This window comes from Taurulus bubalis (genome assembly GCF_910589615.1).
Source record: "Taurulus bubalis genome assembly, chromosome: 12".
NCBI lineage: Eukaryota > Metazoa > Chordata > Actinopteri > Perciformes > Cottidae > Taurulus > Taurulus bubalis.
In genome coordinates, this window is record NC_136600.1 from 16,309,282 (window position 1) to 16,430,918 (window position 121,637).

Below are 121,637 nucleotides of genomic sequence, written 5' to 3' on the forward strand. Positions count from 1 at the left end.
AGGGCGCTACAACTCCTGCTTGATCTCCAGATCATATCTATTGATGCAGATGCTTATACAGTATATAGGCCCCTTAATATACATTGCAAAGTCTGCATAGTGTACTGCAGCGCAAATAAGAAAACAAATACATCAATTAGTATGTTTTTAAAAAGGCATCTATAACTGTAAGAGGAAGGGTGAAATTTAGAGTTTCCATATTGGAAGAATATTCTAGTTTTGAATGCTTCTGCAGTGTACCGACCTTGGCGTTAGGTCTTGAATGGCCTTTGGTTGCAAAACGCATGATGCCAGCAGTAAACCCCCTACAGATCCAGTTATTCTTAGAATCCCCTTCTACCTGTGTGATCAGAATACAAGCAGAGAGGAGACTGCAGAGTCATGGTGGGCTGCTAGTCAGGCCTCACCTTCATCTGCAGTACGAGAGACTAGTGTGCAGCAGGCCTGGCTCATTCAAGACACTGCTGCACCCAATTGATAAGCTGGTTTCAACATGTGAATCAGTGGTGCAGGGGTTTGATGTATGTAATCATCATATTCTGGATCTAAGACTGCAAATTTTGGCCCCTTTGGTGCAGTCTCAGTGCTGGAAATTAATCACGCTGATCTAAAAATAGTCTTCTTTTTGTGCCAGGAGACTTTTTTTCATGGACTGTGAGTACGGCATTGGAGGAAATGCAGCTTAAGATAGAAATAGATGAGTCAGACATGAGGGGAGGAAGCAGAGAACAAGTGCTTGCCTCTGCATCAGGTGTGGTACAGTAAAGCCTTCTGCAGTTTCAGCCTTTCAATTCGAGAGCCCTCGCATGGAAAGATGAGGTACTGCAGCTGCAGTCTTTAACTGTAATGTTGTGCTTGCACTGTCCCTTACAGTGTATTGATAGATGTAGTGAAGTGGCAATACTCGCTTAAATCTAAAGCACTCATGTTTCCGCCAAATATTCTAAATCAGATGTTACAGTGTGCTATTCATGGATGTGACTCTGCTGTCATAAACCCTCCTATACTTTCAGCCCATACTGCAACCACATGGTGAAATGGCGGAATTACAACGGAGGTGAAAAAACATCTGCAACTGCAAAGAATTAATTAAATGAATAACTGTAGTTAAATGATTTCACCAGGATCACAAATTAAATGTTTATTGAATCAACAGCTGTCAAGATGAATTTTCAAACATAATTAATGAGGAGCAAAACAGATTAAAATCAACATAATTCAGAACAAGAAAAAAATAGATCATTTTCTCAAAAGGCTATTTGATAAAAACAAAAACTGGTTGGCACGGCACCAACACACACAGAGACGGATTTGGGTTTATGATGTAATAGAAGAAATTCACAATAAGTATTACTACCAGTTTAACCCTTGGCCCTGATAATGGACGGACATATCAGTATACTAGCAGGCTCTGTGTCAACCCCTGTTTGAACCCCCTAAAGAACTATTTAATCCTCCACTAGAGATGAATTGCAACAGATTTCATGGACATAATCCAGATTTACCCTAATCCATCAGAAGTGGACAAAGTGAAAAATAAAAAAAAAGGCACAAAAGTTTTCAAGTAACAGATACCCCCAAAATATACAACACTGTTGCTACTCATTGTTTGAGCAAATGGAAAGCATGTACTATGGCTTTAAGAAAGGATGGACGCAAGATTAAAAAAAACAATAAAATGTTACAGCAAGAAGGCTGCTCGCCAATTACGTTCCATCAGTCACTCACTCTAATGTTCTGTTCCCTTCCACCTACGTTTCTCTGAATTTTCACAAGAAAGGCAAGAACAGATGCAAATACATATACAAACTATTCCAGTAAAACATTAACACACTTAGTATTTCTGCTGCAGTTAACCACCCCGACTGCTGTTTACACCCTCATCATGGTCTGTGAGTCTCAGCGCTGCCCGATTAACTGCAGCTAATAGCTTCTCCACAGGGCGCCTGTTTTACACCGACTTCATGCCAGCTGGGTTTGTAAACCAAAAGCAGCAGCCAGATAAGTCTAGACAGAAGCAACGTGTAACACCCATACATCGTTTCTGCTCACCAAGCCATGTACTGTATGCAACCATGTGTTGTATAGCGCCACATTCAATAATGCAAGTGTTGAAACATGCTATTGCAATGCAACAGTGTCATTAAATAGGGCTCATGTCTTAACTATGATCTGACATTTATACAGAGCATATGGTATTTAAAACAGCATGGTCTTTGATTCATCTGTTTAACAATAACCGTTTAGTTATATCCCTTGCTGTATGATTGTGCATAAAATACATGAGCAACATTGTGTGTCTTGCTGGCTCAAGCTGATCGTGGTTTAGAAATGGTCAAATTCTCAAAAGGACCAACACACAACTCAACCTGATTATTTCGCAGTACTGGTAAGCTGACCACAGATAAATATTCTGAAACAAAATGGCAAAACTGAACTCTGTCTTTGTAGCACAGACTTGAAAATTCATATCTAAGTATACAATTCACATCCACAAGTCCATACACTTTGCATTCACACAGTTCAATCCCTCTCTTTCCCATGTAAGCTGTAGAAATGCTCACTCGCCCAGTCATACACTCACACATGCACACATATTTACACACACACACACACACACACACACACACACACACACACACACACACACACACCCTCCTTCGTGTTTTCTCACACAAACATGGCGGACGACACAAAGCTTTCCCCGCGGTTGACATTGGGGCCCTGTTGATAGTCCTGGGGGTCGCTGTCTGTGCGCATGTAAGGAGGCGGGACCTCATTGTTGCCAGGATCATCCCAGCCAGAGGGGGCAGCAGCGTAATAATGCTCATCATCAACATTATCTTCTTCGTCATGGTAGGCATCCAGGTCCTGCCAGCAAAAAGAAAACGGTAAAGATGAGATGAGATCCCACTAGCTTCTTGTTTCATCAGTTTCTGAAAAGCTAGAACATGATACAACAGTTTAAGGTTAAGATGCATTTACTTCTGATGAATTCACTATGTGCCACTCGTGTATTGATACCCACAAAATTGTTTAATGACCCTTTTTGACTTCATGATAAAATAAATAAAAAGCAGAAACCTAGAATTGCTGGAAAAACCCAATAGTTGGACCACTGTTATCATGTCCTCCTTAAGCTGTGTCCGCAAGCTAATGTATTTCCAACACAACTGCAGTTATAAACACACACACAAACCATTCTAGGGGATGGAACATTACAATTGTAAATTAAATACACACCTTAAATTATTCATGAATTCACAAATTGTCTACAGTTGAAATAAATTAAATTTTTTTTTAAATGTTGATTTTTCACGAACCCTTTCAAACCTAAACCCCAATGTTCAATTAAAGAAGCTGAATATAGAATTCAAATTGTGCACATTGTACAACAAAGAAGTGTTGATTAAACACTGCATACTATTTGACGTTAGCTTGGGTTAGGGTTACTTTGGATGCGTGTTCCAGTACATTTGAAGATTTTCTCTCCCCCTGTAGGTTCTACAGTGGAGGACAACGTCTCCACTGCTTTACAAGGTTTTGCTGCACAACATGTAATTCCATTAATGGATTGATGGATCCAACAGGGTTGAGAACGTTGTAATTAAAGAATAAAAAATGTAAACAACCTCAGACACCACCTGAAAGAAAGAAAAATAGCTGTTCCACAACATGCTCTGTGGGCGATCTCAAAAATAGAAGAAAAAAAAAACATTGATAATATTAATTTGAGTGACCGTATTTGGAGTGTACGTCACCTCTGCATCGTTAACCAACATGTTCCCTTACCGTGACTGGCTCAGCACTCTGGGTATTGTAGTATTGGTCCTGCATAGGTCTGGTCTCGGCCACCGGGGCATTATTTGTGTTCGGCTGCTAAGGACGTACAGACAGAATATTTCAGGAGATATAATCAAACATGTTAACTTCACAATGTGTGGAACAGCCGGACACAATTGTCTGGTAAATAAAATTGTTCCCCTGACAAGTATTTGTCGATGTTGACTCACTCTGCTGGCGGAGCTGTTGGTCTTCTTCGGGGGAGGGGGCTTGTACTTGGGAGGACCACTGAAACACAAACAGCTTTCTGGTGAGTCACACTAATATGAGATGAGATGTGCAGCGTGGCATTTAATCTAACGGGCCAGTTTGCAAACACACGGAACAGACAGATAGAAATTAAACAACAACAGTGAAGTGAACTGTAGCTATCCACACTCGGTCAAACAAATACTCACTCTCCATTGAGTTTCTTGTTACTGTGTTTGCGGTACATTGCTATAGCTGTTCCTATGATGGCCAGGAGTAGAATGACTCCAATGATGGCTCCTATGATGCTGCCGGTCGTAGCACCCTTCTCTGGAAGACGGGTACCTTAAAACGTAAGAAAAGGAGAGGGGAGAAAATACCGTGAGACAAGATCAGAAGTGGACTCCCTCTTTAACTGGAGGGCACTGCATTAGCCCATTAAATATCACAGTCTTTCATTTCAAATAATGCCATATATATAGTTTACATAACAATGGTTTACAACCTTTTGGCCTCGTTAACCCCCAAAATAAAACCATGTCTACCCTGACCCTCTTATCACTCGCATGTATTCACAAATTCAGTTCCACCAGTGATTCAGATTGTTACATATGAATTACTTTTCAAAACCGGAGGAACAAGAAAAAAAAAGAAAAGAAAAAAAAGCTACAATTCAAGTAATATTTGCACTTAGCTCCTTCTGAGTTTGCTCGGGGTGCCAGCCGAAGTAAGGAGGGATAAGGGGTCGGCACAATGCAGGATTATGTCTGTACGAGTTTGGTTTGTTTGTATATGTGTGTACGTATTCATATAATGCAACATTTCTTAAATAACAAAAATGAAACTCAACCCTTATATTGAAGTAAAGTCTGAGAAAGTTAACTATTTTGTTAAGCCAAACTTTATTTCCTATTTTATTATTCATCTTATGAGCCCTTAGATTCATCTTCTGACTCCCCCTCTTTATGAACCACTGATTAAACAAACAATAAGAAGTCATAACACTCATACGCTGCAACGCCTTCATCACCTCTCGACTGAACTACTGCAACAGCATCCTGTACGGCACATCCACCCGAATCATCAACAAACTACAACACATCCAGAACTCAGCCCTACGTCTGCTCTCCCACAGCAGAGATCACACCCCCCCCTCCCCCCAGTGCTTCAAAACCTCCACTGGCTCCCCACACAGCAAAGAATACAGTTCAAGATTCTCCTCGTCACATAAAAAGCCCTCCACAACTGCTGTCTAAGCATCAGACCTGGGGTGCAGGACCTTCTCCATCACTGCCCCCTCCCTCTGGAACTCTCTCCTAAGCACCTCGGACATTCTCCGTCACTCACCACTTTTTAAAATTGCACTTAAAACCGATCTATTTATACCTGCGATGCTAAATATGTATGTTTTTATTTCTTATGGTTAAGTAATCTCTCTTGTATCTATTGCTTTTACCGTTTCCGTTTATACCAGGTAAAGTGCCTTTTAAAGCGCTATACAAACAACATGTATTAATATTATATATTTCAAGACTGCATGCAAGATAAGTGAAGTTACTCCTCACTGTCAGACCCATGACTATGGGTGGCCACATAGAAAAGAGACTCAGCATCTCTGTTTGTGCGTGTGCCTCTATGTGCAACACTGTGCTGTGAAGTACAGAAAGGGTCTTGATTAGAGCATTGAGTCACATGGGTGATTAAGACGAACCAGAGGAATCATGCAGAGGTTCCACTAATGAACCATGACCACACTGAACATGAACCGAGACAGACAGACAGACTCACACTGTATTTACTGAAGGTGCAACCCACCTCATTATACCCCCAAAGTCCCAGGGGATTATGCTAATTAGGGGGCGTTAAAGGGCAGAGAGGATCTGAAGCTCATTTGATGAGACCAAACCCAGGTCCTAGTAATTGGAAGGGTCACGATTGAATGTTGTTAGTCCACTAATTACAATTCTCCTCTAACAATAGACTACTTTGACTATGTCCTAAAAATATTATTTATTCCTTCACACATGCATAAATCTCCCAATGATCTCTTTCTTTATTGCTCATTACAACAGAGCACATCCTCTTTTACTGCTGACCCTCACTACCTTTTGTTTTCCTCTCGTGTATGCTTTTTATTGGGCCAAGTAATTCCTGAAGCCTGTATTTGGAGGTGCCTGTGAACTAACTACACAATATAAACATGAATTTAGAAGTGAAAACATAGCAATGGCAAAATAAAAAAGACATGGCATTTAAAAATAAATCAAAGTGGATTGAATTTTTGACATCAAAAGCCCAATGTGCACCTTGAGAGCAGAGTCACAACAATAATCACAAAGCCTTCCAATTCTTTAATGATAAAACGAAAGGGTTCCCTGGATATAACAAACAGAAAATCTTATTTTCATGGGGTGAACCGAGTTAATTGCGTTATTTGGATTTATTCTGTGGGGTACAAATACGTTTCTCATTGTTTTTTTCCCCCAGCGCAAAACCAGCATGTGGTGCCCTCATTGCATCTAAAGTAGTTTTCTGCTTCTGGAGGGACACAAATGGAAAATCAGTTCAACTAAATGTTTTGAACTTAAATCACATATTGACACATTTGTAATTAATTACAAATGCTATGGTATACTTTTAGTCAATATCACATAAAAACAGAAACTAAATGTATTAAAATACATTTTAAAAAGGTATCGCAGGATAGGGGATGGGATAGAGATATTATCAGTACGAGATACAAGACTAGATATTTTCTGAGCTATTGATTAGCCTAACATTACCAACATATTTGCCTCTGAAAGGTTGCATTAAAGTGATACAATTATCTGTTCTAATAATCAACTTACAATACTAAATATTTTTACAAGGACCGTCTTGAAGGAGTGTGGCAAAGATGTTACTGCGTCATTTTCAAAGAGACGATGGTTCGAAGTGTTTTCCGTTAGAAATTTAAATGAGCATGCAGGGTCGACTTGCACGGAAAAACCCAGAAGAATAAAAGACCAGGGTGTATTCACAAGACCACACGCAAGAGAGACAGACTGGATGTGAAGTACCGGAGTGGGATAATACATTTCCAACAGTTGCAACTCAAAGTTTACATTGATCACATCACAAACTCAAATGTAATCTGCCACACGGTGGTGCTGTGTCGCTTTAAAACCAAAGTGCTGAACAGCTACAGGGCACATTCGTTCCAAATGCGATACCTGCTTGGTCTTTCGAGTGTTTTTGTGTTACAGCTTCCTCATTCCAGTGCCGTGTCTGTTTATCATCACACCGCTCCATACTCCATTTTAGCTCTCTGGATTTTTTTAAAACTCTATAAGAGGGCCCCCTTCCCCCCCTCTTATCTCACAGGCGTCATTATCCAACCAAAGTCATTTTCACTCAGCAGGTTTCAGGTAGAAAGCTGGTCCTTTCTTGCCGATAACCTCTGATAGAGAAGAGAGCGCAGCAGGAAAAGAGGCCAATTTTTGGGATCGAGGTGTGTGAATGACTTGACTCGAGAGCGTGCCCTCTATGTTGGCCCTGGACACCAGCCATGTTGTGCGCTTATGAAACATCTCAGACAGAGGGAGTGTGTGTGTGCTGTACTTCTGCTGGGCCTGTTTAAATCCCTGCAGCTCTTTGCCAAGGACATACACCCAGACAAGCACTTACCCACACATAGAGTACATTAAAGCCATAGACATTTGCTAACACAAAATGTTCACTCATATACACGCACCCCCGACATTGTATTAAGGAGCAGCTGGTATCCTTGGCTTTATCCTCATCACTCTGTCTGACATATTTATACAAACACACCGGCCTGCAGTGTGATCTTTGCCCTGCCGCCCATCCTTTCCGGACAAACATCACATGCATACATACAGCCATATTTACTTACATATTCAAATACAAGAATAGACATCGTAACAAGCAACAAGCACACAAAATAACATCAAATTTAAAGCAGGGAGCAGTTCTGTATCTCCCATCTGACCATGTGTTTCTCTACTGTGAATGAGCAGTTCAACAGTACAAACTCAGTTAAAGGTCAGCTTAATTTCTGTAAGCCAATCGATGCAGTGACCATCAAGTCAGATACACACCTATCCGTTCCTATATGTGAGCCCTCCATTGCTCACTACTGCCTGCACGGACATGCCAGTCAACCATAGACCTCCACTCTCCCACGGGGCACAGAGACTGGGGGAGGATGGAGTGGGAGTGAAGGAAGAGGAGATATGCCTGGATGGTTGGCTGAGACTGAAATGACCACAGACTCACTTAAGCAAGTTGGAAATACCACCAGCTTTAGGATGCATGACTGAATACTGAATATAGCTGTGCAGTCAGTGGCAAATGCTTTTTCTGATTTACCTCTGTTCTCTTCATTTCTGTCTTTAAATTAATTTAAGACGAGGGCGGGCGGGGGGCAAAGTCGAATCGGGAGACAAATCATGACTGTGAAAAAAAAAAATTGGCACACTTGGTCACTGACGGGAATGCTGACACGAGGAGGGAATACTCAGCCAAAGACGATTCATTGAGACATGAGTTAAGTCGAGATGACGGGGTCCAAACAGTGGAGTTCAGGCGAGTGACATTGAGGAGAGAGGAGGTGAAAAGAGAGGAATCAAAAGAGAAAAAGAGGGTGAGGGAGCAGGAAGAGCCAAGCGAGATAGAGGCTGTGATTAAGACGCTTTAAATAAGTAGAGGGATTTCCCGACTGCTGCCTGCAACTGGCTGATCACACACTGAGGAGATGAAGGAGAGAGCGGGAAGACAAAGATCTCACATCCCTCTCTTTTCCACTCAATCCCATGTTCTCTCTTCCTGTGTGTTTACGCCTCTCCCCGAGGGGATTAAGGTTAACATGCTGGCCTATCAGCATCCCCACACAGGCCGGGCTTTTGCTCCATTTATCTCAGTCTCCTCCCCTCTCCTTCCTCCCATCTCTCCTTCACTCCCATCATCCCCCTTTCCTGTCATCCCTCTCCATGTAATTTGGGATTCACTTGTTTGGCCCCGTAATACGACAGCACAAATCTGCAGCGTCTCCCTCTGCATCTCTTATCTCCTGTGCCTAACGAGTAGAGATAAGCCTGTTTTTATTACCCTCCCTGACCTCTTCCTCAAATCTGTGCACACAGTGTCCCCCCCCACACACACACACACACACATACACACACACACACACACACAAACACACACTTTTACTACTAAAGCCAAAACAAACAACCATAACATCTGAAATTGTTCTTCTCTTCCAGGGTGATGTAGATCCATTGTAGAAAAGGTTGAGATACAGAGTGTATGTGGTTGGTCTTGGTTTAAGAGATTAGCAGACCCCTAGACTTGCTTGAAAAAAACAATCCTACTGTAGCTGATGATCAAACTCATTACTAATGGGTTAGCTGGACTTTTTAGGGACAGTTGACCAAAATATCCAAAGCCTGAGGCGTCCTGTTGGCTCATTGGGCCGGAGCCTCGGCCATGTGGTGGAATTGCATCCCACTTGTGAATTTTCCTGCATCTCCGCTTCTCTTTTTTGCCTCCCACATACCTTTTAAGTCTCTCTCCAGTATGCTTTTTAGCAAAGTGAGACATGTCTATTTAATTATATACATCCACATAGTTTGATCACTCCACATTAACGTCTTTGAAGGAGCAAACATTTGATATTCCCTTTTTCTTTGTTGTTTTTAAGATGTCAGTGGGAACTGGCAAGTTCCAGCAAAGGTTTGGCCTTAATGCAAAGTTTGAACATAGTGAGACAAACTGGTTTCATCTGAAATACAAGCCTTTTGAACTCAGCGAAGACACAAGTTACAGTGCTACCCAGGATAGAAAAAAACTACCACGGTCACAGCAGAGTGCCCGGAGATGAGATTAGGACCGAACGAATTGATGGCCTCTGAAAGAGATTAAGATAAAGAACAGTACATGTAATCTCATTGCTCACTAAGAGAAAAGAGGAATCCTACCCTTTAGATTCTAAGGTTAACTTTGTAAAACAAATACCCTGTCCATCCATTGACTCATTCATTCAGGTTGAGGTTGTCTCATGTATCTGGTAATACAGTAACTCAACCATCCACTGCACAGAATGGAGTGAGCAGAGGAAAAGAGGAGGGGGGAATAAATGGAGGGAGAAAAAGAGATTTAACTGAAACAAAAGTTTCAAAAAAAAAAGAATGTGGCTAATCTTGTACATACATGAGCCCCACACACACACACACACACACACACACACACACACACACACACACACACTTACTTGAGTGCTGTAGCTACCTCTGACATTAATTGCATGGCAGTTGAAGACCTGCTACACCCACTACTACAATCACCATCACTGGCATTTACCATTCAGCTGCACTCATGAGGCCATTACAATTCATTTCAGCACTATACGAATTGATTGCGTTGGTTCGGACAACACGACCAGCTGAACGGATTCGAGAGAACAGACTCACTCTACCAAACTGACTGAATTTAGAGAGCGAGAGTGCGAGAGTGTGTGTGTGTGTGTGAGAGATGCTGTTGCCAGGGTTTTTGGTTTGGGCAGATCAGAGATGCTGGTCATTTCTAATCTACTGTGATTCCAGAACTCAACCTCGTGCATTTCAACTGTCTGAGGATTAAATTCATGTCACTGACACTGCGTCTGTATGTACATACTGTGAGCGTGTGGGTGTGGGTGTATGTGCATTTTGACATTTCAAAAAGCTGTGTGGTGGTAATGTGAAAACTCTGTATGGATGTGTGTGCTGCTGATGCTGCTCTCCCTCTCTGGGGAGACAGTGTGTTCCCTGCCACAGTGCATCAAAGCACACTGAGTTGCCTTGGGAGAAGGCAGGAACTCACTCTCCCTCTCTTCCCCCTCTCCAAGCCTCCATCATCCCCTCCCTTCCATCTCCCTTTCTTTCTTTCTCTCTCTGACAAGGTCGCCGTTCGCCTCTTGCTGTCTGCCTGTAAATATTTACAGTCCACTTTACACTGGCACTGAGGTGGTCGGCTGCAGCCAGCGGAGAAAGCTGTGTTGCATTAGCCAAATGTAGCTGTCCACTCAGGACATGAACGATCTGTTGTACTACAAGCAGCACTCTGGTTCTCACACACACTCACACACTCTCTCACACACACACACACACACACACACACACACACACACACACACACACACACACACAAAGGTAGGCGGTAACAGGTAGAGCTGGAAACAGCGAGCAGATACTTTACAGAAGACTAACAAGTGCTCAAAAAGCAGAGGTCAGATTGTCATCACATCCCCGGCAGCACATTTAATGTCTAAACCTATTTTAGCACTTTTAAATATCAAAGACATTAAGCTAATGATACATTACACCACAGTCTCAAAATTGAAAAGGCAATATTAAAATACTACATGTTGTATATTTAACATATCGTTTTCTTTTATGACTGATGTTTTTAATACAGTTTTTCATTCTCAATAATCACATATTGAGAACGTAGCCCATAACATGATATGCAAAATGGATACGACATTTTTCACTTCATGATCCATTTGTGAAAAACGGGTGAATGTGTAAAAAAAGTCAGGCCTATTTTTAAATTTGTAGAGCAGATCTCCATGGCACATATGGATAAGTTACACTTTAAATGTAGCCTGGGCGTGTTAGATGAAAAGATAGATACCACTCGACTATGAAGCTCGTGTGTGGCTTAGCCAAAGACTGGAAGACTGTACAATGGGCTCAGTTATTAACATGAAGAATATCATTAGATTAAAGCGAAAATGGTATGTAAAGACAATTAGGAGTTTTATAGTAAGTTATGATGTACCAATTTCTTCATTGAGTGATATTTATTGTCCTCCCAGCACCGCTGTGGGAAGTCCCTGTGCTCGGTCAGGTAACTCACAGTAAAACAACATTTGTGTTTTACAACAGATTAAACAAACTAGATGTGACGTAGTAATTATTGAGCTTCAGATGTTTGAGGTTGGAGAGAGCCAGGCGTGCTGTCTCCCTTCTGCTTCTCTATGATAAGATAAGCTATTCACATCTTGGCTCTGTGGCTCCATACTTAGGGTACTGGGAATCTGTTTGATCTCCTCTTCTAAGTCTCCGCAAGAAAGCGAATACGCATATTTCTCAAAATGTCAAACTGTTTCTGTTAGAGCAAAAGTATGACATTCGAAGGGCTTTTCAAATAGCAGCAGGTGTCCTACATTATCAAGAAGTGTAACGCACAAGAAAATGTGTTTGTATGTATACTGGAAAAAAATCATTATGGCAGACTCTTGGATGAAATTACAGATTATAATTAACTACCAGATAACCTCCCCACCCAGGGGGACATACTGCAATTCAGTGTGTGTTGCAATCTGAGAATATCCAGCCATATACCTCACAATGCCTTTAGGCTTCTCATCCATCATCTCTCCCTGCTTTTTCCACTTTCCTCCCCCCCCCCACTGCCCATCCGCTGACCCCCACCTCCCTCACAACATGCTCTCCTCTTCTACCAGTGTCACTGCGGCCTTGAGGCCAGGCAGTCAGGAGCAGCTGGTATGTTTACCTGCCCTCCTAACCACTGCTAACCTCTGGCTAAAAGGGACTCTCACCTCATTACCTTACCTCTCAGCCACACATGCAACCTCAGACTCCGCTATCCTCTTAGATTTCTCCCCTACAGCCGGGATGCTACACTGTAATAGCCTCCGTGTACCGTAATATATTCAACCGCCTGCTGTGCAGAGACGTTAGATATAATGAGTGGGGGAAAAAGTGACGTCTAGGACTTGGCTACCGCTCCTTTCCTCCCCCTTTCTCTCGGAGCCAGTTCGTTCATTTCTATCTCTAACTCTCGCCGCCTCACATGAGAGTGCTCTTCATGTCGCCCTCCTACCAAGTTCCTCACACAGACTGCCAGAAAGGAAAAAAGGCACAGAGGAAGAGACAGGGGTGGTGAAGAAGGGAAGAGAGTGTAGAACATATAGGAAAGAACATAGAACTGAGAGAATAGAAGATTCAAGCTGGATGGTGGAGAGATGTAAGGAGAAATACACTACGTGTAGGGGGGAAATAAATCGAAGAGAAAAAGTATGTGCGGCAAAAAAAAAAAAAAAGCTCCACTCTTTCAGCTTGATAACTTAAAATGAATTATCCTCGTTCAGAATTTGTGTTTTTTGGGAGGGGGTTGGGATAATGATTTCCTTTCAAGGCTTGTTTACTATGTTTGTACCTGCTGTATTGTTGACCGCAAAGTAGGCTGCCTAAAAGAGTCTCGCATGGAGGGTCCTGAGAGCACCATAGAAGTAATAGGCCCATCTCTCCGTCAAACTGCCTCCCATCAGCGACTGATTAATGACACAGAGCAATAATGGCCCTGCATGCTCGCCACAATCATTCACTTTACTCTTCATCCCATGCCCCAGGAGAGAAACCACAACAATGCAGTCTGTCAAAACACCTAAGAACTACACTCTCGCTGCACTCGAATTCAAGCCCTCATTAAGAAAGACGTTTCCTCCATTGCCATTCAGTTATGCATTGCCACTGGGAGCGGGCCGGGACAATAGAATACAGAAGAGACGGGAAGGTGGAGAAGACAGCATTCAGAGTTCAATTTATCTGTATGGGAATAAAGAATGGTTTCATCAGTGTTTAAATGTGGTTGATTGGCTGCTTGGCGTTGAGTGCTGGTGATTTATGCATTGGTTAAAAGGATGCAACCTGTAGTCTGGCACACTATGTACACACACACACAACTTCAAACCAATCTGTGGCTCTGTATAAAAATCTGTGGGAATCAAAACTAACTGTTGTTGGGATCCAGAAATGTGTGTCGAAGTTCATCATTGTGTCGGTTGTACAGCTCCGTCAACAACACACTATACTCACTGGCCAGTGTCTTGAAAATGCAAACACAAACGGGAGCATGCTGGCTGGCTGGCTGGCTGGCTGGCTGGCTGGCTCACACACACACACACACACACACACACACACACACACACACACACACACACACACACACACACACACACACACACACACACACACACACACACACACACACACACACACACACACGTGTCACGGCCAAGCAGAAAAGCGCAAGTGAACACAGATCTACATCGAAACGGAGGCCCTTTTCTAATGCATGTGGACAGATGCAGATACTCCCATTTATGGACATGCTTCAGCTCTCACATGTCACGGATGAAAAATAGCGAACGGGCCGAACATACATCAAACGACATTACAACAAGTAGCGGCCGCTTAAAACCCCTCTCGGCATCAATAATGAACAGATCCATTTGCTCATTCTCCAGCGTGTATTGAATGCAATGAAGGCAGAGCCATCGATGTCATTGTTCCAAACAAAACTGGTTGCGAGCGAAGGTTACTTTATTGGAAAGGCTCTTATATGCACTACTCATGTAAATATTCAGATATTACCAAACTACTCAATCTCCTCCATCTCCCATTTTTGCCTGTTCAGATGCTCCTGCCCTCCTGTTTATGCAGGGGCTTCTGTGTATCAGTGAGTGTGTTTGTTGTGCAGCAGCAGTATTTATGTTCAGTGTCAGAGAATGTGTTGGGTAATCAATAGTGTTTCAGTGAAGGACACTTAGGAGCAGATTGGAGCCCAAATCCAAGCCAGCATGAAAGACAACATGACACAAACACTTGCTGCTTGACCTGAAGGGGCTCAGTGTGACATCTAGCCTGACTCTCTCTGTGCGTGTTCTTGACAACACACACACACACACACACACGCACGCACGCACGCCTGTGAACCCATAGGAGTATCTTCAAATACAGTTAAAAACATTTACACACTGCTACATCAAAGCAGGCAAACTAATGAGTTATTGACCGCTGAATGTGCGCGCACACACACACACACACACACACACACACACACACACACACACACACACACACTCTATTGCAATACATCCATTCCACCCATAACGAACGTGACCAGCGTCCTCGTCACTTGTGTGCTATAATGAGAAGCGTGTGTACGTGTGCATGCCTGCCTATTTGTGTGTGTGTGTGTCTGCATGCATGCGCTGGGCTCACTGTGTGTACACAAGTCATTATTAGAGGTTTAGTGTGTGCTCACCAGTCAGTCAGGCTCCAGTCAGAGGAGTCAGCTTAAGGGCTCATAGCAGCTCCCTGAGGAGACACTAAATACCATCAGCCGTTTAAATCCATCCATGACCATTTTAAATATGCAGCACACACTCACTCCATTTTTAATAAGGGCTCTGAGCAAGACAGAGGGAGAAAAAAAGGAGAAGAGACAGAGAGAGAAAAGTAGAGAGGGCAGACTGAGGGAGAGGGAGGATTGTGAGGGGAAAGGAGGAGAGCAGAGTCTGTTGCATTGATTTCTTGGCAGTTTGGCACCGGCCCTGATTCGCCTGGAAAAGCCACAGATGTGTCAGAGCCAGTTAGGCATGCCAGAAGAGAGGGAGCACGAGCACACACACACCTCAGTCACATGCTTGTACACACACAGCTCCTGTGCAAACAACATATACACACACACACACACACACACACACAGGAAAATGTTCATAAATTAGAGAGAATCCACAGCGTGCACTTAAAGTGTCTGCGAGAGTGTGTGGATTACAAAAGCACCTGTGAGAAAGGAGCAAGTAAAAGTCTGCGATGATGCAAGAAGTGTTGATGCCTTTCTGAGGGAAAACCAGGCATTTCTCTCTGAAGGCAGAGTCAAAAATAGATACTATTACACACACCTCAATGGGCAGTAAATGTATCCTTAATCCCTGGCTTAAGTTAGCTCAAAAACCTGTCTGCTCTCCTCAGCTTTCAGAGCACACCTGACTGTGTGCGGGTGCACGCACAGCGGAACAGCAGGGAGCAGTCGGATGTACATTCTGATCTGAGGGCGGATGAGACGTTAGGATCAAAGTCGGGGACTGGAGAGAATCAACTGATCTTAGCACTGAATCCATGAGCAACCTCCAGACAGACTACCTGATTAGATAGGCATTTGTGGCCTATATCCAGCACGAAAGGTGAAGGGAATATTGATGATAAAGCCTTGGGCAGAATTATATCTAGGTCCTCTTATAGCTCCAAATGGTACAAACTAATGTCAAGTTTAAGGGTTTGATTTCCTTCGGGGTCATCTGTGCTACTGCAATGAGATTCCATCAAATCTGTGTTCGATCTAGTAATACAAAAGCGAACTATTTAAATAAATAATACACATTTATTTAATGGATAGCTATATTTCATATCATTCATTCATATACAAATGCAGCTGTAAACGGATTAGAGCAGATTGGTTACCTTTGATCCATTACTAAACAAGACGTGGAGTTTCACTGAAGCACATGTTACTGTCGTAAGTGGGTGTTTTCGAGCAGACGGATATAAATCCATCCCCTATACCATATGCAACCTCTTACCGTTTGTATTTTTTCCTTAGATATTCTTATTGCTAGTTATATTTTAGTTTTCATGTTCATCATATTATGTCTTTCTATATTTACTATGTATGCATTTATTTTATGGAGCCTCCCTGCAAAATCATTCACAACTGTGTGACTATAAAATCCTTAAATCACAAATCTATTATTAAAGGAATAAAAGTGCCATGAATGTTATATGCGTCCCTCTTCTATGAACATTTATGAACTACTTGCTTTTTCACTGCCTATTGAGCTAATGAATGAAACAGGTGTATGCTGCACCTGAGTGCACAACACTTAACACCACTTCAGTAAATCCTATATGTCAACAACATTCACTCAGCAGGAATGATGTCATCGTCAGTATAATAGAACAGTGGCTTGCCTAACACCATTTCCTGCCACACACACACACACACACACACACACACACACACGTTGCTCCAGGTGACAGGTGTGTCACAGCAGTATGGCCAACCTGGAGCTCACACAACAGACTGAATGACCGGTTAGTCCGCTAGCCGGCTGACTCACTGACTGAGAGGACAGGATCTCACTCACCGTCACGCCGGCTGCACTGTGTAAATGTGGGTCTATTCTTACAAGAAAAGGGGGAATGCGTCCCTCTCAGTTCCAACAGGTTTGTATGTGGAGATGCTCAGACTCATAAGAGATGGAGATTAGACACGGTGTGTTTATCACCCTCGGAGCCACAGACGAGACCGGTTCCGATACCTCCGTTCTTTTGGCTGTCAGTAAACACACAATAGGACAGTCACACTTTTTTTTTAACGCGCCACTCTGGAATGTTAATCACCACAGAAACCCATTATCTTCACATCCTCTCGTTCCCCCCCCCCCACCATTTGTCTCCCTCTCCTTTTAAAACCTGACAAACTCATTGCTCGTTACTAGAAAGTGCCATTGTTTCATTGAGCGCACATGTAGAGGCAGACAGAGACATGAGGCGCAGGAGATAAGAGGAGGCGCAGCAGAGAGGGGAGGCCTGCCTGACTGCTGACATAAATTGGGGATCATAAAAAGTGTCGTCCCAGAATTAATCTGCGAAGAATGAATAAAGTGAAGTACCGCGGGGAAGTGTGTGTGTGTGTGTGTGTGTGTGTGTGTGTGTGTGTGTGTGTGTGTGTGTGTGGCTCAGTCTTGAATCCATAATGAAGACACAAGAATGGAAAGCAACATGAAACACATGACTTTCAAATCTATTCATGAAGCTTGATGATCTGGGTTCAAGAAGATGCATGTGGACATGTATTTTTCAGTGTTAATTAATGCACCAGAGTTATTGTATATATATATACACTCTTTGTGTGTGTGGATGTTGTGCGTTTCCATGCCTCAGCTGTGGCATACTCCTTGCTCCCTCTCTCTGCTGCAGCGCCTACAGGAAGTGCCACATACATCATGAATTTTATGCATAAGGCTGAATGTCAACACTGATGCATAATTTTTGCGGGAAAATGCTAAATGTCACCAAACACCAGGCTATGTTTCGAATGACGGCGGGCCCTCGTGTCACCAGAGGAAGTGCTGGCAGCCAGAAGTCACCACCACCAGCCGTCACAGCAGAAGTGAAGACTGTACGCAGCTGTGGCAGGAGTTGTGCAGTAGGCGACAGGGGAGATCGGGACAAGGAGGGTAATGAAAGCAGATTTGAAGGAGAAGGGAGTGAGGCACGCGCATTTCTTTTTACTCTCCCAACACAGATGGATTTGCAAAAGAAAAGAAACATTATCACCCCCTGACACACTGAAACACGTTTGGCTGCACTGTTAGTTTTTCTATGGCTGACCCACCTGTGGGACAACACGGTTCAACACAAAGTATTAAAAGCTCTGTTCACCCAAATTATGAAGACACATTTTTCCTCTTACTTGTGGAATCCAGCCAAAAAGAAAGGTTTAGTTTTATTTCTGTTACATCTCAGATTTCTGCTGCCATCTCTATTGAATTGCATCTGTGGTGCTCACAGCACTGAGGCAAGTTACCCCTGGCATTAACATGTGATCTGTATGTGGTACACTATCTGGATAATAAACTTAAAAAAAAAAAAGTCTCTGCAGGCTTCTTCACACATCCTTTTTTTGCACATTAATGGGATCAAATAATGTAATCATGAGGGGCTTCTAGTCTGGACATCTTATTCAATAGAAAGGGGTTACACTGAAATCCAAATAAAAATCTAATTATCTGCATGGCTGGATACCACAAAAGGTGTGCATTGTTATTGGGGTGAATTGAACCTTTGCCATTTTTTAAGATGGCTTTTATTATAATTACTACTACTTTATACTCATTACACCCAAAGGGAAGAGAAAAATGCAAACACACCCATCCCCCCACATTACATTCATTTCCTGGAGACTTTACGTTATCAGGATGTGATTGTCCCCATAAGAAAGGAGAGCTCCCACAACGTGACTGTGTAAACAGCGATATTCCCCACAAGACGAGTAAAGCGCAGCAACACACACACACAGATACACAGGGAATGTGAGGACAGCAGGAAGAGGCAACCAAGAGAGAATAAGTAGCCAGTGATGCAGATATATGGCTTAAACTCTTCCTCCAGGCAGAAGACCACCAGCTGAGCTCCCCAAATGAAAAGCTACACTATTAATATCTATGTGGAGAGCTGGCATCAAGTATTAACAACACATGCACCAAGACACACAGAAAGGGGGCGTGAGTATACACAAAAACAGCACCAACAACAGGCAGCAACAGTTACTAAGAAGTTTGATATTCTTGCATTTTAAAGTGCTTAGTTTGTACTTCTGACCTTTAAGGTTGAAGGGGTGAGTAACGAGGAGGGCGACTCAACCAGGCCTGCCTGAGAGGCAGCTGAATGAAGGACAAGGACGGATGGGTGAGAGAAAGAGATAGAGAGCAAAAGTAAGAAAGAAGAAATATGAAGGAACTGTCATCTCATTTTTCCTCCCCCTCCCCACCCCCCGGCTTCCCCAGCTGTTGTTCTCTCTCCCTCTCTCTTTCAATCACGTCTAATTGTCACTCATCCCTCCATTCCCCCCGAACCACTTGTGCTGCCCTCCCCTCACTCGCTTGCTCTCTCCCTCCTCTTCTTTCCCTCTCTTTTCCTCCATCCACACAAATGACTCAGTGAAACAGGTCAAGTGTTACAAAATTCCCCCTGCAGCTCAACCTGCCTAATACAAGGTCTGGCTCATTGCACCAAGACAAGTAATACGCTGCCTACTCACTGAGAGAGAGAGAGACACACACACACACACACACACACACACACACACACACACACACACACACACACACACACACACACACACACACACACACACACACACACACATAAAATGCCTACTCAATTAACAAATGTATCCATTATGTACAAGCATGCTAACTCACACCATTAAACAAATCATCGAGATACAGCCATATGTAAAACATTATACTAAATCCAATTTGTTTTATTATAGTCAAAGATGTCAAAAACTATTGCTTGTGTTAAACAAAGTCTGTCTTAATCTGAATCTACATGGACACAACAAGAAAAGCATCCCATTTGCATCCTTTGAGGATGAAAATAGCCGAGCTGAAAATATTAGTTGATAAGGAGAAAAATAAATCAGCATCTAATTAATAACCGCAAAAATCCCAAACCATTTTCTCGGTCAACTTATAAATTAAGGTTAATGTTACTTAACTGTGAGGATTTACATCTTTTCTTAGTCTCATGTGATAGCAAACAGAACATCTTGTAGTTTTAAATTGCTAAAAGAAAACAAGAAACGTCAAGGCATCACTTTGTGCTTTTGTAAGTTGTGAAATGCTTTGTTTCCAACATTCTATAGACCACATGATGAATAAAAAAGGGACTGCAGATAATTCAGTTATCAAAACAACTGTCAATCGCAGCCCAACATATCAATTCTACAGAAAATAGTAGTAAAGTCAGTATAACATTTTGGAAGAAGACATATTCAAACACACGCTGCCCCTACACCTCTCCCACCGATCCACTAATGAAAAGCAATTGGGTGACAGAGAGCCCTGGAGCAACTGAGTGAAAGTGTTATTAAGAAGAGGGCAGCAGAGTAAAGGGCCTTAAAATAGGATAAATGACCGGGAAGAACTAAAGCCAACACATACACACTTGCCTGTTAACACACACCATGATAAACCTGGTCCTTGAGAGTACAGCATTATGCAAGTGTGTTTGCTCAGCAGGCAGAGTGTTGCGATATAGAAATGTAACAGCTCCATATATCAGGAAGGTGGAGCCCTACAGAGGATAAACGACCTGCGAGCAGTACCTGGACAGTGTGTGTAATACACAGATAAATAACTGGGGGCCATATGATGACACACAGACTCCCAGAGAGAGCATGTAAACCACAGCACAAACAAGACGATAAAGGGACCAGTAACATTAAAGCAGTGCACACGCTTGTTTTTAAGAGTTTTGTTTGTCTGAATACCCGGGGAACGACAGTCGTTTGGGAGGGTAATGACTTAGGAAAACTGAAATGTACTGGAACATAAATTAATCAAAATGTGAGACCTGCATTTACGCACGCTGGGAGTGCTCGGCACCATCTATTTTTGCTGTTCGTACCCCGCTGTTGGCGCACAACAAAGAAGTTCCAGCTATTACACACAGTGAACAGAGCATAATTCTGCGTCGCTGAAGGCGGGCTGGTCAGATCAGAAGTCTGTGGCTGGGATGAACCAGTTATTACTGTCAAGGTGATAAAGAGCACGTCCACGTTTGTGAGGGCGATAATCGGCCCCGTGTTTATAAACATTTCACGTAGAGCTCCTGTGATGCCAAACACAAAATTTCAATAACATTTAATTTCCTCTTCCAAGATAAGACCTTTTGTCCGTGCAAGACTATTTTATTCTATCGCTGCCCTAAACCGACAGTTAAACGGACAGGGGATGGTGCAGCGTGGCTGTGCTTTGCATGGCAATGCGAGCTATTTTCTCAAACTCGGCCTTCCTCCCATTATACACTGAAGTGCGCTCTTCAACTGTGAATCAGAGCCGTTACCCGTGATGACTCTGCTGTGGGGGATGAGTGACGGGTGACGTTGAAAATCATTGACGGCCCTTGAGGAGAGGAGGGATTAACAAGGGGCCAAAAACATACATGAGACCCCAAGTAGGTGCGGCCCTGTGGTCACAGATCAACACAGTGGGTTTACATGAGGCACACAAACACCATGGAAACACACACAGAGAGAGACGCAAGTAAATGACAGCGTCTGAGATCCAACACTGTCTGACTTAATAGCTCGGAGCGGTTTGATTTCGTGCATACAGACTTCTGTTTCTTGGGGCCATAATTAATGAGTCAAATCAATAATGTCATTCCCTTTTAAAATTATGCCTCTGGGTTCAATAGTAAGTGATTGGAGATGAGTTGGAAGTGAGAAAAGAGGAATGATTAGAGATGATTTTACACCTCGGGACAAGTTGGACAGCATTGGATTCACACACACACACACACACACACACACACACACACACACACACACACACACACACACACACACACACACACACACACAGTACTTTTGCAATGCTTTTAGTCTGCAGCAGTAGATACGAAGATAGGAACGTCAGAGAAGATGGGGGGCAGAAGAAGTGATTACAGGAAAAGAGATGTCGAGATAAGATGACAGACAGATGAATGGGGAGGCAGTTTGTGGGTATAAAGGAGGAGCTGAGACATGCACATGAGCAGACAAAGACACACGCTCAAAAACACACAATTTTGTGAAGTCCTGACAGTCCTCTCCTCACTACGGCTGTTATGTAATGTCAAGCAAAGAAATCAGAGAGGACTTAAACCGTACAGGGAACCAACCGATGCAGATATCTTCACTCGGCCATACACTGCTGTATGTCCCTGCAGACAAAGGAAATATATCAATTTAAATAGAGCCGCGTAAAGATGTAATGTTATTGTATATCATTCAGTGGAATGTTAATTTGAATAAGAGTTTGAATTTGAGTATGAATAACAAATGCAATATACATAGCATTATGTGTTGTGCTTTATGTGTGAGCAGTAAACACTATACAATAATGTTACAATATGAAATATATGTAATATACCATATAAAAAGACAATAATAGACAGTTCATTCCATAAACAGTGATTTTTTTATCTGTAATTTTGCCTCAAAGGGAAATATCTCTATTCAAATTATGATTTCAGACATTTTGCCCTAAGTACATACACAATGGACTCATGTTAATATAATAGCATGGGTCATGATATAATTCCGTTCTAATGCGGTTTCAAGATATTTTATGGAGGGGGGGGGGAAGTAAAGAGCAGCACAAACATTAGTTGTTGAACAGCAATCATTTGTGAACATTTGTGATAAACTCCCACACAGGCAGAAACATTTGCATGCACTTTCCGTACCGTCAGGCAGGCAAACATCTGCACAGCAGTTACACGCACAAATGAACGTGAACACAATCATCCGCGATTTACTTTGGACCTCGCAGTACCCAGAAGACCATCTCCAGTCCCTAAGAACCAAATATTTGCAGACATATTTAGTTTTTATCTCCATATTCATCTCCCACTCTGTATGTTTATATCTGAGGTTATGCAGACGTGCATGTGCGTGCACATACTTTGTAAGAGCTGCCTGTTGAGACGGTGAATTAAACAGCAAGTGCATTTGATCTGCAAAGCACCCCTGGGCAAATACGCACAAAATGAGACAAACACGCACACACGCACAGAGGCTTGCATAGAGCATCAAAATCATTTCCGTCACAGAATCTATTCTTAGGAGCCGAAACAAACCATTTTTTCCCTGATATAAATCTCTTTTATTCATACCCACACAGTCACGCTCATAAACATACACACACACACACACACACACACACACACACACACACACACACACACACACACACACACACACACACACACGTGCACACTTAGCTCAAAGCTACACTCCCTGGTGGTCATAACGCATTCACATAATGTTCTTTGTTTTCTCTTTTCTAGAACAGGATTTGTTCCAGGTAAGTCACAGTAGGAAGACCTTTTGGGGCTTATTTAACTCGCAAACACGCATGCAGTCGCGCTGCAACTTCCATCTGGTGATGGTGGGCGTTTGTGCAGGTGTGTTGAGGTCAGCGGCGTTCAAAGCTTCTTACCCCATCTCCCTCGCACAAACAATCTGATCTGTGAGAAGCTAAAACAATACAGCTGCAACAACTCAGCCCTCATGGTCCTCCTCCCTTCAGTCAGCCCTCTTACACTCCATCTTTAATCAGGCGTCTCCTCCCTTTCTCTGTACTGGTTTGTGCCCTTTTGCTCTCTCTGTCCACAGACTCCTCTTAGTTTTTTTCCCTCCCTTTTATTCAAGCTTGCATTAGTCACTGTTAAATGTATGTGCCGGCCAGCTCTCTGAAGCTACCAATACACAAGGCTTCAGATCTCAGCCCTCAACCCCTTTCCCTCTCCTCACACCATCACTCCCTCGCTCAATACCGCTCTTCTTGCCCTTCTCTGCCCTCCCAGCAGTCGACCCGAGCATGCGAGGGAGACGTACCTCATCCGCCCAACAATGCACTGCAGCCAACCAGTTACCTCCAGCCCTGTCAGCACGGGACAGGAAGAGTAAACACCCAGAGGCCTCCAGGGGAAACAGGAGCATCCACTTCCCTGTCTGTCTGCCTGGGTGTGTATTTATATGAGTGTGTGTGTGTGTGTATTTATATGAGTGTGTGTGTGTGTGTGTGTATTTATATGAGTGTGTGTGTGTGTGTGTGTGTGTGTGTGTGTGTGTGTGTGTGTGTGTGTGTGTGGGAGACGCATATCTGAACAAAACCGACTGACCAGAGGCCAGAAGATCGGATGTTATCATTTACCGCTTGAGGAAGAGGAATGATACGATTTCCAATGATTATTTACAAATGTAACTTCCTCTGCACTTTGCTTTCACCTTGCTGAACATGATAACAATACTCTGTTCGACCGAAGAAATACATTTTCCAGTCTGGTACTTTTAAAGCTCCTTCTCATGTAAAAAAACAAAATGTGTTCATTCTTTCGACAGGAAGGTCCTTGTGACATTTTAGTTGAAATTGATTGCGTCAATCAAAGTCAAACAAGCTCGCCATTCTTTGACGCAAATGTGTTTTTGATATATATACACACACATATACATACATACATACATACATACATACATACATACATACATACCCCCGTTCAAAGGTTTGGGGTCACTTAGAAATGTCCTTATTTTTCAAAGAAAAGCACTGTTTTTTTTTCAATGAAAATAACATTAAATTAATCAGAAATACACTATACATTGTTAATGTGGTAAATGACTATTCTAGATGGAAACGTCTGGCTTTTAATGAAATATCTACATAGGTGTATAGAGGCCCATTTCCAGCAACTATCACTCCAGTGTTCTAATGGTACATTGTCTTTGCTCATTGCATAGAAGACTAATTGATGATTAGAAATCCCTTGAGCAATTATTTTAGCACAGCTTAAAACAGTTATGCTGGTTAGAGAAGCTATAAAACTTGCCTTCCTTTGAGCTAGTTGAGTATCTGGAGCATCACATTTGTGGGTTTGATTATACTCTCAAAATGGCCAGAAAAAGAACTTTCATGTGAAACTCGCCAGTCTATTCTTGTTCTTAGAAATAAAAGACTATTCCATGCAAGAAATTGCGAAGAAACTGAAAATTTGTCTGTGTGACCCCAAACTTTTGAACGGTAGTGTATATATAGAACTATAATTATAATTTAAAATTATATTGGAAGAACTATAATTTGCATCTGCATTGCATTAACATCTAACAGTTAATGAGGTAATGTTGTTTCCAGAGCCCATGGTGGGCCTTCCCGCCAATCGCCCAAAACCAAACTTCTTAAAAAAGAGAGAAGTCAGCACATCAGAGAGGACATCATATCCCACAACAACACAAAACTAACTTGCCAACAGCACTACAGCCTGTGCCACTGAAAAGGTCCTCCCTTAACTTTCACAAACAACCATAGTCGGAAACTAAATTGGTCTTTTACTGACTCCCATATTATCAACCAGACCTCTTTGTAACGAACTGGCTAAGACAGTGTGACATTAAAAACTCCACACATACTTTCATAAAAAAAGTACTGATTTAGATTCCATTTCAATATAACAAGAGTGTGAAAGTGAGCAATATCAACAATGAAAGCAATACATGGTTGTGTGGAATACTGCAGCCAAAGAGTTTTCAGACTAGATACTGAAAATGATTAGAACAGTGATACAATGTTCATGCTGAGACTTTGTACAATGACTATGAGGTTTAAGTACCGACATCTTTAATTTGAGGGTATTCATCGCAACATCAGAAGAACTATGCAGGTAGTAATTCTTAGCCGGTCGGCCCACCACTTTGATCCAAACTGAAATCTCTTAACAAATACTGGATGGATTCCCTAGAATACGTTCATGCTCCCCAGATGATGATTCCGTCAGTTTTCTTCTATAACTATGTTTTGTATCATAATACTTCAAAATTGCTGACTACTACAGTAAAGTAGAAGTTCATTTTATATTCATGAATAGATGTTTTACTTTTCTTAAAAGCAAGCAATAAATCCACTTAGAGTAACTTATGACAATATAATGTATTTTAACTGATTTTAATGCAATTATAATTTATTAAAGCAATGGGCATTATAATACACCGTGATCCTTGTAAAAGTGAATGATCAGCAAATATTAAGATACTTGACCTTATAAGTCATTATACATTGCTTTTTGAATTATGATATAAAGCTTTGTGAATATTTATTGTAATTATTATATATGTTATATTACAACTTATTATTCAGACAGTTTTCATAGAAAGCTATGCCTTTGTCTTATAAAGAGTATTTTCTTCTTGCATGTTTGCCTTTTTCTCCAGTCGTAATACCAGTGAGACAGGAAGCATGTGGAGAGAGAGGGATAGCAGGTATTGGGTCAGGATCGGTGACAATAGAGCCGATCTAATTCATTCCGTTGTATGTTATATATACACTAAATATTTTTAATTAATGTTAAAGTTTTGACCAATTTGTTGTGAATTGTAATTTATGTTAATCTTGAAGATTTAATTCTGTGAATATATATTTATGTATTCATCTTGTTTTTCAAATGTATCTAATTAAACATTTGTATCAGATCGGTACTTGGTATCGGCCGATAGCCAAATCCAGATCAGTGGATCTCTAAAGACATGCAACAAACAAAGGTTCTCCAGCCGGGATTCAAACAGTGGATGTTGTAATAACTGTAATAATGTTGCTGACCTTTACTCTTTTCATCCAGCACCATCATCAGATGGTGATAAATATTAGTTTGGTTTTTGGTCGTAAACCACACTCATGACATTCATATCAGACTCAGCTGTACTTTGTTATTAGTGCACATTGGCAAATAAACTGGCTTGAGAACATGGTAAACATACCTGCTAAACATCAGAATGTTAGCATCGTCACTATGAGCATTAGTATTTAGCTCCACAGAGCTGCTAGCATGGATGTGGACTCTCGTAATAGAGAACATAAGGAAAGAAAGCATTGGACACGTTAACTCAGACTTTGAAATAGTCGTCTACACCCACAGACATCAACCGACACGTGTTATCTCTCCTTGTGATGTACCGTCTACGAGTACCTACTTCAGTGTCCTCTTCAGTACATGAAACGCATGCTTGAACTGAGGTCAGATGACCGACTTGGCCAGAGAAGGACATTCCACAGTTTGGCCATAAAACTTAATTACCTTGTTTTCATGCTCAGGATTATTGCTCTAAAACTGGAGGCATATGTACAATACTAAGAGCTAAGCGCCACATCAAATGTGCTGGAGGACAGAGACTAGATAATGAGAAACATATCACTATCAGTTTACAGATTAGCCACTTAAAAGTTACAGTGCTTGATACAAAAATTCCAGTAACAAGGCGCACGCAGCTGGAGATTTTATAAATCACCACAGGCAAGAACAAGAGCCAGTCACATTTAAAGCCAAGAAAAATATGCAGGAACCAACTTAAATAATTGAGGTCACAGGCAGACACTTGCTTTAATCCCTGTGAAGGCCCAGTTTGCCACATCCATCACTCAGAAACCCATGCAACAGTCCAGGCCATTCATCACTCACTCTGGGATTTATTAGTTAGGTCTGGAGCCGGGAGGGTGAGAGGTTAAATGAGGAGCATTGTGTTTGCGGTTATCAGCAGAGAGAGCCCAAAGTGGGTCTGTCTGCTAATCCACACACACACACACACACACACACAAGTTAAATATACATCCATGTAGAAACATGCATGTGTGAAACAGTACACAGACACTCATCACATGAGCTTGCACACACGGCAAACAATCTGATAACACTTAAACTCATAAACACTGTCCCACCAAACATCCTGTAGAAAAAGGAGTTGTCTGCAGACCAGCAAAACACTCAACGGGTGCCTAAACACATGAACAACAGGAGCATACTTCTTAAGCACGCTGTATGACCAAAGCACACACATTCACATGCTCATGTTTTGTCTAACACATGCGCCCACACACACACACACACACACACACACACACACACACACACACACACACACACACACACACACACACACACACACACACACACACACACACACACACACACACACACACACACACGGTATAAACAGGGCCACAGCTAGCTAGCCGGATTGCCCAGGGGCACCGCACCATGTCTCATCACTGTAAGCTAATGTTGAACACAGCGGTGGAGCTTGGCGTAGCTGCTGTCACTTTGGCTTCGGATCCAGGTTATGCGCTCGGAGCGCAAATAGGCCAGGTTCTGCGTTACAGGGTCACCGCTTTTACAAGAGGTGCACACTTTTTCAGGGACAAACGCAGACCAACATGTAAGTGTTTCACAGGCTTTTACTACTAACTGCAGCTTAAAAGCCTTTCTGCTGTGCTCAAGTCCTGTACATTCAGCTACAAAACCAAACGAGTCAGAGTGTGTCTGTGTGTGTGGAGTGTGTGTAAGTGCTCTCTATCTCGCCAGCCTCAAATCCAAAGCAATTAGAGAGGCCAGATGGTGGGCTGGACTCACAGTAAATAGCTGTGCATCGACAGAAGACGCCTGCAACAAAAATGAACTGTGACAAGGAGCCAGGATGACACACAAATACATGACGGCATCAAAGCACCAGGCAAACATCGAGGATGCGCTGCCATGACCGCCATAAACCAACTGTCACAGTTGTGGAGATGTTAACAGCACAGCTTGATTGTATTGTCTGATGGCAACACAGAGGGGGTACTTGTATGTAAAACAAAATAAGGCAGATGCACGCATGAAAGCACACATTCATTCCCATGCCAGAACATTCATACACAAACCTGTACACACACACACACACACACACACACACACACACACACACACACACACACACACACACACACACACCCCTCTACGTGCCTGTCTGTTAAAATTTGACCAAACCAGTTTGGTTTAGTCAGAGTTCAAACAATGCAGCCTTTGAGAGGCGTGCCATTCACAGAGTTTCAGCTTGGCCTGCACATTCCCCAACTGAAAACACAAGCTGCCTCCCTCCAGGAAAACCACTGAAGCTACAGCACCACATTCCTTAACTCCTTTTCTGTGTGTGCCTGAGAGGTGTTGGGACTCCACTAAATATATTTGTTAGAAATAGAGTTTATGCATCTTGAAATAAGTGAGCGCATGTGCGCTTTGCATCACCCTTCATAATGCCGGTAAGAAATGTGTCCTTTAAACAACTACAGTAGTCTCCTACTTAGTGGTTACCAAGGTAGCAAGTTAACTTCAGCCAACCAGGGGAACATATAGGAATCAGAGAGACCGAGAGGTGGAGCTTGAGCACAAGACAATTGTAAGGCACTTAATGGCCTCTCCTATTCCTCTGCTCAGTTTCATAAGCTTGTTATCAAACCTCTGTTGACACACACACACAGATTTATCAAAACTGAAATGAGACAAACAGCCAGACCAGGAAATGAGTGAAAAAAAAAAAAACACACACAGGAAGGGGCGGGGGTCTGTAGTGTGAAGGATGGGTGACAAGAAACAGAGCGGCCACTTCATATCCCGATCTATTAATCTATAAATCTAATCATTGAGAATCAATGATGGACACTTCTATCCAATCTGCCACCTCAGTCATCCAAGAGAACCGCAAGTGAGAAACAGGGAAGAAAAGGAGAAACAGATATAACACTGGAACATTTCAAAAATCAAGAAATCTTTAATAGCAACCAAATACGAAAAAATATAGAAAGACACAACAAAATGGTGACAACAATTCTGATTCAGTTTTTTTTCCCTTCAAAAGTCCCAAATGAATGGTAAATAAAAATACAAAAAAAAAAAAAAATACGTTTACACAGAGCAGTCGATAATAAAAAAAAGCACATTTTGGGGTAAGACTGTTTTGTTGTGTGTACAGTACATTTGTATAGAAGAAGCACATTTGCCAGTTTTGGCAGCAATCACAGCGCAGCAGTCAAGAATAAAGCACTCAGAAAACAAATTATAAAGCACTGCAAAACAGAACTGGGGGGGGGGGGGGGGGGGAACTGTAATAGGGGAAAATAAATCCTTCATGCTTGCCGTCACTGAGAAATACACAAACGTGACACCATAAATTAGTAATATCTTTTTCTCTGCTACATATTTATATATTTATACTATGTACACAGGGAAGTTTTCAATCAGTTTTCTTCTTTTATGCGAGTGAGATGTTAAGGCTTTGATTAGTCATCAAATGTTTGTAGCGAAAGAAATTGCAACACTATGTGGCTTTCTGGGGGGGGGGGGATATTGTGTTTTTTGACTACCTAACCTTGTGCTAGACCCGGGCCAGGATCTTGGATTTCTCTAAAAGCATTTTGTCTGACAAGCCTTACTTGGGTGCTCAGGTGGGTGGCAACAGTGTGTGTGTGTGTGTGTGTGTGTGTGTGTGTGTGTGTGTGTGTGTGTGTGGAGGCGGTTGTGGTGGTGGCTGAAGTTAGAGAAGTCGAAAACAACATTTTGTAGACGAGTAGGAAGTTGTGATACTCTAAAAGCATCCAAAGGGATCCGGGAGGGGGAGCAGGTCAATGCGGTGGCATGTTTACGAAAGCTATAATCGTGGGGGAACAAAAGTTGAACGGACAAACAGTTTCCTAAAAAGCCAGTTTCTCTGATACTGGGTGAAAGGTGTGCCCCTGAATGTGTAGTGTTGTCTGTTCTACACGGTCATCCAGGTGATTCTGGATCCGTTTGGACTATTTGGGGGAATAGAAAGCAGTGAAGCAGGGGACACATCATGCTGCGGCTCTTTCCACAGCAACAGGCCTCGGTATATGTCCTGACAGAGCCACTGAGCACGAAGAGGAGGAGAAAAAAGTGTGTGTGTGTGTGTGTGTGTGTGTGTGTGTGTGTGTGTGTGTGTGTGTGTGTGTGTGTGTGTGTGTGTGTGTGTGTGTGTGTGTGTGTGTGTGTGTGGCTATGAGAGTACATTTGTGTGGGCTTATGTCAGGAGATGGCAGACTTGTCAGGTATGAGGCGTCTTCTGCACAGTTTGTCTGTGGGAGTGAGCATAATAAGAGTGACTGAGGGGTGTTTGTGTGTGGGTGAATATTTCTCTGCATTCTGCGTATATGTAAGTGTGCGTGAATGAGTGCGTCTCTAAATTGCAAAATAACGTCTTCAGTTTACCAGTTTCCCATGGTGGCAAAGGGTGGCGACTCAGGTTACAGCCCCAATGGCAGCGAGAGATATCTCGAAGACTCCCCCAATCACAAAAATACTGACACTACTATACACACACACACAGAGAGCTGACTCAACACAGACCATCGCCTGTGTGGTTACGATCCACCTGATAAATTATGAGCATTGTGGGTATTTTTGCTTTGTGCAGGGTGTCTGTCGTGACGAGGAGAATCCAATTGTGCAAAAAAACACTGTGTGCTTATTATGTGGAAATGCAGGCAATGCCAACAAAAACATTATACAAGCATATATAATTATTTTTTTCCCATCAATACAAATCGACTCTTTAGGCAAACTCGGCTCAGTCGGTCCAGCATGTTTTAACATCCACCGAGGTGTTCATTAGATTAAAAATTACATTCTGAATGTCATCTGAGACATTTGAACTTTAGGCTTAGCCGACCCACAACACCTTCCTCTGTACTTCCACAACACTGGCTCCATCGATCTGATATTTACATTGTCATAAATATCCACATTTTCACAAGAAAAATAAAGATGCTTACATATATAGTACACAGATACCTCACACCAAAATGTACATACAACAGTTTTGTCGCTATTTTGACCGCTATTTGATACCAAGGATTTCATATTACTCATATTTCTCTTTGTTGCGGTGACACACACAAGTGCAAAAATAAGTAAAAGCATTTTTTTTTTAATTTTGAATGGTTGTGACAAATCAGCTGTGTTCAGTAAAATTACTGTACCCCAGGTTGACAGGAGTTGCATTTCTGTATAAGCTAAGGCCATTAGACGATAATCCTATTGAACACGCTGGCTTACAATATTCTAGACGGCGCTAGAAGCCGTCTCTGTTTCTGTCATCTGCCTCCTGCGTCTATGTCTTGCTCTGTCTCCGCCTCTTTAAAAGGTTAAAAGCCATCACAATGGTAAACTAGCATTGCCTCGCCTTATACAGATACTTGTTTTGTATGCAAGTGTTTCTCACCTCTATAGCTCAAGGTTAAAAATAGCTATGAGAGGAAATGCAGGCAAGCTCTTGGCAATGGGTCTCCCTGCATTTGACCTCATGACCTGCAGCGAACTGCAACCCAGATCTTTGCTGGGTCTTACAAGAGGGCAGTACAGTCATCGAGAGCTGCACTCATCCGATTCCCAGTGGGCCGGGGGGGGGGGGGGGGAGTTGATTGGAAGCCTGGAAACATACGATTAGAGGAGCTACAGTAGGACTTCTCTCACAGATTGTCCATCACAGTCATCCAGTGCCTACATAGATACAGTGACGCATACAAATGCGGGCAGTAACCATGCATTTTCTATTTGCCTGAGCAGGCCTCCGGTGGCTCATTAGAAGGATAAATTAACAGTCAGGAAACAATCACCCTTAAAGCTGCATCATAAAAAGGGCCATTTCACTGCTTGTTGCCCGTTCGTCAATATGACTCCTGGAGCTTCGCTTTGGACGCAACCTTTTAAGTCTCCTGATCAATTCACTGCATTTAACACCATCGGATAATGGAAAGAAATATTACATGCATCTCATAGAAAATCTATCTAACCTAACCACTTTGGGGGCGGGGTAATGTTACATCCAGCCATTTACTGAAGTGTGGGAGGAGACGGTAGCGTCCGTGCGGTGTAGTGAACATGAACATGATCACTCCAGGTGGATTCTGTCAGACCCAGCATTTCAGAGCAGGCATGGCTGGAATAGAGTAAGTAGGGTGTTTGACAAATTAGGAGCAGTAAAATATCCCACTGCTCTCTGTGGCCCTGACCTCGACACTACCGGATAAATCATAAACTCCCCATAAACACTGGAAGAGAGGGATGAAGAGAGAGGGAGAAGGAGGAATGATGGAGAGATAGAGGTGGGAGGGGGAGCAATCGGCATGTCATAAACGATAAGTGGTGGCAATCTATTGGTCCCAGCTAAGCGAGTGACTTCACGGCTCATTACCAATCAAGCTCCTCCTGTCAGGAGTGCTCTGAAGAGACCGGGATGAGGAGGAAGAGAAAAGAACAGACATGCTCCTCTCTAGCCCTCCTGCATCCCTCTCTCCCTCTCTCGACCCTGTCAGATTGACTACACCTCACCTCCCTCATCTCTTACTTACCGTCTCTTACCTCCAGGCACAGGAAAAAGGTTTGCATGTGAATACCTTTGTTGTGCAAAGCAAACTTTGTTGAATTCAGATGCTCTGGTAGTTTTGCAGCACATAAGGACCTAGCGTTCTTTTTAAATGTTGTTAAATCAAGCGCATCTACTGTTGCTGATAGTTTGCAGAGAAGTTTAAGAGGAAGGCGGAGTGAGTGGAAATGAAAACTCACCAGTAGACTGGAGCAAATACTTTGTTCTCTTCTCTAAATCACCTGCGGGCTACAGTCAATACCTTTAAAACCTTCCTCCCCACCCATCACTAGCTACTAACTACCCACCAGCTGTCACAACCCATTGCATTACCAAAACAAAAGGTTTCCCACACGAGATAGCTGGGAAGACGCAACTGCTTAACAACCCCTTCCACTTCTACAGTTTTGGTGAAGATAAGAGTGAATATGCAAGTGAGTTGCCGCCTTTATAGCCAAGCTTGTATCATGCTTCCATTATTCTACTCCCACACTACACAGTTTCTCCGTTTTAGTCCGTCTGTCAAGAGTCCTTGTCAAGGTCCCAGTGATAGCGATGGCATGAGCAGAAGCCGTGTGAGACAAGTTGTTTCTTTTCTCCGTTTGATTTCCAGTTCTTTGGGACCAGATAACAGCAATGCTCTTTTCAGAATATCCCTCCACACCGTCCTGTTCATTCAGTCCATTCTGGGGCTGCACTGTGATTAATAGTAGGCTATGATTCAAATACATTTTCAAAAATAAGAGTGGTATTATTTTCTCTTCTCCATCAGACAGGGACAAGATCCTGGAGCCACAAAATCCTTGGGAGGAATCCTCCATCCCTCCTTTATCCTCTCCTCCTCCTTTCCGCCTCTCCTCTATACGTAAACAGCAGTCCGTGAGATGACGGAGCCATCCCGCTGGGACTCCATGTCATCATCCATGTAATTTCCAATCATATCGTCCTGGTCATGCGGTGGGCGAAGCTGAAGGATGGGGGCTCCTCCTCCAGTGAAGTGGTCATACCTCTCGTCCTCCTCCAGCTCATCAAACTTCCTCCTTTCCACGTCATCCAATTCATTGCTCAGCAGGATATCTTGGGCGGTGGGTGTAGTGGCAACAACTTCAGGCCGGCCCCCAATGGTGAGCGGCTGGTGGTGGTTGTTTTTCTCTCCGAGGCCCTGGTTGGGTGAGCTCTCGTTGTAAACGTATATGGGGCCATTGTTGTTGCCGCCTCCGACGCCACCGCCTGCGCCTCCACCCGTGCCGTTCTTGCTGGCCTTCTTGCCACCGCCAAATATGCGTGTCTTCATGTCACCGCCATTGGCGCGGTAACCCTGCTGTTGCCTGCGGCTACGGGTGACAAGCACGGCGATGAGAGCGGCGACCAAAAGGAGGGCCAGCAGGGAGCCAATCACAGCACCTGCCACCACGCCGGCATTGGATGGGTTCACTGAGGGCTCTGTAGGAGGGAGGGAGGGAGAGGCAGGGAGGAAGAAAGGAATATGGGTGAGAAAAGCGAAAAAAAGAGAACAGTGTGAAACATGGAGCGAGGGCAGGGGGGAAATAGAGACAGCATAAAGAGGAAAAAGGAAGAAAGGGTAATTTCGAGGAAAAACGAGAAAGGTAGGAGTTGGAGGATGTCAGTTGTGCTGGTCTGAATTGTATTCAGTGAAGTGTGTAAGAGTGCTGAGGTGTCAGTACAGTCAAAAGTGTGTGGGGTGTGTATACGTGTGTGTGCATTGAGCCTCTTCCTACACTGACATTTCCTCCTCGCCCTCAGAGCTGCTCCTGTCCCAATTCCCACAGCCACGTCACGACAACGACGCAGCTCCCCGTGTTGCCCTTCAACGGCCAGGGTCCATCCAAGGCTCACCACAAATCACAAGGCAAGTCAAGGCAAGGGGGAGGGCGGGTGAAAGCCACATACACATACACTTTCTGAAGGAGCGGGAAATGGCGCGTGCAGGGGCAAAACAGGTGGAGGCCATGCAGCGGAGGAGGATAATGATGGATTGAGGAGTGGATGTTGGAAATTAGAAGAGGAGGTGGCAGAGTGAGTAAGTGACAAAGTGACTCTGTGGAATGACAACTGTTCCTGGAAGCCATGAGCATTGAGCAGAGGGAAACTTTGGCAAACCCTCTCTGCAAAAGGCGCTGCGCCAGTTAGCTCTATTAGTTTAGTCACGACTGCCATGGTGCACATGGCATACACAAGAAAAGAAGCCATTTTAAGACTGGTGGAAGACTGGATGAGGAGGGTATAAGTAAAACTAGGCTCCACAGTATTTCTGTCGGTGTATCAAAACTTCAGAGCGAGGTACAGTAGTCGTAATCAGGGTTGTGAAGACATCCTATATGACTCCTACTCTGAACTCCCACTTCCTCGACTTCCCAGTGACATTAGTTCAATATTTCAAAGCAAGTATTTGAACAGCAAAAAGATACAACTGGTTTGCAGAGAAGGAAACCACCAGTTAACACTTGGTATCGTTTAAAATGTTTTGATTTACTGTGGTAATAACACGCCTTCGGTACCACCAATACCCAAATACTGTTTTCACTTCATTCCTTACTTTGAGGAATGTTTTTCTAAAATCTAAATCAGCCTATTTAAATGCAATGGTTATGTTCTCAGACATGCAGCCTAAAAATATATATTAAATTGTGTAAAATCAGCAAAGTTATGATTCCATATTCAATCAGGAAGTATTGGCTCACAATTAAGCAAATCAGCTTTCAGTACTTGCCATGGACACATTTCAATCATTACTCAAAGTATTGAGGTTTGCTATCAGGCTAGTTAAGACACGCCGAGAGAGTAAAGCCTCGAGCAGAACCATGACAGTGTTACTGCTTTGCACAGGCTTTTTGGGGCCATGAGTTCAGGGCTCTAAGTGCTTTCTGGGACTATGACAACTCCCTGCAGACACTGTGACCGTTTCCCCCATGTGGTCATCATCTATAACTTAGTGGGCAGGGAGTATGGCACTAACACTGCCAGAGTTAAGGGTCAGCTCCACTCATGCTGTACGCATTCACTGTACTGTGAAGCACTTTGAACCAACATGTTCTCCAAATCACAGACAAGGAAATATGTACAAGTAATAACTTGTATAGTGAGGACAAGCACTTCAGTATGATGGATATACAGCTCAGACTTTATTCCAAAAGCTGTTTTTGCAACAACGTGCCTCCCTTCAGAGCTTTAAAAGCTACTTTTCATACAAGGGAATATTGATGCCTGAATGTATATTATTCCTACTTGTCCAGGTTTCAAAGCATTCAAGTTTAGAGCTAAGGATGTTTTTTGCATGAATACATGTATTTTATCATTTTTATTTATTCCGTTTGGACCATTTTCAATATCCCTGATGCAATAAGCAAAATTATTTTACTACACATTGATGGAAAAATATTATTATTCTCACGGAATAAAGTGTTTTTATCATCCATAATTTTCAAGTGTTCCTGCTTCCTTCAGGTTTGAGCACATGAGCTACACAATGAAATCAAGAACCCTTGGCTAAGCTGAACATCCTGTCTGCTTCTCTGGCTTTCCTTTCCACTCAGTGCACTTTCACCAGCCGCTGCAGAGGATTAAACAGCGGACGCTACAGTTGAAATCCCTGCCTAAATTTGAAAAGAAGTGAATCAGCCTGATTCTGATTGTCCTTCCCATTTGAAATCCATCAGAAGCTGGCCCCTTGTGGTAAGTGTACAGAGAGTTGACCGAATTACTCTTGTAACACTGATTCTTGTCAAAAGAAGAAGTGGTAGTCTACACCTGTGCCCCGCTCTACTCATCCTCTTTATTTCTGCCTCTCATCTCCTCCACTAACCCTTTCTCCATCTCTGCCTCCACTCCACCAGCTGTCTCCTGCATACTCTTTTCGTGTCCCCGAAATTCAATTCTCCCTGCCAACTTATGTTTGTATTTCACATGCTACTTTTCTCCTCTGCGCTTCATTTTCAATTTTTGCCTCGGGGGATGGAGGGGATCATTTCATGTGGGTATATTTTCTCTCGTTTTCTTTAAAAAAAAATTCCCAGCCGCCTACCCAAGCACAGTCTCCCTCCCCTCCTATTTTCCCGCGAGCAGTGCTAAACATTCCTGTTCACACACATGAGAGTGAGAGCTAGCCCTCAGTGTCCACTTGTAACAGGAACACAAGAAATGCATTATCACCTCAGGCTCCGTGGCACTCTGGCACAGGCAACAATCTCAGTGCAAACTTGGAGCCGGATGCTGCCATACATTGCAGTCTCATCAAAGGGAATTACGCTGAAAATGAAATGCAAATGCCCCCTAAATTCCTCTCATCCAATTATTTTTTAACTGCGTCGATCAAGTCAGTTCTTAAGTGTCTCTGTCTATGCTGTCTACGTCTATGCTGGTGATTTTAAATGCATTTCGTGGGTGATAATTCATGTTTTATTCTCCCCTTCTAAAGACCACGCTTAAAAGATTCAAGAGATAGATGTAAAAGAAGCCACCCCAGGCTCCCAGTACAGGCCCACTACAGGCCCACTACAGACCCAGACACATCCCAACAAAGCACCAGAGGAATTTATTTCAGTGGGTGAGGAGAGGACATCTTCTAAACACATGTTGCTGGATGAGCCAGCAGAAAAACCTGCAATATGCATGCTGTGTGGATAACAAGCGGGGGGGAGACAGAAAAACAAACATGCAGAACTAGAGTACCCCACCCATTCCTTCCACACACACCAACCATACTGCGGAATCCCAAATAACTGAATGCTCCTTATTTAGTCATGTCCAGCACGACCTAAGCTCCAAGTGACCGCAAGTAATGAAAGAGATGGAGCGGAAGTAACGTCTGCAGCCTCCCAAAAACATGCATGGAGACACACACACACACGATTGGGCTGCACCTAAAGCATAGCTCAGTAGTTATCTCCGTCAGCATGTTAACTTATTGAAGAGAGCTGTGAGTGTGTGCTAATGAGGGGTGGGCAGGGGGCCAGTAGCAGGCTGCAGGGAGACTTGGCTCCATCAGACCTGTTCCCTAGCTGTTTTTCGCATGGCCGGAGACACACACTGACAGACACAGACAGATACAGGCAGGCACACACCCAAACCCAGTGGAGGAAATTGTCCAAGCCCTTTGCTCTTGAATTGCCTTATGAGATGAGTCTGAAAATGGGAGAGAATTGTGAAATTGATGAAGAGATGGGACTACTAAGCTGTGATTAAGGAAGAGCTACTAGTTTTAAAGAGTTAAGCTTAAAGATAGGGGGAGATAGCACAGGCATGAGCGGGGGGGGCGGGGGGGGGAGAAGGAAAGAGAGAGAGAGCTGGGGGCAGGAGTCTCTCCTTTGAGCGTGGAGCTCAGCGGCAGACTTGCGGAGGCTGAAAGACAACCTGTGAGAGATAAGGAGGATGAGGAGAGAGCATATGCTAACTGTGAGGATGAGAGATGCAATGAAAAGAGCAAACTGCAGCAAAAGATAGCGAGGGAGAGATAAATCAAAAGAAAGCGGAGGGGAGAACAGGGGTAAAATACTTCTGTGTGTGAGTAAGCAGCATGGATCGAAGATGAGGCGGTGAGGAGATGACATCCATCCCTCTTTGTCTCTGAGGGCACAGGACAAGACTGAGGGCATAGGATTTGGGCAAACACCCACACAGACAGACACACACACAAGTGTGTAGATGTATGCATGTCAGCAGCTGTGGGGTAGAGAGGAGTGGGGGGACCTGCTATGTAGCAGGTGCTGGCCATTTCACGCCTGTCGGCCCCTCTTAGCCCTGTTTGTCTACACATTCACATTAGCCTCCACAGGTCTGCATTGCTATCCCATCTGGAGTCATTCCGCATCTTTCTCTCCGTTTCGACAATCATTCACTCCAACCAACACAAACTCAATCTCTTTCTTTCTGAATACTTCTTCCTTCAACAAAACCTTCTTAACTCTGACATTTGCTGGTTGCCTCAGTCACCTCTTAACTGCCGGCAAATTTAGCTCACATCTAATCCTCCTCCTCCTCTGCCAGTGAGTAAGAGAGGAGTGGGAAGGAGGGAGGAGGTGGTCGGCCAAGAGAGCGCAAGAGGAGATGGAGGTGGGAGATGATAGGACAAGGAAACTGTGGAAAGTTGAACACTGTAAGAGACAAGAGAAATGAAAAGGAGAGAGGAAGCAAAAGAAAAGGAGAAAGTGGGAGGAAGAATGGGAGTGAAAATGTGAGATGAAGAATGGGAGTGAAAATGTAGGATAAAACACAGGAGTAAGAAAGGAGCGGATGGTGGAATGAGGAGAGAAGCAGCCAGGAGCTGAAGCAGCAAAGGGTGACTGATCCGCTCTGAGAGGCTTGGAGACAGACACACGCTGGAAGATAGTGGAGGCCAATAGCAGTGGAGATGGGATGCAGTGGCACAAGATTCCCATGGGAGTTTTAAATGCTGTCAGCATCTGCTCTATCCCTCAATGTGTGGCGAGCATGCTGGCACCGATTTATCCTGGTGCACGTTCTCTGGCTTTTTAGTCGAAAAGCAGCCGCCTCCATCTTCCTCCCTCTGCTCCCTCGATCGTTGTATCTGCCGTGCTTGTTGCTTGTAATACACAGCAGGAGATGGTGACATCCTTTGTGCTACAGAAGCCAGTTACGCTACTGTGCAGCAGTACAGAATGGCCCCAGAGGAGTGGTGATGCATGCTGTGGCACCATAAGGAGCCAAGGGACTTGAAGAAAGATGGTGGGTGAGAGAGGAAGACAGGAGAAGAAAAAAAAGAATGAAATAAGCAGAGACTGAGGCAAGAGGACGAGAAAAAGGAGGAAAGAAAAAAATGAGGGCATGAAGTAACTGGGTTTCTCTAAACTGGAAGTACCCGAGAAACACACTCCCCTCCCCCCCCCCCCCCCCCCCTCCCCCCCATTATGGGCACAATTTACCCCCTTGTCAGCAGAAAATAACTTCCGGTTAAGTGCAGGCAGAAAAGTGGAGGGGATGTATTTTGTATGAAAGGAAATGCAGAAGTGAACCTTGATGCGGGGTACAGCTAAACCTATTGCGGAACAGAGGGGGTTGGCTGTATGGACTTTTTTAAATAGAAACTGGCAACATTCTGGATGGTACAACAAGCTACGCAGAGCACAGACAGATGCATACACCTAAATACACACACAACATATCGCAAATAATAACCAGCAAACACACATAGACCGACGGGGTATCAGCACTCATCTCAGCTTAACCCAAGGCAACACTGAAATACACTTCATTTCGAAGTCAACAGTGTCACCGAGAGTCAAATACATCACTTTTAGAGTCGCTGACACTAATGAACGCACTCATTAGCTTTGCTTTAGTCTCTCCTGTCATTAGTGACGGCCATAGGTACTGCTGAGAAGCTAGGCAGTAGCTATTGTGATCATGACTTTTGGGGGCCGACTGCTCCCACTCATTTTAGAAAGATAAAAGAAAAAGCGGAAATATCATCTCTATGTGCACCGCTCACAATGTGATCTATCACTAAAAACCTCTTGAAAAACCACTTTGCAAATGCCATGTGATGTACAAAGCCGAAAGACAGAACTTGAGGCAGAGAAACTTTGATAATTCCGTTTTATTGAGCGCATGCAAAGAGACAGAAATGTGACATGCATTCTTAATAGGACACAGAGGAAGAGGTATTAAAAGTTTAAAGGGAGAACTAAAAAGCACGCAAATACATATTCTAAAAACACACACACACAGAGCAGCTGGACCCTCTATCCCTACACTACACACCCAAGACAATCCTCAGCACAGAATGTGTGTGTGTTCATGTGACATGTGAGGCAGAATAAGGTGTGTATCCCTGAGGAAAACATTCGAGCATCGCACATCAGGAAATGTGTAGCATGTGTGATGAAAGTGCACTTGGTTCCAGTTGAGATGATATAAATGTTTTCATATTCAAGCCAGGGTAAGTTTAAGATGATAAACGAGATCCATGTGAGCCACAAATGTGTTTTTCATTTCACTCCTGAAATGTAAACTGCTTTACTGAAACACTGACTGTGTATAATTCATCTGTGTGGCAGGACATTTGCGACTTATACATTTGGGGCAAATTACACAAATGGGTGGATTCGTGATCTCGGGAGTGATTTTAATGGTCAGTCATCAAATCAAAACAGAAGTGCACAAAAAGAACACTTGTATTACTCGTGTCAAGCACACATTGTTGTACTCAAAGCAGGTTTAAGGTTTGCATTTCTAAATGTTATCTGACCTACATCTTGAGGATTGTTTATGCACAAGCTATGTATTTATATACTTGCATGTTCACGTGTTGGGGTGTGTGCGCCTGTTTGTGTCCTCAAACTCACCTCTAACAATGACCGTGACCTGGTCCTTGCCGGTCCCGATGCGGTTCCTGACCTCGCAGACAAAAGTGGTGTTGACAGCATCGTCCACCTTCAGGACCTTCAGCACGTTGTCTGTGATCTGCACTGTGTCTGGCTTCTCTCCTGACATCCTGCAGAGACATGAGCATACAGGCATGAGGAAAAAGGAGAAGGCCAGAAAAAGGAAAGTGAATAGAATAGGTTTGTTCAACTTTAGGCACAATGAGAGCATTGAGACTAAATAAGTGCATTTAGAGAAATGTGCTGTATTGTGCTATGTCATCAAATTCCACTAATCTTGATCGGCAGTGCAAAACCAATCCTTCCTCTAAAGGCAATCCATTATCACACAGTGAAGAAAAATACGATGGGGACATCAAAACTGTTGGATCTGGGCCCAAAAACTTATCTCTCCCATTTTAAAGTAACAGACTTTCCGTTTGTGTTGCTTTTTTTCTAATTTCGTCGGTTACGTTAATAGCTGATAAGACAAAATAAAAAATTTAAAAAGAGGGGAAAGAGGGAGTCATATTGTGCTTTTCATTATGCTAGGGTTAATTCTCGAGTCGCAGAGTCCATTATGATAAATGATACGGCTATCTCTATAATCAGAGCAGAGGGCTGTAGTGGCAATAATAAAAAGCGCTGATTACAGCTCTGGACCTGGGAATGAAGGGTACGGAGGATTGAGAGGAAGAGAGATAAGAGAAAGGAAGAAACAATGGGAAACAGAGAAGGAGCAAGACATAACAAAAGATGATGATGGCTGTGCGGATACTCACGTCTTCCACTGAGTGGTCAATGGAGCAGGGTTTCCCTTAGCCTGGCAGGTGAGCGCCACATTTGTACGACCCACATACCAATTATTGTCATAACCAACTATTGTCACCTTAGGGATGTCTGAGGGAAGGTCAGGTGAATGGCAGAAGGGATGAGAAAAAACAAAACAGCAATAAACTCAATTAGTCACGCCAAGTGTCATGTTAATGTGTGAACAGCAAAGTAATTCATGGAATAGACCAGGGGTGGGCAATTAATGTTCCCAAGGGGCCACATGAGAAATTGGGCCGAACCAATAGGCTGAACCTAATTCAATTAACTCAATATTATTGTTATTAGTTTGTTTTGAGCTGCTACAGGTAAGAACACATGTTACAATAAGGCTATGAAAATATGTGTGCGTGTGGCGTCTTACATTGAACTGCTAGCTTCAACGGGAAGCTCTCTGGTTTGACCTGGGTCCTGTGCGCCACCACGCAGCTGAGGTCTTTCCCGTTGTCTGCTGCTGTGGGAAGCATGCGGTACTCGCTGCTGACGGTCACGGTGTTATCGGCCCCCAGCTTGGACACCGTTGTCGCATTGCCGTTGGCTGTGGTCACCCAGGAGATCTCGGCAGCGGGGCGGCCATCAGCAGACTCACAGCGTGCCACAACGACCGGCTTATCGCCTGCTAGCACTGTGACGATGGAGGCCGAGTTCTGAGGCTTAGCTGATGGACGGATGGATTGATGCAAGGGCGAAGGGTGAAGAGAGAGAGACAGAGTGGCAGAGAAGATTAAAGGATGTAGAAATAGATAATAGAAATAAGACAGCTGAGGGAAAGATAATGTGCACCATTATTGATAAACAATTTGAGTCGCCAGCCTGGAAAAAGCAAATCCAAAAACTCAAACCACTTCTGTCCCCCCACTGACCCTCTCTCCTGTTTATTTTCTGTCCAGAGCCCATATTGATAAACACGTACAAGAACCAGTCCAAACACATCCAAACCCTAAATCGTCTTTCCATCTCTCCCTACATTTCTTTAATCTATTCCCCTTTCTATCCCCATCACTGTTGACAAATTATTTCCATGACCGGTCCAGTGCATTTCCATACACAAATTCGAAATCACTCCATGATCTCTGTCATCCCCCATCCTGTCTACTTTACCTCCTTCCTCATCCCTCCTCAATTTCCCTCCATGATACGAGTGTGGGATCAGAGGAGAGGAGGCAGGACAGGAGCTGACAGCAGGCATGACAAGCAGCCAGATCAATACAGTGCCTTAGGGGAGGCAGGGAGGCATGATGCGTTGGAGAGTGAAGAGAGCGTAGCGGAGGCACTAGTGGCCAAGGTTAGACCAATGGTTCTATTGCATTAACAAGAACACAATTGATCTGACAATACCACTTATAATAGCAATTAAGCCGCGCTGGACATGCTTTTAACCTGCATGCTACCTTTGGGGGAGGGAGATAGCTAGAGAGAGGGAGGCGGAGACTACTTTGCATATTACACATTACATATAAAATAACTAGCACACCGTAACAGCTTCAATGTACCTTGATTCAGGAAGTCTAACTCTACTAAAGAGACAAGCACCATGAGACACTAGATTTTTCTTCGGGAAAAGCAGTCGAACAGTTCTCTTGTTTTAAATTACTTTGACTAATCAATCTATTCATGATATGAAAGTCTGGCAAAAAGTCTTTGACAAACTAAAGATCTTTCAGAACACTGGGTGGTGTTGGGTTTGATTTCTTTGTACTTGACAAAGAGACAATTGTGGTACCTTTTTTTTTTTTTTTCAATCTATGAATTATGTTTGTGACCTACCCAGCATGACCAGCTGCGTGATGCCTTGATCGTTGCCTCTGGGGTAGGTGGCATACTCGCAGATGTACTTCCCCTCATCGGTCATCCTAACATCGCTTATCTCGATGGAGGGATTGGCGAGGTTTGGAGGACTGGGCGTGAAGCTGACTCTGCCCTTCACGGGCGAGTCGGGGTAGCTGGCCTCATAGCTGGGGTGAAACACAGCAATGTTGATCCTTTCTCCGTCCTTTGGCTCGTAGATCCAAGTGACCTGTGGTGGAGGGGGCACGGGGTCAGTGGTTAGGATGCGAACAGTGACTCAACAGCAGGCCTCATTTATCATGGCATTGATAGACAACACTGCAGAGCATTTTAAGAAAGCATCCATTTTTCTGTAAACTCCACAGGGCATCACAGCGGCATCACAATCAAGGAATTGGAGTAGGTATGAATATGGATGCAACTCTTTCAGGAGCAGCACTTGCTCTCTCTCAGCTGCTCTTAGCGGAACCAAACAGAGTTGTGTACTTCCCACTTCATTGAGATGCGACTAAGAAGTCTTTCTATTACCATATTCAATCCCCTGAAGCAAAATGAAAGTTAGTATGGTTTGTTCGGAGTCATAAAATCTGATAAAAAATGAATAAATAAAACTATTACCAGCCTTGGGATCATTTCTGTGGGCTACGATTTGCTAGATTAAGGTTTAATGTGATAAGTAAACAAGGCACATGGACATGTATTATCCTTTTATGTTTATTGTGATTGCAATTAATTGCTCTTATCCATCTGTGGGACTACGTTTTACACACACCTGCAGAATCAGGTTGATACATAATTGACAAATACTTTATTCTATAGCAAAATAGGCACAGGTTTAGTCGAATATTACATCGTGTATTCGCTTAATGGTCAATGGGTTTGCGTCAATTGTGAAAACAAATTGTATTCCCAAGCAATTTCAACAAATTGTACTGTGTCAAGTCAGCACAATGAGCTGCAATTTCGGGATGAAACAGACACTTTTATTAGAATTTCATCCCACAAACCAAGTTTAGAGGCGATATGAGTGCAGTTGTGTAAAGAAGTAATCTAATCGTGACTGAAAAAAAAGAAAAATAAATTCTATCAAGACTGTATCTGACCATTGTGAGCTGAATCCCAGCGGCATCAGTGAAGGCGCAGCGCAGGTTGACAGTTTGGCCAGGATACGACAACACTTCTGGCTCCACCTTAACCCGCTGACCGGACACTCCTAGGAGAAATAGAGAAAGAAAGGGAGAAACATTAATGTCAGTCTTTCCTTTATCCCCAAATTGGCAGAGGAGACAAGGAAAGGGAGCAGAGGAATCGTGTTGCTACAAAGCCTGCTGATAAATGAGGACAGTGTGGCAGTGTCTGGTACAACAGAGGACAGCATTAGTGAACCCAGGCAAGTAGGCCAAGAGTCTGGTATCTCTCCATGGCTGTGCGTGCGGCTGAAAAAAGGGGATATGTGGTTTTAAAAAAAAAAAAGAAAAAAAAAGAGGAAATCCAGTTCTCTTTTGCACATAGGTCATAAATCATCCGGATGGTTTATGCTTTTCTGTAGCCTGCCATTTGCTGTGCCGACACATTCCTATGTTACAGCAAAGAATCAAAATAAATATGCTTTTCTTAGTGCGTCGTGTCAGTGGGAGTGTGAGAAACAGAAAGAGAGAAGGAGCTTTAAAACGACAATCTGTCCACATTTACATGTGTGTGAAACTGTGTTTATGTGTGTGTAATCCAGGTCTCTGTGAAAATGTAATTACTTGTAGGAGTAAGCGCGCATTAGTGTATGTCGGCAAGATGGCACCTGTTTTAAGTGAGAGTGGATTACCTGCGGATACACAACTTCAAATGTCTGCAGCCAGGGTCTGTGTGTTTGAGCGAAGGCTAGTGTGCTTACAATGAGTCTACAGCAAGCTACAACAGCACCAAGGAAATTATTTCCCCTCAAGACAAACAATTACTTGCGGAACTAGTTCCACCAGTTTGTGCTGAGCCAAAGCAGTTGTGAGACTAATATGATCTGCAGGGCTGATGGAGCACACAAACAGAAACTCCCACACACATTAAATCCATAGGCTAGGAGATAAGAAGAAAGGCCAGTGCTGTCTTTCTCTTTTGACGAGCAATAAACACCACACCTTCTCTACTCAAGGGAGATCTGAGTTATCAATACAGCAGAAAAGAAAAGGAGCAAAAGACTGAGAGGGAAAGCGGAGGAAAACAAGCCTTTCCTAGAATAACACCAGCTCTCCCAGGACCAGCCCAATTTACAACCACAAAACAACCCCCTTGTAGCCCACAGAGGAACCTCTGGACAACCACTAAGCAGCCCGTGGGAGCAGCACAGAGCCATTGGGTTGGAGAGAGGAACAGCTTGCTCTTTTCTCCCCCTCTTGGACACATACACAAGCATAGCTGTGCAAGTATACACACACAAGTATGTGTGCACACACACACACACACACACACACACACACACACACACACGTCTCATGACAGCTTTATTGTCGATCTCCTGGCGTGATCTTTAAAAAATGTTGAGCATTTACAGAAGACTAAGCTTCAACCCTCGGCCTATCTACCTGAACTAGTCTGACTAACTACAGATTGGTTACCACACGATGTAGCAGAGCAAAAGAAAAAGGGGATGAAGGGTGATTAAACCCCTTGATTACTAGTCTCGCTTCATTGTATGTAACAATGTCAGAGGTCATTACGCAATAGGGACTGGATATTAGTTCCTCTGCCTGAGGTCTCACTTGTCTGCACATGTGCAAATTCACACACAACCGCATGCACAGCTGTTGTGTCCACACAATGTGGGGGCAGAGCCGAGCTGGGCCTGTTGTCCATCATTCTGAGGCAATAAGAGGGAAGCCAACACAGGTCGGCTCCTGCCAGAGCTCAGATGAGAGACAGGCTGGCCTTATGAGACCCTATACAGCCCCAGGGAAATGAATATTACACACAAGACATACAAAGACTTGCACGTCTTCATCCTCCATGATAGTCCCCAAATCCCAGCCCTGAAGTCTCAGAGACTCTGCGTCATTAGAACAGCAGACACAGAAGAAAAAGTCAGCATGTGCACGCGTGTGCGTCTCTACCAACATAAAAGGCTTTTGCAGATGTTTGAAATAGTATTCGTCAGTATAAATATTTAGAGAGCATTGGTCATATTAAAAAGGAGGGGGGGGGGGGGGGGGAAGAGAGAGAGAGAGAGAGAGAGAGGGGATGCGGCGGGAGACAGGAACTAAGGGAATTAGAGAATAAAAGACGGTTCAAGGGTAAGACGAGAGGAGGAGCGACAGAGGAGGGAGACGGAGAGAAAGAAAGAGAGGGTTGGAGGGGAGGAGAGTGGTAACAGAAGCCTCGTGTCACCGCTGCTCTACTTTACAGTAGCTCGGCTGCCTGCAGGTGACATACACAGAACGCCACCAAACACACATGAACAAACAAATGCATGCGCACGCAAACTGCCCTCTTCAGCATCCTCAAGTAGTCAGATGTGGCCATCCAAAGTACTGTCACCTATCATTATGTCTTTAACACCCACATGATGTGCATGCACACAGACGCACATTATGCTGCAACACTCTTGACATATTAACACAGTCCTCTCTGATCCCCTCCCCGGTCACATTGACATTTCCATATTTCCCACCATTTGTCTGTGAAGAGGAAATTAATCAGGAAGGAAGAAGGAGAGGAAGAGGAGAGGAAGTGTGCGAGGAGGAAAAAAAGGATGAAAGGAGGAGACCAGGGACAGCCTGGGAATGCCAAAGTGATGGAGGATGAGAGTGGAATGGGAGGCGCGGGGGGTGAGGTGTAAGGAAAGTGGGGATGAAAGTGTTTGAAGAGAACACAGTGCCAGGAATAGAAAATGAAAGAGGGAGCGCGAAGAGAAAGTCCTGAGAGAAGAGGAGGATCTTGAAGGGGAGACGATGTGGGCTATAAACAAGGTTAATAGGAGACAGCTGAGAGACAAAAGACAGACATTTAGAAGAGAGATATAAAAGTGAGAGAGGAAGTAGGTGACAAAGAGAGAAAAGTGGGGGGCTTGTACAGTGTGGAGAGAAACAGCGCGGAGAGGAGGAGAAGAGACGGGAGGTGTGGAGCAGAATAGACTCCACACCTGACCTTGTGAGAAACACTGGCTGTGAATAGGGAAAGAAAAAAGCTGCGACGCAGACTGAATGAGCCAGAGGAAGTGAGAGAGTGAATGGAAAAAGAAATACTCAAAATCCTAATTTTCTCTGCAGCCCATTTGAGCCAGCCGTGGCTTATGAAACGAACATACGCTTATCACCCTGTGTCCGCCTGCCTGGCTGGCTGGCTGGCTGGCTAACTCCAACGCCTAACGGCATTCATGTCCTCTGCCTGATCCCCGCTATAGTGGAGAAAAGCACCGCGTCAGGGGGACAGGGAGTGCAGGCCATCACCTAAAATATCTAATGGCCTTCAGAGCTCACTGACTCTGCCATTTCATCAAGCTAGTGGCAATGCATGTCAGGTGGGCTAGAATGAAGCATTCCCATTCTCCGTGTTCTTGAAGATTGCTCCCCAGCACATTGTGCGTTTGTGTGTCTGAAAGAGCACCAGAGAGACAAGGAAAATGTGGGTGTGTTTCCTTTTGCCTTCAGTGCATTGCGGTCTCAATAAGCATTTTGGACATTCATTATTCTCACAGGTCTGTGTGAATTTCTCCATTTCCATTATTATCTTGTTATTGTTGTGCTCGCCGTCTCGACTCCTGAAGAACAATAGCTCTGATGCAGGCGGTATGGTGTTGTCTTGATAGAATCGGTCTCTGCCCGCTCTTTCCCTCTCTCACTTTTGTTCCTCAAATTATTTTGACATGCTGAGTTTTGGACCCGAGTGACACTTGTGATGTGATGATACCGCAAGCCCCACTTTGGTCCGACTTCACAATACAAAAAAAATGTCCTCATAATAATAAATTCATGATGTGTCCATGCCATTACATATTCACCACTACATTTAACGTGAACCAGAAGACACTGAGGTTAAGGCATCCTTGAACTTCCACTCAACCCACCTGCATGTTGGAAAACGGTGAAAGAATGATCCATCAGAACTGTTCCTCCATTGTACAATGCTCCAGGTTTTATTCTCAGTGTGTGTGTTTGTGCGCCAGCCTTGGATACAAGTCGTTTCTAAATGAAAGCGCTGCCAAATACCAGCTTTGTGAGGCTCCCGATGTGCAATTTTGTTTGTTTTTTCGAGACACTGGCCCCGTGATTATTACTGGGGTTGTTGTTTTATACAGTGCAGCTTGTAAGTATTGGGACAGTGACACATGTTTCTGTTGATTTGGCTCTGTACTCCAGCAAATGGAATTGAAAGGAAGCAATCACTGAGATTAAAGTGCTGACTTTCAGCTTTAAGGGCGTTTAAAAGCATTTACTTCCATTCTGTTCACCTCTTTTGAAGATTTCTGAACAGTGCAGCAGGATAATGACAGGGCAACAATTCCTGCGTTCTTAACACTCCACAATTAAAACTGCAGTCAGGCATTTACTCTCATAATAACCGTTTCATTTAAAATCCATTGTGCTGGTCCACAGAGCTGTACATGTCAAAATGTTTAACTAACCTGTAAGTAGAGAAACAGCTTGAGACTGTTGTTCTTCCTCAATAAATCTTCAAAAATACTGGTCCCTTTGTCACTCTAGATACTGCAATATTAAAAAGGAGTCATGACTGATGCACCTGTAATTTGTGTGCAGACCGTTCATCTTTTGAACTCTTAGCTCCTTTGTGCAACTTTCAAAAAAGCAGAAACGGCCAAAAAAAGGTGTGACGCATGTTATCCGACATTGTAGTTAAAACAACCTGCCTGTGTAGCGGCTTTATAGCCGTCAATTCTGTGTGATGCTGTGTCCTCCACACCAAAACTGTGACACTGCTGTGGCTGCGTGTCAGGTCCAAACTGCTGCTGGTATGTACTAATAGCCGTTATCAGCTGAAGTCTGGAACAGCACCAACCTGAACCTGCTGCTACTGCTACCCGACACTGTTGCAGCGCTGGTTTCTCTGACCTTCAGACACACGCGTGCGCAAACGTGCCGCACATACGGCCACACAAACCTATAATGCACGTGCACGCACGACGTGTATGCGCGCACACACACACACACACAAACGCGCACACGTAGATGTAGATACTTTGGTATGCAGGGAGTAGAGTGGGAATGCAGCTTAGCTTTGACAGGCAAGGCAGTTTGACAAGCCAAGAATAAAACAAGGAAATGAAGACTTGAGATGTGTCTCGGCTTCTCATTGACCTTTCCACTGGGATCTCTATAAGGGGCCAATCGATATCACATGAGAAAGCTACATTTAGAAGTAGCCACTGCTTATTATGGACCTCTCCAATGTCATCCTATTATAATCCATTCATGCTGTAAGATTTACTAGTGGGGAAAATTGAGTCGAAGCACCTTGGTTTGATAAAGGAGCACACTTTAAAAGACCAAGGCTATCGTGGGGGATCTGCACTCAAAACATCACTACAGATGTTCAATCAGCTTGGAAATGCAACAAAGAAACACACTTGTAAAAAGAGTTTGGTGTTACAGCAAGGTTGCATGCAGACAGCAGGTACAAAATAAAAAACAGAGCTCAGTGATGCAACAGGAGCAGAGGAGTAAAAAAAAGGTGCAAGAAGAAGGAAGAGCTACATTTCACTTTGTTCACAGTGACATGATGAAATATTTGATAACTGACTGAGCACAGAGTGTAAAAAGAAGGGAAATCAGAGGGAGAAATGAGGAAGGGAGGCAGAAATGCATGAAATGTAACAGAAGGGGAGCGAAGGAGAAATAGGGGTTCGGAGGGAGGGACACGGAGAGATATGAACAGGCTTCAAAGTGCCAAGGAGAAATGAACAGCTGGAGGAGAAATCTGCAAAGGGAGGTGTGAATGTGTGTCCGTATACCCACATGCATCTGTATACTGATGTATATCCCTATTTAGCTGCCTGTTTATTACAAACATGCCTTAGGACTCAAGCGAATATCATTTTCAAAAAAAAGCATTTGCCAATTCAATTAAGTGCATCATCTTAATGAAAAAAGACCCAGTAGGGAAGTTTAGAAATCCTTCAAAAACAGTTTTGCACTCTTGAAACTGTGAATACGTCAGCTTCAAATGCCAAACCCTCATGCCTCCAAAGCTGGCCTAGGACCTCTGTCTTGCTGCGAGACGATACGTCCATACAGTAAGCATGAGTTTGAGAGTAAGAGGAAACTGACAAAGTAGAGGAATTCACATTGGGATCTCCCATTTACTGCAGGGGCCCTGACATGCAATTACATAAACAGTCCATGCATACATCTCCCTGTGGACCCCTCTCACTCGCTCATTCATCCTTTATCTTCCATTCTCAGTTATGGATGTACCACAAACAGAATATTTCAGGACTAGCATGCTCTGGTGGTCAAACAGGTCGGAGACAAGAATCCTGTTGGTTTGAATGAAATTGGAGAAAACGGGAGTGATCCGTAAACTTTACATGCTTTCTTTTTGTTTTACCGAAGCATAACACAGCTCGCAACAGATGAACCTTACAACCAACAACATACACAACACACTTAATCATTTAGCATCTGCCGAGCTAAGGGAAAACCATGCATACAGTAACAAAAAAATGATGTGTGTGTGTGTGTATATATATATATGCGTGTGGTCGTCCTGAAACAAAACACATTTCCACACGTACAACTGCGAGGTAAAGTATAACCGCATTTAGACAGGCGCACACACACACGAGAGAGGCCCTCTTCTCCACTAGGTGAATAATTCATCCCCTCGTAAGAACGAGAGCAGTGTGCCCCCCTCCTCCTCTCATCTCTTCATTATTGATAAACACCAACATCTACACTGTACCTGACCCAGGAGAGGGAGGGAGGGAGAGAGGGAGAGAGGGAGAGAGAGAGAGAGAGAGAGAGAGAGAGAGAAGCAAGATTATTAAAACAGAAAAGGCTGTGATAAAGAATGACATTTAGACATGAAGGAATGCAGCACCTATGTAAAGTAGAGGTGTGTAAAAAGCACCAAACAGAAAAAAGAAGAAAAAAAACAAGGCTGTACGACGTGAGCACGGACTTATGGATGCAGGTTGTTATCTGGTGCTGGGCCCGTTTACAGTCAGTAAAGTCTTGCTTGTAACAGGCAGTTTACTGAGGACAGAAAGGACACAGCTCTCCTGAGCCAAACAAATAACTGCTGCTTCTATACTGCCGTGCTACTGCTATTGCTCCAACCCACTGAATAAGTGACTGAATAACTTACTGGCTGGATGGCTGACAGACACCCAGCTCCCCTGCGGCTCCTGGCTCTGCTTTGTCTGCATGGGCCCTGCACATCATTCTACCTCCACCGCACTCGCCATCTCTCTCTCGGCATCGCTCACTTCTCCCCTCCTCTATGCCACAGCCCTGTCCTGTCTTTTCATTTTGGTATAACTCCTTTTCATCCCTCTGGCTCATTCTGCTCTTCCTTGACTACTTTCTTTTTTTTTACTCAGTTAGTTCCTTTTGTGTCTGACTTCTTCATTTTAGCCCTGTGTGCCATCACTCGTCATGGTAATTGTACCGGGCATGTTATTTTAGCCCTGCATGTCATTTTGGGGTTTTACTGCCGGGTGACCGCAGTGACAGATCTGCAGTCCGTGCGAAAGCATAAAATATAAATCTGAGGCTTTGGGAAAACAATTTTCAGACTGGTCTATGGTCAGTGTGGGGGAAACATCTTGATCCATTTCAAATCATGCAGGCTGATGCCTTGCACCTCTCCATCAGGTATGGCAGAAAGCTTGCCAAAACGTCCTTCAGACCTCACTCTCTGAATGACTTTGCGTGTGTGCTCGTGCATCCAGAGTCTGGCAGCATCTCACTTTGGATATTGCCATGAATTAAAGGATCAAACTCAGTCAAAAGTGCACATCCGGAGAAACGTGCCAAATACTTCTACAAATGTCCAAGGCGGGCCTCGTGTCTTTATCTTTTCATCCATCATTTCCCTCGGTATGTCAGTTGTTAACATAATGCGATTGAGCGTCCCATTTTCGCATCCCTAACAACACTTTGCCGTGAGAGTCTACCGAGGTGTCAGAGAGGATATTTCAGGCTGGGTGTGATCCTTTCCCCAAATTAAAAACAGAGGCGCCTGTTAAAGTGAAAGGAATTCCATGACAACCCTGCTGACGGGCCCAAACACAGCTGTGTTCCCAGGTTGTTCGTCACCAACGTTCACCTTAACTTCACCTTGGGGTGGGCCTTTATTTCCCAGCTTCTCTTCCCACAGTGCGAGGGCCGTCACTCAGCCCTCTATACTAACGAACCCAATGGTCAACAACGCTGTCAATGCGCAGCTCATTCATAGCTGAGGGGGTGAGAGACCAATCCAATTTACACTGCACATTAAAAGGATTAAAATACAGTACAGTGATATGAGCGAGACGGCTATTAGCACAGTCAATCTGTCAGGAGCATCACACAGCGTGTTAGCAAATCAATGACGGCCATATGGAAGACAGAAGGTCAGGCACCACAAGCAAACAAACAAGGAGGTGCGTACTAATATTATGATAAACGGATGAATGTGTCCGTCACAACAACCAGCTGGATTGAATTACTGATAGCAACTCTGTGTAGGAGCACGGAAAAGAGGTCCGCAGGGAAAGATTTGAGAGGAGAGCAGAGTTATGTTCCAAAATGACACCCACCACTTGGAAAAAAAATAAGTAGAGTGTTTATACTCTTGCAAAAGTATTGCAAACATAAGATCAAATGTTATGATTTATTATGACTCATACTAGTAGAACACTGCAGCGTATGTATTGCTCAAATGTCAGATATGTGGATAGCTGATCTAAAAAAATACTAGGACATGAGTTTTTAAATTACACCTGTTTTTCTTCTCTTTTTTTTTACAAAAAGAGCTCAGCAACACTGAGGTGGAAAGATGGCAGCAATTAGTAAACATCAGGCAGGTAGGATGTGAGGAAACAGAACAAAAAGATAGGAGTGGGGGACAATAGATCACTGAAGCAATTAAAAGCAGAAAGAATTCACGCCTTGTGTGTTACAACAGCTTCAGAGTTTCCTTCCCGCAGGCCTGCAGTGAGCTGCGAGGGCGGAGGTGAACGGCCTATTGTCTTCAAGTCTCAATAGGAGGTTGGTAAGATGAAACTTTTCACTTCAACACATACCTCCCATCAGTTCTCCTATAAAGGTGGAGGGGAAAGGTGATACTGAGAGGGAGGAGAAGACACAGGGAGAGGGAGGAAAAGAGAGAGGTGGTTTGGACTGCAGTTTCTATACGATACAATGGAACAGTAACAGCAGGGACGTAGGAGGCTGTTTTGACCCTCCCTCCATCTGAACGTTAGGATCAACTTTCAGTCGTCTCTGAAGGAACTGCAGTCACTATGACAACTTGCCTTGGGAGCATGGTGCATTGTTTTGATGCTGGCGGATGGATGGATGGATGAGTGAAGAACTAACAGACAGACAGCTCAAGGAGACAGACCAAAAGAGGGAGCGGCGCATAACCTGATATTTCTGCTCTTTTCTGTTCAGTAAGCCTTTTTTTTTTATATATATGAAAATATGAAATATGTAGCTGGCTGCATGGTCAGCAAGGTAAAAGAAAAAGAAAACTACTTACAATGATTTAATTAGATTATCCTTGAAATGCTCATGTGCATGACTAGTTAAATAACGTACTTACGTTAAACAACCCAGAAGGTTAAAAGCTTTACAATAAATAAACAAGAATTGTAGCCCATTAAAAAGACAGAAGAGATAAACGAAGGCAGTCTTTGCTCGCAACATTTAATCAGTGTTTACATACCACCTTAATTGATTGTCAAAAATTTTACTTCTTTAACGTGAAATTATTGTTGTGCATTTTATATTACGTTTTTTTAACGATATTTAGTTTGATCAATAGTGAAAATAAAAGCCCTCTAGTTTATAACAACACTGCGCCAATGGACCACAAAGAACCATGCTTCTGTTCTGTACCCTGAGAATGAGACAATACCGTAGTGACTAAAGAAATCACCAGATCATTACTTGTGAAGTCAGTGTACATTAAGATATGTCAACTAGTCCAAAGCCATCCAACAGAAACATCTGCTGTAGTGAAAATAAATATATAGAATACACCTCTTAAAGTAATAATACAATTTAAAAATATATATTAAAGATACAGGAATCAAAGTCAGTAACTTCTCAAGATGTTTCTATCAAGAATAAACTGCCCACTGTCCTGAACACCTTTACCTGTCTGAGAGGCAAACAGCAATGGATGGAATTTCCTCCCAATAACAGTATGAACCCTGGTTTGTAATTGCTCGGCAGCCACAATGATGCTACAGTTGATCCGACTGCGATTGAAGCCCCTTCCGAGATCATAAAGAGGAGCACAACAACAAACGCACGCACACGAGAAAACACACAAGTTGCTGGAGCCGTCCCGTCAGGTCGTCATTACATTGGGTTGGAGCCGCCTTTGTTTACCATCTTCACCCTTAAGCCAGAGTGACAGAGGATTGGGAAGAGAGGGATAGATGGATGGGGGCATGAACAGACAAGAACTGGCCCGGCCATGCTCCAGTGGCCAGCTTCAAGGACAGACGGGCCCTTCAATATCACAGCTTCTGTGTAATTAGACAGTGCTCTGTCACGCACCAAAGAATTCCTCCTATTTGTGTCATATTAAACGCAGCATGGATATCCCCTACTGTGCTTTGCTATTGAGACCTAATGCAAAAAGGGGAGCAAAGGGGGATTTGTACAAATTTAATTACATTCATAATTTGCACATCTTCAGCTGTAATCACTCAGGGTTAAGTTAAGTAAATCCACTTCTAAGCTAGCCGCCCATGCCCTGTGTTGCTTTACAAGCAGTGCAACGTCTGTTTTAGGGGAATTTCATTGACGGACCGAAACTCTCAAAGTGAAAGTGATGAGAGTTCCTGGTATGCATTAGTGGAATATTAACAGCTGTACTCTTCCCACCAAAGTGTTTTTGGTTTTGGTTTGGAGCACTGCTGCTCGCTCGTGCGTGCATGTGTGTGTCTGCTGGTGTATGATACTGTGTCTCTGAGGCCCCCTGCAGTGTCTCCGAAAGGCACGGAAAAATCTGCCGCTTTGTGCATCTTTGTGTGTCTGTTTTTTAGTCTCTGTGTGTTGGGTGCCCCTTGCAGCCAAATGGTGGCCCAGCCATGCAGGCAGCCTATTCGACAGAGAGGGGAGACGAGTGAAGCAGATCAAACACAAGCCAACTAATCACAGACGCCGGCTAATTAGCGCAGTCCTCAAAGGGGAACCAGGAATGAGTGATGAATCCCCCTTCTGAATTTCCCCAATGACGCTGTGCCGTATGCCAACATGAGCACTCACCGGTCACGCAGAGGAGAGACCGGAGAGGGTAAAGTCCAAAAGAGAGCCACCATGGATCTGGCCTTGTTGTAATCTTATCATCAGAGAGCACAAAGAGCAAAGCAGAGCTTGATATTGCTTATCGCCGTTTCAGTCACGTGTACAAAAACACACATCGCCGTCACACACACATCGCCGTCACACACACATCGCCGTCACACACACACACACACACACACACACACACACACACACTTTAACTCAACATCCTCAAATTAGACTGCATGTAACGTTTTCCATTAAGGGATTTTTGGTGCGATTAAATCCCAAGTGCGGTGATATTCCAGCCTCCAGAGCGAAGCACAGGTTGACGTTCCTGCTCTCGGGCTCCGGGTGCTGATTAACAGGCGGATCTGCCACGCTGATCCCAGATTTTCACAAGATCAGAGGCCGAGCTGTGCGCACGGCAGCAGCGGCTGCAGCAGCCAATTACAGATGTGATACGCACACTCATGCTTATGCACACACGCACTCTGCCACACAGACGCAGCCACACGCCTGTCCAGAAACAGATTCCTCCGGGCTGAAGTCATCAAAGTGACATGAACCACCCACCCCACCCCACCCACCCACCCCCTCCTCCTCCTCCTCTTCGCTTTTAATCTCAGACAAGAGGGCACCTGTCAGAGGATGCTCAGTTCACCAGCCAGCCAATCCTGGCAGAGACGGCGGCAGAGAGCCCGAAAGAAATGAACAGAGAGCGCCAATAAAGAGTCTAATAAAACTACGAAGAAGCACAGCGCACTGATGAGTGTAAGCCTAAATAAAACTCACACCTCATCATTCTTCAAGTGTCCAAGTCCCATTTTGTCTCTATAAATCTTAACATCAAGCTAAACATAGATATTCTAATTTCAGCTTTGGGCCTGGCTTTGAACCACATTGTGTCATTGCGTGAATGAACAACAACAACGCAAACAGTAATCATTCTGCATTTCTCTCATTTAGCAAGATTTATGTTGGAACAATATCCTCCCTCTGCCCTCTGCAGTGCTGCCATCAATGGCCGGCATTTGTTTCACATGATTACAGTGTGACAGTAGGCATTCATGTGGCAGACAAACACACAGATTCCAGACTTATTGTTATGACAAAAATCCTAATGTGCTTTGAACGTTAACAGCTGCATCGGAGAGGCTGGAGAGTGAAACGAATTGGTGAGGCTGGTCAGAGAAGACAAACAGATGTAGGGATTAAAATATAAAATGAAGCTCTGTAATTTACAGTTGAGTAACGGCGTAGCAGGGAACAAAAAGACAATGTCGATAAATAAGAACATAAGAGACAATAGAGGGGAGGCAGAGAGAGAGAGAGAGAGAGATAAGGGGGACGGGGGACAGGGGTGAGACTGGAGAGCAGAGCAACAGCTGCTGAGCATCACATCTGCTCCAAGTGGAGTCATCAGCGAACAGACAGACTGGAACCGACCCACTAAGGCAAGCCCCAGGGAGAGCGAGGGATGGACAGAGGAAGAGTGGAAGGGCAGGGGGGTGGGGGGTGAGGCGAGGCAATGAGGGGATGAGAAGCATACAATTAAAGAGGAGGGTGAAAAAAAAAAAGATGAAGGGAATGGCTGAGCACAAAAGCAGAGAGAACTTTAGCAACCTGTTACACTCTGCACACTATCTCCCTTCTCCTTCCCTCCCCACCCCCCAAAATGGAGGTGACAGAGTAGGGTGGGGCCAGTAGATTTAGCAGGGAACAGGAAACCCAAATCACTTGTTCTCCTTTTCTTTCTCCCCCTTTCTCCGCCCCTTCCCTGACATCCTTCCTCCATCTCTCTCCCCTTCTTTCTCTTCAGTGAGACTGACAGAACAAGAGAAGCCTGTGAGAGTAAAGATGAAAGGACTGTGAGGGAAGAGAGTGTGAGTGTGTGTGTGTGTGTGTGTGTGTGTGTGTGTGTGTGTGTGTGTGTGTGTGTGTGTGTGTGTGTGTGTGTGTGTGTGTATGTGTGTGTGTGATGAATGACCCCTCTTATCCCTCATCCTCATGGAGCCATTCTGCCCTAACACAATAGCCAAACAAAATATTAATACAACACAACAGGGGCAGCCGTGGAGGTCACACTGTGGCATGCGTGTTTGACGTGTACGTGTTGTTGCCGTGTTTATTCTCACTCATATCATGTTCCCACAGTAGAAAATGAGACACATCAAACATGTCTCTAACAAGGCTGCCTCAGCATGAATGCCATCTTATGCGTAGCTTCGTTTCCTGTAGTGTACACCTTCGGCCTGTGGAGAAGCACCCCGAGGAGAGGTAGGGACTCTGAGAAGTACACAATGTTCATTCATGATAGCAGCCGCTGGCAGCGAGGGCAACCCCGTCGTAGAGTAAGCAATGTCATTTGGCAGCAAATGAAGGGGAAAGAGCAAAGCAGTTTATTCTAGCGTCTCTGCGAGGTCGCACAGCTAGCTCTAACGTTAAGTTAGCCTGGGCGCAGGACAAAGCTCAGTTTGTGTTCACGTCTCTGCATGGTGGAATAAACATAGCTGCTGCTTCACAGTTTCCTCTCGCTCGCCGTCTCCTTCCCTCTCATCTCTCCCTCCTCTGTTGTCACCCCCGCTGCTTAAAAGAACAATCTACCAACGCAGCATGCCCTTCCAAAATATTTACTCACTTCGTATTGGCTGAATACAAAGGCCATTCTCTTGCAGTCTCTGATGTCTACCATTCAAACAAACCATGCACCCACTTGCACTTGCTGACTGCACCTGCTCTGTAACACCCACACACACAAACACACACACACACACACACACACACACACACACACACACACACACACACACACGTTTGCTGTGGTGATTCCTCCCTTCCCAAACCTTCCATCTGGTCCCTGCATTTGACTGATCCGGGAGTTGATGAAAAAAAAAACCAAGTATAGCAGCGAGTATACCCCCACCCGAGCCTGCGGCAGGGAGTGCTCTGCTCACATCCTCGCACACACACACACACACACACACAATTCTGATTCAATACCCCTGACACTGTCTTAACACCTTTTCCTGAGCAGCTTGTGCCCTTCTTTCCTCTTTTGCCTCTCTGCTCCTCTCTCCCACCTTACATTCTCCCCTCGGTCCTCCTTAATCTTTTTCTCATTGCACCCTTTCTGCTAACCAATTTTCGAGCAGCTTTTCTTCCTAATCCAACATTTTCTGTTTTTAGCTGGCGAACCCAAATATAAGTTTATTAACAATCAAGCGCTGAAATCAGTTGCAGTGTTGCAAAGCGCTGGCTTTTCCTCATTCATTAGCATACGTTTGAAAACCAAGTCTAAATGAGATGATCAGAGATGATGAACTACAAACAAAGACCCATAATTATGTATATGATGTGGCTGCGTGTCATGCTTGTTTTTAATGTGTTGCACTTGTGATTTTTTTTAACTAGACACTCAAAAGAGATGCAAACGAATGGAGAGTTAGATAAAGCCTGTGCGCCCAGAGTAATGACACGTCCCCGGGGTGCTGACTGTTTTCGGGTGATTGTTCGAGAACTCCTACGGGGGTGCGCATACTTATGAGTAATAATGTTCCATCAAAGTGAAATGTTGCATCGAGTCTCCCGTCTTGTAGCGCTACAGTATTTCTGACTACTTTCCTGCCTTCCCATCCTCCTCTCTGATAAGGGATGTGGTTCCACGGGCTGCACCTGTGTCTCATTACCGGCGCTGATGGTTCAGTAACAGGCTTCTCTCTCTCCTCTCGCCATTGTGCTCTTACTCTTTCCCTCCCTTTAGCTACTGCCAACATACATTTACCTCCAACAGCATGGCCTACACTCGCCTCTCCCCCTGCACACCATTCACAAGATCTCTGCAGCTCTTGTTTCTCCTGTCGCTTCTTCCAGCACAGACTCAGCACAAGTGGGCTTTGTCAACTGGCAGGTGATCTAATGATTTGGTGCTAGACTGGGCCATGCCTCCCAATTTGTCAGGAAGAGCTCCAAGAAGCCCTTCTCAAAAAATCACATCTACTTTTTAGCACTTGTATGCCACTGTTATATTGTGTACTACTGGTATTCTAAAGCCACTCTCATATTACCATTATCAAAACAATTGTACTTCTAACAGTTTGTTTAATCAATTTATCTGCTGATTATCGATATACAACATTTCAGAATAGTGGAACATTTGCTAGTTTCTTAAACCCAAAGAGATGTCTTCGAATTGCTGGTTGTGTCCAAAACCCCAAGACATTCAGTGTACGATCACATAAGACACAAAAGCAGCAAATCCTCATGACTGAAAAAAAGATGTCTGGCATTTTTGCATGAAATCTCACTCATCACTTCAGCTGTAGATGTGCCCGACACATACTGTATATACTGCTGCACAGCTCAGCGCATGGCTGCTCTTCCTGCCTCCCCCAATGAGTCTTTGCCAAAACTAGAGTGAGAAAGACATGCGTCTTGCCACGGTCTTTGTAAATATTTTCAGTTTATTGGCTCAAGTTCAGATAACCATAGATGAAAAATGCAGAAGTAGAGTCAAATAGCACTTGAATAGCACTGTCCACCATTATCGGGACAACAATTTCTGAAATTGGTCTTGTGTTGAACAAAAACGGGCGACAATTTAAATCACATCAGGAAATTCCTCATTGACAATTTACGTCCACTAAAAGTGATCGTTTAGCATACGGCAGGCTCAAATTGTTATGGAATGTCAGGGCATGGACCTGACAGAAAAATTAAATATTTGTCTTTACCTCTTGCTTGATCCGTTTGCCGTTTCAGTCGAACCTCGTTCTGAAATCTTGCATTGCATATTGCTAAAATCAGCAAAATATTCAGCAAGGACACTGCAAATCTTTTAGATAACAATAAGCTATGCTTTCTGAAATCTTTTAGATAATAAGCTACGCTTTCTGGCACTCCTCTCTCTAACGTTACCACTGAATTCTGGCAGCAAGTCACATGACACAATAACAAATGGACCAGATCGAGTGAAAGGTAAAAATGTTTTATTTCTCTTGATGGTCCTTTCCATTATGTCAGAATATATATCTAAAATGTCAGATTTAGCTATCCCATTAGTCACATAACATGGGAAAATAGGGTGCAGGTTAAAAAAAATATACCGTTACCCTTTAGCCCACTTCTTCTGGCAGTTCATTATCTGAGCCAGAGAACTGCTTTAATATTTCAAGCTGTACGTTCTGTAACATCTCATGCTACAGACTCACTGAGCTGACCTGTACTCTGTGTTATGATATACGGCACAGGCAGCTGCACTGCTGCACTCCAATTTCTTCACTGCTACAGTAATACTGTATTGTAAGGTTTCATCTAACCATCGTGAACTTGATTGATTGTTTTATATCCAAGTTTTTCTCAAATCTAATGTTTCTGTTTGAGGATGATGGAACAGTCTTTAAAATAACATTTGAAATCGGTATATAATACATTTGGTTAATAAGAAAGTATAAAAAAAGAAATAGTATTCTTCTGGAATTCAATCAAAGTGTCACAATACAATCTACAAGTTTGGGACTTCTCTAGAAATCCAGTCCAATATTGAATTATGCATTAAATACGTAATCAGGCTGACATTACTATGATATCATAGCCATCTAATTCCCTTAAGGCCAATTAACCCGAGTGTCAGCATTAAATGACCAAATAAAAACTCAAGTGCATTCATTATACTTGACAAATGAATGCAATACAGATGGAGATTACACACGACTAAAAACATTCCACTGGATGAAAAAGAAGACAGTTGAACATTAGCATTGATGGCTTCAGCGATAACTTGCTCCAGAGTGTGATGGCTTCCCAAGATGAGCGGAGGGGAGTGAGTGGCTGTAAGCATTAGAAGATCATGGACAGGCTCCCTCCTACGCTGTGCATATTAATTCTTCTAATGCAGCTAAGCTCAGCTTGTCACACGTTGACACTGCATAATTATGTCATCCACAGAGCTTTTTAAAAAGGGCAGACGTGCGGCGCGGCAGAGTGTCTGTCAATGGAGAGGGTCTATGTTCTAAAATGCCAGTATCAACAATGGGTTTACTTTTAGTTTGTTCGGACCACGTTTAAGGCTACATTATGGAAATCATTTGAGATCTATGGGTATAAAAAGTACACCAGAGAGGAGTGAGCTCTTCCACATCTTTTTCTAATAACGAACAAGCCAATTCTTTAAGACGTATCCTGACTGACAGGGCTTCCATCAAACGCCCAGATACCCTCACCCGTGGCCTCTCGCCATCTATCAATCCATCCCGACAGCCCTACCTCCATCCCTCTCTATGTAAATAAACACCAGTGAGAGGAAGGGAGGAGCAAAGAGCAAGGGGGGGAGGGAGGAGAAATCAAAGTAGGGCACTCAAACCTGGGAAAAGCAGGCCGAGTCAGGTTCAGAAAGGAAAAAGGAAGAGTGACGCATGGGGGGGGGGGGAGGGGAGGAAGGGGGTGGGGGGGCGGAGGGTAAACAGGAAAATGAGGAGGAGGGGGAGAGAGGAAGGAAGTAAACTCACAATGGGCTGAGGTGATGAAGGGAGAAATATAGTCATCTGGAAGGAATGAGGAGGAGAGATACATTGATAGAGAGGAAGGGAACTGGCCGGCATAGGGATGACAGCCAAATGAGCAGCCACAAGAGGGGGAGTCATGTAAAGGAATGTAGAGATGGGCAGCACGGAGGGACATGTCTATGGAGGACATCAATAATCCATGCCAGATAAAGCAATTCTGTGTTAAAAGTAAAGAGCAAAATGCAGAGTGAGACATCGGGAGGAAAGCGAGACAAACAAATGAACAAGGAAAAGTTGGAAGGTGGAGCCTCAGGGACTTCTATTTAAAACCAGAACACTTGTGTTAGTTTACACAAGCAGAGGAACCACACCCCCCGCTCCCAACCAAGATCTTCCTGAGGCTGTGTCTATTTAAATGTGTGTTTAAACGCAGAGTGCTACTTCTCTAATCAGGGCTGGCATCACAGCACATCCCCTCTCCATCTCCCTTTTTTACACCAACCTCCCCCCTCAAAACCCCCCAGCATGCAGCCTTTTTCCGTCGCTCAGACCCTGCGCACACTCCATACACACATACACTCCTGCGTGCACCCGGCATGACTGTGCCGTGCCAGAGATAAATTCATGAATCACTGGTGCACAAATCAGCCGCAAGCTTGTTGCGAGAAGAGGAAAGTGAGGGAAAGGACAGAAGTAAGCGGTGGAAGTGTTTCCTTTAAAAGCTTTAAAAAAAAAAAAGGTGGCAAGTTCAGGAGATGGCTCCCAGCGAAGCTGAGGGAGTGAGGAGCCGCCCAGCGGGCCTCAGTGACAAGTACTAGTCAGCAGAGAAGATACTGTGTCTCCTGCTCGCTCCGTCTCTTCCCCTCTCATCCCCACCCTCCCGGCTCTTCCTAAAGAGGCCAAGATAGAAAGCCAAAACAGCAAACAGCCAAATAACGAGCAAGTGTATGATACATGCACAGCGTAAACAAGCACACAGGAAGTGGCAAATATTTGGACTTTCTGCACACAAACGCCCTTTGAGGAGCATATCAAGGACTTGCACACCAAGAAAACCTTTTTGAAGAATCCACACAACAGAAAAAGGCCCTCCATCAGCCTGCGTTTCAAGAGAAACTACCCAATCATCTCTTGTTACAAAGCCACTTTCCCTCTAGGGCCACTACTCAAAGGCAGCTCTGTCCATTGATACAGGTGTGGTGCAGAGGGAGGAAAGGGAAGGGGGAGGGAGGACAATAGACACCCTTTTCAATGGTCTCGCTCTGCTTACCTGGATTAGAAGGGGGGTCTCTAAATTTGGACTGAGAACAATAGTGTCTCTGTTTTCACTAAAGTGCATCATTCGCTCTGGCAGCAGCAGCTGACTGCCTGTACTAAAATTCAAGGTTGCTGCCCGTTTGTGCAAATATAAGCAAAATATTTCACTATCAATTTTTTTATGTTAATTATCAATAAGATCCAATTTATGGTGCCCTTGGTGACTTCGTCAAATTGCTTCTTCCTCAAAACTCAGTTTTACATATCTGTCGATTCAATCAATTAACTAATCGTTTTGTCTCCAAAATCACGTAAGTGTTATTCGACTAAGAATTTCTTTGGTCAAGGACAGACCTCATATAGTTTCCCATTAATTTTATGTAGAACAACAAATGGATTAAACCATTTCATTATTTAATCTAATGGTTAAACTACATTATATGTTAGGCTGCAATAGAGGAACAACTTTTAAATTGGTTGAAGTATATTTTTTAAACAAAGTTAAATCACAAATCTGTATTGACATTTCCATTAATACGGTTATGAACACCGATAGATTCTACATATCTGGGCATACCAACAAAAAAAAAGAGACTTAAATCACAAAGCTAGTTGTAGTATTAGATTGCATTACATTGTACAGGGGAATTAACTCCTCAAATGTAAGCCCCTTTAAACTTCTGTGCGAGACTCTTGTTAGATGAGTCAAGCCATATTACTGGCCTAGTAACCGCCTGCGGAGGAGATGAGTGTGTGACTGCATGGAGCAGCGGGGGAGTGGACATCGTCAGCTTGATCCCGGCACTGCAAGACAGGTTAACTCTACTGAAATTAAATTAAAATCCTGCATCTGTTTCCATTCCCCGTTTTACCTCTCATATGCTTAGCTCACCCACTTACTTGACTTTGTTCTGTCACTTCCCCTTTCCTGTCCTCTGTACAGTAATCAAGTGATTCAACCATCAAATCAGCCCAGAGAATTGTGTACATGTGTCCGCTATGTACTGTGTGCTCTGCGTCTGCGGTCACGTGTAAGGAGGTGGTGGTGCCGAGTGTCGTTCCGCAGCCTGGGCGAAGGAGACGGGAGGGAGAGGAGGGTGAGACAATCGGAGGAGGGGTGAGGTGGGGTGAAACACTGTAAAAGTGTCACAGCAACTTAACCTTCAAAAAATGCCCAGCAGGGTTGAGTGGGAGGAGTTCTTGGCCATTAGAAGAGAAAGAAAGAGAGGGGGGAAAGTGTATGGGAGAGAGAGAGATTGATGTGAGGAAGAAAAAAGAAACAGAAGACCTCGTTAGGGGAGGTAGGAAGGTACAGATGCCTGCAATACAAATGTCTGTAAGGATGGTGGGGGCTGTTGGGGAGGTATGAGAGGAAAGTAGAATGTGAGACAGAGGAAGCAAATGAGAGGAGGAGAGAGAAAGTAGCATAGGCAGTTTGGATAAGCTTAAAGAGAAACTCTGGAGCTGACATAGGTGGAGGAGACAAATGGGGAATTGGACGGTGGGACAGGAGGCGAGCTGCAGAAGAGGAGAAGAGAGGGACAGAGATTAAGGGAAAGGGAGAGTAAGAGGATAGAGGAAAGCAACAGACATTCCAATTACAGAAGCAGAAACGAGGGATTGATGACTAAGAACGAAGGGAATGAGAGCAAAGAACAGGACGAGAGGAGGGAAAGAGATACAGTAAGAGACAGCAGTTTACTGAGCAGATGGAGCAATTATGCAGACCAAATTACAGTGAGAAGGAAGTTTGGAGCATTAGGAGACGTAAACAGAGAAAGACAGAGGGCAGAGGAAGAATGAATCAAGATGGAGTGGAAGTAAAAGGCACAAATGTGACAGGGGGAGAGTGACAGAGGAGAGCAAGAGGCCGACTAGAGAGCAGGCAATCAGTTAAACACATGAATGTGACAAATGGCTTTAACGAAGGAGAACCTGCTGTCCCGAAGGAGCCACACCAAACAAACCCTGGCACACCCTGTTGACAAAACACAGGCTTGATAACTGAATAAACCTGCTGCCTCCATTTGACCTTAATGTGCCGTTTGCTTCAGGGGAGGATTTGAATGCTCCTGCCATTGCATGGCTCTGGGGACCAATGACGACTGTGCTGCTAGTTTATCAGCATGGCGGCACATTTTTAAACCAACAAGTGAAGCAAGGGATAGCACTGATATCAGTGGCAAGATAGAGTGGAAGGATCGCAACACAGCTTTTCTCCTGAAACACAAGAACACTCGCCACTGGCTTTCATGAGAAATAAACCTGTTGCGCATTATCTCGGTCTGTTCCGTTTTCTTAACTCCCATTTCTGAGATTATATCTATAAGAATACCACATTTTCTTTTCATTACAGTGTGTAATTTTACCCTGTTCCTCAGATAAGACTGCTGGGATCACGGGAAAAGCGGACAGAATTGAAAGCAGTTGGTGTGCATAAGGTTTTTGGGGAGCATGACTCTACATCCAGCTCCCAGAGCCCTGACAAGACCCTGTCACACCAAATTCAATTTTCTTGCTGTAGCCAGGCTGTCCACCGCCTCTGATAAGTGAGAATTTGACATGACCTTGTCAAAGTCAGATGTGACGAAGATGCAGCACATCTCTGTGTGTATTAATCGAGGAGCAAAGGTGTGCAGAAGGGGAACAAAACAGCTGCAATGTTGCTAGTAACACATGATTATGAAAAGAAACAAAAGGCTAAATGTCTGGAAATAAAATAAATGGTTTAAAAAAATTTTTTTTTTAAAGTGATGCAAAACTGGCTCAATATTTCACAAACTGGGGGCAGGGAGGACACAGAGAGGGAATACCAGAGGAGGGGGGGAGAGAGAGATGTTTCATGGAGCTGTCATGCCGACCGAGCGAGCCCTAAATGTTTTCAATATCACATAAGGGCACTGCATCACCCACCATTCAATACTGGATCAATAACGCAAACCACCTTCCACCTTGCTAACTGCATTTAGACACATTAAGGTGACTGCTAATGAGCTGCCGTGTGCATGCATGTATGTATAATATATATATTATACACACACACACACACACACACACACACACACACACACACACACACAGTCAAGGGCCTCAGTGCTTAGTTGCAGAGATCTGCCGAGTCCACTATAGAGAGGATTTCTGAAATAAAAGAATGTGACAAAGACAGAAGAAAAGGGAGGAAAGATGACAGGGAGAGGGCACGGGTCAGGTAAATGTAATAAAAAGAGAACGGTTAGCACACGGAGTCCTTTTCTGTCCACAATGGAGGGCTCTTTGGCTGTTAAATATGTGTCTTGTGCTTTAAAGAGGAGGAGAAGAAGAGGGGAGGGAGGTGCAACTGAATTACAAATGAGCTGATAATTCTTGGCCTCCCTAGTTCACTCCCTCACCCCATTTTTGTGAAATCCTCCTTCATCCCCTTCGCCAAGATGCTGCGGTGTGGAAAATGTCGACATCCTCACCCCCCCCCCCCCTGCTCCTCCTTCGTGGCTCCTCCTCCTCCTCCTCTGTGATTTTACTACAGCGAGGTCACAGAGACGCCAATCTCCCACGTCTGGTTAATTAAGGGGATTTTATTTTAAACAGTTTGGCTGCCTTTCAGTGGATCTTCAATTGGAATTACCGCTCATTCTCCACATCGGCTGAGCTGAAATGGGTTTGACCTGCATCCCCTTAAATTCCATTTGGGGTTTGTTAGACATAAGGAAATGCAGAATTGGCAGAAGGTATCTTGACTAATGGCGTGGAAATGTGTGTGTGACTGAAAAATAGTAAGCCACATTCCTTATGGCATTTTCATACAAGATAAGCTGCTGGCATGCTACCACGGCAAATAGTATTGAAAACTCTCCACTATCTATAAACATGTGGGTGGTTTGAGTCGGCTACATTATGGAATGGTCTCTCGCAGTGAACTCCTGTCAGCATGTGAGCTAATGCACACAGTTTCGATGTATATAGAAGTTTAACCCAACACCTCTGCAAACAAAATCCTCGACTACAGCACAGTTGTGCTTTTTGGAAACCCCTCAGCTTCCCCCAGTCATATTAATGACATTTGGCATCCCTTCGAAAGACGAGGATTTCTGCTCATTTACCTTTGGATCAGATTGGAGCGACTCCAGCCGTCTGGCAACCCTGGGAGCCAAACACAAACATCCCCGTGGGGGGCTCTCAGTGTGACCTCAACATAGCCTGCTGTTCATCCAGCATGTAGGCGAAGGGGGAAAGGGGGGGGGGGCTTCTAACATGAAGATATGCCAGGAAAAGCCACTATCATTACTTACAAGTCGGAGGAAAAGCATCCTCATCAAAAGTCAGTTAAATGAGCAGCGAGCGATAAAAAAAAAAAGCATGTCCTCAGATCTGATGTCTGTGGAAGATAACAGGGTTGCAGATGAGGCTGATATACACACACACACACACAGACTTCCTGAAAGAATATGCTAGCGCGCACACACACAGCGATGTGACAGACCCTCCCTATTATTGGAATGTCATCTGACTTACAGTGGAGCCTCCAGTTACTTCCCTTTTTCATCACCAGCTGTATGTGTGCGTGTACTCAGTTGTGTTTGTGGTCCAATGCCACATCCTAGAATGCAACAAGATGCAGTAACTCGTGCTCATCGACCTCCCTCTCTTCTGATCCATCCATCCAGTCTAATAATATTTTCCAAGTCAACAATAAACCTGATGGATCCTTTGTGTTTCTGGTCATTGGGAATAAAAAGCCTATAGAGCAAAGCAATTTCACTGAAACTAATTTAGAAAAAATATCTCTATCTAAATCCCTGCAAGATGTTGAGGATCAACATTTTAAATCTATATAGCTTCATCTTAAAAAAAGTTTTGAAAAATTTGAATTGCCTGCTACTAAAATGTTTTCATTGCATCTATTTAAAAGCTTTCCATGCATCTGTAGTTTAATGTTGGTAAGAGGCCATTAAATATCGCCACTAAGCTGAAATCAATTTGGACCTGGTAAAATAACAGGTAATAATGAGAAGTTCTCTCAGTCATTAGGTGAAATGACAAATATTGGCTTCAGCCTATCTACAATTTAGTTACTTAAAATTAATGGGGCCGCATTTGCCACACTTGTTTGGTATTGCTCTCATTCTCTATTAAGATGAAAATCCAAGCACACTTTTATGTCTGAATCAACGCACTCTTAAGGCGGAGGAGGAGGTTATTGAGGTGTCATTTAAACAACAGGAAGGCCTGTTAGTAAGTGTGTGTGTACAAGCGAACGCCAGGGCAAGACTTTCTTACACACACACAAACCTGACCTTTTCAAAATCCTTCCGACATTTACAGGAACAATTCAAAAGGAGCGAGGACAAGACATTTACATAATGATAGGACCGAACTGAGCCAGCCATTAAAACAAAAACCAAACCCTAAGCCCCTCGTTCCACTGGAACTAATCATACAAAAGGAATTTTCCTTCTTTTACTTGGATGGAAAAATGTTTTACTCATTATCCATCAATCAAATTCCACCTAATAGATTACATGTAATGCTTTCTCTCTATCTCTCCATCTCTCTCTGTTGTAATGATGAATAATCTCTGGCTTGGCAGAACTACACTGTTCAAAGAATCTCTCCGTGTTCAGGGAAATAGTTAGAGTGAATAGTTTGAGCTATTGCACAAGTAGAATTGCCAAAAGAAACATCACCTCAGTGTGTCCGATTGCATATGTGTTTGTGGGAGGGCAGGGTGTTGTGAACATGTTGGGATGTAATTTATTGGTATGAAAAAAAAGAGTTTTCAGAAGGGTTGATATCGCTCTGGCTGACAAGAAATCTTACAGCCATGGTGACAGGCCAGGGTGCACTCACATGTTTACTTTCCTGTCTGTCTGCATGTCGTTTGTCATAAACAGCATGGCCTTCAGTCAGAAGAGAGGCTGGGAGACTAGTGAGGGGGGGGCATTTGAATAAACCAATGACTACCATACCTCAAACAAAAGCACAGGACAGAAAATAATGAAAGATAGATGTAAATAAAAGAGACGAGAACAAGGCCCTTGTATGTACTCGACGGCAGGGGTGGGGGAGGGAAAGAAGAATGGCGGGAGAGAGGGAGTTTTCAAGTGGCGGGTGGGGCGTCGCCTGTCTTAATCAGACGCTGCCCGTTGAGTTGTCCAGCCAATCCTGAAACTCAGCTGTAACCCTGCGTACTGCAGCCAGCTGCCAAAAAGCCACCTGTTTCCTCCAAACTAAGGAGAGCAATCTAGAGTAGCTTTGCATCTGAATTAGCTTTGCTGGAGGACTTCAGGTATACAAGGACAAACATTGTTATGTGAGCAGAGAAGGAAGCAGCCACCTCCTCCCCCGGCCCTGACCCTGCATGCCCACCAGTTTCTCAGGCAGCCAGCCAGCCAGCCAGCCAGCCACCCCCTGCACACACGCAGCTTACTCGGCCATAAAGACAATGCTGCCATAGCCCCGCCCCCCCCCCATAACACACACACAAACATATAAGCCCACCCCTCTTCAAATAAAAACATCTCCATGGTAATGGGCCAAGCGTTTGACCCCCATCCGTGGTCCCTCACAACCTTGACTGGGGGTGGGGGTGGTATTATGGTGTAATTTCTGAGCTTAAACTGGACCCCCATCAGCCAGCTTCTATTAAGTTCTGTACATATATGTGTAACTACAGAGGCTTCCCTTAATTAAAAACCCATCAACCTCAATAAGGAGGGTTTTTTTTAGCATTAAAGCTAGGCCATATTAAAGTGGAAACTTTGCAGGGAATTAAATCAACTTCTCAGACGCAGAATGGAAGGTGGATAGAAGTGGTTGCTGTCAAAGCTTGAGAGGAAGTGGGAAACACAAAATGCAAAGTAGACAAGGGAAAAGTTCCGGCTTCACAGTTGCAGCTCAAGTTGCATATCTTCACTATTTCCCAAAAGGGGGTCAGAGGTTCACTCTGAAAAGATGACTTAAATGTAATCTAAAAGCTTGTACTGGTTATGCCTTGCATTTTTTCCCCACTCGCTCATAAATATGTAAAACCTTTTGTTTTGCTCCCCCCCACGTTTCTCCCTCCCCTAAGAGCACTTCATGTTCAGTAAAATGAAATTGGACAAAAAAAGTCCACTGCATGAATAAGCCAAGAGTGACTATGCTTATGAGTCGTGATTAAAGCAAACCCACAATCAACTACATTACTGTACACTACTGCAAATGTATACTGTGGCAGAGCGTTAGATCTAGTCCTACATTCTTGCCCCAATTACTGCACAAAACAAATAGCTGGCCCAGCAAAGAAGGGGGGAAAATGTTGAACCGGTTTCATGCCACACGCATTCATATGTTAATGGCGAACTGCTGCATGCCAGAGATATTTTCTCTTGTGTGTGTGGGCCTACCACTCACTGTGGCAGTATAGTACCTGTAGGCTACACCCAGTGTAGGCTCGAGTGGAGTGGAAAAGACTTGAATTATTTACCGGTTTTAAAAACAGGTTGTCAGGGACGCACGGTGGCCTTTAACCTCGTTAGACGTAAACACCACCTAATTTACAATAAAAACTCCACTGGGAGTTTAAAAAAAAAAAAGACAGAGCGTAGGATAAGCACGATATCAGTGCAAAGGATTGAGTTCCAAGTCCGTTACTCTCCGTGTACATTAAGAGTCGTTTCCAGCATCATCTTTCTCCACTGAAGTGTAAATAATAGAAGACTATGTGCGGACAGTGGGGAGAAGAGGAGCAGAAGGGTGGTTTTAGAGGAAAAGAGTACCAAGGACAGACTGGAACAGTGACTCAGTTAAAGCAAGGACGCAACTCTATTACAGAGGCCGGCGGGCACCTGGGAAAAACACCTTGCTGCTCCACAGAGCCACACCTTAGGAAACCAAACATGGCGGTGAGTCACCGACCGAAACTCGGGTCAAAGATCGATACACAGGGTTCATGACTGAAGAATGAGGAAAAGAAAGCGGTAGTTGTTCTCAACTCTCATGTCAGGTGACTGAGTCAAAATTCTTGAGACATTTTAGGTGTTGAAATGCTGGAAAACTCGCCAGTACAGCGAGTGAGGAAATCACCTGCCGAATGTGCCGCTCCTGTCACCGCCCTGACAGGTAGTCAGGTTTAAATGTAATGTAAATGTATCTCCTCTTGAATTGTTAAAGCTCTGAGAAGAAACGGAGGACAGTACGCCGCTCACAACCAGTTGGACACTATATTAAGTTGTTTTTTGTTATATATGTATAAGTGTTAATTTCTTACCGTGTTCAATAAGTATCGACGCGAACAAGAGCAGTCCGATCATTTTGGAGCAGCCGTGCCAATTTCGGGCGTCACGTCTCGCCATGGTCGATTACGGTCTCCTTAATGAAACCAGGCACGCAGTTTCTTTGGAAGAATTGTATAAAATAAAAAAAAAATCGAAACCTTCAGATGCGGGTCAGATTTTGTGAAAAAAAAGGCAAAAAATAAACTTGTTTGTCTTCAGGACAGACCAGGAGTCCGACAGAGATTCTTGTTTCAAATGCCCCTCGCTGCGCCTTTAAGACGGAGTCTGCTGGAATTAATGACAATCCTTGTGTATGTCTGTCTTCCAGCGCACAGGTGAATATTTCCCGCAGCTGGTGCTCTGAACGTAATGAAGTGCTGTCGCGCTCTCTCGACTGCAACAACTAGTTCCTCCGAGCGCGCGACTGTCCGACTGTGTGTGACTGACTGGGTGATGTCATCAGGCGGAGAGGCGTCACAGATCTCTGCAGCCCGAAAACCAATTAGGACCAGCGACGGCAGGAGGGTGACTCTGGGAACAACTTGTTGAAATCGCCAAAAGCAGTTTTCCTGTGAAAACAAAACTTGCTTACTTAGATAGCATCTAAAGTCCGCAGCGGATTGTGCGTTGAGTTCCGCCATGCAGGGACATGATCCCAAAAACGTGATTTATCTCCAGGAATATTCCTATATGGCCATGTTTTTTTCAAGCTCCCAACATCTGAGAAATATCACCTACGTTCGCACTCAATATTGCCTCAACGTAATCTTGATCGATTGCTCTGAATGCATACAATTAATTAATTAATTAATCAGCTATCAATGCAAATAGTATCTACAGAAAAGCATCTTTCAGCATCTTTGTAAAGTTACTCCACAATGTAGTAGAGTCAGACCGTTTCGATGTAGTAGTGAGGTAGGCCGACGAGGAAACAGATGATTCTTACGCCCTCTGCTGTATGTTTCTGCACAAATACAATTGAGATGAGCTCACAAACTCCAGCACAGCAGATGCCAAAATCAATAAACATCCATTAATGAACGCCAAAATACAAATCCAGTGGCAGTCAGCAAAATCAAATCAAGAGGAAACAGCTTCTCGTGTATCTATTTACAGACTGTTGATGAGATTTTTTCCTCCTTCAACAGAATAACTTCCAATTCATTTTTGCCCTATTTTCCTCTGAGGCAGGGTGCATACTAGCATAACGAAGGCATTATCTGGTTTAGGTCTAATCCCTATACCCAAGTGTTTTACAGCCAATGTAATTACATCTCCATAAGTCCCACAGTTTAAATCATGCTGCTTGGTTCCTTCTGTTCCGTTTCATTTCCAGATTCCCCTCTAGTGTCACCCTCTTATTTTTCAGCCTGTATTTCCGAAGATGCTGATAATGATCAATGTTCTGCACACCAGGAAAGAAAAACAAATTAACAGTTGAGATATATTCATCTTTTGGAGATGTATGTCTTCAAAGAGACAGGAGGGGTTTGATTTTCTTTTGCACTCCTTGCCCACTGTAAATCCACAGAACTGTGAAAGCATCTGCCTTGCAAAGAAAACAGCTGCGGGTTTTAAATGCCAACGGTACTTTGCATAGCCATATTTTAATTTTGCAGCCATCTTTTGGCCCTGTTGCTGAAAGTTTAAGCACGAGCTCAGTCAGAGAAAGTGTGCTGGTACAACCCGTACGACTGTTGCTGCCACTATATCATATGCATTCATGGTAGAATAAGGAGCTTTATGGAAAACAGCCACCAAATGGAGGATTTCATTCCTTTTCCATCCCATACTCATCCATTTTTTATACCCATACCAAATCGACCTTCACACCTTTCCAGCTACCACCTACTTTACTTATACAGTGCATCACCTTTTTTTTTTTTCTCGCCATCTTCCCTTCGTTTGCACTTCACTTTCCTCTTCTTCCTCATCATTCCCCCTCTCTTTCTCGCCCTCCCTTTGTCCGTGTCATTCGATTTCCTTTGTCCACTCGTCCTTCACTCCTTGGTACTATTCATCCTGCCCTCCATCCTTGTGCTCTCCGGGGGTCTGTGGCAGTGATAATGAAGCGCATAGTTAACAGATATTAGCTCATTGGCAGTGGATTCATTAGACGGAGCCAAGGCTTATGGTGATTATTTACCCATAGAGGAGGGGCCACAGGATCAGAGTGCTCTGTGTCAGCAGCCACAGGCTTCTTTGAAGTCACACAGTCTCTGTTCCCTTGCAACACACTGCTCTTCTCCCTGGGTTTTCTCATTCTGTCTGAGCACCTCTCTCTCTCTCTCTCTCTCTCTCTCTCTCTCTCTCTCTCTCTCTCTCTCTCTCCACATGTCTCCCCACTAGCTGCACTCCCATTTTATCTCTCTTTCCTTGTCATTAGACACCCACAATACATATCTGCACGCTCTCTATTTCCCTCTCTTTCACTATCTCTCTTCACCGCCCCCATTCATCCAATGGTAATTATGGAAAAATCTGTAATAGTGCTCAGAGGAGCTGATAATACCTTTAGCTTAATTAAAGACATTTATGGGATGTAAAGACATGTAGCCTAGAGGTTGCTGTGCACCCACACTAACCCAAACTCTTTATTTCTCGCTTTTTCATCTCCCTCAATCCCTCGCTTTCTGCTATTCTTATCGTTTTTTCTGTTTCACACTCTCATTGTGATACACACCAGTACAAGCTCGTTCATTTTGTCAAACTGGATGTTGAGGTCAGAAGTTCTGTAACTAATTCCTCAGACGTTCAGCTCTGAAGTGTTGTAAAACATTGTAGGCCTATATTGTGGTGTACATTGTGGTGTGGGTTCATTCTAATAGTACATGTGGTTTATCAGCCTCAAACACATACACGCGATGGCAAAAATGACAGTCTTTTCCTGTTGATTGTCCCAGTGTTGGCCACATCCTGTTGGGCTGAGAGATGCGCAGCCAATGTGTTAACATGTCAGTCAGGGACACCATGTAACAGCGCAGTAAAGTGAACAATTCTTGAAGCATACTTAGAAAGGTCACAGTTTTGAAGAGGCAGCCGGTACAGTGAGAGTGTTTCTTTTCCTTATCTTTCACTGTGTGATGGAGTCTGGTTTTCTCACCATTATTCTTGTTTCTACCTTTGAGGTATATTCGTCTCACTCTGGCATCACAGGTATGTAATAATTAAATATGATTAGAAATTATTGATCTGGGAAGGGAGTCTACATTTCCCAGCTCATGTTGCTTTTTCAATACCCATACTAGCTGCAAAGAGATATCGTTACTAAAAGGATTTCACTGACAAAATCCGCAGTACTGTTCAACAATGTTTACATTAAATGCATTTGAAGCGAATATAGATGCGTCAGATAAAGTTAGTCAGTTTGATCAAGTGTTAATTTTCCAAAGTTAGTCATTTTATGTACAAAGTTCTCTCTTTTTGTTTTTCGATCCTTCTGCTGCATCTATGCAAAGAAAAGCTGCAGGGAAACAAAAAAGATGACATTTGGTCCTAAAAACACTAACTTTGGAAGATACTCACTAGACCTGCACTCTGACTGCTAAAGCCTCATATTAGCTTCAGCAAAACGCGTATCCCACTTCACTTATATTGAAACGGCTTGAAGAGTCTTTGCAGCCAGTTTCGACAGGAGGAATAATTAAAAGGGTCAATAACTCTTTTCAGAAGGCCCTCACATTCTGCACGTTCACTAACTTTTTATCCTAACTCCCTCAGACTGGGAAGATGTTATGGTGGCGAGAGAGGGCATGCCTACCACTTTGGTCTGCACTGATACAACAGTGGGGGGTGCCGTTGCCATTAACTGGATGGTGAAGTCACTGGATGAATGGAAACTGGTTCTCTCAGCCAGCGAAAGTAACAAGTTCTCTGGTGGTGCTTCAACGGCATCCATGCGATTGACTGACCCTAACTTTCAAGACACCGGGGTTTTCTCCTTGTTCCTTGTTCCCAGAAAGGAGGACAGCGGTCTCTACTCATGCTTGATAAAGCAACAAGAGAGGAAATTAAGGGAGAAGATTATCCTCTTAGCCATTTTAACAGGTAAATCATCAGGTTACAAGTGAGATTTTCAACACCACCTGCTGGGAATGTATGCTTTTTTAGATTGTACAGCAAACAAGTGAAGAATAATATCTCTCTGCTATCAACATATTTATTCACATTCTTTTGATGTTGTTTTATATTTTACTGATGTAAATGTACTTATTATTATTTTTGCTTTTACAGTCTTTAAACTCTTAGGCCTCTTGACATATACGCTTTTATGAAATGTTACATAAGTCATTATTTGGTTGATTGCCAAGTTAAGGAGAACCTATACCAAAAATGACCTTTGCAATACTCAATTTACATTTTCCGCACTCAAGAAGTGCAGCAGTAGTACAATTTTGAGGTTCCTAGTATTCATATGTTATGCTGTTTACTTCTACTCTACTACATTTCAGAAAATAATATTGTACTTTTCCTTACGGCTTAATTACTCTGCAGATTGATACTTTTCAACCAAATTTCATGAACAGATGCAGCAATAAAATGCTGTTACGGTGTTTTTTCATTACTGATAACAATCCACTAATTATTCCCCTCCTGATTTCTTGTGTCCTCCCTGATCTTCAGTTACTGTTGTCCCCGCTGCACCCATCCCTCAGCTAAGCACCGTGCGGCTGGCTGCCAGTGTTAATCCTGGCTATGCCGTCACCAAGATAACCTGGGTAGCACCTGGCGGCATTTACATGAAGAGCAAGAAAACAAATACAGACACAGTGGCCAAACTGCCACAGGTCCAGAACAGGGACGGCGGGGCCTATGTTTGTATGGTGCACCCATGGGGTAACAGCAGCAACACTCTTTTCCCGTTCAATGTGAACGTGACTGTTGATGGTGAGACCGATTTTACAGTGAGAAAAGCAAAAGCATTGAGGAATTGAATACTTTTATTGTTGCTTTTGTTGACGTATGAGTGGGCACCAGTGCTAGAAACTCCAGCAGCAGCATTATTTATTTAAGTATCCTGTAGCTATACAGTTCTTCAAAATATTTACTTTAGACCAGTTTCAAGTTTCAAAAGTCTACTGTAGATCTTGACTAAAATTCAGCCAGTCCTCCTGTGAATATTATAGTTGCTACATTTATGTATTATTCATTATATGCTTTTTGCCCATCCCTTCTCGCTTCTCTTCTCTCCACAGCTTACAATGTGGCCTCATTCACCAATATAACATATGGTGAGTGACTTTGTAACACAAGCAGTCTGAAAGTCCTGTGTCAGCAGCTTGATAAGCAGGCAGAGCAGAATGCAAAACCAACTGAAGAAGTAACTCTCAGCATATAATCCCTATTGTTGTAGGATTTTTCCCTTATCTCCATTTCCCTACTCTCTTACTATTCTGTTTACTCTCTCTGTCTTTATTTTCTTTTTATCCTCAATTCTCTTTCTATATGTTTTCATGCGCTATTGTGTCTTCATATTCATCTCTACTCCGTCTTCCTCACCGTCTCATCTGTTTCATCACTATGGTTTCTCTTGTGTTTCCACTTTCCTCCTTTCCTGCAGAGAGAGAGATCTCCACGGCCACTCAGGCTCAGACACCGTTTCCCCTGACCTGTCCTGGTATCCAGGGGGACTACGTCCGGCTGCTCTGGCGACCTCCAGACAGGAGGCACCGTGATATGAAACTGGTGTACCAAAACGACAGCTGGGGGGGTTCCACCTTTTTCACTAATCACAGCAAGAGACTCCAGCTCGCAGGCCCTCCCTACAACGCAGAGGCCGGAAGCTTCTCCTTTCTACTCATCCCCGAGTTAAAAGATGGCGGCCTCTACATCTGTGAAGTATTCCTCAATGGCATCACCTTCAGCCGCAGGACCATGCTCAGCGTGCTGACGGGTACAAATCGGGGTCAGGAGGGGGAGAAAGACATGGAGGGGGTGGTGTAGGAGGGATAAAACAAGGGGCGGGAATGGATTTATGAGACAAGTGGTGTCACTTTTCTAATATCCTTGTGTATTTGTCCTGTTTAAAATGTCATTTGTGGAGGCTGTTATGCAAAGTAGCTGTCACAAAAGAGACAAGTAAACTGATGGGTGACAAATTACTATCAGGAGATCCCAAGTTTTTTAAACTCTGCTGGGGTATTGAACCTTATTCTTACAAAAGATATTTCGCCATTTGGTGTTTATATGATGAAATATTCCATAGGTGTTCAATTCAGCCATAACGCATTACTCACACATTATTCATACTCAGTGACTTCTCACTGCCTCCGCATTTACCCCCCCCCCAACAATCTTGTTATTTATCTGTAGTTTATCTGTAGTTTATCTAAAGGCATCACAGCATGCAGGTAAAACAAGCACAACTCTGTGCAGCTACAAAAGACGAGCTAACAAATGGCACAGGGCTGGTATAAATAGCGAGAGACTAATGGGGAAGTAGGAACAGGTGAGCAGGAGGTCTGAGTGTAGGACTAACAAGGGACAGGTGAAACTAATTAGGGCAGGCCAGACAATCATAGCAGGCAGGAAGTGAACATGGCGTGAACATGAAATTTAACCTTTGCATTTAACCCATCCTAAGCATTAGGGGCAGTGTTGTGAAGCGCCCGGGGAGCAACTTGAGCAGAGCAGGACATGACAGACTGATAGCACTCTCATGGTGGAGCTGGACCCAGGGGCCTATTTGCTTAGTTTAGTATAAGTGTCGGGTTATGTGGATTTGTTCCTACGACATGTTATTCGGCCATGTTGGAAATCCAAAGTGTTTACAGTTGTTCAAAATGGTTGTCATAGAGGGGGGAGGAGGGTAGATTATGGGGCATTCACAGTGTTGAACTCTGTTGTTCACATGAAAAGTGAAAGAAAGATATAGTTGTGCCAAAAAAAAGTCATGGAGAGCAAAGTTCATGCCCTGGCACCTCTCCCAGCTCAACACAGCAAGCTAATCACAAAATTGTCGGTTTCTGAAAGTTGCAGAAACCTGGTATCCTGCATCGCCGCTGGTTGCCTGGCAACCTCACTGTGACGACAAGACTCTGGGACGTCACCGTCTCCTCCTATCACACATAACTGCACTTAGCCACAACATGTCTTTTTACATTGTTGTTTGTGTATGGATTAAACAAATGAGACTTGATTAGTGAGTATTAGACATTGGGCCGTACCAGGCGAGCTGTTTCCCCTTGTTTCCAGTCTTTATCGCCTTCTGATTCCAACTCCATACTTAATGCACATTTAGACAAGAGAGGCAAATAACTCCTTAAATCTGAACAGCTTACAAGAAAATAATTGCCAAGGATAATATGGATATAGTCAAAGGAGCAATGTTTCTAGAAGCCGAAGCTCTGCTGATGTGTCCTTAAGAAAGATTCAGAATTCTCACCAGCTACCAGTGTATTGTGCTGTGGAAGGAGTGCAAAGAAAATGTCCCATAGTCATGGATATAATGTCACATCATTAAATTAATACATTTACAATATTGCTCATGAAAAGTTATATTTGCCCGAAAAATTTAAATAAGATAAAAAATTGAGCAGAACACCTGTTGATTTTCATGAGAGCGACTGAAGGAGGTTTCTTTCACCCTTTTCAAAAACATGCAGGATACATTTGCACCCACATATGCAAAACCTCACACACACACACACACACACACACACACACACACACACACACACACACACACACATCCAAAGGCCTGTCATGGCAGCCTTGGAAGACTTTACTAATCACAGTCTCACTGGCATCCATCACAGCCGCCCAGACGTGACCAGCCGATCCGTCACTGTCATTGTCACACTGCTTCACACATCTGCATCCCTCATATACACATACACATCCACCCACGGACCAATCATGTGATGCATATATTTTTACCCCACCTCATTATAAGTATCATTATGTATGATTATACCTGCAGCCCTCCCACCAAGGCTGTATGTGGCCCACACTGATCACACTAATCAAGGTTGAAATGTGTGTGTTTTTATGTGTGTGTGTGGGGGGGAGGGGGGGTCTGTGAAGCTTGATTACACCCAGATGGATCCTCATTTCAGTTTGACAAGACACTAAGCATCAGTCACAGTCAACCAATGCATTAGCAGCAAATCACATTAATGAATATATATTATTTTTACCCCTCTCTGAATTGTTCTTTGTTTTTCATATCACTTTCCCTTTACCCCATTACTCTCTTTCTGTCCATGGCCTTTTCTATATTCACACACTACCCTTTAACTCACTTTCTCATCCTGCCTCGCTCCCTCCTCTTCCCTCCTTTACTTACTCATCCTTTCTTCGATTTATTTTCATTTCTTCCATGCCTCTGTAACGTTCACCCCCTTATCCTCCTACACTCTTCTCCCCTCCCCCTCGCCTCTCTGCATCACAGCTAAAGCCACAGTTAAAACCTGTCGTTCCTCCTCAAAACTGGAATTGGAGTGCCTGGAATTGGAGTGCCTGTATTCAGAGCTGTCCCAGGTCCACAGAGCCGGTTGGAAATACCAGAATGAGAGTCGTCGGCTGGACTCGTCGAGCAAAATCCCTGGCAGGATCACCACCATTTTGGCCCTACCCATCACCTCAGACACAGCCGGGGACTACACCTGCACCCTACAGCTGGATAATGGGCAGACTGTCTGGGCAGCGCAAGCTGTCACACTGCCCCATGAACGTGGGAGGGATGGTATGGTATAACAAAGAATGGTCTGTTTTCAGATTTTCTTCATCAACACTATATTATTTTACTAGCACAGGAGTCTTGGCAGACTTCCTGTCATCTCAGTGGAGCTAATGAACCATGAATGTGGAAGATTCTCGGATATGTGCTCCGTGAAGCGTTCTGCGGCGCATTCAAGCCAACTTCAGGTCAATCCATCTGCCAGAGAGCCCACGGTTTATGAAGAAAAAAGCTCCTGACGGATACCATATGTTACGCTTTCTTTATGTGGTTAAAAAGGTCACAGGTCAAAACTTCTGTGACATTGTGATTTGCAGATAATATCCAGCAGGAATAACTTTACGTACCCATTTTTCATAAAAATCCACCATTGTTTTAATACTCTGCTCAGCCCCCACCATAAAACTTAAAGTATATTGTTTTTTTCTCATCACACTCACCAGTTTATATGCGACTACAAGAAGACAAGACCTGAGGACATCTCTCCCCACAAAAACTAAATTATTCAGACTTATTGTATTGGTGGCTGTGGGGGAGCACAGGAGGATGTGACAGTTGAATAGATCCCTTAGCAGAGATGAATTCACTCCCCGTTACCCCAATGCATCACTTTGGGTTGAGGGGCCCAGAGCTCATCATGATGCACGCTGATGGTACGGCTATAAGAGTAATGGTAATGGAGGAAAGAGAGAGAAGGTGATGACGTAGGAGAGAGAAAAGAGACAGCATGATTTTACCTGATTTCTTTTTTTTAAGGCAGGATCGAAAAAATATATATAATGTGGAATTTGTCCGGTGTAACGAAGAATTCCACCTGAGAAAAGTGACGAGTTCAAATCAGAGTATTGTTGGATGACCTACATATCCACAGTTGAAAAGTGAAAGGCTGCAATAGTGCCAGATAGCTGTAGTTCTTGGTTAATAATGAATAGTATGACACTAAGCAGTGCCAGTTAAAAGTTTATAAATAGTTGTTTTGGTTAGCAAGAAGGCCTCCAGAAAGTTGTGCACATTGTTGGCTCTCACAACAAACTGAAACAACGTTTAGGTTTACTGGGAAAAAAATAAATACTCAACACTGACTGAGATATATATAATTTGGGGATATCTTATGTGCGTAAGACACATCTAAAAGGTTAGTGACGGTTGTAGAAAATAAAAATGTGTTTCACTGGTGGCATAGTTCAGAAAATGCAAAATTGAAGCAATCACTGTGCTCTGAAGCACATAAGATACTTCAAATGTCAGACATGTTCTGCAATCATTTGCTATCCTGAGGTGGCCCATCATTTGCAAAGCATTCAAGCAGTTCTTTGGTCTGCCTTCTATCAGCCACCCTCCTCTACAATCGCACAAATATAATTCGTCGCGCTACTTCATTTGAGATGAAATAGACGAGGAAGGGCAAAAGAGGAAAAGAAAAGGTGAGATTGAGGAAGTTAGAAAAAGAAAAGTGTAGAGACGGACAGGAAGAGCGAAAGGAGAGATGTGCTAGTGAGAAAATGGGAGCGTTAATGCCGCACTTCACTGCACTCAATTACCATAATTCATACGTTAAAGCTGGCATGGAGAACAGAGCAGGTCAGTCTTGGGGTCAGCGCTCACTGGAGTATTCCATTAGCAACCTCTACACACACTCACCAATCAATTACACCTCACACAGCACATAAAGATTGATGCCGGCTAAAAGCTGTGACACCGGGACCAAGGTGAAGCCTGTGGGCCAATCCTTTAACAAACAAAATAGGATGAGATGTCTGAGAGGACTTTACTTCTGCCAGGTTTCTGTCCATCAGATAACCACAAATACTGCAGACAAACACTTTATGAATGGTTTAGAAAAGGATGACGATTCTCTCAAACGTTTTGGGTGTTCTGCTGTAACTTCCCTGTCCATTAGGCTTCTCTTTTGTCATCCAGAGATGTGTTACAGATCAGGGAGCAGACCAACACATACCCTAAATTACAGCGGTCTGGGGAAACGAGTGCCTCGCTCTTGCTTCTCATGTCGCCCTGTGGCTGAATTTTGCAACACTGATGTCATCTTCATCATGTGAACAAATCTGACAAGTTAGATGGCAAGCGTGAGCTCTTTCAACAGAATTGGACTGGTACTTATGTAATGTTTGGGATAATCACGCCTACGCCTTCTATTCAGCTGAAAGACTGTTTACATTATTTGTCAGTATGCTTGGAGGCAGTTTGTTGCTAGAATCAAGTGTCAAGAGAGTGTGCACATGCAGGCAAACCTCTCCTGGCTTTACCTATACTACATGAATGACTACATACATGTTGAGATAATGATATAGGGAATAATGTCAAATCAAACTACTCTGATGGAAGTGGCAGCATCTTGTCTCTTTGATACTGGTGCTTCTTCTACAAGTTTCTGTGACTGACTGACAGCAGCATGATGGAAATGCATGTTTGAGAAATCTCAACCGCAACATGTCTTTAAATCCATAGCTTGAAGTGATCACGTAAAGGAAAAGGTTGCCCACTCTTGACTTAGAACAAAAGAGCAAACTGGAGAACAAACAGCAACAACTTATCTCGCTGTCATTTAACCACGCACACTCTTAGCTCGACAAGTTTTATAATACTGTTCTTGGAAGCATTCATGGCTCTCACTTTTCTCTCCTCTCTTTTAGTCGAGGGTGTCAGTGTGACCACCCCCTCCCTGCTCCCTTCTCTCTCTGCTTTATTACTCCTGGTGCCCCTGGTTGCTGCAGCTGTCTGTGTGTTGCTATGGAGACAGAAACACACTTCTGATCACGGTGAGTCTTCCGGCGTTTTTTTTTTTTTTTTTCTTGACAGCTTTCTATGTTCCGTCCATCTTTGGCCCCTGTCGGCAGCCACTGAGTGATGTGGGCCATGACATCCTTTTGGAGTTGTTGTAATGAATCTCCCGTGTGTTTGTGTGTGTTTGAGTGTGTGTGTGTGTGTGAGTGTGTGAGTGTGTGTGTGTGTGTGTGTGTGTGTGTGTGTGTGTGTGTGTGTGTGTGTGTGTGTGTGTGTGTGTGTGTGTGCTATATTTGTAACTATCTCTGTGTACTCAGGTGTTGAGCAGTCTCTGTCTGTCCACTCGGGTGAAGCAGAGAACATCTACGAGAATATTGAGGATATCAGACAGGTGATGCATTCAGACATTTTCAATAACTAAATGATGAATTTCCCTCCTCATCTTACCCTCTCCCACTCCTTCCCTCTGGTATTAAACGCTCTTTCTCTTTTCTCTTTTTTGGTTTCTCTCACCCATCCCTCCTCTTTCCTGTCTTGTTTCTGTTGTGCATTATTATTTTTTTGCTTTCCTCCTCAGTCTCGTTTTTTCCTCTGATTTTCATTATCCCTCCCTCTTTGTCACTTGTTGTTCATTAAACCTGTTTTCTTCACTCTCCTCCCTTCCCAACAGGCTCCTCCCCAGGGCTCAGTCTACATGGTGAGTTATTGTGTCATCCCTTGCGCGCACACACAAAGGTGCGGTGTGAGGAGTGTTTGTGAGGAGTTGTGGCAAACACATCTACCAATGCATACAGACTCTCACTCTCTCTATAGCTTCTTCCCTAAGCTGTCAGCAGATATGTCTTCCCTCACAGTTGCAGTCCTCTCCTCCGATCTGTCAGCTCTCTCTCAGATAAACTCATTGTCTATCAACTGTCACTTTTACATTAGTAGTATTAACGAATCAATCTCATTACACAGGGCACAGAGGGACATAAATCTGGCCCCAGAACCATGAGTCTGTCTCTCTTTCTCCTCCTCTTCACTCACACAATCCCTGCCTCCCTTCCCCCTTTTCTTCTTCATGCCAGGATTTGAAGCCAAGAGGAGAGGATGATGTCTATAAGGAACTGGAGCAGTAAGCAAAAAGCCTTGCATCACCTGTGTGTGTGTGTGTGTGTGTGTGTGTGTGTGTGTGTGTGTGTGTGTGTGTGTGTGTGTGTGTGTGTGTGTGTGTGTGTGTGTGTGTGTGTGTGGTCACTCATCTGCCCCTCACATTCCTCTCGCACTCTCCAATCACGCTGGCCTGAACATTACTCTGACACTGTGGCATAATATCACGCCAAGCTCTGACAGGCAGCTCCTTTGCCCCTGTGTGTTGTTGTTGCGTGGGCTGTCTGTGTTTGTGTTTAAGGAAGAATAAAAGAGACTGGGGGACGAGAGATTGTTGCGCAAAATTGTCTTTGTGCTCTGTTTTCAGATACTAACAGTGTCAGAGCTGATCACCTACCCACATCTCATCCTCATCCAGCTGTCACATCCGCTCAGTTCCCAGTTGCAGCAGAAGGCTTTTATAAACAAAAGTAACAACTGAGTGTCAGAGTTGGGATTTGAAGAAAAACTTCAGTGCTTCAGGGAAATGCAACTCAATTCCTTGGATTTGTTTTCTTGTACTTTAAAGTATTGCTCTTTATCAGTATTTCATTACTGATTTGCTTTGATGTCTAGTTGCACATGGAGAAAAATGGGGAAAGATTTCAATTGTGTCCCAAATGTGTGGAAGTTCATGTTATATTCTTTCTTATTTGAGCATTTGTTATTGAACCAGTTGTCTTGTATTTCTATGGATATCTGTATTTAAGTATAGGCATTAATAAATAAACATCTCTGTATTGTTGCTTGTCTCCAACATTTTTTTCCCCCAACAAATTACTAAGCGCTTTCGCCTTTGAGGTTGTGGTCAGTGCGGGCTTCCGTAGCACTCGTAGTGGAAGAATGGCCGGCTGGATGTGGCTCCGCTGTATTTTAGGGCCTCATCTGCAACGAATTCACCGTTCACCGGACCAGTCTCGACCTGAGGGCAGGGCTGGGAGGAGGGTAGGAGCACACGTCATATTAACCGTTTGTTTTAGAACAGCCGACTGCGCAAACTGAGCAGTATTTCTATCTCTTAGCATTGCTGTAGCTCCGTCTGCGTCCCGGAAGTGTCTAGCGTTTGTTATTGAAACCCTGCTGTCACTGAACGACGCAGCCGGGGTGACAGTTTGTAAATGAATGAAATGACAGGCACACATCAACACGCTTGTCTTTGCATGTTGAATTCATTCTGCTTCACCGGGACAGTGACGCCCGTCTATGACGCTTCACACTGTTTTCCTCTGTGATGGTTAAGCTAACGCTAAGTGGGGAGCAGGGGAGAGGAAACTTTGACCAACACGGGAGGAGAACATGTATAGAAGCTGAACAGAAAACGAATAACAAGAGTCGGCATACATGTTTACTTTAGCAGAGCCCATGTAAAGACGGAATCTCCATCTCCACATCCGAATGGATGCATACTAGCTGCCAGCTAACGGCTGTCCGACAGACAGACGTTAACACGGTGCTCATTGTATGAACATGTTGTCTCACAGCAGGGATGGAGCTACCAACCCAGAAGTCTGGAGAAGCACACTGACAGCATCCTCGGTTGGGTCAGTAGGGTTGTATATTGGATAATACTGCGAAAAAAAAGATGAAGAAGTTATTTCAAGTGAAGTTTGTGTTGTCTTCCTCCAGGCTTCAGCACTGTGGTCTCTGTCCTACTATAGCTCCCCTCTTCTCCTTTGCTATCTGTACAGGAAAGGTAGGTTGAAGCCAATATGTTTGGTCGGACTTATTTCTTCTCCACTATGAACTGCAGTTATGACGAGCTGGAGTGATTGGAAATGTATTTAGATTAGTTGAGCAACAATGTTGATGAGTCTCTTTATTAAAAAATAACATCAAACAAGTTTGTCCAATGAAAGGATTTTCTACTTTTCTTTAATTTATAGTTTTGTTTTGGCCTGTTGGTTGGACAAAAAAAGACATTTGAAAACTGTGATGGACATTTTCACGTTTTTTTTTTCCAATGCGTAATTGTAACATTACATGTGAATTATAATTACAATAGCTGTTACAAAGAGGGACAGAAGTGGTTGTACAAGAGAAGACACTTTTGACTAGGACTGTGTGATAATTCAGTATTATGATTTATTACATGTCAGCAAAATACCATGGGATGTTATGTTATCTCACGACAGAATTATATAGTTAAGATTCTGACAAAGGTGTAGTTAGAACATTTTTCTTTGATAGATGTTATACATTTCATTAACATCAGCTGTACTTTATGTGTAGATTAGTTTTGCATACATTTAGCATATTATATCAGCGTGTGTGTGTGTGTGTAGTTCATGTTATATATATATATATATATATATATATATATATATATATATATATATATATATATATAAAAAGAATCCATCACAAAATAATTAAGGTTGACAAAAATATCATGTAGAGATTGGGAAGATATTGTTTGATATATATATATATATATATATATATATATATATATATATATATATATATATATATATATACACACACACACACACACATAAATATATATATATATATATGTAAGTACATACATGCATACATACACACACATGTATGTATGTATATGTGTATATATATATATACATATATATGCGTGTGTATATGTGTGTGTGTATATATATATATATATATACACACATATATTTATGTGTGTGTATATATATGTATATATATATATACACATATATTTATGTGTGTGTGTGTATATATATGTATATATATATATATGTATACACATATATTTATGTATGTATATGTATATATATATGTATATGTATATGTATATATATATATATATATATATATATATATATATATATATATATATATATATATATATATATATATTAAAATGTGAGCGTGAAATGTTTCAGTAGAAGTCATTCTCAGTCATAAGGTTTGGCAGTTGTAAATGTCAAAATATGTATTTTTTTTTTTTTTTTGGATGACATTTCTCCTATTATTAAAGCAGAAAAACTGCCACTGGGCCGATGTTCTCGGTTCTTCTGCAAGTGGGATTAATATAAAGTTAATCAACTGAATCACCAGGAAGACTGTGCCGCAATAGAAATTAATTGCTCGAGGTTGTGTGCTACTCCGTAGTGTATAATTGAGCTTCTGATATTGATTTATGCATATGGTTCTAGGGTGGTTGTCAGACTGTGAATCTTTATATCAGTGCTTGTTAATGAGGCTGAGGTCTAGAAGGGAAAGAGGTGGGGGTTATGTGGATGTCTGTGTCACTGCTGCTTTGTGTATTTTTAGGTTACATCTGCAGCAGTAAGCTGGTTCCAGTGAGTCAGTATTTGGGAACAGTGCTGGTGTGTCTTCTAGGAGTGGCCTGTCTTCGAGGTAAGGCTACATATTTCAATTTACTGGAAGGCGATGACTTATTCAGTACATTCATCTTATAGATATCGCATCATATGTTGTACATGCCGCATGCAAATAAGATTTCATGAACATTGAGATACAAAGCATGCTAAGTGCATTCCTTCAGGCTTTGCAACAAAATATTTGTGTTCCATGTATACTCAGCCTGTATCGCTCTCTGTTTCTGCTTTCTTCACGCCTCCCTTCCCTCCCTTCTTTTCTCACCCAGGGTGGGGGAGATGGAAAAACCCGGAGTATCTTCAGTTTCTCTCCATTCTTGAAGAAACCAAAAAGAATCACACGCCAACAAATAAGGTGCTTTAATGACGACCTGAAGTACTCATCAGGATTTATAATAATTCCCCCTGTCTTTGTAATCCAAAGAAGTCCATTATGATACATCAGAACGTAACTCAAGTGACCGCTTATTCTTTTGTTTCTGCTTTCATTGTAGAAAAATCTGAAGTGCTATGACTTTGACTTCTCGTTCTGGCCTTCGGATTTCAGCTGGACAGAAGTCAGCAATCCGTATGTTTTTGCTTTTCTAGTTTATTGCCATTTGAAACAGCATGTGTTTGAAATGTGTTTGCTGCAATTCTATTACCACCAGGGTCAGTTCATTATGAATACATGCACTCATAGCACTTTGAAATACATTGGATGAATGCATAGACCAAATGTCAAATGCTTTTGGCTCATCTGTTTCATTGTAAGCCTTTGACACTGTGTTAAACAGAAAACTATCCAAGGCTGGTGTTTCTCTGCTCAAGCCAGAGCCCAGACTAAGAGGAGCAGCAGACAGTGTCCTCCACACTGTGCGAACTCTACCATGCCACATCATCAGGTAAATGCAGTGTATACAGCATAATCCCAAAATGAAGGCTCTGCATGACTCCAGGACGACACTGCAGATGTGTTACTAGTATCCCAGTGAGGGCATTGATGCGGTCTGCTTTTATAGTTATTTTTTCCACGACAATGGAAAGTGTTGCGACCGTGTCATCATGTCTACTTTCTTCCTCCAGTTTTCTTATTGCCCACTCATTTGGGAGGAGGATGCTGTACCCTGGCTCTGTAGGTTTACTGCAGAAAGCCATGCGGCCCATGCTCTTGCAAGGCCAGGCTAGGTTAATAGAAGAGGTAAAAGAAAAAAAACACACACTCAACCTCTAACTGTCTATATTCATTTAAAATCTCATTTAAATTTAAACTCCTCACCTTTCCCAGTTTGACGGCCAAAGGAACAAGCTAGTGGCCTGCGATGGCAATGAGATCGACACAATGTTTGTGGATCGACGGAGGGATGGGGGACAGACTGGCCAGACCCTGGTTAGTGTCTGCAATGTTGTTGTTTCTGTGCCTTGAGCTTGTTCCACTGAAACTCATGTCACATCAGTCGCATAACGAGTGACTCTTGAAATGTATGAATTCTGCCACAGGTCATCTGCTGTGAGGGGAACGCAGGCTTCTACGAGGTGGGCTGCATGAACACGCCACTGGAGGGTGAGGAATCCACTCTATTATCAGAGTCAAGATAGTTTATTCTGCAAAAGCACAGAATTTCTCTTTTTGAGAAATTGTTGTATTTCAATTATACTTCGCTAAATCTTGTCTTGATTTGCACTGTAGGTGGCTACTCTGTCCTTGGCTGGAATCACCCTGGCTTTGCAGGCAGTACGGTAAGCAGTGTTTTCAGATTTGGTTTTACATCCTTGAACTAGCATTTGCTTACAACTTCACATAGTTAGACAAACAACATAGTGGAAAAAATAACGGCATGTTTCAATTCTGGTTTCAATTTGACAGTATTTCACAAGAGGATGAAGTACACTCCTCTGGTCAATATTATCACTGGGGTGAAATAAAACATTGTAAATCTGTTTAGTCTTTGGAAGGGTGTTGTTTTGTCGGTGGGTTGAGTGTTGCTGTTGTGTTTAATAATGCATGGATATTGCTTTTTACTTTCCGCCAGGGAGTGCCATTCCCCCAAAATGAGGCCAACGCCATGGATGTAGTGATCCAGTTTGCAATGCATAAACTGGGCTTCCAGCTCACTGACGTTGTGGTATATGCGTGGTCCATAGGAGGATTCACAGGTACATAAAAAAAAAAGAACAATAGCTGATGGGCACTTCTCTATACATTTTAATCATGTTATTTAGTTCTTCCTTCCTGGTTCTGCTTATCTCGACTAATTGTATTCCTCTTACCTCTTGATTTCCCTTCTTAGCCAGCTGGGCAGTGATGTCGTACCCAGAGATCCAATCAGTGGTGTTGGACGCCTCCTTCGATGACCTTCTGCCTCTGGCCCTCAAGGTCATGCCCGACAGCTGGAGTGAGTCCGAGGGCTTAATCTATTATTTGTTTGCAGCATGGAGATTTGTTTTAGCAACTGAAATGTCTTTGTTCTCTCTTAGGGCCATTGGTACAGCACACAGTGAGACAGTACATGAACCTCAACAATGCCAAGCAGATTCTCAAGTGAGTGGGACAGTCTATTTATAGTGATACTAATCATAAGAGTCCAAATCAGCATTATTGAACATTAAGTAACATATTGGAGTGTGAAAAACAAACCTTTTTGTGATGTGGCCAATTTACACTCAATTCCTCCTCCTCCAGATATCAGGGACCAGTCCTGCTGATCAGGAGAACCAGAGATGAGATCATCACCACAACGTGAGTCTTAACAAAATGTCTCTGTGTATAGTATCGGAGGTTTGCTTTCCATCGGATTTTTCATAATGTTGGCAGGACATATTTTGGTTGAAATAAGACGTTAAATGAGTGCATAACACCAGTTATATTAAAATGGGATCCAAAGTTAGAAAAAGATTTTGCAGCTGATGTCGGTCTGGCACAAATCAGATTTCCTATAATGAAAAAAAAGAAACCACTGGGGCACAACTGCCATTTGTTCTTTTAACAACAAAAGACAGACTATCATTGGTTGGAAGATTTTGGTACACCCATTAGTATGTCATGAATTAATGAGTAAAATGTTTTCAAGTACTGATAGTTAAAATGCAAAAAAATCTAAAACTGTATTGTTGGGCATTTATTATTGCTGTGTATATTTTACAGTAGAAGCATGCCAAATGGCATTGTAGCAGTATATCTTGCACTATAGTTATATAATACTCAAACATGATAATTAGAAACACTTTCACACCAGAAACCTACTCAGAACTTGAGTCATCTACAATCTACAACACAGTGATTGTCAGTGTGTTGAGGGTTAAGTGCCTTACTAGTTGCTGCAGAGGCAGGAGGAAGCATTCACATGCCGACTCCAAGACCACTGACACTATATAATACGTTGTGCGTGGTATATTACAGGGGTCCAGAGGACGTCATGTCTAACAGAGGCAACGATCTCCTGCTTAAACTGCTGCAATTCAGGTCGGTATTCTCAATGCTGAATACGATCAATGTTTTCTGACTTAATTGAGTGAAACAAGTGATGTTGTCTTTTTTTTTCCTGCCTAGGTATCCAAAGATAATGACGGATGAAGGGGTTAGAGTTGTCCGGCAATGGCTGGGATCCTCCAATCCCTTAGAAGAAGGTATGTGTGACCACCATTGCATTGTGTTGGACACTTTCAATTGCCTTCAGCTCTGCTCAACCATCGCAAATGATTTAGTAAATTAGAATTCACATATTATATTAAACTGAGGAAAAATGACTGTCTACATTAAGGATTTTTCCGCTTGAGCATTACGTTGGTATTCTATTCGCTGTGTGTAATGCCAGCCTTCTTTCTCCACAGCGTCGGTGTACAGCGGCTATGAAGTGGACGATGACTGGTGTGTGTCTGTGCTGCAGTCGTATCAGGCAGACAGAGATGTTTTGTTTCCATGGAGTGTTGGTAAGCCCTCAGGTCCTTTCACATTTACAAGGCAAATACACTGCACGCAGTACCACACTCGTACATGCATGTTTCACCTTGCAGTACTTTTACATGGCTTCTCACACAACACACTCTTTTGTGTCTCTGTTCCTAGGTGAGGATATGACTCTGGAGGGAAGACGGCAGCTGGCTCTTTTCTTGGTAAGGAACGAGTCTTTTGTTTTCCGTGCACTCAAACCCAGTGTGTGCCGTTGTTCCTTCGGTCTGGTTTAAAGAGCAGCCACCTGTTGTCTTTATCACGCCGCGCCAGAGTACAAAGTCTAATTTCCTTTTCCTCAGTAAGTCCCATTTTCCCGTTCAAGGCTTAGTTTACCTCTTCTCTCCCACTCCAAAAAAGAAAAAACACATCACAGCTATTCACAGACATCATTACCACAGAGGAACACTATTCCGGTCGCCATAGTAACCAGCTCACCTGTGCTCTTAGGTTGTCTGGTGTAATATATTTCACCGCGCTCAGCTTATTGAAGTCATTTAACATCAAACAAGACCAGTGCCATCAATTACAGCTAATGCTATGCTTTTCCTCCCTCGGTAATTCCTTCTGAATTGGGCTTTATCCGCCTCCTGTGTAAATCCTTAAGAGATGGGAGATTTGTAAGGCACTGAGCCAGAGAGACTGAACCTAAATATAATCAAGTTCTACACCACTTTTTGTTCATTGCCCTCCCACACCCTTCATATCTATTCCTCCTCCATCCCCACTGTCTTTTTCGCTCTCCCAGGCACGGAAGTACATGCGCAACTTTGAAACGACGCACTGCACTCCTCTCCCCGCCTCCGAGTTCCACTCACCCTGGAGACTGTAGAGAAGGATGGCTGGACGGCAAGACGGAACAAGCAGCAGAGGATTTGGATGGCCTGTGGTCAAGAGCGTGTTTCTGGCATGGCGTGAATGTATAACTGTGATTTTTGTTCAGAGAGCGATTCGTTGTCATGGTTGATATTGCTGTAGTGGCATCTGAAAAGATCTGGTCTACTACGTCTCATCCGCAGTCACAAACCTGTAAAATATGGTCCATCTTTTTTTGTTGAGGTTAGATTTGATTCAGTGTTAGTCTCCTAGGATAAAAAAGCATTTTGTGTAAACGCACAAGCATCTCTCCTTCCACCGCTCCTTCTTTGGCTGTATTTGTAAAGAAGCAATTTGAAGTAGAAATGCATAGCTAATTCAATAATCTGCAAATCTAGTCAGTTTTAATCTTTGAAATGCAGCCAAAGTGTTACAGCTTGTCAGGTTTATTTCTTTTCTGTGGACACTATCTTTATGAACAAAGCTGTATCTAAAGTAATGCTCTTAGATGTTCTGTTAAATATGCTGAATAAAATGTTTGACATTAGGGGCTCATTACTTGACACAAGTGTTAAATAATAAATTGTACAGATATGCAAAAAAAATAGATTTATAAAATTGCCTCGGAACATTAAACTGCTGGAGACAATCGTCTTTCATAAAAGCTTTATTGAATTCCCTCCGTACTACAATCACCTTTGAAAATTAATACAGACATGAAACATGTGGAAATAAATCCTGATTTACACAATTTTAAGGAAGTCACATCATTTTCCTGAAGTTGTCCATGGCTTCTTTTACGTTTTCAAGTTCAGTTTGGCTCTGCCGTAGCTGTGGAGAAAAAGTAGTAATTATTTACTTTTTCTTTTAACCAGAAAGTCTTACTCCCCGAGAAACCCTGCAAGTCAATTTATTTTTCTCACCTTCTCAGCATCCTGCTCCTGCACCTTCACTGGCACCTTCTCCTTGTAGTCATTCTTTGACATCTTCTCTCTCAATTTCTCTATCTGTTTCTCCAAGTCACCTTTCTTCGTCATCAGCTTAGCCACTTCCTTCTCCACATCGATGAGACCCTTGGGGAATTAAAGGTGAAATGAAGTTATAAATAATGATCTTGTTATTTCAGGGCAGTAAAAAAGGAACAGGAAACCCTAAACTCAAACTAAAGCAGAGATTATCTAGTTAGAATACTATTACTTGCATGAGTATCAACTAGGTGAGGTGCATCCATGCTCTTAAGACTATTCAGGTAGTTGTGTAACATGTCAAAACAAGCAGTACATGGTGTTATTTCAAGAAACCTCAAAACGAAACAAGCACTAATATATTCACACATTAGGTCTTGTGGAGAGACCAAGCAAAATTGAACAGATTGCCCTTCTCACCTTGAGCATGAGGTTGACAGTACATCTGTCAGAGGCGATCGCCACAGCACAGCCTCCTGGGACGGGCTGGTTAGCTGTCAGAGCGATGATGGCCTGAGAATAAGTCAAGGTCTGAATCTGCAGACTGGACTTCTGCACCAGGGACACAGTCACAGAGTCAGCGCACTGCAGGTAGCCTGTGAGAAAAATGGGCAAATTGAAGTTTAGGCGTTGTAACAGATAACATGTTAGATTAAGGATTCAATACAAGCTGTGGTTGAAACAATTACCGGTAACAAAAACAGATTGTCGTTTTACGGGAAACTCGTTTTTTCAGCTCATTATGTAAAAGGTAGCAATAGTGATGGCGAGGTGAAGCTTCCTGAAGCATTGAAGCTTTCCATCCAATTGGTTCGCTCATGTACCGGAGCTTCATGGAGCTTCATTTGCTCTACTGCGCCACCAAGTGGACAATAGATGTAAAACAGGCAGAGTGATCATAACGACACCATGGCTTTGGTGTGTGAAGCTTTAAATGGAATAAATTATGTTTTTGACGCCAATACATCAATTATTAACTTATTAATATTGTGTCTATCTTTATGATATATTGGCGGGGTCAAAATCAAAACTTGAAACCAATTGGGAGAGGGTTGTGATGTGACTATGGGTCAGTGGTTAGAATATCCGACTTTCAGTCAGAGGATCGGTGTTTCGAGCCTCGGCTCCGCTAGTTCATGTTGATGTGTCCAATTTTTTTTAAGTAAAAATAAGAACTTTTCCACAGTGCTGGGCTTTTTGAGACTATTTTGCCTGCTTTATAAAATACCCTTTCACAGGCACACATGAAGCTGGGTACAGAGAGGAAGGGGGAAATCCATTGAGTTTCTCTGCCTCTTATATTTCAAATCGCACGGCAAACCCACAAACTATTTTCTGAATCAGTCACGTGGTACGGCCGGCTCGCGAGACTTCAAACGTCACCGCATACGTCATCGACACAAGCCTCGATACGCGCTTCACCAAAATCTACCTGGATTACTCGACACGCGCATCGAAGCCTCGACACGAAAGGACACATCACTAGGTAGCAACACAACAAATGCACAGGTGAACAAAGCGGAGATATTCGAGATTGTAACTTTGAGTACTCGTTATGCAGAACAAATATGTTACGTTACCAGATTATTATTGCTGAAGCATTAATACGTAGGCATTTAATGTTGTAGCTGGCCAAGGTGGAGCCCATTTTAACTACTCTACATATTGTTCTGTAGTTTAATGTGTACAATGCACCATATATCAAAGTACAAAGAAGCATTAGATACAATTAATCATGTAAATTCCAATACCTCAAAACTGTATTGAAGTACATTGAAATGTTGTTTTCAAGGATAAGTGAGCGTCCTGTAGTGTGGGAATTGCTCCCAGGTTGAAAAATGTAATTTTACATTCTAATCTAGATAATGAATAAATGGCGCAAAACCGAGAGTTATTTTAGAGTAACTAATGACTAAAGCTTGTGTTTGTCATCTTACAGTCAGCTTTGGTCTTGTTCATGTTGTAGTCGGATCTCAGTGACCGGATTGTCTTGATCACAGTCATCACGAACTCCATGTCCCGGTCGATCTCTGCACTGTGCCAACAGAACTGCAAGTCACAGAAAAACATATTGCTCACAGAGACCGAAAAGAGCATCACAAAACACTTTACTGCAGGGGCTTCCATTTAAAATAAGAGATGTTCTTCCTCTCAAAACATCTTAAACCGCAACTTTAAAACATCTTCAGTTCTGACTCATACAGACATTTGTACATCAGTGAGTTTTTAAAACAACCCTCATTCGCCCTCTCCTTATCTCACCTCCTCTGTATCAGGGTAGGGTGTGACACAGATGCTGGGTGGATCACTCTGAGGTCGCCGACGTGGTAACCTCTGATAGAGTTCCTCACTGACGAAGGGCATCACGGGAGACAGGAGGCGCAGACCGACTTCTAAACAGGTGTAAAGGGTCTGTCTGCACACCAGGCGTGGCCTCAGGCCGGTGCCGTCTTCCTCTGATTTACTGAACACTGGTTTCACACTTTCCTAGAGGACAAGAAGAGTGGGAGGGAACAGCTTTGGTGCAAAGTCTTCTGCATTCACTTTTTACTCACCCTCACATAAATTATTTTATGGTGAATGGACCGAAGGAGCGCGCTTGTCTCAAACGTTCTTACCAGGTAGACATCACAGAGCTCGTACAACCAGAAGTTGTAAATGGCTGTCGTGATGGTTGGGAATTCATAGGTCTTGAAGCCAGCGTCACAGATACCAACAGCTGCACTCAGTCGAGACAGAATCCACCTGTCTGATACACTCTCCTCTCCACACAACTGAGGGGATTGAATGCAAAAGAGGAAGAGGTTCAGTAAACAGGACCCCCTGTTAGCGTGTACACATGTATGACTACAAAGCAAAACAGCATATGGGTAAACAAAACCCCCAGACAATAAATGGTAACAAAAAACTGTTTTACTAAACAGTTATTTGCCAGAAGGGTTCACATGTGTTCGCATGTGCAGGGAGCAGAGCTTGTTTATGTTCTGTGTCCTTCATCTTTTCCCCTGGTCTCACCTGGGCTTTCTCTGATGGTACAAAGTCGTCTCCCAGTGTCTTCATGGCAAACTTCACAGCGTTCCACAGTTTGTTGCAGAAGTGACGGTAACCCAGGATGCGGTTGACATCCAGGTTGATATCTCTACCTGAGAGACACAGGAATACAAGGAAGATCTTAGTGTATAATACAATGAATTGAGTCAATGACAACTGACCTTATACTGACTGATTGTAATGCTATTTTCCAGTGTTTTGACATATTTTATGTAGTCACGGTTGAGATCGAGGCTGAGAGAAAGCAAGAAAAAGCGAAATGACAAATGAGTTCACCTTGGCTAGTGTAGGCACATAGGGCGAAGCGGAGAGCATCTGTGCCACACTCTGGGATGCCATTTGGGTAGTCGGATGTTTGGCCCTGCTTTGCCTTCTCTACCTCCAGAGGATCCAAGTTGCTGTCCGTCAACAGGGCATGAAGACCCTAGAGGGTATGGGAAATAAAGAGGGATGTCACCACTAAAACATGTGTTCAAAGGTTTTTTCTTTTCATCTTGAGAATGATGATTTCATCTTTCCAACTGCTTGGTATTGTAAAAGACAGGAAAGAGCTTTAAAAAGGGTTTACTACAAGTCCTTCAGTGTCCTCTAGAGGACAGATCTGCTTCCTCTGACTGAGCAGTTTCCACCCAGCTGGTGAAAAGATTGATGGCCTCAATAAAAGCTTGTTGGAAGGAGAAAAGACTGCTTAATGAATCATACAAGGATATGAGCCTCAGGGGAGCAATACACGTTTCGTGACCATGCGAAAGGCAACCCAAATGGGAGAGAGGAAAGACTAAATGTATGTGTGTATCTGAACAAACATCAAAACCTGATTAGGCTTTACCTCTAGGGAGATTCCTGTAATGACGTCCAGAGGGTCAATGACGTTGCCCAGAGATTTGCTCATCTTCCTTCCGTGGGCGTCTCTCACCACCGCATGCAGATAAACCTGTAAGAATCATCATTACTTAGTCATGTCCAGCTAATAACACTAGCATCCCACCCTGTTAAGTTATGTTCCAGTTCTGGCAGTTTTGATTGCTCTTACCTCTTTGAAGGGCAGCTTGCCGGTCAGTTTGAGGCCCATCATCACCATACGAGCAACCCAGAAGAACAGGATGTCATGGCCCGTCTCCAGCAAAGTGCCAGGGTAGAACACATTCAGGTCCTGGGTCTAAAGGAACATGGCAAATAGCAACATTAACGATGGAAACACATAAACAAAGCAGTCATATTTTATAAATAAAAGTAATCAGAATTTGGGAGGCAGCCTTTCCAGTTTATATATGCTTTTACTTATTAGTGTAATGCAGAAGATATCCTTACTATCTGCTGCAAATCTACTGCCATTTGTGTCAGAAAAAAGGTGCTTGACCTCAGTCTTTTACCTCATTAGGCCATCCGAAGATGGAGAAGGGGAAAATGCCAGATGAGAACCAAGTGTCCAGAACATCCTCATCTGAAAAACAGGGACAAGAATTATGTAACCTGTATGAATATGGAGTAGAGTTAATCACATTAGGTCGATCTGTGTAGTAGCAAAACATTAACTGACTAGATAACCTTTACAATAGTCGTGGTAATGAGACTGCTTAATTAAAAAGTGTTCTTACCTTGTCTGAGGGTTATTTTGTCAGCAGACACATTGAAGCGTTTCGCTGCCTTCTCTCTGGCCACCTCCTCCGATTTCCCACTCACCCAGTAATGACCATCCATGTCCTGGAGGGAAGAAAAAAAAAAAAAGTAGATAAAAGAAAGAAACAGGCAAAAGAATTGTGCAATAATAACACACATAGCTTTAAATCTTTTAGCTGGCAGCCTCTGGACCTTGACAATAGTGACAGACATCTTCTTACCTCTCCTGGTTTTACAGAGGCATCGCTGACAGTGATGAAGTATGCAGGAATGCGGTGACCCCACCAGAGCTGCCGAGAGATACACCAGTCCCTGCGAGGAAGATGGATGAAATCTAAAACTCACTCCATTGATTGTGCAAAATCATCTCTCCATCTCTAGAGCTGAAACACTTATTTGGTTAATCAATTTACCCATTGATAGAAAATACATTTTCTATTTTGATTTAATTATTTCTTTATTATTATCATCATCATTTGTCGAGACCTGCCGCCACACATTCTCTGGCACCAGGTTCTCAATTGTGATTTTCAGTTTTTTTTAATCTTTTGTTTGTATAAAAATGAGAGTCGTCACTGTGATAACATATTTAAATGATATTTACCATAGAAAGGCCATAACTGCTAAAATCTATTTTGAAGTACAAACAATAATAATTGTAATTACCTGATGTTGTCCAACCAGTTGAACCACGTCTTGAGGTGGAGATCAGGGATGATTTTGAGCTGTCCCTCTCTGACGGCGTCTGCGGCCTGCTTGCCCATATCTGTGCAGTTTACATACCACTGTGGCTTCAGCAGCGGCTCCACAATGTCCTTTGAACGACTGATAGAGTAGATTCATACTTTATTCAAAATTCATAAGGATGATCCTGGATAAAATCTAAAACACGAATAATCTGTGTTCTACTGCTGCACACATGAACCTCACTTTACCTGCAGACAGGGACAACCATAGGGTTGTCTTTGATCTCTATAAACTGTCCTCTGTCCTTGAGAGCCTGGAGCACCGTCTTCCTGGCCTCAAAACGCTTCGTGCCCTGGGGTAGAGACAGAATAGTTAACACTGAGAAATTGAGACATAAAACTGCTACACCACGCAAACCATGACGAAGCCTGACTTTTAGTGTCACTGCGGAAATGCACAAACTGCAGGGGGAAGGATGCTAATGAGACACTATACCAGGAAGGGAGGCGGCACGTTAATGAGCAGGCCATTTTCGTCCAAAATGTTGATGAAGGCCAGATTGTGTCTCTCTCCAACCTCGTAGTCATTATGGTCATGAGCTGGGGTGATTTTGACAGCACCTGAACATAAAATGATGCAGAGGGACAGGAGAACGAGAGAGAGAGAGAGAGAGAGAGAGAGAGAGAGAGAGGGGGGGGGGGGGGGGGGGGGGGGGGAGAGAACAGCCATAATCAGGAAAGTGGCCTCTCTTAACGACTTCGTTATTGTTACTTATTCTCAGCACACTGCAGATCCACAGGCAGATCGTCTCTTCCTGTAACCATGCCTACCTGTTCCAAAGCTCATGTCCACAAAGTCGTCGAAGACAATTGGCATCTTGCGATCACAGAAGGGGTGCAGCACCATTTTCCCCTTCAGATGCTGATATCTGGAGTCATCAGGGTGGACAGCTACAGCAGTGTCTCCCAACATCGTCTCAATACGAGTTGTCGCCACAATCACTTCCTCGTCTAAGCAACAGAAAGAGAAAGAACTGTAAATAAAGGCATTACTGAAGAGGCACAATGGGTCTTTGTTTGAAATAATCTGCTCTCTATTAGCTCATATACCTGATCCGTCCACCTTGTAGGCGAAAGACACCAGCACTCCAAACTCCACTTTCTCTTTGTATCCAGGGACCGGCAACAGAGTCCTTCCAGTGAGCTCAATCTTATCCACCTGCAAACCAAACAGAGGATGTAATCAGAGAGCACAGCATGGCCAGCAATGGGCATATGTTTGGATTGGTCACCATCAGAGCCGTACAACTAACAGGGTCAACAAAGTAGGGCTGGGGACATTTGATATAATTTGCTAAATGACCAAAATCCCACTTAAGTCGAACAAAATCTAATATTACTTGATCAGTTTTGGCAAAATTAGCCTTTAATTGGCAGTATGCGAGCCAGACAAGAAAACATGGGAAGAAGAAGGAGCTGTGTTCCCAGCTGGACTTGAACCACTTACATTGTGGCTTTTGTATTACACATCTTAGCTCATAGGCCATGATGCCCCCAACATAATTTCTGGAGTAACAACCCATGTCAAACTAACAGCCATACGATACTATTTGTCTGGATGAAAAACAATATACATATTTAAAAATAGGGTTTACATCTGTAAATATCTGATCAAATAATATAGAGCAATCATATGTTTCAGCACCCCGTGCTTCAGAGAGTTGTGTACGTTTTGGTGTTTGATACCCAGCCCTAGTAATAAGCGTTAATATAGATATATACATAGATACACTTCCAAAGAATTTTAATCACATCATTTGTGTATCTTTGATTAAATCTGTGTAAAAATGTGTAAAACCCTAAAATTAATTAATGAAAAGAATAGAGTGTAGAGTGACTTTTTTAATTTTACTGGAATATGGCCTTGATCTTTATCACTCTATTAAGATGCACACTTGCCTCTATGTCTGAGATAGCAGAGTTTAGTGAGCAGGACCAGTTGACCAGACGCTTGCTCCGATAGATCACTCCCTCATCATGCATGCGGATGAAGGCCTCCTGGACTGCATAGGAAAGTTTCTGGACAGAGAAACGGTATAGACATGAAAATTAGGAAGTCAGATTGTTTTCATTCAGATTGTTTTCATATTAGTTCATGGAATTCAGAAAACTCACTGGGTCCATAGTGAAGCAGGCTCTGTCCCAGTCCAGAGAGGAGCCAAGCTTCTTCAGCTGGTGGTAGATACGGTCTCCCTTCCTTAAAAGGCAAAGGGATTAAGTTATTACAGTTTTCTATATTCTAGGATTCAACCAAGTTCAAATCTCTCACATCTCCTCCTTCCTTCACTCACTCGTTCTTCCACTTCCAGACTTCCTGAATGAAGTTTTCCCTGCCCAGATCGTGGCGGCTCATACCCCTCTCTCTCTTCAGCTTTTTTTCCACCACCACCTGTGTGGCGATGCCAGCGTGATCACAGCCCGGGTTCCACAAGGTGGTTTCACCTCGCATCCTATGCCTGTACGGAGAGAGGGAAGCACACCAATTCAAACACATGGTCTCGATAACAACACGATCCAAGTAAATAGAAACAGAAACTAAAATCAAATAAAAAAATCCCATGATGCAACAAAAGCCTCACTGAAAATATGGTTTTGAATATCATGAAACAATCCAATCGTAGTTACCATCTGGTCAGAGAATCTTGAATGGCGTTGGTGAGGGCGTGACCCAGGTGAAGTGATCCAGTCACATTAGGTGGAGGGATGCACATCATGAAGACGCCACGGGGGTTCGGGTCGCTAATACTCTCCCTCTGCAGAGACAGATATGTTATTGCAAACTGAAATAATAAATAACAAATATGACAGTTTCTGTTGTTCGAGTATAGCACGCGGGGGAGGAATTCTTTACCCCATACTCTGGCTTGAAGAATCCCTGCTTCTCCCACCAAGGATACCAGGCAGCCTCCACATACTGAGGACTGTAGGAGTCGGGAAGTGGGCTAATGATATCTGAAGAGAAAGAGAGAGAAGGAGAAAGAGAGAGAAGGTTGACATGTCGACCTGAAGATAATCACAATAAAATATGACAAAAATATACATGTGAAGGAGGGAACACAGGGATGTCACTTTCTCACATAACAAAACCCCCATCACAAAACCGGATGCACATGATGGTTTGTTACAGTCGTTGGAGATCAGCATAATTTGAAAAAATACATGGCAGGTGATTGGATGAACCATCTGTCTATCAAACTCAACTTGAACTTCTTTCAATGAAGAAATACTCCAGTTCAGGTATAACTGATGCAAATGCAGCATCTACACTAACCTCTTAAGGAGCCATCATTGTTGTTTTGAACGTTTGTCACGTCACGCCCAAACTTCTCCTTAGCTGCAGGTAGCTCCTCACAGGATGCCGATTGGTTTGAACCACTGAGGTTCGGTCACAAACGCATACATGAAGCCTGACTAGATGGATTTGCGTGTGGTTCTCGTGCAATCTTGTGATATTGCAAGAATCCAGCTGCCGTACAGGGTAGCCACTCACCCTTTGCTATGAATGGGGAAAGCTACAACACCAGGTATGGTGATGTCACTCACGAGTACTCCTTCTGTGAGAGAACCCCCCCCTCCCAACCCCCCCTCCCCGCCGCACTGATAAATCACCTTTTTTCTCCCCAGGGGCAGTGGGAACATTGTATGAGATCACAACCAATTCCTTCTTTTCCGGTTTGGCCTTTTTCTAAAAGAGGAAAAAAGCACATGAAGTAACGTTGTTGATAAAGACCATATATAGATACCCGAAGCTGCACTTATGTCTTATAAGACGGTCTATTTGTAGAGGTTCAGTATCTATACCTCTGTTGATGGCTGAGTCTTTTTCTTTGCCTCCATGTCTTTCTTCTGCTGGAACTTTTCCAACTTTTCTTTTTTCTTAGCTTCCTTCTTCAGCTGGGCTTCTGTCTTTGGTGGCCCTGTAGGAGGAAACATGAAGAAAATATGAATGATGTTTCCACAAAAAATAAGTATTCATGAACTGTGACACAGGACTTCCTGACCATTAGCTGTGGCATCAGCCGGTTCACCATCAGGACTGGCATTAGCAGCTTTAGCATTGTCTGGAGGATTTGTAGTCGGTGTAACCGGCACCATCTTCTCACAAAGAGTGATCTTCCCTAACACCTTCAGGAACTGTGGCTGATTTGTGCAGGTTGTGAACCACCTCGTAACATTGGTCAAGACTTTCCTGTCTGATGGCTCCAACACCTAAAACGAAAAACATATAATCAGATAAAGAGTTGACTGATTTCCCAGTACTAAATTGTTCTGCATAGATGAGAGACATATGTGTTGCACAACATACGTACATATTTAAAGGGGAGAAGAACAGCTGTAGCTACAGCCATATCAGCCAGGGTGATGCTCTCCCCTACCAAGAAGGTTCTCGGTTCCAGTGCTTTATCGAGAACCTTCAGAACACGGATCAACTCAGCCCGGGAACTATGCTGGAGCTGAGAACACACAAGTCATTTTAGAATAAAACCCTCAAATGATCAAATAAATCACACACATGTCTAAAAGCATTTGAATGATCGTCTCACCTTCTTATCCACTCCTGTCATCCCCATCAGAGGGAAGACCACGGCACAGGACACCGGGGTGAGTTCATTGTCTGCAAAGCTGAGCCACTGCCACACCTGGCTCTGCTGCTTTGTATCTACACCAGCTCTCTTCCCCTGATCAGCGAGGTACCAGGACACAGCACTGGCCCCGCTCAGGACACCGTCGCCTTCCCGAGCGCCTAGCGCCAGCGTCGGTCTGGAGCGGGCATTCAGGGACGCCGGAGGTTCCTCTGTGAGAGTCTGCGGGCGGGAGGAACAAAACTCTGCAGCCACAAGAGCCAGAAGGCTCCTGAAGTCATCAGGGTGAGGGGACACGAAGAGAGCGGCCATCTCTGGTAGAGACACAGACATAAAGTACATTGTGAACTGGTTTTGATTAGTGCACGTTTACTTTTGCTTTCAGGGAGTAGTTTGCCAAAAAAGTATGCCTGTTGTGCTATCAAATACATTCTTTATCTGCTTGAGATGGTGGAGCGGGTGTGTCTGACAGTCAGACCAGTTTAACAGTGTGTCGTCTACGTTTAGGCTAACTAGGGACACGAACCTTCTGATGTTAAACAAACCGGTGTAAACGTATTAAAACGTTGTTGTTGTTTTGCATCATATACTGGCCTACATCGTGGCGTAGAAGTATCAAACGACAGTTAACACTTTCTGTTTCACTTTCTGCACAGAGCTAACATCTGCCCCCCTGTCAAAGGCTGACAAAAAGTCATGACAAACAGGCTGGTTAGCTTTAGCTATTCAGACAAACTAAAACTCTTTCTGCGACCGCATCTCGAGCTATACGCGTGTTTACGTTTGTAGAGATTATTTTAAATTGTTTTCTTAAAGTTGGTGTTTATTAAACCGGTGTCGTGTTAGTGGCAATGCATGTAGGAAGTTATCCATACCTTGAAATGAATCAGAAAGAGACGTCAGCTTACGACGCAGAGCCACATGAATCCTTGTCGACTCTCTGCTGTCTGATGCAACCAGCAACGTGTTCCGGGTTTGATCCACTACTTCCGCCACAAACCGGAAGTCTGTGAAATGTTTTATTTTTAATCATGATAAACACATCTCCAACAACCTGTGTTGGAAAAGTAAACAAATAATTAAAGAATTAAGTTAAATCATAAAAATTTGACAAATTTATAGTCCGAGTTAAATACATTGACTTACTTACTTACAATAGCATCATCAAATGCTTCCAAAGTAAAATAACTTATTATGCAGAATTGCTCCTTTCTGAGTGGTATACTATAATTACCTATTATATTAATTATTACTATTATTTAATTTGCAAAAAAAATCCTCCATTTAAAAATCCTCCATTTAAAGTGTTACTATAATAAAAGTCTTTAGTCAGAATAATCAGAAGTAAATGCACTGACAATGCATAATGGACGCTTTGAGAGAGTTCAATTATCTTTATTACATTATTGGATTTTAAGCACTGATTCTTCAACATGAGATGGAGCTGATTTTGACCAGTTTTTATAGAGCCGCTTGGTATAGTAAAATAGAATATAGTCGAATGGAGTAAAGTAAATTATCTCTACAAAGGTATATCTGTATTTATGTTTTACATTTGACAGGTTTTGATTTCATAAATAGGAATATGTTATATTATTGTGTGTTACCATGAGCATTGGAAAGAAAAAGACAGAACAAAGACAAAAACAGTATGCCAGCATCCTCTTTTATTAAAATGTACACGTGAGCAAACATTTATCATAACAATTATCATACAATAATTGTTTTGAACAATTACATCCACAATCCTTGTGTTATTTTAATCACAGTTGGGTCACTTATCCCAGCAGCAGATTATTTGGACAGCCAGCCACAGTGAAGTGTTAGACCTACAGTGTAAGAAATTAGCAATTTACTAAATTGGATTCAGAAACATATTGCTATCCTTATCCTAATAGCTGAGGTTTAAATGACATCAAACCAAAATAGTACCCCCTTTCACACTCTTACAAGCTAAAAAATTCACAAACCAAAACTTGAGAAAAATAAAGTTTGTCACTATCTTCATGTGGACTTGTGGTCCACCTTTTACTCTGATGCCTTCTCAAAAGACCATTTCACCGCCCCAAATACTGTATCCACCATCTCCATTATTAAACCCACTCCCAGTCTAAACACATAACCCACCCCATTTCCACTTTTCCACACCAGCCTCCCCAACCCTCCACCGACAGCTTTTACCTGACCCCCCATCTCTGACATCACTGTTCCCATGAAACCCTCGCTCTGCTTCCACAGCTGGCCTCCGAAGAACTTGGTCACCCACCAAGCATTACCCAACGCATCGCCAAATATCCCCACTGTGTCTCCAGCCAGGGTCCCTGTGCCAGTGACCCCAGTGTGGCAGCTGTTCCACAGGGCCCCCAGCATGGAGGAGGAGCAGTAGTAGATGCTGGAGCAGCAGTTTCCCCCAATTCCCAGTAGCGTTTCTCCAGCTGAGCCGGTCCAAGACAAGAGGTCCGAAGTCAAGAGGTGACATAGGGAGTAGGTTTCACCAGGAAGTGCAGACAGAACCCCAAGGTCTTCTTGAAGAACGTATGCCACCTGAGTCAAAAGAAGATACAAATGTGTGATTATCAACATTACAAAATGACCTGAAGGCATATAATGAGTTAACACTTGTTGCCAGCCAAACCTTATTCCAGTCTCTGGGGAAGGGTACTGGAATAGTGGGTTTAAACAACACTGAAGCTGAACAGTTAAAACAGATTTGTTTTTCTCTTCAAATTGACTCCACCAGACATCTCCATGCTTTATTTCATAAAGTCTTGAAAGATTGACTCAAATGACTCAAAGACTCAAATGCAGAAACAAGTTATGATTAGTAATGTTTAACTTCTATGATCTTTTGTTGCATTTCAGTTTAATTATTTATTTTTTTGCCTTTTTTCATTCACTTAGTAATACATGATCATCTTAATTATCCATTATTTTGTATTTAAGCACTTGCAATTATCAAGTATTTGCATGTAATTGTTCAAATTACCCATTTCTACACTTTCTTTAATAAACTTGTGACGAGGAGTCCTACTCAGTCTGTGAAAACAGTTGTATAACGTCTTTTGTTGCTCTGGATGAGCCATCTAAAGTCTAACAAAAATACCCTGAAGATGTCCTCAGGCTTGGCCTTGCAGTCTACAAATTTGTAGCAGAAGGCCTGTGTTACAAACTGGGGTGAGGCAGGCTCTATGACGTTGTATTATGGGAAGTGTAAGATACATATATTTCAACCAGTTCAATGTGAGCCTTCTGGTAGTGTATTACTTCATTGCTGGAATAGCCCTTTATTTTAAATACGATAAATTGATATACATCTAAAGGGTTCCGTAACTTGTTTTACCTGTCCTGGTAACTTAGTGACCGTGGAGATCACCGGCTGCAGCGGAGCTCTAAGGATGGACAAGGTGGTGGAGAGGACATACACCAAGGTGCTGCTGGAATTTGTGTCTGTCTCTTCTTTATCCACAGTGTCATGGTCAGCTGAGGACTCAGGAGACCCTGATCTGGTAGCTCTTGAATGTGTCAAATCGCTCAGCTCGATTTCTTCAGTGGCACCTGAACCAACCTCCTCTCCTTCAGTGGCACCTGAACCAACCTCCTCTCCTTCAGTGGCACCTGAACCAACCTCCTCTCCTTCAGTGGCACCTGAACCAACCTCCTCTCCTTCAGTGGCACCTGAACCAACCTCCTCTCCTTCAGTGGCACCTGAACCAACCTCCTCTCCTTCAGTGGCACCTGAACCAACCTCCTCTCCTTCAGTGGCACCTGAACCAACCTCCTCTCCTTTAGTGACACCTGAACCAACCTCCTCTCCTTCAGTGGCACCTGAACCAACCTCCTCTCCTTCAGTGGCACCTGAACCAACCTCCTCTCCTTCAGTGGCACCTGAACCAACCTCCTCTCCTTCAGTGGCACCTGAACCAACTTCCTCTCCTTTAGTGGCACCTAAACCAACTTCCTCTCCTTTAGTGACACCTGAACCAACCTCCTCTCCTTCAGTGGCACCTGAACCAACCTCCTCTCCTTCAGTGGCACCTGAACCAAACTCCTCTCTGCCAGTGACTTGACCAGCAGTGTTTGAATCATCTTTATCTCCTGTGTTTTCACCAGTAAGATCTGCATCCTGCTTGTCTATGTTTCCAGGGAGCCCCTCACTGTGAAGACCTACTCTGATTCCAACAATCTCTCCATCTGCTCCTCCACAGCCCTCTGAGAACAGCTCTGCCACTCCGAGAATCTCCTGCAGCTCCTTCACGCTCACTTGCCTCTCCCCTTCCCCTGTCTCTCTGATTAACCCCACACTGAAGCCCCTCTTCCCCTCTGGGACAGAGCAGCACACTGCAGACCACTGCGGCTTTGTCTGACACTCCTCAGCATCCCCGAGACCTCCAACCCCGGTCAGGATGTAGAGATCACCCCCTAAAGTGCTGCACCGGGGAGAGATGCTTGACTGGACCAGTGTTGTGACTGTTGAGTCCCAGTGTTGAAGCGGGGACTCTGTGGGCGAGACAGGATGAGATGGATCCCCGTCTCCTCTGAGAAGGGCTGGCACTGATACTTTAATGTTTTCTTCTTCCTTTGTCTGGCAATACAAAAATAAAAAAGCAGAACCTCGTGTTAAAGTATGACTGCATCAGGATCTACTTGTAAACTAATCATTTACACTCTATTACCTTCAGATACTTTACTTTATATTTTCAAATATGAATCATTAAATGTTATTGAATTGTTTAAAATGTTCAGAAGTTCCCATTAAATAGTATTACATACATCTATAGAACATTTGCAACGTACAAATGCTAAACTGTTTTTATCTTCTGTACATTACATTTTCAAATGCAGGGACTTTAAATTACAAGAGGTGCCTGTTTACAATGTTTAGTGCAATGGTGGAAGATGTATACAGACATTTTACACAACTATATATATAAAATCATAATTTAAGAGTGAAAGTCTGGCATTCAATATCATGAAGTAAAAGTATCAAAGTATAGTCTCAAAATATACATTAGTATCACAAATAAAGTACTTGTTCTGTATTAGTCACACTCATCATATCTTATGTAATATTTAAATCTTTATCTGAAAAGTAAGCAACTATCAGGTACATGTAGAATGCCATTGAGTAGGAGTACAACGTAACATAGAATGGAAATACTCAAGCTAAGTACCTCAAAACTGTACTTGAGAAAACGTATTTACACCAATAATTTACTGCTTGTATGCTGGAACACCAATCTGCAATTTTGTACTGTGCTATTTATCAAATTCCATCACTCAAAAACAGGAAGCCCTACTTTAAACACAGTACAATAGATGTGTCCTTACCTCCTTCTCTGCCCATCCGTTGCTGAGACGGAAGGCAGAGAAGACGGCTGTGCCACAGGCCGCTTTGGACAGAGTGGCGAACGCCTGTCCCTCAGGCAGGCTGTGGCAGAGCAACCCTGCAGAGGCTCCCTGAGGAGGCATCTGTCTGTAGAAGCAGTGGGAGCAGAGGCTGTCGCCTGACTCCAAGTTGTCCTCAGCTGGAAGAGACAGGCCCAGACCCAGCACCGCCAGCAGGCAGACAGCCGCTGCACTGACAGCAGCAGGACACAGCATGTTGAGGGTGAGCGCAGCACAATCCCTCTCTCACACACAGCAAGACGGAGAGGCGTATAAATAATCCAGTGCTTTCCGTATATAGATGGAAACGATAAGGTGGCCAAGGTTGGCTGCCGATGCTTTGATGTTTTCTTATTCGCTCCTTGTCCTCACCTCCAGTTTGTGTCCAACCATGTCTTCCTTCTTTTAAAGTCAGCTATACTCTCAGGGAGTCTGTGTTGCAGGCACAATCTTGCTTACTCCTGTATTTCCCTTTCCTTGACAACCTTGCCCCTGTCAGTTCCACCCTTTGACTCTCCCTCTGCTGTACCTCCACTTCAGCCCTCCCTCTTAAACGCTCTGCGGTTACACCTTTAACTCCCATTGCTATTAGGTACACAAGCCGAGTGCACACCCATCAAAAGCTGTCAATTACCTGTAAGTCTGCATTCCAAAACAATGGTTGGTGTACAAACCAAATCCCATGAATGGTCCACTTTTGTTAAGCACATTCCTTCAAGAGTTGAATCTGTATTAAGTAAAAACAGTGGCTTTAAAATACTCCCATATCAAGCAGGCCTTCACACTTGAAACCCCAGGAAAAATGTGGGAGACTGAGCTCTAAATTTAATGTCAGTTCATGAAATCCTCATTAAAGCTTAATCCTGACAGTGTCAAAACCACGGGGTCATTGTTTCACTCAGAGTGCAGCCATTCTTGATTTAACTTGCCAGACCAAACACAATCCCTGTCATGCCTTGCAAAAAGGCTTTCCTTGATATTAGAAACATGCCTGTTGAGACACTATATTGGCACAAATTGTTCTTTACATGTGCATTTGACAGAGGAAACGAAAACATAACCAGCTCTCTTTTTGACATCGAGAAGAAGTGGAGTCCTGCCAGGCTGCCTTCATGTTGCGTAATTATGGCAAATATGAGCCAAATGTACCACTGTGCTTCTATCAAGAGAAGCAGAGGCCAAGCATACAAAGAGCATGTGCAAAAACCAACATGGACTATGTTCCAATGAGCGTTCCTTATTCATAGCTTTAGTGGTGTGAATGTTGTTAGTACACGTGTCCTGCCTGCAACGAGTGTTCACACAGACTGTAGCATACCTCAGTGACTGACTGCAGCTCTGGAATGATTTTTAGGGTGTGAAGCTTTGGGTAGGGCATCAAGGCATACTATACAACACTGCATCTAAAATTTTGCAATGAGAGTTTTTATTTTTTAAACAAGCATATGACAACCTGAACAAATTGTTTTATTTAAAATAGCCTCTGTAGCATGTTGTCAGCAGAATCTGTGAATGAAACCTGACACCATTTAACTATAAGCAAAACCTTTTAGTGATCTGAAATGAGAACATTGTACATTGTATTCTGTGACACAATTTGATAGGAGCAAAAATAATACATCTCAATTAAGGTAAGTTGTAAAAAACAAACAGTAGAAGTTAAAATGACAAAACTTCTTGTAACGAGCAAAGACGATGTAACATTTGAAAAATCCGTATCACACTAAAACAGCTTTAATGGACTGCAGTGTTAATGTATTCCAAGTCTGAGATCAAACAAAGAAAAGCTGTCTTTGTGCAGGACACACCTAGTTGTAGTCACAGTTTATAGATAACTTGAATATTTATTCGAAAAATAAATCAGCCGCCCACTTGAAACGGCTTAAAAAGCAAAGTATCCTATCATTCCAGTGGCAGTGGATTTTTCTTAAAGCTTACAAACTCTTGTTTTGTTACAGATTTATTTCTGAACATAATTTTGCAAAACCACATTCATCTGGGAGATATGTTTAACAGTGATATTGCAATTAAGCAAAAGTCCACAGGGGGGAGCTTGGCCCTCCTTTTGTTTTGAAAATTATCTAATGCACTACTAAATACATTCAGTCACATTCTGTCTTTCACTCCCACACACAAAAACCTTCCATCCCTTGGTTATAAATACATCTAAAACACACACCGGCTCTCACTCATTAGGGATGTCAATGACCAGTTCAGCCTCGTCTCCCTCCCCTCTGTCTTCATCTCCTCTGTCGCTGTCTCCATCGCTCTCTCCCTCCTCCTCAGCTGCATCTCCACTAAGCATCTGTCTGGGAACCCAGCTGAAGGGGCCGCTGGCTGCCGGAGGGACCGCAGGGGCTGATGGGTAATTAGCTGCCATTGGGGCAACAACCTGAGAGAAATTTGAAATAAAGCAAACTTGTTAGGAATGACGAAAGGATTGGCGATGTAATGAAGGAATATGGAGTATGGCTGGACGGCCGCATCACACGTACAATAATAAAGGACAAAGCATGCAGCATGTACATGAACTTACAGACCAGAGGGTCATTTCAGCATGCCAAACTTTAAAAAAATGTAAACGACTAAACATAAGTGTCTTGAAATGTCGTCTTTATAGGTAATATTGAATAAAGTTGAATACAATGTATATGAAAACCTGTCAGCAACAGTGCAAGTCAAATGTAAATAAGCTGTAACGAAAATATAACCTACTGGAAATGCTAGAATGTACCACCTAATATAAATGGCACATTCATATGAAGGATGTAAAAAGTAAGCGGAATATCTGCATTTTTTTGATCTCATTTATACTTTTTTCCCCTTTTCTCTCTCACCTTCCCCGTTGTGTCTCTCTTGTTTTTAGGCGTCTTTGTTTTTCTCTCTTTCTTCATTCGTTCAGCTGGGGGAGCCAAATACTCTGGTAGGAAGGGCATCTGCCCAACACACATGCAGGCCCCAAATTGCCAAATGACCACACAAACACATGTGCACACAGGCATAAGCCATTTACAAGACAAACAGACACACACACACAAAAAAAAACATACACAGAAGAATGAACAATGCAAGGACAGTGAAGCTATTATAGGCATCAAACAAAAACTCAACAAATAAAGAGATAAAAAAAACCTCATGGATAAAATGACAAAATAATATATGCGATGCCAAATCAAAACAGGGATTATGTTTGCTGATGAGATGACAGAGGCAGTAATGCAACTGTTGCTGATGAGGAGAAAAGAAAGGGAAATGGAAACTCACGGTGTTGAGGTAGGGTCCAGAGCCTGATGACTGCAGGGGATTCATACCAGGACGGGAAAGCAGGGCGAGATGAGGGGAGGATGATGAGGGAAGACACGACCCAGGACTATTTCTTCGCCTGAAAAAAAAGAAAAAGTAGCAGGGAAATTAATAGAAATTCATTCAGAGCTCAAAATGAATTCCCCACTTTGGTCCATTTTGTCCAATGGGTAAGAGCAAGCCGGCGTAATTTAAAAAAATGATTATTTTCATGATTTATTTTGTCTTCGTTTTAGCATTCCCTTCCATCTACACTATAATAATAATTGTTGTTCTCATCCAAAAAGTAAGGTTTTCTATAATGTTTTCCGGAGCAGATCAATCTGAAAGTGGCAGCCTCATGTTTTAGTGCAGCCATGAAAATAACAGGGGGAAAAAACGATGATGCTGATTACTTTTTTGCCCCGTCTCGTTCTCGTTCCCTCTCCCTGGGGCCTTCTCCTTCACTATTGTCTGAAGAAACTGTTGCTTCTGAATCTGCAACAGAACACAAGAAAACCTGAACCAACGCTGTAGTCGATTGGTTTCAACTCTTCAGAAAGAAATGACAGATGGCCACAGTAATAAAGACTCAGTGGTTTCAGAAAGCCTTCAGGTTGAGGTGTAATAACTACCTGAGGAGTCTTCATCTACTCTCTCGTACTGCAGCAGTCTGTCCAGAAGGAAGCTAGAAAACAAGTGGATGACATCACGGTTTACTGAACGCACATGTTGTTTAACTTCCACACATCTTCATGTGACCTCACCTTTTGTCTCTGGAAACTTTGAGAAGTTTTCTTTGCGATCTCCTCAGCTCCTCCTGAAAGCATTCTTGTTCCTGGGGAAAGAAAACCGGACACGAAGCATGTTTTAGTAAACTGCAGACAGAATGAATTGACTCTTCAGACTCAGAATGATTGTACTCACGTAGACAAGAAATTTTAACTTTCGTTTGAGGTTTTTGTATTTCCGTTTGTAGTCGACTTCCACGTCAGCTTGACCGTTCATTTCTGAAACAACACATGCACGATGAAACACTGCAGTCTACCTTCTGTTGTAGTCGTTACAGTTGAAGTTACATCCTGAAGTAACTCGTCTGGGAACGACACAAGACAAACGGAGGTACCCGTATGCTAAGCTAAACAGTAGCTTTCACAGAGCTGCTGGTCTCACGGGCCGCAAACATATACAACCAGATGTATTTCAAATATGCACGTCCTTATTAAAACATGCTGTCGGTGTATTACAAGTTATCTTATCCTTGAACCCCGTGTGCTACCTCTTGATTGAGTCTGTCTGTTCGACATGCTTTTGTTTACTTCCGTGACGTCGTTGTCTTCTTCTTCTGCTGCTCCTTCTTGTTCTTGTTCTTCTCGGGTTTTAATGGCAGCCGGCGTATTCGGTGCATTACCGCCCCCCTCTGCTCCTCATGTGAACCACTGATTAAATCACATACTCACTAATCCTGTTTGGATTATTTGTCTGATCGAATCAAATAAATGCCACTGTTATTTTATGTATTACAATATTTAATACATTCTGGATTTATTCAATTCAGTTAATTTTTTTATTCATCTTCTTGAATACGTTGCCTTTCTTGTACTTTTTACAAAACATTGGAATAAACCGAAAGAGGAGTAAAGACGAAACAAAGACAGACAAAACAAAGCAAAGCAATACAAACAGCAAGTGTGTGTGTGTGTAGATAGATAGATAGATAGATAGATAGATAGATAGATCGATCGATCGATCGATCGATCGATAGATACTTTATTAATCACCAAGGGGAAATTTCTTGTCATAGTTGCGCCGTACAACTTGAAGATACAAATAAACACACAAGATAAAAGATATAAAGAAGCAACAGGGATGAAATATATGTCTGTGTGTGTGTGTGTGTGTGTGTGTGTGTGTGTGTGTGTGTGTGTGTGTGTGTGTGTGTGTGTGTGTGTGTGTGCATGCATGTGTGTGCGTGTGTGTGTGTGTCAGTGTGTGTGTCAGTGTGTGTGTCGGTGGTGTTTATTGTGGCACAGCCTCTGGAAAAACTACTGTTGGACGGAGCTTGATGTTACAGTAATAGCCTTCAATTATGCTGCATATCTTTTGCCAACAGACAAACTTTGCTCTTTTAGAGTGACAATAACGTTTGCATTGTTTTCGATACATTCATTTTATCTGTCTTTATCTGGCTGTAACACTGTAAAGATACAGTTCATTAATTTGAAATAGCCAACATTGATTTAGAGCTGCTTTGATCCTCAGTCAGGAATTGCTGTGCATGCTTCCATGACTTCTTGCAGTAATCCTTTGTATTTTGTTGAATCATCCTCTCAGTGTCCCCTCTACCTGCCAAATAATGTAGTGCACTGAGTGTGCAGCTCAACCCTAGCTCAGCACAGTGACTTGCTGCAACCCAGCACTATGAATTATAGATGAGGAACATTTGCAGATGAGTAATGCTGCCTCACTGCACATACCCATATCCAGACCCCCCTGTGAGTCAAGGGGGAGACTGGCACAGACTAAGAAAGAAGTAAAGGTATAACAACTCTTGGCTGGGCAGTGGGATGCACATACACTATGTACTGCTATACGGAAGAGAACAGAAATGCTGTACATTGAGAAACAGGGCCGCCCTCTCAGAAGATATGAAACCCAGCAGGGCACGGACAACAAAACAAGCACTGAAACATCTCACACCCCTAGACATTAAAGGGAGCCACCTTGCAAAAATAAATCTGCATTGTCACCCTTCCGGGCAAAACAACTGCAGATATGAAACACAGTATCTGCCTCTTTCCACCGACAGATTCTTCTTTGATTCCAAAGACACCGGCAGACAGAAATAGACTCTTCTGTGTCTACTGCCATAAATTGCTGTGCTGCCAGCCAAACAGCCAGCCACACGCCCTCCTGGCAGCTAGAGTCATCTGCTTCCTTTCCACCTCTCCTCTCTCTCCTCTCCTCTTAATGGATCCATATATTCTCAAGTCAGGCTGTGGACACTGAGCTGTGCTTGTCAATACAATTTATTCTGTTAATTTGCTGCTTGGAAGTATGTCCTTTGACTGTTGTTCTCATTGCGCTGGCATGTGTGATTCCCTCTCTCTCTCTCTCTCTCTCTCTCTCTCTCTCTCTCTTTCTCTCTCTCTCTCTCTCTTTTTCTCCCCCTGTCTTTCTTGGCATGGTTGTGTCCTCAAATTTGTCACTCCTTCTGACTCTCGTCTAATACTTGTATTGTATTTCTCAAGAATCTTCTCGATTTCTGTTTTGTCCAATTTGAAGAATCTGGAATGTACAAAAACCACACCAAAGACACCAACAACAACTGCAACGAAGGCCTTCTCAGTGAACAAAAGGTAAGCTCTGTGTTTTCTGTAATTCACCTGCTGCATCAAGAACAGCTGACACTGGGCACATCGTCTCTCATCATGTGACTGTATTTCATTGAAAGTTCATATATTTTATGGCCAAAAAAACTTTATTAAATAAGTAACATTTCTATTCCATGTGCATTTTTTCTCTGTCATTTTTTCATCAATTCTCTGTCTCTTTGTGTGTGTGTGTGTGTGTGTGTGTGTGTGTGTGTGTGTGTGTGTGTGTGTGTGTGTGTGTGTGTGTGTGTGTGTGTGTGTGTGTGTGTGTGTTGCAGAGAAAGCTTATCCAGGCTATTAAAAGAATCAAGCACGAGGTAGATGAGTGCAGAGAAGCAGAGGGAGAGACGTACATAGAGTCAGTGCAAGTAGAGGTACTGTTGCTGCATTATTAATCATTGTATTTTCCAAAAATACACCCTTTTTTTATACTGATTCCAGTTTAACACAAACTAAATGAGTACATATTCATAACAATTCCACTGAGGCCAATTTTGAATCAACTATCCATATGGTAACACTGAATTTATTGTCAAGCGTAGGCTGAATTGATAATCATTAATCTTTTCTCTCCGTCTTTCAGAACAGTTTTGAAGATCTGGAACGAGAAATCAGAGCAGAGTTTCAGAACCTCCATCGTTTCCTGGATGAGGAGGAGTGGAAGGACCTGGAGCGACTGAGGAGGGAGAGACAGAAACAAGTGAAGCAGCTGAAGGAAAGAGAGAAGAAAATAGCAGCGCAGGGGAGAGACCTGGAGAGAGCAATCGCAGTGCTAAACAGCAAACTGGCTGAAGAGAACAGTCCTAAACTGCTTACAGTGAGGAAGCGCTTTTTTATGAAAAAAAATGAATGAACATGAAGAGATTACATCTGACTAGCACTTCAGTTTGGCTTACACTGTAACTATACAAAGTGGTGATGGGGTGATTTAAATGTGGACTTAGATTGAGCTAATGTGTGAACGGGGAAAGAAGGGGGAGGTGGAAAATAGTTTGAACTCCCTCCATAAAACATTCTGGAAACTTCTTTGCACAACAGCAGAGCCACATGTGGGTTTTTCAGGGTCACTGTAAGCATTCCCCTTGGCCTGGGTCAATACTTTACTTACCTTACTCGTGACTTGTCAAAATAACTGTCTATAATTGCTCCTCGTGTTCGGCCTCCTTTGAGCTTAGCGCTGCTGGGAAACAATGTGACTGTGCAGGTTTACATCAAAGGGACCAAATCCCAGTGCTGCAGTGCAGACCTCCCTGTGAGCTATTCTGCCTCTATGCGTCGGCACTCATTTGATCAATTATAGACATTGATTGGCTAAACTGTTGACTTTCCTAGTTTTAAAAGTCAGAATCAATTTCTCATTTAAAAGTGAAAGGACAAAAGGAAGACGACACATTAGTCAGCAACGAGGAATGGGCAGCACAAGGCAATCAGTCTGATGTCACAATTTGCTTTTGGAGTCCAAACTGTTGTTGATTGCTGTACACTAGTATTTCAACCAAATTTGCTCAAATGTTTCTCTCATTGCAGGAAATTCAAGATCTCATAAAAAGGCAGGTTTTCTTAACCAAACATTTTTTTTCTCCACTGTTTTCCCCACATCTCATTATGCATGTTTAACATTTCCTCTCATATCTGTTCACCAATCCATCTCCATAATCCTCACCGTGGTGTGTCTACCATGTTATATTCTACCATTCATCCTTCAGTCCTCCCCTCTTCCCATCTTGTCCAAGCAGGTCTCAGGTCAGCTTTGTTCCTCCAGCAGAGGTGAACATTGAGGTGCGCTCTGGCCAGTTTGTGGGGCCCATACAGTACAGGATATGGAAGCACATGAAAAGCTGCCTTTATCCAAGTATGTTCACACGTCATTTTATATTTTACATGCAACACAACAACCAAACTCACCTTACTTAATCTCTATTTGCCTACAGATATTACATCAATGACCATGGACCCTGAGACAGCCCACTCAAATCTGACCCTGTCCCAGTCTTGCACTTCAGTATGGTATGAGGAGGACAAGGACACCAAGGATTGCCAGGCAAACCCACAACGGTTCCACTATTATTACTGTGTGTTGGGCCATCAGAGATTCATGACAGGCCGACACTACTGGGAGGTGGAGGTTGGACTAAAGACAGCGTGGAGATTGGGTGTTGCACGAGAGGATGTCCCAAGAGGGGAGATGGATAGTACTGGCACCTCCAGTGGTTTCTGGACTCTGGCTCTGTATGGCGGATCTGTCCAAGTCTCCACCGACCCAAAGCCCACCAAGGTCAACGTATCTGTCCGACTTGTCCGCATCGGTGTGTTCTTAGACTGTGAAAAGGAGGAGGTGTCTTTCTATAATGCTGTTACCATGGCCCCAATCTATACCTTTTCTATGGGAATGGTTGAGGTTCCTCTGTTCCCCTTCTATAATCCATGTGACGCAGATGATGGAAAGAACACGGCAGCCATTAAAATCTTTAACCCTTCACTATGATGAGGGGCTGCAGCGATTTCCAACACAAATTGTTCACTTTATATGAATATAATTATTCTAACATTTAGAAAAACATCATTGTTAAGTTTTTAAATATCAATTAATGGTTAGTATGACACATGATCAAACAAAGATATATACTGTATTTTGATTTATGTGAATTATTTGGGTTTGGAAATGTCAAGATGGACAAAACAAGCCATTTGAAGACATTACCTTGGATGTTTCAAAGTGTTATGACATTTTATGGACAAACTTATTAATTGGGGAAATAATCAGCAGATTTAAAAGACAAAGATAATCATTGTTAGTTGCAGCCCTAATTATATGATGTTCTTTCTGAAACCTGCTCAAAAACTGTTGCAAATAGAGAAAGTCAAAGAAAGAAAATACATAAAACATGGCTGTTACTTTAAGTATTTGTATCTGTTTTTAATGCAAATCTTATTTTTCTGTGATTACTTAGAGATCGTGGAAAATAAAGGTGATGTGAATCAATCTTGAGCAGATGTATTTGTAAAAAGAGTACAACAAAGCCCAGGTTGTATCTACTGCTGGCCTGGAGTCTAGCAGGCGTTAATAGCATTAGCGTTACCTTTGACCTGGTTATTAATATCTCTGTTGTGCCTGCTTAGCTATGATGTGTCCTGGTTATGGAAGCTGGTATTATTGGGACGCGAGGCCTGAGGGGTGAGAATGTGACACGTCACATAAATGATGGCTGACAACAAGTGAGAAGACTCACTGACATAAAATAGACCGCTCCGAGACAGAAGCGTCCTTCTGCAAGTATGTTGCTCAGAGAATAAGAAATCAAAGACAACAGGACAGCAAATGTCATAATCGTTTGTTTATTCTTAGTATTCCTTTAGACATGAAATAAAGAAAAATCTATTTTCTTTACAAAACATCTGTGTGAAGTGTTGTGCAAAAAGGGAGTACAGAGAGAACATGTGAGATGTCACACCACACCAGAACAGCAGAAGTAAACAGAGAAGATCGGGGCAGAGACAACTCACGTAGTGCAAGAAGTGCCAGTGGTATTAAAAGTAGTGGTGTATTTATTAGTGGGTTATCAGCAGTGGGTACGACACCAGAATTCCTCTGGCACCAGTTTGATGTAATAACTCCAATCCCACTAGACTGAGCCTTCTTAAAGATGCTGGTACGTGTAAACCAAAGGCTTGTCCTGCCCACCACACACTGTCTGCCTCTTTCTCATCCCTACTCACTCTGGAGTGCTATTACAACCACTGACAATATATAGTATAGGTGGTGAATAGAAATGCTGTTTTTGCAGCCTCTCATCAATTGCTTACCACAACATAACCCGGAGGGTTACCAACACAAAGCTTTGTCATTGCTGCTGTCATGAATTCACTCGTGTACTCCTAACTGTGCCACAGACTTGATTAATGTAATGGTCAAACACCCTTACTTACAAATAGAGCACACTCAGCACTCCTAATGCTACCCAATGTCATCTAGAAAACCTGGAAGTCAGACTTTTATTATCACTTTCAATACAATCTGTCACATATCTCCTACACATTAGCATATCATAGGCCAGTCAGTGGTGCAAACAGCCTTCTTGAATATCCTTCCCATTAAGAAAAAGGTGCCATTAGGAGTGTCTGCAAATGACAGAATACAGGCCAACTATCCAGTATAAGTTTTAGGCACTAAACAAAGACAAGTCACTCAAATATCTCAAAGTTACAATATCTTTTACAATATGTTGTGGCTTTAAACATTCATACTCATGACTTAAACACAGCACACGTTGCAAGACGACGTAAGCAGGCACATGAATACCTCACGACAGACGGATGAGCACACAGGACGTATAGCCATATTATTCTGTACAAACTGCCTATGCATAGATCCAACACGCACAAACACACTCATACATATGTGCACAATAGCTGAAAGAGAAAAAATCCAAACACACAATGATGGCAACAGTAAAACATCACTCATCTGTCACGCACACAGACACAACTTTAGGACAATAAAAGCCTGTTTTCATGTTGTGGGCATGCTGCAGTCAGTGCTTTAAGTGGCATAGGTTAAACATTGTAATACAATATGTAAATACTGTGAGAGGTGCTGTATGCTGTGAGTATAGTCAGGTTGGAATGCAATAAATGCAGATAATTGATCTAAAAAGATCTAATAAAGTCTTGATGGATTTTTACAATATTTGGTTCTTAAATTAGTTTAAGATGTTTGTGAATATTAGTTTATATAGTACTGTATGCGTGAATATTTTATATTCTGGATTTAGGGTTGGTGAGAGATTTGAATTAGTTTTCTTCTTTAATATCAAGTATAATACAATAACCATTCTATACACTAGAAACATTCAGCCTTAAGAGGGTTAAACCGGCATACGCATGCAATATTTACAAGGCTGAATGTGTGTGTCTGTGTGTATATGTATGTATGAAGAAAATTGTCTGAATTGGATCGTGGTTATTTCAGAGATCCAAGCTAGAAATGAGGCATATGCAGTCTTTTTATATCAGAATGCTTTTGTTCATGTGTGTCCATCACACCATCTGATACTGTTTGTCCATTCAACAGCAAAGCCTCTTAATTTGATCTTCTTTTTTTTGGTTATATATTATATTCATTGATCTTAGTATCTAATCTGACATCTAAACATATCTTCATGTCAGCATTTAAAAAGCCACATGGGCTTT

The 121,637-nt window shown here is 43.0% G+C and overlaps 7 protein-coding genes across 7 annotated transcripts; 3 read left to right on the forward strand and 4 right to left on the reverse strand.

Moving 5' to 3' along the window:
- Nucleotides 1-34,258: 34,258 nt before the first annotated feature.
- Nucleotides 34,259-72,893, reverse strand: LOC306744428 (poliovirus receptor; the record flags this gene model as incomplete). Its single annotated transcript, XM_079227060.1, has 7 exons — nt 34,259-34,842; nt 41,721-41,869; nt 42,521-42,638; nt 42,934-43,227; nt 44,337-44,586; nt 45,461-45,570; nt 72,809-72,893. 7 exons carry the CDS (start codon nt 72,891-72,893, stop codon nt 34,259-34,261), a joined length of 1,590 nt encoding a protein of 529 aa, XP_079083186.1.
- Nucleotides 72,894-75,898: 3,005 nt separating this feature from the next.
- Nucleotides 75,899-86,036, forward strand: g6fl (g6f-like; the record flags this gene model as incomplete). The annotated part of the gene is made up of 11 exons (XM_079227267.1): nt 75,899-75,971; nt 76,536-76,862; nt 77,439-77,702; nt 78,011-78,046; nt 78,376-78,708; nt 81,208-81,489; nt 84,147-84,272; nt 84,555-84,628; nt 84,908-84,934; nt 85,308-85,354; nt 85,697-86,036. 11 exons carry the CDS (start codon nt 75,899-75,901, stop codon nt 85,701-85,703), a joined length of 1,596 nt encoding a protein of 531 aa, XP_079083393.1. The 3' UTR covers nt 85,704-86,036.
- Nucleotides 86,037-86,211: 175 nt separating this feature from the next.
- On the forward strand, nt 86,212-93,512 carry abhd16a (abhydrolase domain containing 16A, phospholipase; the record flags this gene model as incomplete). Its single annotated transcript, XM_079227098.1, has 20 exons — nt 86,212-86,313; nt 86,850-86,909; nt 86,995-87,061; nt 88,630-88,716; nt 88,967-89,052; nt 89,192-89,265; nt 89,474-89,581; nt 89,763-89,877; nt 89,965-90,066; nt 90,177-90,240; nt 90,367-90,416; nt 90,710-90,833; nt 90,968-91,072; nt 91,155-91,218; nt 91,360-91,416; nt 92,077-92,139; nt 92,227-92,303; nt 92,508-92,606; nt 92,743-92,789; nt 93,374-93,512. 20 exons carry the CDS (start codon nt 86,212-86,214, stop codon nt 93,455-93,457), a joined length of 1,635 nt encoding a protein of 544 aa, XP_079083224.1. The 3' UTR covers nt 93,458-93,512.
- Nucleotides 93,513-94,134: 622 nt separating this feature from the next.
- On the reverse strand, nt 94,135-104,718 carry vars1 (valyl-tRNA synthetase 1; the record flags this gene model as incomplete). Its single annotated transcript, XM_079227097.1, has 28 exons — nt 94,135-94,272; nt 94,365-94,514; nt 94,827-95,002; nt 96,344-96,455; nt 96,669-96,893; nt 97,025-97,180; nt 97,422-97,549; nt 97,734-97,881; nt 98,287-98,391; nt 98,491-98,616; nt 98,831-98,901; nt 99,056-99,161; nt 99,299-99,389; nt 99,744-99,902; nt 100,013-100,116; nt 100,260-100,384; nt 100,595-100,774; nt 100,874-100,982; nt 101,723-101,842; nt 101,939-102,020; nt 102,115-102,279; nt 102,449-102,576; nt 102,675-102,775; nt 103,433-103,508; nt 103,625-103,740; nt 103,825-104,032; nt 104,134-104,277; nt 104,368-104,718. The coding sequence occupies 28 exons, from the start codon at nt 104,716-104,718 to the stop codon at nt 94,204-94,206; spliced, it is 3,831 nt and encodes a 1,276-aa protein (XP_079083223.1). The 3' UTR covers nt 94,135-94,203.
- Nucleotides 104,719-106,058: 1,340 nt separating this feature from the next.
- On the reverse strand, nt 106,059-110,167 carry LOC306744588 (uncharacterized protein). The gene is made up of 3 exons (XM_079227268.1): nt 109,735-110,167; nt 107,747-108,988; nt 106,059-106,950 (listed from the first exon to the last, which is right to left on the reverse strand). Exons 1-3 carry the CDS (start codon nt 110,005-110,007, stop codon nt 106,435-106,437), a joined length of 2,031 nt encoding a protein of 676 aa, XP_079083394.1. The 5' UTR covers nt 110,008-110,167; the 3' UTR covers nt 106,059-106,434.
- A 1,083-nt stretch (nt 110,168-111,250) lies between these two features.
- Nucleotides 111,251-114,391, reverse strand: ino80e (INO80 complex subunit E). The gene is made up of 8 exons (XM_079227005.1): nt 114,353-114,391; nt 114,001-114,083; nt 113,841-113,911; nt 113,709-113,761; nt 113,490-113,571; nt 113,056-113,173; nt 112,629-112,727; nt 111,251-112,183 (listed from the first exon to the last, which is right to left on the reverse strand). The coding sequence occupies exons 1-8, from the start codon at nt 114,378-114,380 to the stop codon at nt 111,977-111,979; spliced, it is 741 nt and encodes a 246-aa protein (XP_079083131.1). The 5' UTR covers nt 114,381-114,391; the 3' UTR covers nt 111,251-111,976.
- Nucleotides 114,392-116,366: 1,975 nt separating this feature from the next.
- On the forward strand, nt 116,367-119,440 carry LOC306744589 (zinc-binding protein A33; the record flags this gene model as incomplete). Its single annotated transcript, XM_079227269.1, has 5 exons — nt 116,367-116,432; nt 117,031-117,147; nt 117,975-117,997; nt 118,154-118,299; nt 118,379-119,440. 5 exons carry the CDS (start codon nt 116,367-116,369, stop codon nt 118,930-118,932), a joined length of 906 nt encoding a protein of 301 aa, XP_079083395.1. The 3' UTR covers nt 118,933-119,440.
- Nucleotides 119,441-121,637: the final 2,197 nt, after the last annotated feature.

Coding starts and splice junctions, on each gene's coding strand:
- LOC306744588 (XM_079227268.1), bottom strand. CDS start 110,007: ATGCTGTGTCCTGCTGCTGTCAGTGCAGCGGCTGTCTGCCTGCTGGCG. Junction 108,989..109,734: donor ACGGATGGGCAGAGAAGGAG/GTAAGGACACAT, acceptor TTGTATTGCCAG/ACAAAGGAAGAAGAAAACAT. Junction 106,951..107,746: donor TCACTAAGTTACCAGGACAG/GTAAAACAAGTT, acceptor CTTTTGACTCAG/GTGGCATACGTTCTTCAAGA.
- ino80e (XM_079227005.1), bottom strand. CDS start 114,380: ATGTCGAACAGACAGACTCAATCAAGAG. Junction 113,762..113,840: donor AAAGTTTCCAGAGACAAAAG/GTGAGGTCACAT, acceptor CTTGTTTTCTAG/CTTCCTTCTGGACAGACTGC. Junction 112,184..112,628: donor AGAGAGACACAACGGGGAAG/GTGAGAGAGAAA, acceptor AATTTCTCTCAG/GTTGTTGCCCCAATGGCAGC.